Below are 140944 nucleotides of genomic sequence, written 5' to 3'. Positions count from 1 at the left end.
GTCTTCTCGGCATGGCCAACTACTGCTCAGGTGTTTCATCCAGGATTATGCCACCATCACTGCACCAGTACGGGAGCTCACAAAGAAGGAAGTTCTGTGGCAGTGGGTTGAGGAGCAGGAAATAGCGCTGAAAAAGCTAAATGAAGGTTTAACCAGCAACACCACCATGTCATACTTTGATCCACAGAAAGAAACAGAGCTCATTGTGAACACCAGCCCTTTCGGACTGGGTGCCACACTCTACCAGAAACACAGGGGAGAGAGACGCGCCATAGCATACGCCAGCACGCTCAGTAACGTGGAGAGATGCTACTTGCAAACACTATCCATTGAATGGAGTTGTGAACACTTCCATCTGTACATATATGGCAACCCATTCACTCTGGTAAGGATCACAAACCACTGGAGATGATCTGGAACAACCCGAGGTCAAAGCCACCTGCTCGGATCGAAAGGTGGGGACAACGGCTTTATCCATACAACTACAGAGTTGAGTACAGAATATTAGCCGACAACCCACCAGACTACATGTCCCGTCACCCACTCCCAGCAAAGACAGCTGACAGCACACAAGCAGAGAAAGTGGCAGAAGAATGTCAACTTCATGGCACAGCACAGCACACCCAAAGCAATGACACAGGAGGAAATCAAAACAAAGACTCAGAAAGACCCTACAAAAGGTCAATGCCCATATCAGAGAAAATACATGGCACACAATCACAAATGACACACCGCACGCTGCTATACTGACACAATACCAACAAGTCAGTAGTGAGCTCACTGTGTCAACCAACGATGACAGCATCCTGCGAGGCAACAGGATCGCCACAACCACAATATTATCATTTGGATAGTGTTATGATAAGGGGTCATATGTCTTGTCCAAACAAAGTACATACTAATTACATTCAGATGTCTTCAGTTACTAATAGGTTATAGTATCATGAACGTAGCCTATGATGAACATTTACTATGGAATATTTACAATAATAACCAACAACCTAATATATTTTGCTTGTATATACTGCACCTCAGTAGATCAGGAATTTTTATACAGAATGCACTTCACAAAGCTCTTTAGATTAGATATTACTTTATGATTTGTTGTTCACAGAAATGTGCATTACGTAGAGAAAGTACAATGCGTTAAAAAAAGGATCCATAACAAAAAAGAGAGACTTAGAACTTCTTACAGAACCTCAGAATGGTAAATTAGATGAATGCTGAACCAAGTGGTGTCACAGTAAAACAAATATTGAACAGTGTCCACAGCAGGTGAAGTCCCTAGTGGTTCAGCCAAATCAAATGTAACTTTCAACACCCATCTTGTGGTACCATCTTGTGGTAAAGAGAAGACATTACAGTTTTTTTTTTAAACTGCCGATGAGTATTCAGCACTAGTCCAATAGTGATTTTGTAAAAACAGTAGGCTACTACTGTATTGGAATAGTTATTCTGTGTTGGAATAATTATTTCACAAACAATATGCTAATACAGAGTTGACCTGTAGCTACTAAATTTTCTTTGAGAGCTGCAGTGGGCTACACATTATTAGGCAAGTGGTGTGATATGGTGATTGGTATCATCATTGTGGAGTTCTAAGCCCTAAGGGAAGTGTGGAACTCTAATGGCTACTTGAAATACACAAATATATACAGTGCCTTCAGAAAGTATTCACACCCCTTGACTTTTTCTATATTTTGTTGTGCTACATCCTTTAAAATGGATTAAATTGAGATGTATCATTGGTCGACACATAATACCCCATAATGTCAAAGTGGAATTGTTTTTTCTCAAAACTTTCAAAATTTTTGCAAATTAATAAAAAAGCTGAAATGTCTTGAGTCAATAAGTATTTGTTATGTCAAGCTTAAATAAGTTCAGAAGTAAACAAGTCACATAATAAGTTGGAGGTTTTCCAATGCCTCGCAAAGAAAGGCACCTATTGGTAGATTGGTAAAAATGTGAAAGACAGATATTGAATATCCCTAAAGACAGATATTGAATATACCTTTGAGTATGGTAAAGTTATTCATTACAGTTTGGATGGTGAATCAATACACCCAGTCACTACAAAGATACAGGCGTCTTTCCTAACTCAGTTGCCGGAGAGGAAGGAAACCACTCAGGGATTTCACCATGAGGCCAATGGTGACTTTGAAACAGTTACAAAGTTTAATGACTGTGATAGGCGAAAACTGATGGATCAACAACATTGTAGTTCCTCCACAATAATAACCTAAATTACAGAGTGAAAAGAAGAAAGAATATTTTATTTTGTACAAGCTAAAACATGCATCCTGTTTGCAATAAAGCACTAAAGTACAACTGCAAAAAATGTGGAAAAGAAATTAACTTTATGTCCTAAATATAAAGTGTTATGTTCGCAGCAAATCTAACACAACACATCATTGAGTACCACTCTTAATATTTTCAAGCTTGGTGGTGGCTGCATCATGTTGTGGGTTGCTTGTCTCGGCGCAGGACACCGAGAATGAGTAATAAAGGTCTTTACTCAACAAAACAACAAAATATTCCACGCAGGGAAACTAACTCAGCTCACAAATATACGCGACAGCTTAACACAGAACAAACACGCACAAAACGAATGGGGAAACTAGAGGGTTAAATAGGGAACAATAATTATGAAATGGAAATCAGGTGTGTACAATGAAGACAAAACAAATGGAAAAATGTCACGCCCTGACCAGGTGAACTCGGGTATTTTGGTCAGGGTGTGTCATGTTGGGTATTTTTCCTTGGTTTGTTTTCTATGTTTGCGTTATAGCCTTTGTGTTAGCTCTATGTGGGTTATTTCTATGTTGGGTTCTGTCGATTCCCAATCAGAGACAGCTGTCGCTAGTTGTCTCTGATTGGGATCACATTTAAGTTCCTTTTCCCCCACGCTGTTTGTGGGGTGTTGTCTCTGTTTTTGAGCAGTTAACGTATCGGCATTTTCTTGGTTTTGTGTACGTGTTTATTTCAGTGTTAAGAATAAACATGTGTTCGCTCCCAGCTGCGCTTTGGTCCTCTTCCTCATCACCCGACGACGAACGTTACAGAACACCCCACCAAACAAGGACCAAGCAGCGGGAGGATAAGGAGCGCGAGAGATGGGCTCGCGAGGGGAAGGAGTTCTGGACCTGGGAGGAGATCATGTCGGGGAAAGGACCCTGGCGAAAGGATTCCCAGGTCGAGGAGGTAATGCCAGCCGGTGGACGGAGTCGCAGGCGGCGGTCGAGGAGGCCCGGAAGACACCCCCAAGAAAAAAATTTGGGGGGGCTAATGGGGTGGTCCGGAAGGGCAGAGGAAGAGCCCAGACCACTGCTCTCGTGGGGGATGACGGCGGAGGAGGAGACGGAGATGAGGCGGTTGATTGAGGACCTGCTGAGGGAAGATCTGGAGGAGGAGCCATGGGATGCGGAGTTGCGCGCTGTGTCGCCAGTGCGCCCGCACAGCCCGGTGCGTCCGGTGGACATGCCCAGCACATGCCATGCTAGGATGGGCATCCAGCCAGGACGAGTGGCTAAACCGGCTCCATGCTTCAGTTCACCAGTGCGTGTTCACAGTCCTGTCTGGCCCGTTCCTGTTCCCCGCACCAAGCCCACGGTGCGTGTCCACAGTCCTGTCTGGTCCGTCCCTGCTCCCCGCACCAATCCCACGGTGCGTGTCCACAGTCCTGTCCGGCCCGTCCCTGCTCCCCGCACCAAGCCCACGGTGCGTGTCCACAGTCCTGTCCGGCCCGGCCCGTTCCCCGCACCAAGCCAGTGGTGCGTGTTCCCAGTCCGGCCCGGCCCGTCCCTGCTCCCCGCACCAGGTCAGTGGTGCGTGTCCACAGTCCTGTCCGGCCCGTTCCTGTTCCCCGCACCAAGCCCACGGTGCGTGTCCATAGTCCTGTCCGGCCCGTTCCTGTTCCCCGCACCAAGCCCACGGTGCGTGTCCACAGTCCTGTCCGGCCCGTTCCTGTTCCCCGCACCAAGCCCACGGTGCATGTCCACAGTCCTGTCCGGCCCGTCCCTGCTCCCCGCACCAAGCCCACGGTGCGTGTCCACAGTCCTGTCCGGCCCGTCCCTGCTCCCCGCACCAAGCCAGTGGTGCGTGTTCCCAGTCCGGCCCGTTCCTGCTCCCCGCACCAAGCCAGTGGTGCGTGTTCCCAGTCCGGCCCGGCCCGTTCCTGCTGCCCGCAACAAGCCAGTGGTGCGTGTTCCCAGTCCGGCACGGCCCGTGTCCGGTCCACCGGTGCCCAATCCTGTTCCGGTCGACGGCTCCGCTCCGGAGCCTGAGCATGCCGCTCCACAGTGGTCCAGTCCGGGCCAGAGGGGTAGGGCTAAGGTGGAGGCGGGGGAAAGAACACGCCCGGGGCCAGAGCCGCCACCGAGGGTGAGGCCCCCACCCGGGTCCCCCCCCTAATAGACTTAAGTTTGGTGCGCCGGGAGTACGCACCGTTGGGGGGGGGTACTGTCACGCCCTGACCAGGTGAACTCGGGTATTTTGGTCAGGGTGTGTCATGTTGGGTATTTTTCCTTGGTTTGTTTTCTATGTTTGCGTTATAGCCTTTGTGTTAGCTCTATGTGGGTTATTTCTATGTTGGGTTCTGTCGATTCCCAATCAGAGACAGCTGTCGCTAGTTGTCTCTGATTGGGATCACATTTAAGTTCCTTTTTCCCCCACGCTGTTTGTGGGGTGTTGTCTCTTTGTTTTGAGCAGTTAACGTATCGGCATTTTCTTGGTTTTGTGTACGTGTTTATTTCAGTGTTAAGAATAAACATGTGTTCGCTCCCAGCTGCGCTTTGGTCCTCTTCCTCATCACCCAACGACGAACGTTACAAAAAAGAAAACATGGATCAGTAGCAACTAGAAAACCGACTACAGAGGATTGTGTGTAGGTCCCTGACAAAAAAAATGAGAAATCAATTTTAATCCCACCTTGTAATACAACTAAATGTGGAAAAAGTTAAGAGGTGTGAATACTTTCTGAAGGCACTGTATTTACATAATGTAGGCTAGGTAGTTAATGAATTGCCTCTGGTCTGGTCAGTAGGTCACCCTTAAAATTTCCATTCTAGTTTTTTTTTTTAAATGTGTTTATTCTTTTTCATCAGCAGTGGGTTCCATCTTTATAGTGTTTTTGACTCTTGTGAAAGTCAATTCGGATTTGTTTGTGAACTTTATCCCCTCTCGGAACTTGTTAATTCCAAGTTTCTCGAATGAGATTCTCTTCAACTTTACAGAAGACCTGGAAAAAAACACACAAAAGATACTCAATATTACACCTGCACTATAAACCAGACCTTATAAAGCTTATCATACTTTGTTTGACTTACCCTCTCTTCGCTGCTCCTACAAAGTTATTTCGTTTATCTTGATCCAAAATGAGAATGTCCATGGGCCCATCCTCTTGGATTAGAACAGCTAGGAAGTATTTCGCCCCCGTCTGCCCCATCTTCATCTCAGAAACGTCTTTGATGGTTCCACACGCAGTGGTACTTCTCCGGTTTGTCTTTTTCACAGGAGTAGTTGGAATTTTTGAACCTAATAAAAACAACAACACATATCATTTTTCCCAGATGCCATATCGGTTTATGATTTAGCTCCATTCTACTCATAGCAGTTTTAAATTGCAGGTTTTGCCTCAGTTTTTTTTGGGCTGTTCTGCATATTAGGTTCACTTTAAATGGGACATTGAGTCCTCTAGTTTACATTAGGCTATTCATTACTTGATGTGTATTCTCTTCTGGTGGACAGATGCACATAACATAAAAGGTCGACAGACTGGGATGCGACGACTAACAAGCAACTTTGTTCTGGTACTGAATAGAACTTAATCAAGCATCTGATGCAATTACGTGATATTTATAGTTCTGGTTGTCTGAAATGACTTGATCTGTAACCCTTTACAAATTAAAATGACAAGCTAAAGGTGTGTATATCCATCTTGGGGCTTCCAAGCGCAGAATATTGGTGTCAGACATTTGAACTACAATTCCTCTAACGGTGGTGGGGTTGGAGTAGGAACATGAGTGAATAGATAGATCATTAGAAAGGATTTATTCATAGAATACATAGACCATGATTCAATCGATCTGTGCAAAAAGATTGGAAATGTATGCTTTAAAATGGTTCTACCTGATGTGGTTGGGCCACGGGTGTGGAATGTGGAGGAGGCAGAGGTTGGGACAGCGTCTGGGGGTGCTGGGCCACGGGTGTGGACTGTGGAGGAGGCAGAGGTTGGGACAGCGTCTGGGGGTGCTGGGCTACTGGGTGCCGGAGCTATGTCACTGTTGTCATTAGATTAGATTAGCAAAAGTTATTATGCTTTAATTAGGAGATCCCAACCATCGTACATACAAAAAAAACAGGGCTACATTATATAAAAATGTGCTTAATAGTGCATAATATTGTGCATAATACATGTCTTTGATTTCTCCCAGTCTGGAGAAGTTTGATCTGATGCCTGGATGCTGCAACAGGGTCAGGAATCTAGTGCATTTCTCATCTCCTCCTTTCAATATGAGTGTATCCAGCAGACTGATGATGGATTGTTCTGGATTTAATTGACTGCCCTTTATAAGGTTCAAGTAATCGCGTTGAGTCACCAGGCCCTCCTGGTCTACATGCTGAAGGATGAAACCGGCATCCGCTGACAAGATTTCTGTCAGAGGTATCTTTATCTTTCTCAATTTATCCATGCTGGATGAGAGAGAGAGAGAGAGAGAGAGAAAAGAGTTTATTTTAGAATCTCCTGTTTAGTCAACGAAATGGGAAGAAACTAAATTGAAGAATTTAACTTAATAAAACCAACATTTGCTATATGATTGGAATCTGTCCCTGACTGAGTCTGTAATACCAACATGTTTCAAGCAGACCACCATAGTCCCTGTGCCCAAGAACCCTAAGGTAAACTGCCTAAATGACTACCGACCCGTAGCGCTCACGTCTGTAGCCATGAAGTGTTTTGAAATGATGGTCATGATTCACAACACCATTATCCCAGAAACAAATTTGCATACCGCCCAAACAGATCCACAGATGATGCAATCTCTATTGCACTCCACACTGCCCTTTCCCACCTGGACAAAAGGAACACCTATGTGAGAATGCTATTCTTTGACTACAGCTCAGTGTTCAACACCATAGTGCCCTCAAAGCTAATCACTAAGCTAAGGACCCTGGGACTAAACACCTCCCTCTGCAACTGGATTCTGGACTTCCTGACGGGCCGCTCCCAGGTGGTAAGGGTAGGGAACAACACATTCGCCACGCTGATCCTCAAAAAGGGGGACCCTCAGGTGTGCGTGGTCAGTCGTTTCTGATATTGCTTTATAACTCAACCCTGATCTGTACTTCTCCACAACTTTGTCCCTGACCTGTTTGGAGAGATCCTTGGTCTTCATGGTGCCGCTTGCTTGGTGGTGCCCCTTGCTTAGTGGTGTTGCAGACTCTGGGGCCTTTCAGAACAGGTGTATGTATACTGAGATCATATGACACTTAGATTGCACACAGGTGGACTTTATTTAACTAATTATGTGACTTCTGAAGGTAATTGTTTGCAGCAGATTAAGGGGCTTCATAGCAAAGGGGGTGAATACATATGTACGCACCGCTTTTCAGTTGATTTATTTTTTGCATTTTTTTAAACAAGTAATTTTTTTCATTTCACTTCACCAATTTGGAGTATGTCCATTACATGAAATCCAAATAAAAATCAATTTAAATTAAAGATTGTAATGCAACAAAATAGGACTTTTGCAAGGCACTGTACATTGACACCCCCCCTCCATTTGTTTTGTACACTGCTGCTACTCGCTGTTTATTATCTATGCATAGTCACTTCACCCCTACCTAATGTACAATTTACCTCGACTAACCTGTACCACCACACATTGACTTGGTACTGGTACCCCTTGTATATAGCCTCGTTATTGTTATTTTATTGTGTTACTTTTTATAACTTTTTACTTTTGTTTATTTGGTCAATATTTTCTTAACTCTTTCTTGAACTGCACTGTTGGTTAAGGGCTTGTAAGGCATTTCACAGGCCTACAGAGTGGTGAGGTGGTCTAAGGCACTGCATCGCAGTGCTAGCTACGCCACTAGAGATCCGGGTTCGAGTCCAGGCTCTGTCGCAGCCGGCCGCGACCGGGAAACCCATGGGGCGGCGCACAATTGGACCAGCGTCGTCCAGGTTAGGAGGATTTGGGAGGATTTGGCCGGCAGGGGTGTTCTTACACCTGGCTTCCGGGTTAAGCGGGCATTGTGTCAAGAAGCAGTGCGGCTCGGCTGAGTTGTGTTTTGGGGGGTGCACGGCTCTCGACCTTCGCCTCTCCCGAGTCCGTTTGGGAGTTGCAGCGATGGGACAAGACTGTAACTACCAATTGGATACCACGAAATTGGGGAGAAAAAGGGGTTAAAAAAAATAAAATAATAATAATACAATTTTGAAAAGTAAGCATTTCACGGTAAGGTCTACACTTGCTGTATTCGGCGCATGTGGCAAATAAAGTTTGATCTGATTACTTCGTGCATAACTTTTCAATTCAGAAAGGATGTTTGCGAGAAAAAAAATATTTGACACTTCTATGTTTTCTCAATGACATTCAAATCAGCATTGAAAAAAGGCACAAGTTTAAGTTTGTTCCACCTGAGTGAATCTGACCACAAGTCAGAGACCACTATGATGGCACCAGGGGCGGAAATCCCGGGGGGGGGGGACACGACCCCCCCATCCTGGGAAAAATATGATTTGTCCCCCCCAATATATCACTGAAACATAACTATGTAATTTAAATAATATTAATAATACGCAATGAAAGCAATTGTGCTGATTATAGATACTTAATAAGCGCGTTTTTAAGTTTCAAAGATTTGCGACCCCCCCACCCTTTGCCTCACAATGGTTTGATCCACTGCCAGTTCCTTAGCTTGCTAGGTAACGTAGAGGTCGTATCTACTGTCTGAAAGGCACTCAATGAACGTAACTGACGTGAGGTTAATCCAGTCAATCGCGCACACACACTAGCTGAATATGCAGAGCTAGCGCGCAAATATTAACTATTAAGCTAGCTAGTACCTATTCCATTTATGTGGCATCGTCAAAGATGGAATCTTTGCTATCGTCAATTTATTCCAAGATCAGCATGCATGTAAGTTAGTGCTTCAAAGTCCCTGTGATAAGGTTAGCGATAAACTGAACAGAACTACACTCTCTTCTACCATTGTTTTAAATATATTTAATGGTCTCGTTGCAAAAGCTAAATTGTCGCAAGGGAACTTTTATTTATATATTTTATTTCACCTTTATTTAACCTGGGTAGCAAAGATTATAGCAAACACCACTGAATTGGTGCTCGCTAGCTTTGCAAATTCAGCTATTGTTAGAAGCCAGCCAATATGAAACAAACGATTAAAATTACAAAAGGTTGCAGCATATGTTGTGTAAATGGTGAACTCATACAGCTGTCAACTCTTGTCACTGCAATCCGTTTCACATTTGCTAGCTACCTTTTAGATCGAAGCCCATATAGAATGATAGAAGATAAGATGATAGAAGCCCATCTCCTACTGTAAATAACCTACATACTGTGTGTGTGTGTAGCCAGCCAGGTAGAAAAATGGCTGAAAAATGGCAGAAAAAAGACGGACATCAGAGTATTTTTCAGTACACCAAAACACAAAATAAGAACCCTAGTAGCCTAATATCTCAGACTAGTTGATAAAATGTTCATAAGAAAGAAGTGAAATGCTAATGGAATGTTTCACAATGATGTCATTAGGCAGAGCAGGCAACAGATGGCACACAGACAGCAGAGTTGGGGACAGATATGCAGGGACAGACTGGCACAGACAGGGAGTCTCAGGTAAGTTTGTTGAGTCTTTGTTTGGCAACATTATGAAAGGTTCTCAATTTTCTTAACTTGTAAAATAGGAACATAATTGGAAAATGCCATGGATACCCCCACTCTCAACTTAAACTGGTGACTGAACTAAGATTTGTTAAAGGCAATGGTATTGCTGTTGTGATTAGTTGTGTAGTTTTGGGTACCGGTAGTTAGGAGTACGGCAAACACCTTATTTCTTTGGTTCCTCAATATACATTTACCATATTAAACGTAGGCTATGTGTTACAGCACTACTTTTGGTGTCCCCCTCAGGAATTGCTCTTGAGAAAATGTAATGTAATTGTCCCCTCCAAAGTTGATATCAGATTTTCGCCCCTGGATGGCACATCAAATGTGTTTGATGGATTGTGGGAAAAGAACAGGAATAGGCTTTTGTAGGCTACAGTTCAAGCTATGGCTTCCAATCGTGCCACTGCTGTCGTTATCCAAAGATTATCCAGCATGAATAAACGCTTGGAGGTAAGGATGACAGCAGTGATATCTACGGCAATACGGATATGACTTATTATTGATCAAAGCATGCCATTCCATGAGCGCAGCATTTATTTTCAACTCGAATCAATGAGCCCAATCAGTCATCCATAACAACAAAATCATAAACAACAGAGTAGGGATGTCTAATAAGTCCTTAGTTTTGGGGTCATGCTCAGGTAAAACAATTTAGCTAATCTATACTTCCATATTTCCAAGTCTTGTTTTTGAAGATCAAGGGGTATAACATTTATTGGAATGACTGGAATTCTGATAGACTTTGGTTTTTAATGTAAAGATATCAGTTATTCGTATTATTATATGTAGTAGAAAGCAAAGGATTAGAAGAAGCCTACATAACCAACCCATAAAGTAACATCCATATATGGCCAGCAATGTAAACTTTAATATTGATTTATCCTGCAATAGATGTCGTTCAATTGGTAACATACATGTTTGTCTCCTTCTAATGCCTCTTAAGGGGAAAGTAACAGAATGTAATCAGATTACATTACTGAGTTTGGGTAATCCAAAAGTTACATTTACATTTTAGTCATTTAGCAGACGCTCTTATCCAGAGCGACTTACAGTAGTGAATGCATACATTTCATTTCATGCATTTGTCTTTGTATTTTAAAAAAAAAATTTTGTACTTTTTTTGTACTGTAGTTACGTTACTAATTACAATTTTGGACAGGTAACTATTAACTTTAACAGATTACATTTAGAAAGTAACCTTCCCAACCCTGCATGTAGGTAGGGGTAAAAAACAACCAGTTGAGAGCTGCGCGCTCTTGCTGAGTGCAGATGATATTCCACTGAAACTAGGCTGTATACTGCTTGCATGTGAATACATTTCACATGCTTTGCGATTGTGTAGGCAACTTTGTGCATGATTTCTCTATTATACTACACAATTAATATGTCGTATACCTCCACTGCACTTGATACACAACAGAAGGGATTATTAAGAAGTGAGTATAGGCAATGCCCACTGAAAAAAAGTGGGCATATAGCTTCCACTACACCACCGGCCCTTTGTGTTTTACAAAAAGCACTCTCCTCCATGAATGAGTGCACTGTTATTACAGTTGCTGTCCTTTCAGCATCAAGAGCCTGTCACATACTGAAGGCCTAGGTACAATACGTTCGCCACTGCGCAAACATGTCTACAATAGATATAAAGACTGTTACAAATTTCCCCGTCTCACCTTTACTAATAGTGAGCATGCAACTTTCCAACAATTCCCCCACTCTTCCCTGCCAGCAAGTCAAGGAAATTGGGAGAAAGTTTGAGGATATTTTTCAATGAAAGTAAAGGACAATGATGTTATGACTAAAGCTGGAATCCCATGTCTGAATAGGTGATAATACATAAATGTTTCAAGAAAGGAGTGTAGCCTTTATATTTGGCCTGACGATGCGCTTTTATGCACTGACTGAATGGAAGCTGATAATTATGAGTTTTTTACTGTGCTGGTCTCTGGGAGAATTTACAAATCCTCACTAACACCAAGTAAAAATGTATCCGACACCGAGACAAGACCGTGACACTCAATATGTGGCCTTGAGACCGGACTCAAGGAATACTACAACACTGCCGAGAAATGTATTATGCTATATTGGATTAGATGTTGGCCTATTGGAGAAATATTAGGGGGTCTTACCTTGAAGAAAACGTATAGGGACTGCAGAACGATATGCTGTGTAGGTTATCCTATCTAGCCTTTGTGTGACAATACCCTTTTACTTTCATTATCTTTGAAACGGCGCCTAACCGGAAATAGCCTACTCGTTTTTTTTCGTGCTCATGAGTAGAATGGTGCACCCCGTACAATAACAGCAATCAGTCGATATAATCTAGAACTATCATCAGAAATCACGCGATATGAATCAGACAGTGGGTCGCCGCCTGACCCACTAGTTGATCAGAAGGTTCAAATCAGTGTTTCATATCGTGGTGTTGATGTACTGTATTGACAATGACACAACGCAAGATCACATTTCCAGCATGGGCGACAACCAGACCTCCCGTGCCCGCCATAGGAAGCAAAATGGTAACGTTCATGAATCAATTATAAGTGAGCATTGCATTTAAAGCTCTGTAATGAATAAAAACATTTAAAACGTAGTTTTAAAAGTCAACTCTGAATGAGCTCCAGCCAGTGACGGTTCTAGATCATTTCAACTGGGGGGGCCAAGCTGGGGCCAGTTGTACTGTTAGAGGGGCCAGTTACATTAGACGTTATTGTTGTCCTATCGTTTTCTTCACTGCATTGCAGGCATTAGCAGGCAAAAGACCATGTTCATAATCATTCAACAAGTTATTTGCATTTTCTGTCTAATAACGGATGTAAAAAAAGAAAGATAGCAAAAATTTGTTATGTAAAAATTATTTCATACTCCACACAAGGGGGTCCAAAATCGTTGTCACAAGGGCACTTTAGTATTACCAGTGTAACAGTATAGCTTCCGTCCCTCTCCTCGCTTCTACCTGGGCTCAAACCAAGAACACATCGACAACAGCCACCCTCGAAGCAGCGTTACCCATGCAGAGCAAGGGAAACAACTACTCCAAGTCTCAGAGCGAGTGACGTTTGAAACGCTATTAGCGCGCACCCCGCTAACTAGCTAGCCATTTCACATCGGTTACACCAGCCTAATCTTGGGCGTTGACAGGCTTGAAGTCATAAATAGATCAATGCATTACGAAGGGCTGTTTGAATGAAGGCTTACGAGCCTGCTGCTGCCTACCATCGCTCAGTCAGACTGCTCTATCAAATCATAGACTTAATTATAACATAATAACACACAGAAATACGAGCCTTAGGTCATTAATATGGTTGAATCCGGAAACTATCATCTCGAAAACAAAACGTTATTCCTGTTAAATTGCACAACCTTCAATGTCATAATTACGTAGAATTTTGGCAAATTAGTTCGCAACGAGCCAGGCGGCCCAAACTGTTGCATATACCCTGACTGCTTGCAATGAACGCAAAATGACACAATTTCACCTGGTTAATATTGCCTGCAAACCTGGATTTCTTTTAGCTAAATATGCAGGTTTAAAAATATATACTTCTGTGTATTGATCTTAAGAAAGGCATTGATGTTTATGGTTAGGTACAGTCGTGCAACGATTGTGCTTTTTTCGCAAATGCGCTTTTGTTAAATCATCCCCCGTTTGGCGAAGTCGGCTGTCTTTGTTAGGAAGAAAGGCTCCTCTGTGGAGTGCAATGTAAAGCAGGTGGTTAGAGCGTTGGACTAGTTAACCGTAAGGTTGCAAGATTGAATCCCTGAGCTGACAAGGTAAAAATCTGTCGTTCTGCCCCTGAACGAGGCAGTTAACCCACCGTTCCTAGGCCGTCATTGAAAATAAAGGTCACATTTTGGGGGGTTTAAATCGGCCAAATCGGCATCCAAAAATACCGATTTCCGATTGTTATGAAAACTTGAAATTGGCCCTAATTAATCGGCCATTCCGATTAAATTGGTCGACCTCTAGTCTTTACTGACATTTTCAACATGTCCCTGATTGAGTCTGTAATACCAACATGTTTCAAGCAGACCACCATAGTCCCTGTGCCCAAGAACACAAACACAACCTGCCTAAATGACTACAAGCCCATAGCACTCACGTCCGTAGCCATGAAGTGCTTTGAAAGGTTGGTAATGGCTCACATCAACACCATTATCCCAGAAACCCTAGACCCACTCCAATTTGCATACCGCCCAAACAGATCCACAGATGATGCAATCTCTATTGCACTCCACGCTGCCCTTTCCCACCAGGACAAAAGGAACACTTATGTGAGAATGCTATTCATTGACTACAGCTCAGCGTACAACACCATAGTACCCTCAATACTCATCACTAAGCTAAGGATCCTGGGACTAAACACCTCCCTCTGCAACTGGATCCTGGACTTCCTGACGGGCCGCCCCCAGGTGGTGAGGGTAGGTAGCAACACATCTGCCACGCTGATCCTCAACACTGGGTGGGTGCTCAGTCCCCTCCTGTACTCCCTGTTCACCCACGACTGCATGGCCAGGCACGACTCCAACACCATCATTAAGTTTGCAGACGACACAACAGTGGTAGTCCAATCACCGACAACGACGAGACAACCTATAGGGAGGAGGTCAGAGACCTGGCCAGGTGGTGACAGAATTACAACCTATCCCTCAACGTAACCAAGACTAAGGAGATGATTATGGACTACAGGAAAAGGAGGACCGAGCACGCCCCTATTCTCATCGAGGGGGCTGTAGTGGAGCAGGTTGAGAGCTTCAAGTTCCTTGGTGTCCACATCAACAACAAACTAGAATGGTCCAAACACACCAAGACAGTCGTGAAGAGGGCACGACAAAGCCTATTCCCCCTCAGGAAACTGAAAAGATTTGTCATGTGTCCTGAGATCCTCAAAAGGTTCTACAGCTGCAACATCGAGAGCATCCTGACTGGTTGCATCACTGCCTGGTATGGTAATTGCTCGGCCTCAAGGCACTACAGAGGGTACTGCGTATGGCCCAGTCCATCACTGGGGCTAAGCCGCCTGCCATCCAGGACCTCTACACCAGGCGGTGTCAGAGGAAGGCCATAAAAATTGTCAAAGACCCCAGCCACCCCAGTCATAGACTGTTCTCTCTACTACCGCATGGCAAGCGGTACCGGAGTGCCAAGTCTAGTACAAAAAGGCTTCTCAACAGTTTTTACCCCCAAGCCATATGACTCCTGAACAGGTAATCAAATGGCTACCTGGACTATTTGCATTGTGTGCCCCCCCCCCCACCCCCAACCCCTCTTTTTATGCTGCTGCTACTCTCTGTTTATCATATATGCGTAGTCACTTTAACTATACATTCATGTACATACTACCTCAACTGGGCCGACCAACCAGTGCTCCTCACATTGGTAACCGGGCTATGCATTGTGTCCCACCCACCACCCGCCAACCCCTCTTTTACGCTACTGCTACTCTCTGTTCATCATATATGCATAGTCACTTTAACCATATCCACATGTACATACTACTTCAATCAGCCTGACTAACCGGTGTCTGTATGTAGCCTCGCTACCGTTATAGCCTCGCTACTGTATATAGCCTGTCTTTATACTGTTGTTTTATTTCTTTACCTACCTATTGTTCACCTAATACCTTTTTTTGCGCTATTGGTTAGTACCTGTAAGTAAGCATTTCACTGTAAGGTGAAATGCCTGTTGTATTCGGCGCATGTGACAAATAACTTTGATTTGATTTGATTTATTTAACAGTCTGATGGCCTTGAGATAGAAACAGTTTTTCAGTCTCTCGGTCCCAGCCTTGATGCACCTGTACTGACCTCACCTTCTGGATGATAGCGGGGTGAACAGGCAGTGGCTCGGGTGTTTCCTATCCTTGATAATCTTTTTGGCCTTCCTGTGACATCGGGTGCTGTAGGTGTCCTGGAGGGCAGGTAGTTTGCCCCCGGTGATGCGTTTTGCAGACTGCACCACCCTCTGGAGAGCCCTGTGGTTGTGGGCAGTGCAGTTGCCGTAACAGGCCGACAGGATGCTCTCAATTGTGCATCTGTAAAGTTTGTGAGGGTTTTAGGTGGCAAGCCAAATTTCTTCAGCCTCCTGAGGTTGAAAAGGCGCTATTGCGCCTTCTTCACCACACTGTCCGTGTGGGTGGACCATTTCAGTTTGTAAGTGACGTGTACGCCGAGGAACTTAAAACTTTCCACCTTCTCGTCTGCTGTTTCCTGACGTTCACGATCATCTCCTTTGTTTTGTTGACGTTGAGTTAGAGGTCATTTTCCTGGCACCACATTCCCAGAGCCCTCACCTCCTCCCTGTAGGCTGTCCGATGTTGTTGGTAATCAAGCCTACTATTTTTGTGTCGTCTGCAAACTTGATGATTGAGTTGGAGGCGTGCTTGGCCATGCAGTCATGGGTGAACAGGGAGTACAGGAGGGGGCTGAGTAGGCACCCTTCTGGGGCTCCAGTGTTGAGGATCAGCGTGTTGTTTCCTATCTTCACCTGAGGGCGGCCCGTCAAGAAGTCCAGGACCCAATTGCACCGGGCGGGGTGTTGAATGCCTTGGTGTTGAATGCTGAGCTGTAGTCAATTAACAGCATTCTTACATAGGTATTCCTCTTGTCCAGATGGGATAGGGCAGTATACTGTGTGATGGCGCTTGCATTGTCTGTGTACCTATTGGGGCAGTAAGCAAATTGAAGTGGGTCTAGGGTGACAGGTAAGATGGAGGTGATATGATCCTTGACTAGTCTCTCAAAGCACTTCATGATGACAGAGGTGCGTGCTACAGAGAAATAGTCATTTAGTTCAGTTACCTTTGCTTTCTTGGGTACAGGAACAATGGTGGACATCTTGAAGCATGTGGGGACAACAGACTGGGATAAGGAGAGATTGAATGCTCTGTGGACGCAGCTAGAGATGCCGTCTGGGCCGGCAGCCTTGCGAGGGTTAACATGCTTAAATGTCTTACTCACGTCGGCCACGGAGAAGGAGAGCCCACAGTTTTTGGTAGAGGGCCACATTCGTGGCACTGTGTTATCTTGAAATTGGGTGAAGAAGGTGTTTAGCTGGTCCAGAAGCAAGACGTCGGTGTCCGCGACATGGCTGGTTTTCCCTTTGTAGTCCGTGATTGTCTGTAGACCCTGCCACATATGTCTCATGTCTGAGCCGTTGATTTGTGACTCCACTTTGTCTCTATACTGATGTTTGCCTGTTTAATTGCCGTACGGAGGGAATAACTACACTGTTTGTATTCGGCCATATTCCCAGTCACATTGCCATGGTTTAATGCGATGGTTCGTACTTTCAGTTTTGCCCGAATGCTGCCATCTATCCACGGTTTCTGGTTATGGTAGGTTTTAATAGTCACAGTGGGTACAACATCTCCAATACACTTCCTGATAAACTCAGTTAGCGTTTCAGTATATTCGTCAGTTTTATTCTCGGAAGCTACCCGGAACATACCCGTTGAATAGTGTTTAGCACGGGTACTTCCTGTTTGAGTTTCTGCCTATAGGAAGGGAGGAGGAAAATGGAGTTGTGGTCAGATTTGCCGAAAGGAGGGCAGGGGAGGGCCTTGTATGCATCCCGGAAGTTGGAGTAACAGTGGTCTAGTGTTTTAGCATTGAAAATGCTTGCTGGAACTTTAATATGTTCTGCATTTTATTTGGGAGCAGCACAGAGGCACCCAGGTGAAAGCGTGTTGTCTTGGCCTCACACTGCCCAAGAAAAGCAAGGGCCTCTTCAAAAAGCCCCAGCTCTCGCTGGCAATACAATCAGTCAATCAATCAAATGTATTTATAAAGCCCTTTTTACATCAGCCGATGTCACAAAGTGCTATACAGAAACCCAGCCTAAAACCCCAAACAGCAAGCAATGCAGATGTAGAAGCACCGTGGCTAGGAAAAACTCCCTAGAAAGGCTGGAACCAAGGAATAAACCTAGAGAGGAACCAGGCTCTGAGGGGTGGCCAGTCCTCTTCTGGCTGTGCCGGGTGGAGATTATAACATAAAGAGATGGCCAAGATGTTCAAACCTTCATAGATGATCAGCAGGTTCAAATAATAATAATCACAGTGGTTGTAGAGGGTGCAACAGGTCAGCACCTCAGGAGTAAATATCAGTTGGCATTTCATAGCCGATCATTCAGAGTTAGAGACAGCAGGTGCGGTAGAGAGAGAGAGTCCTTCCTAATACAAAAGGCCATTGTGCAGATCTGCCTGTATAAGGTGCCTCTCCTCCGCTGCCCTAAGGCACATGTTATGCAGCATCACTGCATGCTGCTTTGCCCAGAGCAGACTGTCCCCCATGCTGTTGGACACCTGGGACCAGACTGGATGGTCTTGCTGGAAACTCTTAACACGTTCAAAAAGTGAATACTGGAACATAAGAATTTGGGGAATGGTCAGAGACGATCTGTAGAACACTAATGTCATATGGGTTGCTATTTTGTGATGTCATTAAAAACATTATAGAGGAAATACTGTAACTTGAAAAGTATACACACTATATGTATAAAGTTTTCATCCAATATGTTGTGCATATAATGTGAAAAATGGTGAAAGTATTTTTAAGATAGGGACATGATTTTAGGAGCAATAAGAGATAATAGTGTTACATAACTTTGTACAAGTAAGTAGCCACACCCCGAGTGAGGTCAGAGAGCGTGTCAGCCTGACGGAACGAGCCCCTTTTGACCAGAGTGCATAAAGGCTTGGAAAAGAAATCAACCTCCAGACCAGAACATCGCCAGGCTGCAGCTGCCCGTGTAAAGTGGTTTGAACCCATAATACCAACATGAGGGGGAGAACAAAACTACCCTCTCAAACAATCACTGGTACAGCTGATTAGCTGATTAGCTGTTCAAGTTTTTTTTAATATATATATATATATTTCACCTTTATTTAACCAGGTAAGCTAGTTGAGAACAAGTTCTCCTTTACAACTGCGACCTGGGCAAGATAAAGCAAAGCAGTGCGACACAAAAAACAACACAGTGTTACACATGGAATAAACAAGTGTACAGTCAATAACACAATAGAAAAAAAGAAAGTCTATATACAGTGTGTGCAAATGGCGTGAGGAGGTAAGGCAATAAATAGGCCATAGTAGCTAAGTAATTACAATTTAGCAGATTAACACCGGAGTGATAGATGAGCAGATGATGATGTGCAAGTAGTGATACTGGTGTGCAAAAGAGCAGAAAAGTAAATAAAAACAATATGGGGATGAGGTAGGTAGATTGGGTGGGCTATTTACAGATGGACTATGTACAGGTGCAGCGATCGGTTAGCTGCTCAGATAGCTGATGTTTAAAGTTAGTGAGGGAAATGTAAGTCTCCAGCTTCAGCGATTTTTGCAATTCGTTCCAGTCACTGGCAGCATAGAACTGGAAGGAAAGGCGGCCAAAGTAGGTGCTGGCTTTGGGGATGACCAGTGAGATATACCTGCTGGAGCGCATGCTACGGGTGGGTGTTGTTATCGTGACCAGTGAACTGAGGTAAGGCGGAGCTTTTACTAGCATAGATTTATAGATGACCTGGAGCCAGTGCGTCTGGCGACGAATATGTAATGAGGGCCAGCCGACTAGAGCATACAGGTCGCAGTGGTGGGTGGTATAAGGGGCTTTGGTGACAAAACGGATGGCACTGTGATAGACTGCATCCAGTTTGCTGAGTAGAGTATTGGAAGCTATTATGTAGATGACATCGCCGCAGTCGATGATCGGTTGGATAGTCAGTTTTACTAGGGTAAGATTGGCGGCGTGAGTGAAGGAGGCTTTGTTTGCGAAATAGAAAGCCGATTCTAGATTTGATTTTGGATTGGAGATGTTTGATATGAGTCTGGAAGGAGAGTTTACAGTCTAGCCAGACACCTAGGTATTTGTAGTTGTCCACATATTCTAAGTCAGAACCGTCCAGAGTAGTGATGCTAGTCGGGCGGGCGGATGCGGGCAGCGAACGGTTGAAAAGCATGCATTTGGTTTTACTAGCGTTTAAGAGCAGTTGGAGGCCACGGAAGGAGTGTTATATGGCATTGAAGCTTGTTTGGAGGTTAGTTAACACAGTGTCCAAAGAAGGGCCAGATGTATACAGAATGGTGTCGTCTGCGTAGAGGTGGATCAAAGAATCACCCGCAGCAAGAGTGACATCGTTGATATATACAGAGAAAAGAGTCGGCATGAGAATTGAACCCTGTGGTACCCCCATAGAGACTGCCAGAGGTCCGGACAACAGGCTCTCCAATTTGACACACTGAACTCTATCTGCGAAGTAGTTGGTGAACCAGGCGAGGCAGTCATTTGAGAAACCAAGACTATTGAGTCTGCCGATAAGAATACGGTGATTGACAGAGGCGAAAGCCTTGACCAGGTCGAGGAAGACGGCTGCACAGTACTGTCTTTTATCGATGGCGATTATGATATCGTTTAGTACCTTGTTGAGCATGGCTGAGGTGCACCCATGACCAGCTCGGAAACCGGATTGCACAGCGGAAAAGGTACGGTGGGATTCGAAATGGTCAGTGATCTGTTTATTAACTTGGCTTTCGAAGACTTTAGAAAGGCAGGGCAGGATGGATATAGTTCTTTAACAGTTTGGGTCTAGAGTGTCACCCCCTTTGAAGAGGGGGATGACCGCGGCAGCATTCCAATCTTTAGGGATCTCGGACGATACGAAAGAAAGGTTGAACAGACTGGTCATAGGGGTTGCAACAATGGCGGCGGATAATTTTAGAAAGAGAGTGTCCAGATTGTCTAGCCCAGCTGATTTGTACGGGTCCAGGTTTTGCAGCTCTTTCAGAACATCTGCTATCTGGATTTTGGTGAAGGAGAAGCTGGGGAGGCTTGGGCAAGTAGCTGTGGGGGGTGTGGAGCTGTTGGCCGGGGTTGAGGTAGCCAGGATTAAAGCATGGCCAGCCATAGAGAAATGCTTATTGAAATTTTCGATTATCATGGATTTATCGGTGGTGACCGTGTTACCTAGTCTCAGTGCAGTGGGCAGCTGGGAGGAGGTGCTCTCGTTCTCCATGGACTTTACAGTGTCCCAAAACTTTTTGGAGTTAGAGCTACAGGATGCAAATTTCTGTTTGAAAAAGCTAGCCTTTGCTTTCCTGACTGACTGCGTGTATTGGTTCCTGACTTCCCTGAACAGTTGCATATCGCGGGGACTATTCGATGCTATTGCAGTCCGCCACAGGGTGTTTTTGTGCTGGTCAAGGGCAGTCAGGTCTGGAGTGAACCAAGGGCTATATCTGTTCTTAGTTCTACAGTTTTTGAATGGGGCATGCTTTTTTAAGATGGTGAGGAAATTACTTTTAAAGAACGACCAGGCATCCTCGACTGACGGGATGAGGTCAATATCCTTCCAGGATACCCGGGCCAGGTCGATTAGAAAGGCCTGCTCGCAGAAGTGTTTTAGGGAGCGTTTGACAGTGATGAGGGGTGGTCGTTTGACCGCGGACCCATAGCTGATGCAGGCAATGAGGCAGTGATCGCTGAGATCCTGATTGAAAACAGCAGAGGTGTACTTGGAGGGCAAGTTGGTCAGGATAATATCTATGAGGGTGCCCATGTTTACGGATTTAGGGTTGTTCCTGCTGGGAGGAAGCTTCTGATGTTAACAAGTATATAGAAAAGCTCATTTAAGAGCGACGGGAAGAATAATCTATTCTGTAGTTCTGTTCAAGACTACATGACAAGTCATTGGAAATGACTACATGACAACTAAGGAAATTGTGACCTCTTGTGGACAATCAGAGCCATACAACGGGCCGCGGAAAGGCCCAGCCAACCCCTTTTCCAAGAAGCCTTGGCTCCGACAAGTAAACGGAGAACCAAGACATTCTCACGTAAATACATTCACGATTTCTTACTCCATGTGTGCAGCGGTTTGTGTACAAAACATATGGTTACTGTGAGAGTAGTTTCTAAATGTACCAAAGTATTGTGTCTCTGTCCCTCTCTGCCCCCCCCTCCATATATTTTGTGACAAGCCGTCATATTGTGTTTCTATCATATTAAGTTTCTAGTCAATAACTTATACAGTGTCTCTGTGTTTATCCTGTGTTATTATTTAGTTAGCTAGTAAATAAATCATTTTTACCAATTTGTGTAGTGCTGAATCATAAGTAAGGCTTGGGTTTTTGCAGATGCAAGGAGGATACAGCGTTGGCGCCGCCAAGGGATGGCCAGGGGGGGCCATGGCCATCCTGATACAATCGCTGGCCCTCCACTGGCCCCCCCTCGCCAGTCGCATATGCATAATATGCTTCTGAGTATGCATAATATGCTTCTATCTGATATTTTACATGAGATACTATTAATTTAAATCAATAATGTATATTTTTCATAATAGTCCAGATGGCAGTCTGCCTCATGGACAGCAGCAGCTGAGCTCAGCTTTGTGTCTCTGGTGGCATCATCAGAAGCTAGCCTAGCTGGCAGCTGCCTGCAGAGTTGAGTTGAGACGGGTAAGTAAGTCATACAATACTACTTATAGTAAAAAAAAAGTATGTATTCAGTGAACTGTTCGTTTTTGTTAGCTAATTAAATTAGGTATTGGGGGGGGCTTAGCTAGTTAGTTTATGCCTGGCTTAAGGTTACTCTGCAGCATAGTGAGTGTTAGCTAACTATAGTTAGAGTTATCATAGCTTTCTAGAACGATTTTCAAACCTCTTGATGAATTTAGGACTGGCAGATCATCTAGCTAGCTGACATTATGGGCTGGTATAGCGTTAGCTTACTAGCTACGATTAGTCACTGTAGCTATGTCAATTTCCAGAAAATGAAGAGAAAGTCCACAGATATCTCTTATTTCTTTTAAGAAGAAAAGTAGTACAGGGGTGACGCAGCCGACAGGGGAGCAGCAGCAGAGGGTTAACGTTAGTGAGGATGCAGTTGAAGATGACGATAACATCATTGAGCAAGCCAATGAACAGGTAGAGGCAGCGAGTGAGCATGACAGAACAGAGGCAGAACATGACAGTGACGCACAGGCAGCATCAGTGACAGAGCACAGTAAAGAACAACAGACCGCAGCATGGCACGAAAGTGCGGAACAGGCAGCAACAACAGTCACAGAGGTTGACAACCATGCGAGGCAGGACTCAGCTTGAGCTATTCAACCCGTTCCTGGACCAACAGGTGAAGTTGTGACAGTGCCCCTGATATTGAAATGGATGGCTAGAGAGTAACGTTATCTGGATAAATGTATGGTTATAGCGTGTCTACATTGAGTTTTGAGTCATACATAATCACATTAAGCCTTCTGATTCATGTTTATTAGTAGTTGAGTTTGAATAGTCTGAATAGAATTATCTATAGGCCGATATTACAAATGTAATCGGTAATTACTATGGAGAGGGGCTAGCTACTTATGTTATTATTATTGTTATTATTATTTTAAAATCAGAATAACAGATTTTGCCTCTTCTTTCATCCTAGATATATCCCAGTCAAGAGCAGAGGGGCCCAAACAGCCACATCTGAAGTTTTTCCCGCGGACGGTACAGTACGCATAAATGGCTGGAAAACTCTCAGAGTAAAGACTCTGCCTACTGTTATGCCTGCCGGCACTTCAGTCTCCCCTCCTCAGGTGATTCAGTGTTTACATCTGAAGAGGGGTTAAAAAATGGGGGAAAAGCAACTTACAAAGATGGGGATTTGTAGGCCATGCCAAATCAGAATCACATACTAATGCTATGTTAAGTGTAGAGTCAAGACAGGCTAGGGCCATAAATCTTTATGATTTTGTGGATGTGTTTGCCAAAAGACACAGCAACAGGCGAATAAAGCTGTATTGAAAAGAATGTAGCCTAATAAAGCAGGGATATGAGTAGGTTTTGAGTAGGCTATAGTAAAATGTACATTGTCCATTGATAATGCTTTTTTTGGTTTTGTTTTTCATTTTTGGCCATAGCCTACAACATATTTGTTAACAAAAAGACACAGCAACAGTTGAATAAAGCTGGATTAAAAAAATGTAGCCTAATAAAGCAGGAATATGAATAGGTTGTGAGTAGGCCATAGTCAAATGTATATTGTTGTCCATGATTATGCTTTTTTGTTTTGTTTTCCATTTTTGGACTTTATTTTTATGCCTTTATATAATATTTTTGTTTACAAAACACCTGACTAAAGCTGTATTGAAAATAATTTGAGGCCTCTGTGTGGTGTTTTTAAACTTTTTAAACATTAACTGTAACATAAGAAACCAAAGTATATCAGTATGCGATTCCTTAACTCTCATATTGACATAGTTTTCAACTAGCCTATATACTACAACAGCATAATGGCATTACTGTGAAATTCATTTATGGCTTTTGGTTTTGGTGTGCCACCCCAAGATTTTCAGTGGCCCCATCTGGCAACCCCATGAAACATTTCTGGGGGCACCACTGCAGATAGAACAATGGGTTAGTTATTTTAAAAAACTTTGACCGTACTCTGCGGAACCGGTATCTTTGGTCAGTAGTTCGCGGGAAATATTAATACATTGGATTTTAGATATATGATCCTAAGGGGTAGATGTTTCATGAAGCGATTTCATATCTCAATTCTGAACAATTTTATTGCGAGTGAAAATGTAATATGATCTTACTCATGATCATATAATCAAGTCTTCTCTCTTTCGATGTTCTGCAAACCAAAAATAGAAATACTGTTGGGTTTTGCAATATATCAGATCCCCCTGTCTTTAACATTAGTTTCATCCTCTTTGGCGCGAAATTATGAAGCCCCGCCTCCTTAATTCTACAGTCAGTCATCACACACAGACAGATTGCTGAATGCTTGTGTAACTTGTTTTTATAACTTGCTATATCTAGCTAGTTCTTCCAAAAATAAATATCCCAGGGAAATAGTTTATTTTGCTACATATCTAGTTTGGCACTTTTTCCCCCAATATGAGTTGGTAAGTCCTGTTTTGTTTCAAAACGGTCTTTGTGCATGCAGCTACCGTTAGATTTAACCTAGGGCTAGGCTAACGTTAGTAGCCCTAGCTAGCTAACGTTAAATCGCTATGACGTCGGTAACGTTAGTGTGGTGTTTCGTAGCTTCAAGGCTAGCTCGCTGAACTTCTTACTTGCCATACAATTTACACATGCGCGGTTATTTGTCTCACTCTCATTCATGTAATATTTACTAAACAGCGTAAAGGAAGAAACCCGAAGCATGTCTCCTCATTGTCCGAAGCCTAACGAATCTGAAGAACCGCTGGGTACAGCTATGGAGGAGACTTTGCCTGAAAATGGTAAGTGAAGACACTCATTCATTGGCCATCGGTGGCTTACTAACTTGTAGTAGCTACTACCCCTTAAAGGTTGCCTCCTAATGACAATTCTTCACTTAATATAAATTATAACCATATACGATTTATATAGAAAAGTATGTGGACACCCCTTCAAATTAGCCGATTCGGCTATTTCCACCACACCGTTGCTGAAAGGTGTATAAAATCGAGCACACAGCCATGCAATCTCCATAGCCCAACATTGGCAGTAGAATGGCCTTAGTGAATAGCTGTGACTTTCAATGTGGCACCATCATAGGATACCACCAAGTCAGTTCATCAAATGTTTTGCCCTGGTCAACTGTAAATGCTGTTATTGTGAAGTGGAAAAGTGTAGGAGCAACAACGTCTCAGCTGTGAAGTGGTAGGCCACACAAGCTCACAGAACGGAACCACAGAGTGCTGAAGCGTGTAAAAATCACCTGTCCTCGGTTGCAACACTCAATACAGAGTTCCAAACAGCCTCTGGAAGCAACGTCAGCACAAGAACGGTTTGTCAGGGGCTTGTCAAAGGAGGCATTTACATGTCAAAGGAGGCATGCACAAGCCTAAGATCACAATGCGCAATGCCAAGCTTGGCCTGGAGTGGTGTAAAGCACGTCGCCATTGGACTCTGGAGCAGTGGAGTGATGAATCACTCTTCATCTGGCAGTCCGCCATTCAAATGTGGATTTGGCAGATACCAGGAAAACGCTTCCTGCCCCAATCGATAGTGCCAACTGAAGCTTGGTGATGGAGGAATAATGGTCTGGGGCTGTTTTTCATGGTTCGGCCTAGGCTCCTTAGTTGCAGTGAAGGGAAATCTGAATGCTATAGCATACAATGACATTCCAAATCAAATTTTATTTGTCACGTGCCGAGTACAGTAGGTGTTACCGTGAAATGCTTACATACAAGCCCTTAACTAACAATGCAGTTCAAGAAAGTTCCGGGTTCCGGTGCGGTGGGACATTCTAGAAGATTCTGTATTTTGTGGCAACGGTTTGGGAAGGCCCTTTCCTGTTTCAGCATGACACTGCGCCGTGCACAAAGCGAGGTCCATACAGAAATGGTTTGTTGATCATGTGGAAGAAATTGACTGGCCTGCACATAGCCCTGACCTCAACCCCATCGAACACCTTTTGGATGAATTGGAATGCTGACTGCATGCTAAGCTAAATGGGCCAACATCATTGCCGACCTCACTAATGCTCTTGTGGCTGAATGGAAGCAAGTCCCTGCAATTTTACAACATCTAGTGGAAAGCTTTCCCAGGAGAGTGGAGGTTGTTATAGCAGCAAAGGGGGGACCAACTCCATATTAATGCCCATGATTTTGGAATGCGATGTTTGACAAGCAGGTGTCCACATACTTTTGGTCATGTAGTGTACTTTAACCATATCACCACTCAGCAGCTGCAAGTGTGGAAGCTGAAGCTGTAGTGTCTGCAGTTGTCATCACAAAAGAGATGGAGGAAGAGGAGAAGCAGTTGATGGAGAAAGGAGAGAAACAAGAAGAGGAGATGATGAAAAAGGTTAGTTTTTGTTGTTGAAAAAACGTCTGAACAACTGTAGTGATGTTATTGGGGTAATGTTTTCAATGGCCAACATTTGCTCTTTTTTCCCCCCCAAGGCTCGAGAAGCTCGGGAGAAGGAATCTCATGACATTCGCTTCAAGAGACTGCAACACTTGCTGGAGAAAAGTAACATCTATTCTAAATTCCTTCTTACCAAGATGGAGCAACAGCAGCAGGAGGTAAGTCCTAATACCAGTGGAGTGGAATATTAGAAGTACCTCTTGCACAGCTTATTGTACAACTACTACCTATCCATAGATGTGATTTGATCATGTGACAGGTGAACAAATACGAATGAGAACAGGAATCTAGGCAGTCACTACCTAAGCTCCTTAGCTTTGCCGTTTCCAGGCCTCCTTTGTGGTTATGTTCATGCATAACTCTGCTGTAGCTATCCTTAATTGGGGCATAATTGCTTTCCAACTCGTGTGATTGTCTGAAAATGCATAGAAACCCATACAGTACCAGTCAAAAGTTTGAACACACCTACTCATTCAAAGGTTTTTCTTTATTCTTACTATTTTCTACATTGTAGAATAATAGTGAAGACATCAAAACTATGAACGAACACATGGAATCATGTAGTAACCAAAAAAGTGTTAAACCAAAATATATTTTAAATTTCACATTCTTCAAATTAGCCTTGACAGCTTTGCACATTCTCTCAACCAGCTTCACCTGGAATGCTTTTCCAACAGTCTTGAAGGAGTTGCTGAGCACTTGTTGGCTGCTTTTCCTTCCCTGCGGTCCAACTCATCCCAAACCATCTCAATTGGGTTGAGGTTGGGCGATTGTGGAGGCCAGGTCATCTGATGCAGCACTCCATCACTCTCCTTGGTCAAATAGCCCTTACACAGCCTGGAGGTGTGTCGGATCATTGTCCTGTTGGAAAAACAAATGATTGTCCCACTAAGCGCAAACCAGATGGGATGGCGTATCGCTGCAGAATGCTGTGGTAGCCATGCTGGTTAAGTGTGCCTTGAATTCTAAATAAATGACTGACAGTGTCACCAGCAAAGCACCATCACACCACCTCCTCCATGCTTCACGGTGGGAACCACACATGCAGAGATCATCCATTCACCTACTCAGCGTCTCACAAAGACGCAGCGGTTGGAACCTAAAAAATCTCATTTGGGCTCATCAGACCAAAGAACAGATTTCCACCAGTCTAATGTCCATTGCCTGTGTTTTTTGGCCCAAGCAAGTCTCTTCTTATTATTGGTGTCCTATAGTGGTTTGCAGCAATTTGACCATGAAGGCCTGATTCATGCAGTCTCCTCTGAACAGTTGATGTTGAGATGTGTCTGTTACTTTAACTCTGAAGCATTTATTTGGGCTGCAATCTGAGGTGCAGTTAACTCTAATGAACTTGTCCTCTGTAGCAGAGGTAACTCTGGGTCTTCCTTTCCTGTGGCGGTCCCTGTGAGAGTCAACATAGCGCTTGATGGTTTTTGCGACTGCATTTGAAGAAACTTTGTGTTCTTGAAGTGTTCCGTATTGACTGACCTTCATGTCTTAAAGTAATGATACTGTCGTTTCTCTTTGCTTAGTTGAGCTGTTCTTGTCGTATGTTATTTCATAGTTTTGATGTCTTCACTATTCTACAGTGTAGAAAACAGTAAAAATAAAGAAACCCTGCAATGAGTAGGTGTCCAAACTTCTCACTGGTACTGTATATTTACCCAAGTAGTCTGAATAGTATTTGAAAAAGCCGTGTCTTAACTGTACATTTTCCCTATAAACCCAGGAAATGCTGAAGAAAGAGAGACTGGAAAAGAAGACGCAAAAGGTGAGTGAGTTTTCCATTCCTATGAGTGTTTTTTGTTATGTTTCTGTGATTTACTGCTGCCAGCAGCTCCTTAATCACTAAACATATATACAATTTTCTTGTCACAGGGCACTGGCAAAAAGACTGGGAGAGGTAGGCAGCACTTGTGTCCTGTTACGTTGCATCATGAACACTGAATCCTCTAGTTGATGTTGAAAGCACAATTTTATATTGACGATATCCGACTCTTGAATTTGTCTTTGTTTTTTTTTTCAGTTGAAAGAAAGAAAAGGGAGAGGGAGGAAGATTACAAAATTGCTGATGTCATGTCTAAAGAGGTAAGGGTGTCCGTCTCTTTTTGAAATGTAGACGAATGCCTATTTCACGCTATTCAACCTTTTTTTGCATATGTCATTATTTTTTTACTTTTTGTTTCAGGAAATTATGTCCAAGGCCAAGAAACCTAAAGTGGAAGACGAGGTAAAGGACTTTTGTTTATACACTGCAAGGAGCATTTTTGAACTGATTGTTACTCTTAGACTCAAGAACTTGGGAGAGTGTTGATGAGTCCTAGATGTCCCAGATGCTCTAATGTCAATATATCTGTCCGTGAATAACAGGAGGTCCTTGGGAAGAAGAAGCTAGAAGCGGAGGACATTGAAAAGATGAGTGACTCAAATGCTGACATCAAGGGCCGTCTGTCGGAGGCTGTGAGAGACAATGCCAAACAACTGCTGGACCCAGACAGGAAAGTGAACGGGCAGGCCGTGCCCGCCCAGCAGCCCCTGCTCTTCACTGGGGGAGTCATGAGGTCGTACCAGATAGAGGGCGTGGAGTGGCTCAGGGTAAGTGGGCTGTTGATTATGCCCATTTTGTTTGATCATAGAGATATTTCGTTATTACCTTGGTGTATTTTGTTTTCTCCAGATGTTGTGGGAGAATGGTATCAATGGGATCCTGGCAGATGAGATGGGTCTGGGGAAGACCATCCAGTGCATTGCCCATGTGGCCATGATGCTGGAGAGAAAGGTGCTGGGACCCTTCTTGGTGGTGGCCCCCCTGTCCACTCTGCCCAACTGGATCAATGAGTTCAAGCGCTTCACTCCAGAGGTAAAAAGAAAAAAAAAAGAACTATTCAAAGTATTACAGAAGTTGTGCAATTGATACCATTTGAAAGTGAATATGCCAATCAATTACTCTTTATTTTAACTGTTCAATTCCTTGTTCATCTTGAATTGTCAGGTGTCAGTACAGCTGTACCATGGGCCTGCTAAGGAGAGGATGTTGTTGTTAAAGCAGATTCATAAGCCTCAGGGGCCTCACAAAATGTGCCCTGTGGTGGTGACCTCCTTTGAGATTGCCATGATAGACAGGAAGTTTCTGCAGGTAGGCCCAACTCCCCTACTCATATCATGTAAGAGTTGCATATAAGTTGCATGTCTAAATTTGCCTTCCTCAAGTTGTGAAACCTATTTAACCCATTCAGCATCTCACTGATAACCCCCTCTTGCTGTTCCTCCCCAGCGCTTCCAGTGGAAGTACCTGATCGTGGACGAGGGCCACAGGATCAAGAACCTGAACTGCCGACTGGTGAGGGAACTGAAGATGCTGCCCGCGGACAACAAACTGCTCCTGACAGGCACGCCGCTGCAGAACAACCTGGCTGAGCTCTGGTCACTGCTCAACTTCCTCCTGCCTGAGGTGTTTGATGACCTCAAGAGGTAAGGGACATGTCTGTCTGTTTGCCTCTACTGTTGGAATGGGACTACACAGTATGTTTTTATTTTGCCTTGTAAACTTAATTGCACTTTACTTATCTCTACAGCTTTGAGTCGTGGTTTGACATCGACACCATCGGATCGAATGCAAAAAAAGTTGTGGCTAACGAACGAGAGCAGAACATCCTGCACATGCTCCACCAGGTAAGCCCTCTGACTGACTAGCTCTGCAATTCACTGGGAAAGGTAAAACGGTTAAACCAGTAGGGAGATTGTCCATAAACTCTCTTTCATTTGCAGATTCTGACGCCGTTCCTGCTAAGAAGACTGAAGTCTGACGTGGCGTTGGAGGTGCCGCCCAAGAAAGAGATTGTTGTGTACGCCCCACTCACTGCCAAACAGGAGTCTTTTTACACTGCTGTGGTCAACAAGACCATCGCCAAAATGCTGGGCCGGGAGAAGGTAAGACCTTCAGTTCACTGTCATATGGTTAGACTATAGAAAAACAAGGGTATAGAATGGGGAAAAAATATTGGCGACTTCTTCTGAGGCCATGCTTTGTTTTGAAAGATGTTTCTAAGAGACGTGTCCCCTTTCAGGGGGAGGCCCCAGTGGTGCTGACGACCGATGGCAGGCCTAAGCGTAGGACCAGGAGGCCTGTGGACTACAAAGAGACTGATGGTGACACGCCCTATGACCTGGAGAAATACCTGGAGAGGGTTCAGAAGGAGGCAGAGCTGAGGTCAGAATCTCCTCTACTATCGTAGTGACGCAAACAATGCTGTGCCCATAAATGGGATGATTCTATTGTTATGGCAGTGCCTTTACATAATAGGTCGTATCAATTGTAGTTTATCAAGTCTGTATCATTTCTACATTTTTGTTAATGTCAACCGCATTTTAATGTCACCTCTTAATATAAATGAACCATAAAGACTAGAGTTTGAGATTTTCCCCAACAGTGGTGTAACATGCTGCCTATCTCTCCTCTCCAGCCCCACCCCGGTGGTGGACGTGCAGATGCCCCTAGACTCCCAGATCAACCTGAAACTGCAGAACATCCTCATGGTGCTGAAGAGGTGCTGTAACCACCCCTACCTCATAGAGTACCCACTGGACCCGGCCACTCAGGAGTTCAAGGTAGAGGCCCCGCTGGATTTCAATGGCTACTGGCACAAAATGATGTAGAAATGACACGGCCTATGAATGTTGTGGGTGCATTCATGACTTCAAATCGTAGCTAAGTAGAGACTTTTGTCAGAGCGTTTAGGGAGTTGGCCTGCCATCTGGTGTAGCTCATTTGTAAATGCGTTGTCTTGTGTTTCACCCTCAATCTCTTTCCCCTGCAGGTTGATGAGCAACTGGTGCAGACCTCTGGGAAGTTCCTCATTCTAGACAGAATGCTGCCAGAGCTGAAGAGGAGGGGACACAAGGTAAACTGAAAAATTCTTTGTCCAAGTGTTGGATTTTAATACCCCAACCTTTTTGCTTGAATATGTATTTATTGAGAGATGTTTGTGACCACTTCTGACTCGACATTGCGGACGAACAGGTGCTGATTTTCAGCCAGATGACGTCCATCTTGGATATCCTAATGGACTACTGCTACCTGCGTGGTTACCAGTACAGCCGACTGGATGGGACGATGGCTTATGCCGACAGAGAGGAGAACGTGAGTAGCGGCAGGATCTACTCCCCACAAAGGAATTACCCTTAAAGCACTCTGCCATGAAGCAGTCATACAGCTCTTATAATCATGTGGCAGTCTCTCTCCTTTCTTGTGCTGTGCAATTATCCCTCCATATTTTCTTTGCAGATGACAAAGTTCTCGTCTGACCCAGAGGTGTTCCTCTTCCTACTGAGCACCAGAGCAGGTGGCCTGGGCATCAACCTGACTGCTGCTGACACGGTCATCATCTTTGACAGTGACTGGGTAGGTGTAGAACTCTTGCCCTCTGGATGAGCGCAACAACCGTTGCCTACTACTATTTGTTTGGTACTGACTGGATGTGTGCCATATGATAATGAATGGACTCTTCTTCTGTCAGAACCCCCAGGCAGACCTGCAGGCCCAGGATAGGTGCCACCGTATCGGGCAGACCAAACCCGTGGTGGTGTATCGCCTGGTCACGGCCAACACCATCGACCAGAAGATCCTGGAGAGAGCCTCCGCCAAGAGGAAACTGGAGAAGATGGTCATTCACAAGAGTGCGTAGAGTACCACATCCAGGACACAACTATTACATTGAGGGAAATCTAAAACCCACATGAATGGAAGATGTATTAAAGCAGGGATGGGCAACTGGTGGCCTGGCCCCCCTTTTGTAGGCCCATGGACCAAGTTAAAATGGTAGAATACACATGGTGCAATTTAGAAATTTGGTTTTGAATCAGCAGGTTCTCTTGTCAGTCACTAACGGTCACTCACCCTTGTCAGCGAACATTTTTTAGCTGGCTAGACTAATTTACCAACCTATCTAAACTTATAGTAATCATGATCGAATACCGACCAGGGGGCCCCCATTGATTTGGTTAGTCACACTCACTCAGATGTCATATTAAAAACTGCAGACATTTCTCCACTCTATGGCAAAATTTGTAGAATTGCAGGAAATAAACTCAAACTTAATGTTTATATCTGCTGTCAAGAGGGGCCGCTAAAATGTTTTGCTAACGAGGGGTGGGCGGGCAACAATTTTGCTATGGGCACCCAAAATGCTAGGGCCTGACTGCACGCGTGGGTATGCAGACCCGCGAGCCACTGCTGCCGCTCATGAGGAGTTCAGATTTTTATTGGCGGCCCCCACCCCCATCAGTTGCCCCTCCCTGCATTAGAGATGCTAAATATTTCAGAACTGACTATTGTAGCGGTGATGTTTATTATTATTTTTAGGTGCATGTGTTCATATTTTGGTACTTTTATTATTTTTTTCAGACAAATTCAAAGGAGGAAAAGCTGAGCTCAAACAGACGAAGAGCTGCGTTGACTTGTCCGAGCTGATGGATCTTCTCAGTGCAAGAGATTACGAGAAGTACGAGATTGTCGATCAATGTTCATTATGAAACTCACTAGAGGAAATGTCAAATGTATAGTAAGTTGGTCGAAGTCTATTGTTATTTAATGACCGTCTTCCTCAGGGAGGTGAAAAGCACCAAGGGGAAGGTCATTAGTGACAGGGACCTGGAGTTTCTGCTGGACCGCAGTGACCTACTAGGTGAGTTCTATTAAAACGCCTACTGTCATGGAATGGGATGTCGTGGTGCTTTCTAGAATGTAACGTATTTGATCCCCTGCTTCACAATATACTCAGATCCTTTGTCAGCATGCTTTACCACTGTAGAGCTCCAGTGCCGTCCCCTGTAGAATGGCCCCCCGATGAGCCCTCGACATCTATTGTGAATATAAACCTAGCTTTTGTTTGGGCTCAATTGTATGAAATGTAATCATTTGTCTCCTTCCAGATAAGGCCAAGAGGAGCTCAAAGCAGGAGAAGGTTGGAGTCTTCAAGGTTATCGAAGCCAAGGAATCATCTGAGATCAACTTGACCAGTGTTTGAAAGAAGTCGAGCTACTCCTAAAGGCATAACCAAAAAGCTCTTGAGCTAGATCCTAATGGTCCACAACACTGCTGTTGGTTATAATACTGAGACTGAAACCAGAGGACTTACTCAAGCCGTCCTCCTAAAACAACTGTTTTTATACTAGAAGAAAGAGTATTTCATTGTAAAGTTTATGCGTCTGTTATTAACTGCCTTTTTGTTGGAAGTTTATTTTTGTTGTAGAGTTTGTCAAATACTGTTGGTTATAGTGGAGTCTGTAACCAGGGAGACTGAAACCAGTCTTCCAGAAGCTGCTTATATGTAACAAAAGTATTCTTGCAGCTTTGACATCTTTCTTACCTGCCATTGATATTATTTTTGTCGTGGAGTTGGATACTGTTTGGACTTTTTTTAACCACTTTTGGTGCAGTGACTCATTCACTTGGAAGTCATTTTTTTGTAAAAACCCCATTTTCGCATTGGAACCAATTTACTTTTCACAATACATGCTAAAGTAAATGCTGTACTCATATCTTATTCAGTTCACAAAATGGGTTAATTGATACTGTATGTTGGACCAGAACTCCAAGCACTTTTATGTAAGGAAAGGTATTTCTTTACAAGCTGAGACCGTTCCCTTTTAATTGTTTTGTATGCAACCCCTCTTCTAAAAAATAAACAGTATCTCCTGAATGGGTTATGGTCATGTGAGTTCTATTCCTTATAATAGTGGAACGTGGTGCCACTTACTTACAGACGGTCTGTCAGTAGGCGTGTGCCAAAAAAGATGAATGTGCCTTTTGAAAAGGCTATGCATGTTTTCACATACACGTACAGTGAGGGGGAAAAAAAGTATTTGATCCCCTGCTGATTTTGTACGTTTGCCCACTGACAGAGAAATGATCAGTCTATAATTCTAATGGTAGGTTTATTTGAACAAACAAATCCCGAAAAATGCATGTCAAAAAGGTTATAAAATGATTAGCATTTTAATGAGGGAAATAAGTATTTGACCCCTCTGCAAAACATGACTTAGTACTTGGTGACAAAACCCCTTGTTGGCAATCACAGAGGTCAGACGTTTCTTGTAGCCACCAGGTTTGCACACATCTCAGGAGGGATTTTGTCCCACTCCTCTTTGCAGATCTTCTCCAAGTCATTAAGGTTTCGAGGCTGACCTTTGGCAACTCGAACCTTAAGCTCCCTCCACAGATTTTCTATGGGATTAAGGTCTGGAGACTGGCTAGGCCACTCCAGGACCTTAATGTGCTGCTTCTTGAGCCACTCCATTGTTGCCTTGGCCGTGTGATTTGGGTCATTGTCATGCTGGAATACCCATCCACGACCCATTTTCAATGCCCTGGGTGAGGGAAGGAGGTTCTCACCCAAGATTTGACGGTACATGGCCCCGTCTATCGTCCCTTTGATGCGGTGAAGTTGTCCTGTCCCCTTAGCAGAAAAACACCCCCAAAGCATAATGTTTCCACCTCCATGTTGACGGTGGGGATGGTGTTCTTGGGGTCATAGGCAGCATTCCTCCTCCTCCAAACACGGCGAGTTGAGTTGATGCCGAAGAGCTCCATTTTGGTCTCATCTGACCACAACACTTTCACCCAGTTGTCCTCTGAATCATTCAGATGTTCATTGGCAAACTTCAGACGGGCATGTATATGTGTTTTCTTGAGAAGGGGGACCTTGTGGGCGATGCAGGATTTCAGTCCTTCACGGCGTAGTGTGTTACCAATTGTTTTCTTGGTGACTATGGTCCCAGCTGCCTTGAGATCATTGACAAGATCCTCCTGTGTATTTCTGTGCTGATTCCTCACCGTTCTCATGATCATTGCAACTCCACGAGGTGAGATCTTGCATGGAGCCCCAGGCCGAGGGAGATTGACAGTTCTTTTGTGTTTCTTCCATTTGCAAATAATCACACCAACTGTTGTCACCTTCTCACCAAGCTGCTTGGCGATGGTCTTGTAGCCCATTCCAGCCTTGTGTAGGTCTACAATCTTGTCCCTGACATCCTTGGAGAGCTCTTTGGTCTTGGCCATGGTGGAGAGTTTGGAATCTGATTGATTGATTGCTTCTGTGGACAGGTGTCTTTTATACAGGTAACAAGCTGAGATTAGGAGCACTCCCTTTAAGAGCGAGCTCCTAATCTCAGCTCATTACCTGTATAAAAGACACCTGGGAGCCAGAAATCTTTCTGATTGAGAGGGGATCAAATACTTATTTCCCTCATTAAAATGCAAATCAATTTATAACATTTTTGACATGCGTTTTTCAGGATTTTTGTTGTTATTCTGTCACTCACTGTTCAAATAAACCTACCATTAAAATTATAGACTGATCATTTCTTTGTCAGTGGGCAAACATACAAAATCAGCAGGGGATCAAATACTTTTTTCCCTCACTGTATAAAAACAATGTTTGATACACATGTCATGGTTGGGGATCAATAAGTGACCCACCAAACAGTTCACATACTTAATCAGAGTAAAACAGCTGTAGAAAAGACCAGTGATGGAAAAAGTACTCACTTGTCATACTTGAGTAAAAGTAAACATACTTAATTGAAAGTGACTCAAGTAAAAGTGAGTCATCCATTAAAATACTACTTTAATAAAAGTATTTGGTTTTAAATATACTTAAGTATCAAAAGTAAAAGTATACATTACAAATTCCTTATATTAGCCAAACCAGATGGCACCATTTTCTTATTTTAATGTACGGATAGCCAGGGGTCCACTCCAACACTCAGACATCTTTACAAACGAAGCATTTGTGTTTAGTGAGGCCGCCAGATCAGACCAGGGATGTTCTCTTGATAAGTGCATGAGTAAAAAGTACATTATTTTCATTAGGAATGTAGTGAAGTAAACATCAAATATAAAGAGTGAAATACAGATACGACTTATAAATAGTAAAGTACAGATACGACTTAAGTACTACTTTAAAGTATTTTTACTTAAGTACTTTACACCACTGGAAAATACTGGACCTGACAAGTGCACAGCATTCATTAAAAGCACGTTCTGTCATTCAAAGGTCAGTAATTGTTAAACAGTGTTGAATTTGCTTGCACCTGCTCAGTAGGAGCTAGTGAACACACCCTCCATTCTCTCCTAAAGCCTCTGGTGTCAGGGTGCTCAGCCTTGCACATTACTGGGGTGTGGTCAAAGAGGACACTAACCTGGCTGGTGCATTTTCAACCTCTCTGTTCGGACACTTAAGACTACCTCTAAAAAAGCACCAAAAAAATACTAGTACGGCACTGACATTTTGATTCAACACTGGAATTCAGTTGATTCTTTAGTAAGGACTATTTTGTGGTAGGGCAAATCTTACCTACTTGTTTTTAAAATAAGGTGTTTACGGTTACTTTTGTACAGTATCTCTGTTCTAGTATCTATTTTGACAGTGTTAACCTAGTTGGACCACTTTACCGGATCATTGTCATACGTGTCCCATAAGCCTTCGGTCTAACTAAACCATGGAACGTCTGAAGTTAGTTCTGCAGTATTTTCAGTCCAACTCTGCGTCGTACTGGCCCTGATCTGCATCGTACTGGCCCTGATCTGCGTCGTGCTGGCCCTGATCTGCATCATACTGGTCCTGATCTGCATCGTACTGGTCCTGATCTGCATCGTACTGGCCCTGATCTGCGTCGTACTGGCTCTGATCTGCATCATACTGGTCCTGATCTGCATCGTACTGGCCCTGATCTGCATCATACTGGCCCTGATCTGCATCGTACTGGCCCTGATCTGCGTCGTACTGGCCCTGATCTGCATCATACTGGTCCTGATCTGCATCGTACTGGCCCTGATCTGCATCGTACTGGCCCTGATCTGCGTCGTACTGGCCCTGATCTGCATCGTACTGGTCCTGATCTGCATCGTACTGGCCCTGATCTGCGTCGTACTGGCCCTGATCTGCATCGTACTGGCCCTGATCTGCGTCGTACTGGCCCTGATCTGCATCGTACTGGCCCTGATCTGCATCGTACTGGCCCTGATCTGCATCGTACTGGCCCTGATCTGCATCGTGCTGGCCCTGATCTGCGTCGTACTGGCCCTGATCTGCATCATACTGGTCCTGATCTGCATCGTACTGGCCCTGATCTGCATCGTACTGGCCCTGATCTGCATCGTACTGGCCCTGATCTGCATCGTACTGGCCCTGATCTGCATCGTACTGGCCCTGATCTGCGTCGTACTGGCCCTGATCTGCGTCGTACTGGCCCTGATCTGCATCGTACTGGTCCTGATCTGCATCGTACTGGCCCTGATCTGCGTCGTACTGGCCCTGATCTGCATCGTACTGGTCCTGATCTCCGTCGTACTGGCCCTGATCTGCATCGTACTGGTCCTGATCTGCATCGTACTGGTCCTGATCTGCATCGTACTGGCCCTGATCTGCTTCATACTGGCCCTAATCAGTGTGAACCTCTAAACCAGCTTTGACTTCAACTGCCCCTGTATTCCACAATATAACAAACTCTACACACTGATGTTTGTCCCACCTTTAATATTCTTCTTCCTGGGAATCTTGGTCAGTCGACACACGGGAATCATGATGGAAGAATGGTTGAGACCCATTGGGAAGAGAAGCAAAGACCATGCCATTGTCAAGTGAGTTTTCAAGTGCTGCTGTCAAACCACCTCATGTTCCTGTGTTTACTACCACCATTACCACTACCATCACAGCTTTTAGTCCAAAAACGACAACTATTTCCTGTAATTATTGGGACGTTATAACCCTCTGCAGGTACATGTTCTTTGCCATGATGCATAGGGCTCTACTGGCGCCAATGGTGTGGATTCTGGTCACTCTGCTGGATGGGAAAATCTTCATCTGTGCTTTCAGCATGAGTGTAGACCCCAAACCGTTCTCTGGTAGCTATAACCACAACACCTTTTAATGACAGTATAACCTTAACTAATAGCACTGACTGTATCTCTAACTCTGACTTTGACCCAAGCCCTCACCCAGAGTAAAACTAGTCTTGTCCAGTCTAGTCTTGTAACATTCTAACTTGGACTCAAACACTAACTTTAACTTAGTTGTACTCTATTTTTCCACAGGCATGCCCGACAACACTGGCCTGGACCTGGTCTAGCTCATGGCCAAGGTGCCTTGCAAAGAGGACATGGTCTTCAGGAATATCACATTCCGTAAAGCTGTTTCACGCTACGTGCGCTGCTACTCCCAAGTGAGTGTACTCCCATTTTTAAATAACCCTGAAACTCATGTCTTTACTTTGCGTATTTGAGTTGATGGGTTTAATATTCAAATCAGCAAAAATGTGGTTGCACTGTTCAGGTAGGTAGGCTTTTGTTAGTTACTTGCACACTCACATCCTACTCCTAAATGCGGGGGTGTCCAAAACAATCGTCCTGATGACTAATGTCCTCCATTCTCTATTCCGAATGCCAACGCTTTATACTATACTTCCCTGACAGGCGATTGGATGGTCTATCCTCCTCTTCTTCATTCTTTTGGGTGCACTGGGCCATCTCATCAAGCCCTGCTTCGATGACCATGCCACCAACCTCCAGACACGCTACTGGAGCAACTACCTGGACATCGAGCAGAAGCCCTTCGACTAGACGTGCGCGCTGCAGTTTTGCCCGCAAGTGCGTGGTGCAGTTCTTCGAAGGCATGCGGGAAGACGCAGTGCTAAGACTGCCTCTCTCACCCGAAGTCAGGTACAGGAGGAAAGAAGATATGGTGGAAGAGGAGGAGGAGAGACTCCATGGGATTACCACACAGGAACAAATGGATCAGCTGCTTCAAACATGGTTCCAGTGTAAGCCTGAGCTGGATGTCACTAGAATGGCCTACAGGCCTAGAGTGTGTGTCACCTGGGAGGACCACAATGGAAAAACCCTCTACTCAGACGTTTAGACGTGTGTGTGTGTGTGTGTGGGTGTGTGTGATTGTGTAAATAGTACTTATTCGCTTATTACTGTTTTCCACGGGCTGCATACTATACATTCAACACAATTATGTCTAAACTATTCATTAGAGAGTGGACCTTGAAACTATATGCCTGGGCGTATTTGAATGTGCTGGGATTTAGACTGACTTGTTCTGCATAGTTCGTTTTACATACTGCTCAACTCCATGGATATCAGACAGATACAAATTAGAGATGGACTGAGTTATTCAAACCTTTACATTCTGCTATTTATTATTCAAAAGGTACCTGGTACTAATGGTGATAGAGTTAATGAATTCCAAAGTAATTAATTGGTTACTACTGTGTAATTATCATTTTACCATACATGTGATTTGGTAAACAACTGGTCATTTCTGTACTGTAAAATAAAGTGCAATTGAATGTTGTTTATATTTTATGTGTAGTTTCTTAGATGTAGTCAGTTGCTCTGAGATAGTAGTCAGCTTGCAGCCACCATGTTGCTCTGTGATCATTCAACACATGTTTTCAGTTTAAAAAAAGAACGTTTTTTTTCCACTGGGAGAGGAAACCAGAGGGCAGTTCCTGACGATGAGTCACCACTGAACATGCCCAGACCCCAGACAACACACACGAAGAGTAATGTTTCTCCCCCCGAACCGACCAGCATGGACTCTTTGGTACTTTAGAAAATCATATACCCATTTTTGCTTTTACTCACAGATTTTGTTTTTCAACCGTTCTACACAAAGAATGTACCTCAAATACCTCCCGGCTCTATAGAATGTAAGTTTGCATGACTTCATTGATTCCAGATTTTCTTCTCTGTTCTTTTCCTGTGGAATCACATGGCTTGTTTAAAGGCTTTAGCTCTATACGGCTTGTGCTAGTATGAACCAATGCTAAAGATATGCAGTTGATCTGAGTCAGTTTCCCAGGAAATAATGTTATGTTCTTCGATAAAATGAAATCCATTAGTCAATGAAGTAGGCATTCCCAGTTGTTGCAGCCTCAATGACCAATGCAAGGAATGCTCTTATCACCAGATTATCTTACTGGGCAGCTCAGATTACAAAGATCTCATGTATCTCCCTCACTTTCTATAGCGTGACTCCCCAGTGTGCAAGCTCCAAAATAGGAAAACCCTCCATTGCTCTCCAGTGTCAGACAACACACCAAACATTTCAAAATGGCTGCTCTCATCACAGAGAACTTCAAGTTTGTCTCGCTCTTCTTCAAGAGCAAGGACGTAATGATCTTCAATGGCCTGATAGCCCTGGGCACGGTGGCCAGTCAGACCATGTACAACATATTTGCCTTTGACTGCCCGTGCTCCTCCGGGCGGAACTATCTCTATGGCCTGGCAGCCATCGGGGTGCCTGCCCTGGCATTCTACCTTGTTGGCATCATGCTGAATAAGAGTACCTGGGATCTGGTGTCTGAGTGCCGCCTCAGGAGGTGCCGGAAACTATCGGGGGCGGCTGCCTTTGCCGTCCTGGGCACTATCATTGGCAGAGCGGCCGTGGCTCCCGTGACGTGGACTGTCATCTCACTGTTACGTGGGGAGGCCTATGTCTGTGCCCTCAGTGAGTTTGTGGACCCTTCAACCTTGGAGGGTTTTCCCTCTGGACAGGGGTTAGAGGTCATGGCCAGGTTTCCCTGTAAGGCCACGGTCCCACAGGAGATGCAGGGTTTCTGGGCGGAGATTGAACGCCGGCTGAAGTACGAGTCTCAGGTATTTAATTTGATCTAAATCCACTATTCCATTTTCTTTTCCTGTGTGTTTGATAACACTATGTTTGTGGCATTATAGCTGGTGGAAAGAGGAAGTAGAAATTCAAATGATTTATCACAGTGTCATTACATTAAAAGGCTTATCATTGCCCTTATGTTTCCTGAATTTGTTTCTTGGCTGTTTGGCTTCTCTTCCTGTGGTGATTTGTCATGGTGTTGTTCCTTTCAGCTGCTAGGGTGGCTGATGGTGGCGGGGATGGCAGTGGTCCTGTTCCTCCTGCTGTGCATGAAGCGCTGCTGCTCTCCCCTGGGCTACCAACAGGAGGCGTACTGGTCCCAGTTCCGCTCCAACGAGCACGACCTCTTCCAGCGCACGGCCGACGTGCACTCCCGCATCCTGGCTGTTGAGAGTGTGAAGAGCTACTTTGGCTTCGTGGCCCTGGAGAAAGAGGAGAAACAGCAGCTGGAGGAGCACCAGAATGCCAGCCCCATCTCTAGTACAGAGTGGAACCGGATCACTGGGATCTGCTTGTACAGAGAGAAAAAGGGATTGCCCCTCTATAGCCGCCTCAACAAGTGGGCCCAGTACAGTATGGAGAACAACATAGACGCCATGGAGAAAGAGATGGACACTCTGAGCTGACTGGCACTGGACACCCCAGTGTTCTTCAGCCCTGATCCTGGGAACCCACTGGGAGTGCAGGCTTTTGTTCCAGCCCAGCACTGACACATTCAACTAATTAACTTAATAGTCAAGTCCTCGATTAGTTGAATGAATCAGGTGTGTAAGCACAGGGCTGGAGCAAAAGCATGCCCACCTGATGTGTCCCCAGGACCAGAGTTGAAGAACACTGACCTAGATAGATTCGTCTTTTACTTGTATTATCCCACATTTATATTTATAACACCCTTCGGCTAGTGATGGCACATGATAACTATTGGAAGTAAATTGGAATGGACTCAAATATGGATTGAACTAATGTTCTCAACGTTACACTGTCATTGTTCCCCATTTACTTCTGTTCTCTTCCCATTTTCAAATGGTTGTAATGGTTGATAAAGGACGATAGTCCAAAGTATTTTTTCTGAGTTTGTGTTTATATGCTTATTGTGTCTAGTTCAGGGTCCATGTTTAACAGAACATTTTATGCAGGTGTTTTACCCTCCCTCTCAATAAGAGACAAGCTCTCAGACTAGATGGCCTATTACTGTAACATCCTGCACTTCCAAACATCAGCTCGTAGACAGAGCACCTTTTTCTCTGTCAGGATTCAGTTCTGTTGCTTTTGTCTTTGTAATTTTCCATAAAAACTACCTATTATGCCTGTCGTCCTGACTATCTCTAAGATAGTCGCTAAATCTGTCTGTGTCTGTCTGTGTGTGTGTATTTATCTCTTTGTTTATCTGCTTGTCTGTCTGACTATCAGATTCACTGGCTGCCTGATTGTCCGACTGTCAAACCCATCTGAATGTCTGCTTATCTGTATAGGACAGTTATCTGAACTCATCATGAGAGGCCTCAGTTGCTCGTGGGGCTACCCACATGCCCTCCCCACCCCCCGGCCCATCCCTTGTCTAGGAGCCGTTCATGTGTACCTATCTGTTTACCTGTTTGTCCTCATGTCTGTCTGTCTGTCTGTCTATGTTACCAGGGTCGAGTTCCTGCCCAACTGCATTGCATCGACCGATAGTTGCGTGCCACCACTGCCACGTCATTGACTGTGCAGTCAAGCATCAGATTGCTATATCGTATGATGTGGTTAGCTGATATGTTGAATATGTATCCATGCGTTGTAAGCTCTGGCATGGCGTCCGCAATGTAGTCGGCCAGGAACTCAACCCTGTCTCCCCTGCTTGCCTTCCTGCCTGTCTGCCTATATGGCCCATGCTCTGTTGTCACCTAGTAATAGCTTATAGCTGGAAAGAGGGCGGGGGAGAGATGGAAGTAAAATGAGAGGGAAAGTGAGCAAGGCAGAGAGAAAGGAGGGGGCGGGTGAAAGCAGAGCTGTGATGCAGACAGCGAATCACATGAGCAGGGATATGTTTACAAACGGAGCTGAGGAGGCGTGCTCACTGGATCCATTATGAGGAAGCAGGACTGAGAGCCAAGAGAGAAAAAGAGAGACTGGGACCAGAGGAGAGGTGCTGCCTGGGTTAAACTTAGCAGTGTTAGGCTAATTTTCTCTCTCTCTTTTTTTCACCTCCTCTTTGTCTGTTTTGAAGGAGGGGGGGGGAGCAGATGGCTGGGGCTGACAGAGCAGAGAGCACAACGCCAGTGCGGGCATGAGGAGCTGCTTTCACAGGAACACTGGGCACTGCAGGGAGCCATTCACGTCTTTCCTTTGTTTCCCATAATTGGCAGAGGCAGGTTTCAACAGCAAGAGAGGAAATCTATGTCGAGAGGAAGGAGGAAGGAGGAGGCAGAGAGAAAGAGAGAGAAGGAGAGTAAAACAGAGGACTTCAGAGGAGCAGGGGAGGTAGGGGTAAGCCTTGTGACAATGTTTCTCTCCTTTTGGACTATTAACAATGACATTGACGTGTCTTTAACCTGCCAGGTTTGGATGTTTATATCCTAATATAAACAACGCTATCATCCGGATATCGTTTTGTTTATTTGAAGAGTGGAGCCATTGCAATACGGCTATATTTGATTCCACAATACCTTGTTTTGAGCTTGATTTTGGATTTTAAAAAGTAGCTATCAATTCCTGATGACATTGTTGCTTGATTATTCACATCATGCTTACCTAAATCATCACAAAGGAGAGTGGATTTCAACAATGAGTGACTTGTTTTTGTAATGTTTTACTGGAAACAGACCATCATCCACAAGAGAGTTTCTTGAGGAACTGAGAGTTTTATCCCAAAGGGATTGACTCATAGCCTACAAACACAACAAGGATTGAGTCATCAGTCCTTTTCATTGGGGACAGGAGAGTTTGGATTCACGTCATTGTCTGGAAGCCAGTGACTTATCTGGGGACAATCTCCTCGATCTGTCTGCACTCCAACAAACAAAGACCTAGGACTGGTTGTGACCGCAGACACAGTGACCCTAGTGGTCGTGAGTGACTTCAGACGTTTTGACCCCAATCCACTGATTCCCTGGGTCTCTGGCCATCTGGAAGGTGATTTCATGCACCCGGTCCGGTGGTGTAACGGTGAGTATGTCCTTCCAATGTTTCGTCGCGTAACAATGACCTTTGTGTTTGCGGTGTAACAATGTATTGTCACGTTACAATTGGTTTGCATCTGAGTGGATACGACTCTTATGGTCCTGCCTGTTTTGTGTGCCTTTCTTTTTAACGCTGAGCCCTAAACACTCTCCCAGACATCATGTGTTCACAGAGTGGCCTAACTCTTAGAGCTTGACTATCAATGATTTACTAACATCCTCCTAAGATTACAGAAGCCCCCCACCCCTCTAACCCAAACCCAGCACTCCACCCCCCTCAGAGACAGAGCTGGTGGAATGGCCCTTCTGGCCTGACCTTCACACAGGCAAAGAGGGACCTTTGACCCAGAAAGTACTCTACTCATTGTGGGACTATGGGTGGCATTAGACCTTAGGGTTGCTCAACATTCTCTCCCTAGACGGTTCTGCTGATGACAGTCTGTAATGGCTGCATGGACTGAAAGAACCCAATTCCCCATCTCCTCACACACACACACACACACACACACACACACACACACACACACACACACACACACACACACACACACACACACACACACACACACACACACGTCTAAACGTCTGAGTAGAGGGTTTTTCCATTGTGGTCCTCCCAGGTGACACACACTCTAGGCCTGTAGGGCACAAATTATGCAAAGGAGGTGGCAAACAAGTCAGACTGCTCAGTTGATTGGTTGACATACTGTAAATTGAGAAAAGTTGTGACTAAACTTAACAAAAAAAATAAGAAATTATATTACCGAACAAAGATAAATAACATAAAACACAATGTAAAAAAACGTTGGAGTACCTTAAATGATATGATGGGCAGAAAACCCAATTCATCTCCATCGTTCATTGAAGTTGATGGGTCATTTATAACAAAACCTTTCGATTTTGCCAATCATTTCGATGCCTATTTCACTAGTAAAGTGGAAAACTTAGAAGTGAAATGACAACATTGAATAGTGAACTATCATATTAAGATCTAATAATGAAATAGAAGGAATGCTGTTTTGAATTTGGTCAAGTTAGTGTGGGAGAGGTGGGAAAACTACTGTTATCCATCAATAATGATCAGCCACCAGGTATAGACAACCTTGATGGGAAACTATTGAGAATGCTAGCAGACTATATTGCCACGCATATTTGCTATGTCTTTAACCAAAGCCTAAAAGGAGTGTGTCTGTCCACAGGCATGGAAGGAAGCTAAATTAATTCCTTTGTCTAAAAATAGTAAAGCTCCCTTTGCTGGTGCTAACAGCCACACAATCAGTGTGCTGCCTGATCTCAACATGTACTGCACTAACTTAGATGATTGATGATTGGTTAAAAGAAATTGATAATAAGATGATAGTTGGAGCTGTATTGTTAGATTTCAATGCAACCTTTGATGTTATTGATCATAAACTGTTATTGAAAAATCTCACTTGCTAACAGGAAGTCCCATTGAGACCAAGATCTCCTTGTCACGCCCTGACCTTAGAGAGCCTTTTTTATTCTCTATTTTGTTAGGTCAGGGTGTGACTTGGGTGGGCAAATCTATGTTTATATTTCTTTGTTGGCCTAGTATGGTTCCCAATCAGAGGCAGCTGTTTATCGTTGTCTCTGATTGGGGATCATACTTAGGCAGCCTTTTTTCCCACCTGAGATTGTGGGATCTTGTTTTTGTATAGCTGCTGTGAAGCCTGCAGAATGTTACGTTCAGTTTTGTATTTTGTTGTTTTGTTGGTGTTCATCTAATAAAAGAAAGATGTATGCTTACCACGCTGCACCTTGGTCTAATTCTTCAATCAACGAGCGTAACAGAAGATCCCACCACCAAGTGACCAAGCAGCGTGCCCAGGAGTGGAGGACATCCTGGACCTGGGAGGAGGTAATGGCAGGAGACAAGACCCTGCTATGGAAGCAGGCGGAGGCAGCGAGAGGAACGGCGACGAGATCATGAATCAAGGAGACGACGGAGAGAGGCAGCCTCCCCCCAAAAAATGGGGGGGGGCACACGGGGTGGCGAGCGGAGCAAAGGTGGGAACAAGAACCAACTCCTTGTAATTACGATAAGGAGTTGGTCATGGTTCAGATACCATGCTTTGCAGAGATACGTAATGTGTCTCCAGTGCGCATCAAGCGACGATCTACGGTCTGGTTCCACCGGCAACGATCCACGGTCCGGAGCCTCCAGCGACGATCCACGGTCCGGTTCCACGGAAGTGGGGGGAGCCTCAAGCGGAGCGAGGTTTGCGTCCCGCACTGGAGCCTCCACTGAGAGGAGATGCCCACCCGGACCCTCCCCTATAGGTTCAGGTTTGCGGCCGGAGTCCGCACCTTTGGGGGGGGTACTGTCATGCCCTGACCTTAGAGCCTTTTTATTCTCTATTTTGTTAGGTCAGGGTGTGACTTGGGTGGGCAAATCTATGTTTATTTCTTTGTTGGCCTAGTATGGTTCCCAATCAGGCAGCTGTTTATCGTTGTCTCTGATTGGCGATCATACTTAGGCAGCCCTTTTTCCCACCTGAGATTGTGGGATCTTGTTTTTGTATAGCTGCTGTGAAGCCTGTAGAATGTTACGTTCGGTTTTGTATTTTGTTGTTTTGTTGGTGTTCATCTAATAAAAGAAAGATGTACGCTTACCACGCTGCACCTTGGTCTAATTCTTCAATCGACGAGCGTAACACTCCTTTACAAGGGTGCCCTGCATTTTACAATTTACACGTTTTATAGAATACAAGCAACAGTTAAAATACACAATCTCAAATACAATCATAGATAACATCTACATCTCTCAGCTACCAGGTCTTCAATTAATACCCTAAACTGCCTGAGCGGCTGTAAAACATTTAATTTCAACAAGATCTGCAGATTGTTCCAGCAGTGGGGTGTATCAACACGGATCTACATCACCTGCCATCACATGGTTGGAGAGTTATTTATCCAATAGAACCCAGAGAGTGTTCTTCAATGGAAGCTTCTCTAACATCAGATATGTACAGTGAGGTGTCTCTCATGGAAGTTTCCTTGGGCCAGTACTCTTCTCTATTTTTACAAATGATTCCACACTCTATATGTCAGCACCCAAAGCCAGTGAGCTCTCTGAAATTCTAAGTAAGAACTTAAAGTCAGTATCAGAATGGGTGATTAATAATTAACTGGTCTTAAATCTAAAACTAAAAGCGATGTATTTGTTTCAAAACATTCTCTAAGACCTGAACCTCAACTGGAGTTGTATATTAAAGGGTGTGACTATTGATCAAGTTGAGGAAGCTAAACTCCTAGGTATAACATTGGATGGTCATTTATCATGGGCAAGTCATATTGACATACAGTTGAAGTCAGAAGTTTACATACACTTAGGTTGGAGTCATTACAACTAGGTTTTCAACCACTCCACACATTTCTTGTTAACAAACTATAGTTTTGGCAAATCTACTTTGTGCATGACACAAGTCATTTTTCCAACAATTGTTTACATACAGATTATTTCACTAATAATTCAGTGTATCACAATTTCAGTGGGTCAGAAGTTTACATACACTAAGTTGACTGTGCCTTTAAACAGCTTAGAAAATTCCAGAAAATGATGTCATGGCTTTCGAAGCTTCTGATAGGCTAATTGACATCATTTGAGTCAATTGGAGGTGTACCTGTGGATGTATTTCAAGGCCTACCTTCAAACTCAGTACCTCTTTGCTTGACATCACGGGAAAATCAAAAGAAATCAGCCAAGATCTCAGAAAAAAAATTGTAGACCATAAGTCTGGTTCATCCTTGGGAGCAATTTCCAATGCCTGAAGGTACCACATTCATCTGTACAAACAATAGTACGCAAGTATAAACACCATGTTACCACGCAGCCGTCATACCGCTCAGGAAGGAGATGCTTTCTGTCTCCCAGAGGTGAACATACTTTGGTGCGAAAAGTGCAAATCAATCCCAGAACAACAGCAAAGGATCTTTTGAAGATGCTGGAGGAAACAGTTACAAAAGTATCTATATCCACAGTAAAACGAGTCCTATATTGACATAACCTGAAAGGCCGCTCAGCAAGGAAGAAGCCACTGCTCCAAAACCGCGAAAAAAAGCCAGACTACGGTTTGCAACTGCACAAGGGGACAAAGATCGTACTTTTTGGAGAAATGTCCTTTTGTCTGATGAAACAAAAATAGAACTGTTTGGCCATAATGACCATCGTCATGTTTGTAGGAAAAAGGGGGCGGCTTGCAAGCCGAAGAACACCATCCCAACCATGAAGCACTGAGTTGGCAGCATCATGTTTGCTTTGTTGCAGGAGGGACTGGTGCACTTCACAAAATAGATGGCATCATGAGGGTGGAAAATTATGTGGATATTTTGAAGCAACATCTCAAGACATCAGTCAGGAAGTTAAAGCTTGGTCACAAATGGGTCTTCCAAATGGACAATGACCCCAAGCATATATCCAAAGTTGTGGCAAAATGGCTTAAGGACAACAAAGTCAAGGTATTGGAGTGGCCATCACAAAGCCCTGACCTCAACCCTATAGAACATCTTTGGGCAGAACTGAAAAAGCGTGTGCGAGCAAGGAGGCCTGCAAACCTGACTCTGTTACACCAGCTCTGTCAGGAGGAATGGACCAAAATTCACCCAACTTATTGTGGGAAGCTTGTGGAAGGCTACCTGAAACGTTTGACCCAAGTTAAACAATTTAAAGGCAATGCTACCAAATACTAATTGAGTGTATGTAAACTTCTGACCCACTGGGAATGTGATGAAAGAAATAAAAGCTGAAATAAATCATTCTCTCTACTATTATTCTGACATTTCACATTCTTAAAATAAAGTGGTGATCCTAACTGACCTAAAACAGGGAATTTTTACTAGGATTAAATGTCAGGGATTGTGAAAAACTGAGTTTAAATGTATTTGGCTAAGGTGTATGTAAACTGCTGATTTCAACTGTAGTTGTTGTGAAGATGGGGGAGGGGTATGTATGTTATAAAAATATGTGTTTTTGACACAAACATCAACTGTACTAGCTGTTCAGGCTCTGGTCTTGTCCCATCTTGATTACTGTCCAGTAATATGGTCAAGTGCAGCACAGACAAACCTAGCAAAGCTGCAGCTGGCTCAAAACAGAGCAGCACGTCTTGCTCTTAAAGGAAAACTCCAGCCAAAAACGATCTTTTGGTATTAGTCCATTGTTGATATATTCCCAAACTGTTTTGCATGTCAGCAATGAAGTATTCAAGATGCATACCCCACAAGACATGCCACCGGGGGTCTCTTCAAAGTTCCAAAGCAAAAATGTCTAAAAACATGTTTTTACTTTTTCATTATGGGTTATTGTGTGTTGAAGTGGGAGAGAAAAAAAAAAATATTGAATCCATTTTGAATTCAGACTGTAACAACAAAATGTGGATTAAGGCAAGAGGTATGAATACTTTCTGAATGCACTATACACACACTCACATCCCCAGGCCGATGAACAATCCACATGAAAAAAGACTATAGTATAATATGGCATAAATACTGTAGTGTTGCTATCTTTGTATACAATAGTATTCACTGTAGTGTTTTGGTGGACTTTACTGCAGTGTAGTGTTTTTACAGACATGACTGTAGTATTTTACTATAGTGTTTTGTGGACATGACTGTAGTATACTGTAGTATTTACTATAGTGTTTCTGTTTTACTATATTTGACATAGAAGTGGGGGCTTTCTCCTTGATGAAACCTACTGGACAAATACTAAAAGAGCAAATGTACCGTAACCTGTTGGGAACACAATATATAGTCTATACTTGGCATGTAGGTTTCTTACTAATGGGTGGCACAAATTGGGATATGGGGGCGGAGATTGGGAGGGGTATATGCAAATCAGATACTGTAGTATTACTATAATTTAAAAATATATAATGTTTTTGTGGACACTAGTGTTTTTGCAGGCATTACTGTAGTATTTACTATAGTATTCTACAGTATACTATAAAATGATATAGTAAGTACTACACATGCTCTATGGATACTATAGTGTGTAGTATGGTATTCTACAGTATACTACAAAATTATATAGTAAGTACTACACATGATTGAGGGAATCTACAGTGTGGAGTATAGTATTCTTCAGTATACTACCGTTTACTACAGAATTCTATAGTAAGTTCTATAATAAACTGTAGTATTTTTGTATGTGGGATGTGTAACACATTCCAGTCCAACAAAAAGGAGGTTGTATTTCCTATGTAATTGCTTTTAGATGTTTAATTATAGGGATAGAGTTTGTGTTTAAAGGACCATGAATGGAGAGAATATGTGGTTGTGGAATATTTCTGTGCTGGAGACATTGGTTATGGAAATGTTTCGTAACAGATTAGCCTCCAAGGAATGTTACTAAAGTGTTTTTCTTGTTGTCATTATGGAGTGCCTGGCTGCTGGGGTGGCCTTCAGACATGGGACACACACACACACACACACACACACACACACACACACACACACACACACACACACACACACACACACACACACACACACACACACACACACACACACACACACACACACTCAGGCCTTAATGGGGGAGCTGGTCCAACACACACCCCACTCCCACTGACAGCTCACTTTTCAGTTGAAGTAACTTAGTACTTTGCGTAAAGTTTGTGCAACTCAATGAAGTTCAACAATGGAAGTAGTGTTATATTCATATTTGAAACAAGCTGCTGCTGAGTGGCTAACAGTATGCAATATGCATGCCCAGCCTTGGGAGCACACATGCAATGAGAGTTACCACAAGTTCAGTGCTGGCCAGACAGACAATGTGCAGCCTACTTCACAGTATAAAATAATACAAAACATTTATGCTAATAAGACATTCCAAATTCCACATTTCATTTGATTCAGTCTGTTTCAGATGTAAAACACCCTCTGTGTAGATGAACACACCAACACACACACACACACCACTTAATGTTTTGAAATGCCACATGTAAAACATACTAATTCCTCCAATGTAAAACCTCCTCTCTACATTTTAAATGAAACACACAGTCACTGGAATGTGCTTCAGAATCCATTATTGAGAATGACGCACGCACTGAACTCCTCTTGTCTTTTGTGTGTGAGGACAGAGGGGGCTGTAGAGTTTGGTCAAGTAGACTCAAGGCTCTCTGTCTTCTTCCTCTCTCTGTCTTCCTCCTCTCAGGATGTCTGTGCGGTTTAAGATCGCAGATCTCAGACCCTTACGGCAAGATGCCATCGGAAGACATCTACAACCTGCCCCTCAATGTGTACGTCATCATCCTGGGCATCGGCCTCTTCATCTTTATGCTCAGCCTGATCTTCTGCTGCTACATGTTCAGGTGAGGCTTACTGCACGGCAGTGATCACCTACACTCTTGGGGAAAAAAGGGTTCAAAAAAGGTTCTACGGCTGTCCCCAGATGAGAAGCCTTTTTGTTCCAGGTAAAACCCCTTTTTGGTTCCAGGTAGAACCATTTGGGTTCCATGTAGAACCCTCTGTGGAAAGGGTTATACATAGAACCCAAACAGTTCTACCTGGAAGCAAAACGGTTCTAGCTGGAGCCAACAAGGATTCTTCAAAGGGTTCTCCTATGGGGACAGCTGGAGAACCCGTATAGGTTCTAGATAGCACCTTTTTTTCTAAGACTGTAGGGGCAATATCATTAAGCAAGGTCAATGAATTATGGGCTTGGTAACCCATAGTCAGCTGTAGTTTTCTTTATAGACCACAACGTTAAAGAGCTATGTTTTTGTCAATGTTTGCTCAGCTGGCTAAATTATTGATCCTTCTTTGGGAAGTACAACCCTGAGGCAGACACAATTATAATTGTTTTATTTTACCTTTATTTAACTAGGCAAGTCAGTTAAGAACAAATTCTTATTTTCAATGACAGCCTAGGGACAGTGGGTTAACTGCCTTGTTCAGGGGCAGAACGACAGATTTTTACCTTGTCAGCTCGGGGATTCAATTTTGCAACCTTTCGGTTACTAGTCCAACGCTCTAACCACTAGGCTACCTGCCGCCCCAATCAGGTAGTACAATAGGTTTTGAACAACAATGTGATCAATGCTAGGTGTTGAACAACCTCATGACATCATCAGCTGCCAGGCTTTTTGCTAAGACTGTAATTCCACCTGGAGCAAAATGTGTTTTTTGGCCAAGTCTGAGGCAATGTTTTCTATACTTTCTTGTTGTCCAGATAAAGAACCAAAAAGACATATGTAAATGTGCTCCTGATCAAGTACTTTGCAGCTGTAGCACAGCTAAGTGTAGACACATTGTGACTTGCATTTGACATTCATGTGAATACTATAGGGAAAACTGGTCTCCATCCCGACACATTGGGCAAGATGAGACATGATATGATAGAGAGATGAGATATACTGAAGAAAAATATAAAAGCAACATGCAACAATTTCAAATATTTTACTTTGAGTTACAGTTTATATAAGGAAATCAGTCAATTGAAATCTAATCTATGGATGTCACAACTATGAATACAGATATGCATTTGTTGGTCACAGATACCTTAAAAAAAGGTAGTGGCGTGGATCAGAAAACCAGTCAGTATCTGGTGTGACCACCATTTGCATCATGCAGAGCGACACATCTCCTTCACATAGAGCTGATCAGGCTGTTGATTGTGGTCTGTGGAATGTTGTCCCACTCCTCTTCAATATTGGTGGAAACTGGAACATACTGTCGTACACGTCGATCCAGAGCATTCCAAACATGCTCAATGGGTGACTTGTCTGGTAAGTATGCAGGCCATGGAAGAACTGCGATATTTTCAGATCCTTGCGATATGGGGTCGTGCATTATCATGTTGAAACATGAGGTGATGGTGATGGATGAAAGGCACGACAGTGTGCCTCAGGATCTCCTCCCAGTGTCTCTGTGCATTCAAATTGGCATCGGTAAAATACAATTGTGTTCATTGTCCGTAGCTTATGCCTGCCCATACCATAACCCCACTGCCACCATGGGGCACTCTGTTCACAACGTTGACATCAGCAAACTGCTCACCCCCACTACGCCATACACGTGGTCTGCGGTTGTGAGGCCGGTTGGACGTACTGCCAAACTCTCTAAAACGACGCTGCATGTGGCTTATGGTAGAGAAATAAACATAAAATTATCTGGCAACAGCTCTGTTAGACATTCCTGCAGTCAGCATGCCAATTGCACACTCCCTCAACTTGAGACATCTATAGCATTGTGTTGTGTGACAAAACAGCACATTTTAGAGTGGCCTTTTATTGTCCCCAGCACAAGATGCACCTGTTTAATGATCATGCTGTTTAATTAGCTTCTTGATATGCCACACCTGTCAGGTAGATTGATTATCTTGGCAAAGGAGAAATGCTCACTAACAGGGATGTGAACAAATTTGTGCACAAAATTGGATGGAACATATGGAACATTTCTGGGATTTTGTATTTCAGCTCATGAAACATGGGACCTACACTTTACATGTTGCGTTTATATTTTCATACCAGATCAATGTAATATAGAATTATGTCAAAAATATTTTTTTTAAATCCCTTTTTATAATTCTATTTCAGGTTAAGGCGACAAGGCACAAGGGAGCAATACGGATATAATGAGGTAAGTTCATCTTGTTTGAATAAAACCTTTTTTGTAAAAATGTTTTTTATTTAACCTTTATTTAACTAGGCAAGTCAGTTAAGAACAAATTCTTATTTACAATGACGGCCTAACCCTGCCAAACCCGGACAACGCTTGGTCAATTGTGCGCCGCCCTATGGGACTCCCAATCACGGCCTGATGTGATACATCCTGGATTTTCTGTAGTGTCAGACATACAGACACTAAATAAAACTCTTCAAAAAAGTTGTACATTTCTCAATTCATGATGGCTTTGATCTTTTGCTTCTTGGCATCTTTGGATCGGCAGATGTTGTTGTTGATGTATTTATATTCATTTATAAAGCTGCTCTTTTGTTTTTCTTTTATGGTATAAAATAGTTCTTTAGTTTTTCTTTTATGGTATAAAATAGTTCTCTGTCATATATATGCATCTTTGTTTCTAGGTTGTTTTGAAAGGAGCAGGAAAGAAACTGAGTCTTCTTGGAGTAAGTTGATTTCATTGGTCCAGCTATGCACTTTCCAAATAAGAACATTTGGTTTCAGCAGGGGGATAGAATATTGGCCTTGGCATTAAAGGGTTATGGTGGGGAGTGAGAGACTTTGTTTTTTGAAGGAGTGTTGACGTGATCTCTTTCCCATCCTACAGCAGACCTGTGCAGTGTGCTTAGAAGAGTTCAAAAGCAGAGACGAACTTGGAGTGTGTCCCTGCTCACATGCCTTCCACAAGAAGTAAGTCCCTTCCCACAGTCTTGGCTTTGATGGCATGAAGTGAACAGCTGAAGGTATAGTCAGAAGGAAGACATCAAAAGCAATGAAACACTAAAATTGTAATGTAAAAAAACAGAGACAAAAACCATGACAGAGCCCTCCAGGTGTAGTGTCAAAGTGACAGGCATTTACTGTCTGTGTGACTTTGTCATTTGACTATATGAGCCTGTTTACCCCTAACGCAAGCCATCTGCCTCTCCCTAGTCCAGAGGTGTCAAACATACGCAAGCCCATTCTTATTTGGCCCGCGTGTGTTTTGAGTTTTTTTTAATTATTGAGTGTGTAACAATTGCCGGAAAGAGCATAGAAAATTCCCAAAACTATTTCTTTCAAATTTCGACGGCGATGAAATATAACACATTTTCAGTGCCGCCTCATTGAAGACTGAATGTGGCCCCCGTGGCAAAATGAGTTTGACACACCTGCCCTAGTCTAATGACTTCTCTCACAGGATATGTTTGACATGTTAGTAGCCAATGGCCTATATAGTAATATGCAGGGTGGTGTGTACAGTTTAACCTTCCCTGAATTGTTATATTATTAACTGTCTACAGTGTTGTTACAATGTGCAAATAGTAGAAGTACAAATGCCAAGGGGAAATAAATAACCAGATAAATAAATATAGGTTTTATTTACTTTGGTGTTTGTGCTCCATCGGTTGCCCTTTTCTTATCGCAACAGGTCACACATATTGCTGCGATGATCGCACACTGCGGTATTTCACCTAACAGATAAGGGAGCTTATCAATATTTGATTTGTTTTTCAAATTCTCTTTGGATCCTAGGAATCTAAGGGAAATATGTGTGTCTCATATCGTCATACATTTGTCCGAAGGTGCAGCTCAGTTTCCAACACATTTTGTGGGCATTGGGCACACACTTCTTCTCTTGAGAGCCAGATCTGCCGATGGCGGCCTCTCCCAATAGCAAGGCTATGCTCACTGTCTGTACATTGTAAATATTTTCCTCTGTTTTCTGTCAGTCTCTCTCTCTTTCTCTCTCTCTCTCTCGCTCTCTCTCTCTGTATGTCTATAATATAATACATTCCCCGCTCTGCCCCCACGCAGGTGTCTGTTAAAATGGCTGGAGATCCGCAGTGTCTGCCCTATGTGCAACAAACCTATCTGCCGTTTGCAACCAGACCCCCCACAGGGTGCAGAGGGGCCCCAGAGGCCAATGGAGGTGTGAGAGGAGAGAAGGACCCCACCACAGCACCTCAACACCACTAACTACAGTCCCAACCTGTCTCTTCCAGACCGCCCGACCCCTAAAAATCACACCCTGGTGAAGGGAATCGGGCATTCCATCCTGACCTCTCCCATATATCCCTATCCTAGTTCTGACAGACTATTTAAATCCACTCTTTGAAGGTGTTAGAGCCCTGCAGGTGTGTGTGAGATAAGACTTTAAAGTGGAACTCATAGAACAATTTTGGGGGACAAACTGTCAGTACCCTCCATCCCATGTTGCCAATTGAAGATAGGGTGTCCACTCTGATTGGTCGATGTGTAACATAGGACCTGGATGGAGGTGACACCCACATACCACGCCCATAGCTGCGAATATGGGCCATTGAGGTACCCAGCTATGACATAGGGTACAGTGACCCTGTCTCTAAATAACACATCAGGGTCATTCTTGATTTGCAGTGCCTTTTGGGCATGGCATTTTGGAAGACATTTACTTAATTTTTGTTTAATTGTTTTTATTTAAATGTATTTGGGTACATCTTCCCATTCTAAATAAATGAATATGGCCGATTTATGACTTTAAGTAATTTTGACGATAACCTTGTGCCACCACTAGGAGTAGAAACACCAATGATGCCATTATCGTATGTCAGAAAGTGCGACCATTCTGCCTGCGCTGTCGGTTGAGGGACTGGCATCGCGTAGGAGTGACCCACCTGTCGGAAGACAATGCAATGTTGGTAATACCAATGACACATTTTTTGTAATTGAGGACTTTCTTAAATGGAGACCACAGCTGCTTAAATCTAATGTCATTAACCCTTCATTTTCTAAAGTTATATGATTAATCGCTCACAATGTAATTTCTCTTCATTTAAATTGATTAGCCTAACACTAATGACACTTTATTTAGACACACCATATTATAACACTCTAAAAGGGTGTGAATAGCTAACAACTTTCTTTAATATAGACTACTCCTCCGATAAGAGTTTTTCCTGGAGGGAATGCTCAAGGTCCTTGTATATCTTTTGTGTAATGAGTAATCTCAGAAACCCAGAACGAAAATCTTACGTAATTACGTCAGATGCTCGATTAGATTCTGGAGGAGAGGTATGAGGAAAGATACTAACACGACTAGCGAAGTCTCTTTAAACAATGCATTAAAGAGACAGTTTTGCAGTAGAAAGGACTTGCATTATGTTTTATCATTAATAAACAGTTCAATATAAACAAAAAATGTGTATGATGTGTAACTATTTGTCATTAAGTGTTTTTCATGGTTGAAAAGCTGAGGGACGCAAATGCCATCGCAATTCAATTAAATATATAGTCTTTAAGTTATTTCTAAGGAATTGTTTTGTATTATAACTGACTTTCAATAAAGTGTAGTGTTTCAGTGATATTGAGAACTCTGATGTCATTCATTCTTTAGCATTAAGCATGCAAATGTTGTATATTCAGCTAACCCTGCATGGCCTTAGCTGTGCTCCACTGAATGCACTGAACAATACTGAACAAAAATATAAATGCAATGTAAAGGGTTGGTCCCGTGTTTCATGAGCTGAAAAAAAAGATGCCAGAAATGTCCCATACTCACAAAAAGTATTATTTCTAAAAACAATCTGTGCACAAATGTTTTTTAACCTCCCTATTAGTGAGCATGTTATCCTTTGTCAAGATAATCCATCCATCTGACAGGTGTGGCATATCAAGAAGCTGATTAAACAGCATGATCATTACACAGACACAGCTTGTGCGGGGGACAATAAAGGCTACTCTAAAATGTGCAGATTTCTCACACGACACAATGCCACAGATGTCTCAAGTTTTGAGGGAGCATGAAATTGGCATTTTAACTGCAGGAATGTCCACCAGAGCTGTTGCCAGAAAATGTTAATTTCTCTACCATAAGCCGCCTCCAACATCGTTTTAGAGAATTTGGCAGTATGTCCAATAAAGCCCCTTTGTAGGAAAAACATATTCTGATTGGCTGGGCCTGGTTCCCCAGTGGGAGGACCTGGCTCACAAGTGGGTAGGCCTATGCCCTCCCACGCCCACCCATGGCTGCGCCCCTGCCCAGTAATGTGAAATCCATAGACTGGGCCTAATGAGTTTATTTCAATTGACTGATTTTGCTTATATGAACTGTAATCTTTGAATTTGTTGCATGTTGCATTTATATTTTTGTTCAGTATAATTACTGCTTGACTACTGTGAACAGAAAATAGATTCATCCTAAATATCCACAGCCAAGATGGGCTGGATTTATAATATTATGTCCTTGCCTTCAAGTTTGTCTTCACCTTCATCTTCAAATATTCAATGTAATGGTCAGTGGACACAAACTCTGAACCAAGATTGAACCATGATTTTGTAGTGAATTCAATTTTGGAATATTTTTTTCCTTCCTGACTTGACTGTTCTAAGCGTCTTGAGACATTTTCCAGTATCCAATCATACATAATCAGTGCAGCTGGATCCAAACCTACTCCAACCAATTATTATTTTATTTTTTATTTTTATTTCACCTTTCTTTAACCAGGTAGGCCAGTTGAGAACAAGTTCTCAATTTACAACTGCGACCTGGCCAAGATAAAGCAAAGCAGTGCGACAAAAACAACACAGAGTTACACATGGGATAAACAATAGTACAGTCAATAACACAATAGAAAAATCGGTATACAGTGTGTGCAAATGAAGTAAGGAGGTAAGGCAATAAATAGGCCAATGGTGGCAAAGTAATTACAATTTAGCAATTTACACTGGAGTGATATATGTGCAGATAAGGATGTGCAGGTAGAAATACTGGTGTGCAAAGGAGCAGAAAAACAAAAACAAATATGGGGATGAGGTAGGTAGTTGGTTGGATGGTCTATTTACAGATTCGTTCCAGTCATTGGCAGCAGACAACTGGAAGGAAAGGTGGCCAAAGGAGGTGTTGGCTTTGGGGATGACCAGTGAAATATACCTGCTGGAGCGTGTGCTACAGGTGGGTGCTGCTATGGTGACCAGTGAGCTGAGATAATGTGGGGCTTTACCTAGCAAAGACTTATAGATGACCTGGAGCCAGTGGGTTTGGCGACGAATATGTAGCGAGGACCAGCCAACGAGAGCATACAGGTCGCAGCGGTGGGTAGTTTAAGGGGCTTGTGATAGACTGTATCCAATTTGATGAGTAGAGTGTTGGAGGCTATTTTGTAAATGACATCACCGAAGTCAAGGATCGGTAGGATATTCAGTTTTAAAAGGGTATGTTTAGCAGCATGAGTGAAGGAGGCTTTGTTGCGAAATAGGAAGCCGATTCTAGATTTAACTTTGGATTGGAGATGCTTAATGTGAGTCTGGAAGGAGAGTTTACAGTCTAGCCAGACACCTAGATAGTTATAGTTGTCCACATATTCTAAGTCAGAGCCGTCCAGAGTAGTGATGCTAGTCGGGCGGGCGGGTGCGGGCAGCAATCGGTTGAAGAGCAGGCATTTCGTTTTTCTAGCATTTAAGAGCAGTTGGAGGACACGGAAGGAGTGTTGTATGGCGTTGAAGCTCGTTTGTAGGTTTATTAACACAGTGTCCAAAGACGGGCCAGATGTATACAGAGTGGTGTCATCTGCGTAGAGGTGGATCAAAGAATCACCCGCAGCAAGAGCGACATCATTGATATATACAGAGAAAAGAGTCGGCCCAAGAATTGAACCCTGTGACACCCCCATAGAGACTGCCAGAGGTCCGGACAACAGGCCCTCCGATTTGACACACTGAACTCTATCTGAGAAGTAGTTAGTGAACCAGGCAGGGCAGTCATTAGAGAAACGAAGGCTGTTGAGTCTGCCGATAAGAATACGGTGATTGACAAATCAGGAGCACCAAGGGGTGATGGATGATAATTAAATATGGTACTTGAATAGTGGACAGGAATGCAGGAATGAGAAGGCAGGAATGAGAAGGGAGATGAATGCCTGTGCTGCTCAGACTTGCTTCTGTCAGATTCAGAGATGTCCCACTCAACATGCTCCAGCACAACTCTCCCTGAACACTCACACAATAACTGTGATCTCAAAGCAGACAAGGTAGAGGTAGGAGTTGACACACAGTATGTTAAGTCTACATAAACCAGTTTGCATATGATCTGAAGGCTTTAATTGTTGAATCACAATCCAAATGGTACCACACACCATAAGGAATAATTCCTGTATACATTGAGTCACTGAATCCCTGTTTTAAAATATGAGAGATGCAACAACCAAGTGAAATACTGAAGCACTTCTATCTGATCGCATATGATATGAAACCATGAGGACTTTGCTGCTTGCAGGACTGGATTCTGTGCTCCCTGCTGGTGAGGGTATATTACTGCCATGCAACCATTCCTCATGTTTCCCTGTGTCTGGCATGGGCAAATTAATAGTTAGAGATTTTAAAGACCATTGCCTGACGGCACCCGATCCATAAACTTAGATCCACGTATAGCTACCAATAGTAAGCATATAGGAGATATGTTTGATAAAACTTAAATAAACCATCATGTAAAAAATAAACACATTATTAAGTATGTTCTAATCCAGGGCTCTCCAACTCTATTCCTGGAGAACTACCCTCCTGTAGGCTTTCCCTCCAACCATAATCTAGCACACCTAATACAAATAGCTAGTTGATAAACTGAACCAGGTTAGTTACAACTGGGGTCGGTGTGAAAATCTACAGGAACAGGGTTGGAGACCCCTGTTCTAATGATTAATTTATGTCATATTAATGAATATTCCTTCATTTGATGCACGATAAGTGACTGTGCTCCATTCTATACGTTCTATTTCTAGGGGACTCTGCTCAGCTTGGATTTCATTGGCTAGTTTCACCACCATGGCGCCAACCCGGAAGTTGCTGAAAGTCGAAGGACAACAAAAGTAGCTAGCTAGCAACTGTTACATTTGGTTTTGTTAGTTTAATTTGTGCTAACGTTAATGGTTAAAATACGTATGTGGTTAATCGGTAGTCCGTTAAGGTAAAGGTAGGACTGTTATCATTGTGTATTCCTTGAGCTTGCAACCGTAGCCTGCACGCTTGCTAACGTTAGCAACACTGCCCCTCAACGGACAGACCAGGGTCAGGTGAATATCAAATTATTGATTAATTGAAAAATTTATTGGCGTAGAAATCAACCCAAATTGCAGTAACATGGAGGACAGGACCAAGGAACTCGAAAGACCAGGTTGCTTGAGTGTCGGTCAGAATTCAGAAGAGGCGACGCCAACCGATGGTAGCCGCCAGAACAGTGTTGACAACGATGGCTCGGAAGACCACGATGGGACATCCAATAATGTTGACTCCGAGGATGAGGTACAGTACTGGAGACTTGGGCAATATCTAACGTCAGTGTTTCTTATATCGCTAGAGTGGCGAGTCATAATATACTGTTATGAATATGGTAACGTTAGTTACCTGGTAGTTACAAAGGTTTGTACTCTGTAAATGTGGAATGACATTATGCATGTTTTTGCATCTTTTCACAGCCTGAACTTCCTCTTAATCAATTCTACCCATATATCCGATGTGCTCTCTGCTGCGGATTCCTCATCGATGCCACCACCATAACAGAGTGTCTGCACACTTGTGAGATACAATGACTGAGATAAAAATTCCTGAAATATGAATGCAATCACTTCAGTCTCATCACATTAGTCATAACTGCTTTCTTATGCGTTTTCCCTTTCCCAGTTTGTAAAAGCTGCATCGTGAAGCACTTCTTCTACAGCAACAGGTGTCCCAATTGCAGCATTGTGGTCCACCAGACACAACCACTGTACAATATAAGGTAAACATGCCTGCCTCTGATGTCTAAGAGCACACATGCTCTTGTCTTGTTCAATTGTATCAGAGGTTTTGAATTTGAAGACATCGGTTCATGTTATTTATGAGAGTTGTTCAAAAAGAGCGATCAAAGGTTGTTTTTCTGCTTGTCTTCATTAGTGTTCTTTTTAAAGTGATGTTTCTATGGTTACCCTCCCTGCTGGGGAGTTACCTGGTACACAATGTCCTGGTGTGACACACAGGTACTGATGTGTCTATCAGTAGATGCCACTTTTATTCATTCCAAGCACACACGCTTGTCTACTGAACCGCTGTGCACAACTCTGCCTTCTGCACAGTCCAAAGGGACACAAATGTTCAGATGACTAATATGCAAACTAGCCAAGAGTCGTCTGTTCTTTCGACCAATCGATTGGTGGAAATTTTAAAACAAGTATTTTTACATATATAGACACACCCTATGTTTGAATAAAATCAACTATATCTAGGCCACTGAGCTTGTCTGATGCTTTAAGCACTGTGATTTAAAAAGGAAGACACAAATTACTAAAGAGGGAGCCAGAGATCAATCCTGTTGCCCCCTGCTACTGGCCTTAGCAGATACTGCATTATGCTCCTAAAGTTGCCGGTAATAGGCTACACCAGCGGTCGGCAACCTTTTCCATTTGAAGTGTCATTTCTACTGATCTGCGTGCCGGTTATGATTTTCACATGCACATTTTTGTGGAACAGTTTAATTTAGTTTATAATAGTGTTCATATCTCAAAATTTACATTTACATTTACATTTAAGATTCAAAATGTAATGTGGTTAATCAAATTCTATCTTAATGAAAATGATACAAATCTAAAAGTAACTTATATTGCCCATATGTAGAAATAACCTACATAAGCCAGCAAAACTTTGCAGCCCGCAGGTAGAAAATATCCTGATTTTAAAAATAAGTATCCCCTAAATCACATTGGCTGCACATGGCCTGGCTGCAAGGAACTAGAAACATTGTATTAACATGGTCAGGCCTGAAGCTCCTTGCAACATTGTATAAAATATTCTGGGCCCACAGTTTCCCAGGCCAGTGAGCTCCAGACAGACAGACACAGGTGTAGGCTATTTTGCACAAGGGATAAGAATTAATCAGGTAGGCCTATTTTATTATGTTTCTACCAGATCAAAGCATAACATTTTGGTATGCTGAGTGGTACTCGAAAGGGATAGAGCTGGAAATATATATATATTTTTTAAATGGGCTACGTTGAGGAACTATTGTCATTCTCAATGGATGTAAAAACAGACTGTTTACCTGCTGTTTGAGGCGAGAAAAAAAAGTTGCTTTGAGGAGCTCTGCAGTCATGGTGAGTTAAGGCAATCAGAAATGGTATCAGATCCCCAAATGGGCACACTTATAGGTCTACACTGCGTGCAGAACAAGTAGACTAGTCTACTTTTATATGCGGAATCAGGTGTGTGTCCACTCCTACAATGACAATGGTAGGACTGTAATAATAATAATAATAATAATAATAATATATTGAATGCATTAACAGAAATTACCGTAACCAAATAAACATTGTAGATTAGAAATGATGGGAATGAATGGTAAATGTACTACTGGTGATACTGGTGTGCCATCCCTGCGGCCTCTGCAATGGATCAGTCCCCTCTGACAGGTGTGAATCAGACTGGTGTTTCGTGTGCCATAATTTGTTTATATATATTTGCCACTGCTCAACTAAAAAAATCTTGGCCGACCAACAGCCTATCAACCAAACAATCGACCAGTCGACTAAATGGGTGCAGCCCTAGTGCAAACTCATTTTACATGAAAACGCTCCCACGATAAAGTGACATTTTCACTGAAACGACGTGTGCAGAAGTCCGCTTTGCAGCAGATAACTATAACTCTCCCATTGGCCCATTATCAATGAATATAGTGATCTATAGGCTAATACTCAGTTATACACAGGTATGTAAATACTTACTGTATGGTGGGTATTTCTACCTCCACAGACCTGACAGACAGTTGCAAGATATTGTTTACAAGATGCTGCCACATCTAGAAGAAAGTAAGTATCCACAAGCCTTCCATTTCTCACATTTTCCCATGTCAATCTTTTGTTTGGCAGTTTAAATGAATATTGTTTTTACTCTTTATTTTATTTTTTAGTGGAGAGAGCAAGGATGATAGAATTTTACAAACAGAGAGGGCTGGAGGTGCCTAAACCAGGTATAAAATACTTATTTATTTGTTGTTGATGTTAATTGTTTTTGGCAGATATGTGATGGAGCTTTGTTTATATGAAGGGTTTGCGTATTTGAAGACTGAAGACAGCCTCTACCTCTGGTGTTAGCCATGTGTCAGTCTCTTGTCTGTCTCATTGCTGTGTGTGGAACATTCCCCTAATGCTACTGTAACGCTCGTCTTTCTCTGTGACCTCAGTGGTGGCGTCCCCCGCTGTCCCTGTGCTGAAGAACCAGAAGCAGAGGAGGGAGTTGCTGCCCCAGTCTGTCTTCACCATCCCTCCTGAACTGGATGTGTCTCTGCAGCTGGAGTTTGTGGGGTGAGTCTCTCCCTAGCATTAGTATCTTCTATTTGAGGGATGGGGCATCTTTAGTAAGAGATTTTGAAATGTTATTGTTTATGTTTGTCTCTGTTCATTCTTTTCTCCCCAGTAGATGGTGCTGGGGTGCTACAGTTCTTCCATTGTGTGAATAGGCACTAGGGTGAACATTTGATGGTTAACTTTACAGCAGGGATTAAGAAAATTCTATGTAATGTTGTGTTTTTGTTTTGATCCAGAGCGGAAGAAGGCATAAACAACTATAAGGTAATTACTGCTGACAAGCTCTTTTCTTGAGTTTTAATGACAGTTGTACGAGACCTGTTAAAATAAATAACAGTAACGGCGATAATGCTGCTATACACTATATAGGAATGGTCATACATAAACTAATGTTGTGAAATGGAGTTGTTTTAGTTATATTGTTATAATGCTCAAATGAATAAGGGATTGAAATCTGTAACACTGGTGTACCTGGCCAGCCTTTGGAGAGGCGGTACGTGCGAGTGTCGGGAGAGGCCACTGTCCGCCATGTGGAACTTTTCATCAGGAGGAAGATGGAGCTGAGTCCCACCTGCCAGGTCAGTGGGAGGAGTTTCACATTGACTTTACCAGGATGCCTGATGAGGTTATGAACTATTTCTGAAAGGGAAACCTGGCAAGATGCCAGAAAGAGAGAGGCATATGTATGTACACGCGGTATATCTGCTCGTTATGTGAGAGTGCTCTCTGCTTCAAGAAAGAGGCATGTTTAAATGTCATTGTGTGTATACCGGTGTGCGAGGAACCCATCTCAATCGCATCCCCTGAAATATACTTTAGTGGCCTGCATTGTTGCAATTCCAGGGCACTCTAGGGCATCCGGGCTAAGCAGCTAAGTGAGAGGTCGATGCACCTTAAGCTCACCCAAGGGCAGAGAGAGAAGAGTGTTCTTTTGTCTAATATGAAAGTGCAGAGTGTAACAACACAATCAGGGAGCAGAGCTACCTGTACATAGCCTGTTTAGCAGTAACACACTTGGACAGGGATTATAGGCTTAGGGTGATTTCTTGGCACTCACCGGCCTCGTCTGGGGAAACGTGGGGAGGAAGAGTTGCAGAGGACAGAGGAAGGGTAGCTAAGCCAGAGCTCAGCAGTGGTCTGAGTAGCAGGGGAACAGATTGTAAGCACTGTCACAAAAGCATTGACGTTGTCCAGAGTTCTGTTAATTTTTATTGAGGTCAGTTCTAAACTGACCTCTAAATGTGATTATTCAGGAATACTATTTCTGTGTCTTATTGAAATTGATCAGTAGCCTTTTTTCAGTTTTCATTTGCACATCCCAAACTGCAGCTACCAGTTTCCCCTCAGATATGCCCCCCCCCATTACATTGGAGTCATGTAGCAGACGCAGTTTTCTAGAGTGACTTACAGGAGCAATTAGGGTTACTTGCCTTGCTCAGGGGCACATTGGAGGATTGTTCACATAGTCTGCTCAGGGATTCGAACCAGTAACATTTCGGTTACTGGCCCAACGCTCTTAACTGCTAGGCTACCTGCTGACGACTCCCATCTACAGCTGAAGTGGGAAGTTTACATACACTTAGGTTGGAGTCATTAAAACTCGTTTTTCAACTACTCCACAAATGTCTTGTTAACAAACTATAGTTTTGGCAAGTCGGTTAGGACATCTACTTTGTGCATGACACAAGTCACTTTTCCAACAATTGTTTACAGACAGATTATTTCACTTATAATTCACGGTATCACAATTCCAGTGTGTCAGAAGTGTACATACACTAAGTTGACTGTGCCTTTAAACAGCCTGGAAAATTCCAGAAAATTATGTCATGGCTTTAGAAGCTTCTGATAGGCTAACTGACATCCATTGAGTCAATTGGAGGTGTACCTGTGGATGTATTTCAAGGCCGACCTTCAAACTCTGTGCCTCTTTGCTTGACATCATGGGAAAATCTAAAGAAATCAGCCAAGACCTCAGAAAAAAAATGGAGACCTCCACAAGTCTGGTTCATCCTTGGGAGCAATTTCCAAACGCCTAAATGTACCACGTTCATCTGTACAAACAATAGTACGCAAGTATAAACACTATGGGACCATGCAGCCGTCATACCGCTCAGGAAGGAGATGTATTCTGTCTCCTAGAGATGAACGTACTTTGGTGCGAAAAGTGCAAATCAATCCCAGAACAACAGCAAAGGACCTTGTGAAGATGCTGGAGGAATCAGGTACAAAAGTATCTATATCCACAGTAGAAAAAGTCCTATATCGACATAACCTGAAAGGAAGAAGCCACTGCTCCAAAACCGCCATAAAAAGCCAGACTGTGGTTTGCAGCTGCACATGGGGACAAAGATCGTCCTTTTTGGAGAAACGTCCTCTGGTCTGATGAAACAAAAATAGAACTGTTTGGCCATAATGACCATCGTTATGTTTGGAGGATAAAGGGGGAGGCTTGCAAGCCGAAGAACACCATCCCAACCATGAAGCACGGGGGTGGCAGCATCATGTTGTGAGGGTGCTTTGCTGCAGGAGGGACTGGTGCACTTCACAAAATAGATGGCATCATGAGGGAGGAAAATTATGTGGATATTTTGAAGCAACATCTCAAGACATCAGTCAGGAAGTTAAAGCTTGGTCGCAAATGGGTCTTCCAAATGGACAATGACCCCAAGCATACTTCCAAAGTTGTGGAAAACTGGCTCAAGGACAACAAAGTCAAGGTATTGGAGTGGCCATCACAAAGCCCTGACCTCAATCCAATAGAACATTTGTGGGCAGAACTGAAAAAGTGTGTGCGAGCAAGGAGGCCTACAAGCCTGACTCAGTTACACCAGCTCTGTCAGAAGGAATGGGCCAAAATTCACCCAGCTTATTGTGGGAAAGCTTGTGGAAGGCTACCTGAAACGTTTGACCCAAGTTAAACAATTTAAAGGCAATGCTACCAAATACTAATTGAGTGTATGTAAACTTCTGACCCACTGGGAATGTGATGAAAGAAATAAAAGCTGAAATAAATCATTCTCTCTACTATTATTCTGACATTTCACATTCTTAAAATAAAGTGGAGATCTGATCTAAGACAGGGAATTGTTACTAGGATTAAATGTCAGGAATTGTGAAAAACTGAGTTTAAATGTATTTGGCTAAGGTGTATGTAAACTTCCGACTTCAACTGTATGTTATCGCTCAGTGTATCACTCTCATATGATGTCATGCAGTCTGTCGAAATGATATGATGTTGTGGTGCAGGTGGATGTTGTGTGTGGAGACCACCTCCTGGACCGTTACCAGTCGCTGCGAGATGTTCAGGGCTCCATGGGAGACAATGCTCTACAGGTGGGTCCACTCAAGACCCTATGTACTCCTAGTCGCTCTCTCTGGAAATAGCCCTGATATCGTTAGCCTCCATTTATGAGTTTGTGTGCTTATTTTCTTGTGTTTTTATTCCCAGGATGGCATTTTGGTTCTCCACTTTGGACTGGTGCTGCCTGCTCACATGTGATGGGAAAGTGGGATGGATGTGATCCTGATATTAATGCTGACCTTCAGGGAACCACGGTCTTCATTGTTGTTACTAATGCCTTAAAGAATCAAGTCTTCTCCTCTGCCTACTTGCCTGACTATTTTCCAGATGCCTTCTTCTGTAAATTGTTATGGTTAGGTTATAGTTTTCAGTCTGAGAGACTGAAGTGATTTCAGAGGGCTCAAAGAGAAAAAGGACCCGTCATGCTACTACTACCAAAATCTCATTTTGAAACACTAGTTATGAGTTCAATATACACTGTATCTGTAATGTTTCCTTATTTTACATCATACATCATTTTAGAGCTTTGAACATTTGTACAGACTGTCTGTACACTCTTAGTGTCACTTCATGTCATTGTTTTGAATATTGATTAACCATTCGAGTTTTTCCTGACCAGAGTTTAGAGACACACAGCTGTTACTTGAAGATAATTCAAACAGGCCTTTTTGATACAACCAATACAACAAGTTGGGATTTGATACATGCAGTTTCTCAATATTAACACTAATAAAATACTATGCAATATTATATACCCATTGTGTTTTATTGGGCTACATTTTGCATTAGCCGGTGTGGATATGGTAATTATGTGATTCTGATTTCTTGTCACGTGGATATGCTGAAGATGTTTATGTTTTGACCTGTAATGTGGCTCTGAAGAAGGAACGTGACTCTAGGGGTGAGACTTGATCTGTTCAGTGCAGTGTCATACTCTTAGTCACTGAGCTTGGACTAACCCTGAGCTCATGCAGTAGCCAGAGCCTTTCAGAGAGGGACAGGGAGGTTATGGGAAGTCTTCACTCTGCAGTAACTAAAATGAGAATAACGATGTGTTTGTTTTTAGCAGGTTGTCGGCATTGAAAGGATGATTTTCAAGTTGATCCAACTGCCAAGCCAATTAGCTGTGTAGAGTTAATATCCTCTCTCAGCTCAGTGTGTGGCCTGGATCTATATCTAACCTATTTGCATCCTTCCTGCTCTACTCGACTCGGTGGGGGATCTGAGAGAGCAGTGAAAAGACTTCCCAGTCATTTATTGACAATGTTCAATAAATAGGGACAAAATGGTTACAGTACACTTTTAATGGCTTCATCAACAGAGCCTCAACTCACAAAAATATTAGCCATGAACTGTATTTGCATGGCATGACAACGAACGACAGAAGAGTTGGCTAAAACACAAACAGATCTGGCAACCAGGCTACAAAAATATATACATTTCGTTAAAATATTCTATTTGTTTAAATTACAAAATGATCACTCCTTTCAACTACCTACCTACCTTCCATATATCATATTACTAACAAAGATGATCTCGAATTCCACTATTAATTGAAACTGGAGAGTGTAGCCGTGCTCAGCTGCACATAAATGATTACTGTGATGCATTAAGATATACAGTACATTTGCTCTGTGCCTATAGATAACTGGCTCGCAAGCTCTGAATTTATGTTGTCTCTAGTTGTTTGAGTTGATATCTGCTTCATCGCTCTTCTCCACTTTTTCCTCAGTGATCTCCTTGAAGCCATCTTTCTGAGCAGCCTCTTTCTCCTTATTGGTACTCCGTGCATAGCTTGAGGCACGTGGCTGGTATCCAAAGTGACTGGTGCCATGGTTTGAGGCGCCGAATAATATTCCTGTGCTAAAGTGAGTTTCCTCTCCCTCCAGCAGTTTTCTGAGGGCCAAACACAGGTCAAAAAGTATTTTGTCAATACATTTATAGCTGAGAGTGATTAGTGACTAACATATTGTAACATTATTTTTGAAATAGTATGGAGGGCAAGGGCATATTCCCATAATGGGAGTCACTAAGACTTTGCTAACGTCGACGTAAATTACCTGTAGGCAGCTATTTCAATGTCCAGAGCCATTTTGACATTGAGCAGATCCTGGTACTCTCGAAGATGCTGAGCCATGTCATTCTTGATGTTCCGCAAATCATTGTCCAGGTGCCCAATGGTATCCTGTTTAGGTGAAAGGTAGAAACAAATTAGACCTTAACATCTCCTTTGCAGAAGGCCTCTCAGTACTGAATGTCATTACATGGACCAAGGAAAAAAACTTAGTCCAGATGGGAATACTTAATCTATATCCTTTCCTTGAGTCCTACTCTTGGTTTAATCTGAATTTCCAGGTAACTATATGCATTGAATTATCTATAAGGACACAGTAGCCTGTGTTCGCTTGTTGGTGGCAAGGAAGAGGATTTGAACGCTTGCGCAAGAGGTCAAAAACGGATGACCACTAATCCGATTTAGGGTAGTATAAATACACGGGGTTCGTTCAGGATAATGCACTGCATTTGGTGAGTCTACTCTACGGGGTTGAAGCTAGGTTCGTAGACTACTCTGACGCCGACGTGCCGTTATGTTTCCTGTCATGTCAAGCAGCGTGATAGTGATACACTGAACAAAAATATAAATGTAAAGTGTTGGTCCCATGTTTCATGAGCTGAAATACAAACCTGTACCCCTGCCCAGTCATGAAATCCATAGATTAGGGCCTAATACATTTATTTAAATTGACTGATTTACTTATATGAACTGTAACTCAGTAAAATCTTTGAAATTGTTGCATGTTGAGTTTATATTTTTGTTCAGTATATATGATGAACACATGACATCACGTCACACGAGCCCCCGCGGGCTCTCATGGTCAGTCTTATAAGACTTTCTCAGCTGGACAGGACACGACAAGACATACAGCTGTGATGATTCAAGCAGAAGGTTAACGTTGCTGATATCTGCTAGAAATCCTCTTTATTTAGAGAGCTCGGGGGCGATCCTGCTACTTCGTGCGGTTGCAAGTTTAGAGCATTTCAGAACCATGGACAGGGAATGTTGACTTCCAGATGTCATCCCAGAACATACAACAGTCTCAGAATAATAACAATGTTTTAAGATGCAAAGACGGCTACCCATTGCAATATAAATCATGTATTGAAATGTGTTTATTTACAAATAATTTGAGTAATCTTACTTTTCCATCATGCGTACACATGATGTTCTCACTTCCCCAACACAGGCGCACATGTGCAAGGAGGGGTGCGTGTATGTGTGAGAAAAAGAGCTGTCAAGTGCAAACAAACGTATTTTACCTGCAAACCTGCGATTTCAAGATTGTGTCCATCTTCTGTCTCTCGAATCTGCCGTTCCAAAGACTCGTTGATGCCACGTAGGGTCTCCAACTCAATTGTCTTGGACTGCAGTTGTCTCCTGAATTCGTTGATCTCCTCCCTGCTGGCCCGCATTGCCTCATTGCTCCTGGTGGCCTGCTCGTTGAGATTGGCAAACTTGGATTTATACCACTCTTCCGCGGAGTGCAGGTTCTTAGAAGCCAGAGTCTCGTACTGATTGCGGATCTCTTTCAGAGCCGAGGTGAGGTCGGGTTTGGCCAGCTCTACCTCGACTGACACATGAGCTGCCTGGACCATACCGCTCAGTTCGGCCACCTCCTCGTCGTGGACCTTCCTCAGGAAGGATATCTCATCCAGGAGGCCCTCCACTTTGCGCTCTAGATCCAGCCGCGCCATGGTGGCGTCATCCACGTCCTTTTTGAACGACCGCAGGGTCTGCTCAGCCTCCTCGCGCGCCCTTATCTCCTCCTCATATTTGGCCCTAAGCTTGTGCAGGTCTTCTTCTAAGTTGTCCCTATCGATGAGAATGTGGGCTTTCTCGCTGCCGATCTCCTCCACTTGCGCGCGAAGCTCGCGCATCTCCTGCTGGTATAGGTCCGCGATGCGGGATGGCTCGTGCTGCCTCTGGCGCAAAGTCACCAGCTCCGTCTCCAAGACTTTGTTCTGCTGCTCCAGGGTACGCACTTTCTCGATGAACATGGCGAAGCGGTCATTGAGACCCTGCAGTTGTTCTTTCTCATTGGTTCGGGTGACTTTCAACTCATTGCCGAGGACGGAGGCTTGAGTCAATTCGAGGCTGTCACCTGGAACCGTCGAAAAGGAAGAAGACTGACCGGTCCTTCTGTAGTAGCCCAGCGATGACGCACTGCTGCGGGGGAGAGACACCGCAGACCTGTAACTGGTGGAGGACACAGAACTGCGGGAGGAGGCGGAGGGACTGCTCATACGAGAGGTTGAGGGTGAGAAACGAGGAGCGTCCCCGAAAATCTTTCGGTAGGACGACGAGGTATAGTGGTCAGATCCGTAGTTCATCTTTGCGGTTGGCAAGAGAGGCTTTGGAAAGCTTTGGCTGCAGTGCTTATATAGGTTTTGGCAGACTGACCCAATACACACGGAGTTTTACATTATCCCCATAACATAAGCGCATGATAGACGATTTTCTAAAACGAATCTATTTGAACAAAACGTTAATAGGCCTAGACTAAAATATATATATATATATATATTTTTTAAATGCATGTATCTTTTCTACTATTGTGCGGTAGAGGCTATGTTCCTTTCCCCGAGCATCGATGGAACTGTCCACTTGGTGCCGTGCTGATGTCAGAGGATTTGTAACTAATCGTGCAGGTGTGAGCTGCTGCAGCCTGCGAAACTAGACATCTGTCTCTTGGCTCTATAAACTATATGGACAACTCGTTCGGCTTAGCAATATGTTTTACATCACTGATTCTGGTCGTGCGTCATGACGCTGTAGCACAACTGAATTGCCCCACAAATATGAATTCCCCGGTATATCACCATGCATGCACCTCATGACACCGACAGATGGAGACGTAGCCTTATATTTTACCTTTTCAATGGGATTCAAAATGTGATATGTTTACCTTGGAAGGGAAATAGTTGTGTTGCAGGCTAATAGCAGTGCTTTTACGCAGTCTGCCCACTTTCCCTATTTTTTGCACGGATTGCTCATATCTTATGCAACCGTGAGATCCTGTCATTGGCATCAAGTCGATCTGTAAACTCTGATCTGAATGGGGAGAGGTCAGATAGACCTTCAATGACGCCTACAAATAAGAATGTTCCAGTAGGCCTATTATTATAACATCTGTATATGGACTGTTCATTCTATGTATTGCATTTCTATCTACATATTCCGCACCAGGCTTCGCGCATGCTCTGTGAATCATTAGCTACCCACTCAATATTGCAACAAGACTGGTGAGTAGCTTGTCTCATCCTGTGATTCTAGCATAAATAGCAGCCTAACAACGTGGTATATAAACGAAGCATACACGACATGCAAATATGAATTGATTATTCTCTCGAGTGTGGACTAAAAGAGCCGGCTGCACTAAGCTGATTTGCTTGGTTTTAGCTTAGCTAGCAGCTGTCGTAGTTGATGGGGGGATAGAAAGTCTTGCTTCGTCCCGCAACGAGCTATTATTGAACAATGGTTCGTTGCTGGACGAAGCAAATAAAGTAATGTTCCGCTAGCTGTCAAAATATCTCTACCTAGCAAACTTTAGCTGACTTGCTATTGTTGCCTGTTAGCTAGCTCTAGAAAGAGTGACTGTTCTCATGTGACAAGGAGTTGTCATGATCGAACAAAAAGATCTGGGACTGAGTCGGACTCAGAACAGGCTAGCTACATGGGTAGCTAGCTAGCCCTAGAAAGCTCCTCCCTGTGTTCCTCTATCCATTAGCTGGCAACTTAGCTAGCTAGCTGTTGCAGATTTAGGCCTATAGTCAATTGCTTGTTTTATCGAGTAGTGTCTGATTGGAGATCATACCTCAGACGCTGTGAGACATGCAAGCTGAGGGCCGGATGTCGAATGGTGCCTGAGTGGATGCTGCGTGAGCTCCACGCCACCAACACAGGTGGTGAAATTCGATTTTGAATTAGAAAAACAAATTGTCCGCCCAATGTGGAAAGTTGTCTAAGGCTTCACACACAAACATATATTAAATACCGGGCTCGAGTTAGTTTTGTTTATTTTAAAGGGCGAGCGAGAAATAACCTGTAATATTTGTCGCCAGTTGGTACAGGTTAGTCTTCGGGAAGCATGACATCTAGCTGGTGCGAAGGACCAGTGCACGGGTGTTGTATTGAGATGCTTCCCGCTCGGCAGCTGTATCACGTTGTTACCGGCGGTAGTTAACATGGCCAAATGTTTCCCTCCCAAGTTTTTTTATTCCAAGTAGGATATCAGCCTTCATGAGAAATAACTTTGGTAAATAATATTGGTAACCACCTGGATGTGACAGGGATGCAGTCTACTCAGTGGGAGAGCATGCATGGCAAGTCGGTGTGGGACAGTGTCCTTCACCCTCGCCTGCCGAGTAACGTTACTACTTTCCCGCAGTTCTGTTAACGTTACAGAGAGGGAAGTAGGTACCTAGCTAGCTAGTGTAGCCAATTAAGCAAGATGACAGCTAAAGTTGTTGTAGTAATTTATTACAGAACATTTACAAGTATGTCATTAAAATTGTATCCAAAAATAATAATTTAGCGAACTCTGCCAACTTCGACCACCACGATTGTGGCTAAAGTGGTAGCCTATGTTGCGCGCTAACGCTTCGAACACACCGCCAGTATATTGCATTTTGGTACACCAGGATTACATTAATTTCCAATGAAACGCTGCGTACTATTTAGCCTATTTTGTGCAAAATAGTAAATAGTACACAGCATCATCTGGATATGTATGCATCAAAAGTTCAACGTTCACCTTCTGCTACCATTTCTGTCAAGCCGTCTACGCATACCAACGCACTGCAACCCGCCTTCTGCAACGCTATGCTGCAAGGCAAACCCAGCGTTTCATTGGAAATAAATGTAATTCTGTTGTACCAAAATGCAATAACGCTGTCGGTGTGTTCGGTCCTGGGCTCCGCTTTTACGTACATTCATCATTAGAACCTTTGTATGAGCATCGTTACATCTCCGAGCTGTTTCCCAAAACCATTGTTACACATGCCTTAAAGGCACACTTACACATCGATCACACCGATAGTGTCATTGCATTTTTTGGTACACCAGAATTACATTAATTTCCAATGAAACACTGTGTTTGCGTTGCAGAGGCAGTTGCAGTGTGGTGCATATGTTGGATTTATCGAACTTATGTGTTGACGGTTTGACAGAAATGGTAGCAGAAGGTGAATGTTGAAGTTTTGTGGCATGCACCACATTTTTTTTCTATTTAACTAGGCAAGTCAGTTAAGAACACATTCTTATTTACAATGACGGCCTACTGGGGAACAGTGGGTTAACTGCCTTGTTCAGGGGCAGAACAACAGATTTTTACCTTGTTGGCTCGGGGATTCGATCTAGCAACCTTTCAGATCTAGCAACTACTAGGCTACCTGCCACCCGGATACATATGCAGATGATGCTGCCTACTATTGTGTGCAATGACACAGTCAGTGTATTCGAAGCATTAGCAAACGTTCTCTCTGCGTGGTGTTTTGGGAAACATGTTATATCTTCGGCCATGGTAGGAAAGATGCATGGTTAAAACTCATAAGCCTAAATTCCATTGCTATCGGGAAACCAGGCCCTGGTCCAGAGCTAGTGACAGATTAAAGCTCTGGTCCAAGGCATTAGTGCAGCTGTGCACATACCATCTGAGACGCATGCGCTTGGAGATTCACTTTCAGTGCGCACCAGGTGTAGCTGCATGCTATGCTTCTCGTTTTATCAGCCGATCATTTGATTTTAACATTGGATGACCCAGATTCCATTATCTTTCCAACTAGGCTACTGTCGTACACCAGTAGTTAGTTCCATAGCTGTTCTCGTACGTTTGTACACTTTGTTGATGAACCTTGTTGAAGGAGCTTGCTGCATGTTCTTGCATTGTTATGTTCAGCTGCCCTTATTTGAGGATGTCTGTGTTTAGACTTGCACAGAGGGATTAACTGCGATTCCACTGTAGTAGAGCCTTATTATTGTTAGAAACTAGTCTACTCCAAGGCTCAGAGTACAAACAAGCCTGCCTCGTGATTTTCGGAAGGCCATGATTTCCCTGAAGATCATGTTTAAAAAAAACAAATCCTCAGTCACAGTCAATAATAAGTATCATTTTTTAAATGATTCAGTTCAGCCTCAAACTCTTGGAATACTTCTCATCTGAGCATGGGAGGAGCTTAATTGAGGTCCCTTCAACCTAGACAAAAGGGCAACCCCATTTTACTGCTGCCGTAGTTCCAGTGACAACATACCGGTCCTTAAAGCCTATTCACTTTGATTCACAGAAATAATTCAAACGGTTCAAGATGACGTCATGGAGCGACCGCTTACAGAACTTTGCAGACCTCCCAGCCAACATGGACGGCTTGGCCATGAAGAAGTATCGGCGTGAGGCCTACCACAGGTACAGAATAAGGATGCATAACGTGTCACAGAAATGTATGCTTTGTGGGAAAGTCTTTCCATTTCATCAGAGCAAGATCCCGTCAGGTTAAGGTCATGGCGATTAGCCTGAGTGCTAGTCTGTTTCTGCTCTCTTGCCAACTCCTTCTCAATCATTGTCACGCCAAACATGACAATGAGTGACAAGGGGTAGGCGTGATAGCACGAACAGATCTGGGACCAGGCTACGTGGATATATTATTGCTTATGTGCAATGTAAGCTAATTTATCTTTTTAGTTTTCAAATGTTATTGAAGGTGTGTGAAACACACGTACTCCCGATTCCGTACAACATTTAAAGTTTAATAAATTGATGTATAACTATGTAGTGTAATAAACATGTAAGAAAGGTCTTTTGGGTGTCTATCGTGTGGCCGGCAACCATTTCCGGGTAAAAAGTCTGGTGGTGTTGTCATGGTGTAGTGTCTTCCTTCCTCATTCTGTGGTTGAAAATCTACATACCCTTTCCACATAACATGACAGGGGCACTGTCAATGCAACAAGTCTAAAAGCAGTGTAAGAACCACCTGATCTATGTGGTGTGCATCACTGGAGCGCAGGCTACGACACATTCACATTCAGTGGTAATGCTATCGCACATGTATTCTCTATTACAAAGCTTTCCAAGGGAACTGGCCCAATACCATCCTGCAATGAGGTACGCCAAACTTTTGTTGAACCTCAATACTGACTGAATGACCCTTTTGTACATGATGTGTATTTATTCTCCATTCAAACTCCATGTATCCCATGTTCATACTGACACTAGCCCTCTGTGTGCTGGGTAGGTCCCTGAGGGTGGGTGGTAGTAGGTGGTCATGAGTTCTTGGTGTGATCTCTCCTCTTCCCCCTCAGTCTGCCCTTCATTCCCCCTCTCTTACTGCATCACCCCTCACCCGCTCCTAACGCCACCTCCCCATCGCCATCAGTCTGAAGTCTTATCCCATAACATCTGAATAGAAACTTCAGGCCAGAATAGTGTTGGAGGAGGGCAATTCCACAATAAAAAGGAATTGCGCTGAGACTACGATTTTTCACTTTAAAACGTATGCCAAACAAAAACCATTGATTTTCGAAGTTTAAAAACCATTAAACTCTATGCACAATGACTACTTTAAACGATTTACACAGTAAATAAAACATTTAAAGATGAAAAGTTTGGTAACAGAATTACGGTAAAATCTCCCTCAGTTGTATTCTGTTACCAAACTTTGTATCTGCACAGTTCTTCCTCTAAATGTGTTTTTGTAAAATGTTCTCAAGAACTTGTTAAAAGTAGTCCTTGTGCATAGAGTTCTATGGTTTGTTAAACTTTGAAAGCAATGGTTTTTGTTCGATATACATTTAAAAATGAAAAATCTGAGTGAGTGAAATTCTGTTACAATGGAATTGCCCAGGAATAGTATGGCTTTGTTGGAGCGAGGGAGTATCTAGAATGTTATTGCCTACTTTGCTTCCTATTAGATATATTCAACTGATCATCTGCATAATTTTCCTTGGTGCATTTTCAAGCGTCTGTTGTTTTAAAATGGTTTTCACATTTTCATTGTGTCTGAAATGTAAACTTCACTACAGGTGTTTCCTGTTGGTCCGTACGATGTAGGCTTCTCATAGTGAAAATACCTAGTGTCCGAATAAATACAAGACGAGCTAAGAGTGCCTCTTAAATGGCATCAAAAAGGCCAGTGAACTTCAATGTGTTGCTTTGTTGCAATATTCACACTAGCCCAGCACTTAAAATGCATGTCCAACACATTGCTCCATTCTAAGTGATGTGGAGGCCGAGATATTGGAGCCGCTGTGTCCTTCGGTTGGTGTGCTACCTTCTGTTCTCTTTTGAATCAAAATTAGCTGTAGTGCTGTGAAATGATTCCTTCTTCCTCTGTTGCTTTTTTTGGAATAGATGTCAGGCAAGAGTTGACTGCACAGACTCTGGAGTGGTTGCCAAGGCCTTTCAGTATGCCCATGGGCACCAGCAGCAGACAAAGCACTTGCCTAATTCACTTTCACTGGAAAAGAGGATTACCTGAGCCCTTCATTGTATCGTGGATTGCTTATGTTATAACGGAATTGACTCAACGTAGCAGTGTGTAAGCACATTTGTGGACCTATAATTCAATACAATGATGCCAGGTTTCAGGGGAAATCTGAGGAAGGCTTTTGAAGTTTGAAGTTCAGATGTGTGTAGCAGACTACGTAACAAATGTAGAAATGGATTTGCATGCCATTGATTTATTTTTGAGTGATACTTGGTTGTTTCTTTCAATCTAGACATTAGGCTAGTCTCCCAACAAACCAAAGTTGTGTTTGAATACTCATACTAACTGTACTATTTGTGTCGTAAATTGAGTATGTAGTATGCTTATTGGTCATTGCCCGGATATAGTATGCCAAAAGTCCCCGGATGTCACACTGAATTCCCCAAAATACGAAGTATACAAGCAGTGGGCACTATTTCCGTGCTTTTAGGGCCCATAATACAATTCTTCAGAAAATGGGCGTGGATTCACAACGTTTTCAGATTTTAAGAAAATGGCGGAAAATATGCTGCCGATGTCCGAGAGCGGATACAAATTCATTGCTTTAATTAATTATGACAAATGTTGAGCAATGTAATAAAGTAATTACTTTTCAAATAAATTACGTTACATGTTATGTTGGCTGACAATTTGTTAGTTACGCTATCCTTTACGAATCACATAGCATGACAGCAGTAGTTAACGGTATGTTAGCTAGTTACCGTCCTAACGTTAGTTGGCTGCTAATATATCAAATTTGACAGGCAGTATGTTAACTATAATCGAACTAACTACCCAACATTTATTGACTTGATTATTAAAATCATTCTTAGCTAAGTGGTATAGTCGGTTTGTTTTCTCAATGGACATTGTTAATTCTGGCTATCTACTCCGATTTCAGAGCACTCGTCTTGAGTGTGCCAGAGCGCAGTTACGAACGCTCAACAGCCGTTGAATATATGGCCAGTGTCAGTAAATGTCAGCAAAAAGAGTGTCATTAAATTGTTGCCATCACCAACACTCTGGATAACATCCAAACAGCGTAACCATCTCTGCTAGGGCGAGTGAGGTGTTCTCTAATTTGTGTCTGGAAATGGCTAGCAAGATAGCTAACTGGCTAACGTTAACTATTTGTGTCTGGAAATAAACTCAGCAAAAAAAGAAACGTCCTCTCACTGTCAACTGCGTTTATTTTCAGCAAACTTAACATGTGTAAATATTTGTATGAACATAACAAGATTCAACAACTGAGACATAAACTGAACAAGATCCACAGACGTGACGAACATAAATGTAATAATGTGTCCCTGAACAAAGGGGGACGGGGACGGTGGGGACTGCGCCAGATTTTCTCGTTCTTGCTGTGAGATGTTACCCCACTCTTCCACCTGCAAGTTCCCGGACATTTCTGGGGGGAATGGCCCTAGCCCTCACCCTCAGATCCAACAGGTTCCAGACGTGCTCAATGGGATTGAGATCCGGGCTCTTCGCTGGCCATGGCAGAACACTGACATTCCTGTCTTGCAGGAAATCACGCACAGAACAAGCAGTATGGCTGGTGGCATTGTCATGCTGGAGGGACATGTCAGGATGAGCCTGCAGGAAGGGTACCACATGAGGGAGGAGGATGTCTTCCCTGTAACGCACAGCGTTGAGATTGCCTGCAATGACAACAAGCTCAGTCCAATGATGCTGTGACACACCGCTCCAGACCATGACGGACCCTCCACCTCCAAATCGCTCCCGCTCCAGAATACAGGCCTCGGTGTAACGCTCATTCCTTCAACGATAAACGCAAATCCGACCATCATCCCTGGTGAGACAAAACCGCGACTCATCAGTGAAGAGCACTTTTTGCCAGTCCTGTCTGGTCCAGCGACAGTGGGTTTGTCCCCATAGGCGACGTTGTTGCCGGTGATGTCTGGTGAGGACCTGCCTTACAACAGGCCTACAAGCCCTCAGCCTATTACGGACAGTCTGAGCACTGATGGAGGGATTGTGCGTTCCTGGTGTAACGCGGGCAGTTGTTGTTGCCATCCTGTACCTGTCCCGCAGGTGTGATGTTCGGATGTACCGATGCTGTGCAGGTGTTGTTACACGTGGTCTGCCACTGCGAGGAGGATCAGCTGTCCGTCCTGTCTCCCTGTAGCGCTGTCTTAGGCGTCTCACAGTACGGACATTGCAATTTATTGCCCTGGCCACATCTGCATGCCTCCTTGCAGCATGCCTAAGGCACGTTCACGCAGATGAGCAGGGACCCTGGGCATCTTTCTTTTGGTGTTTTTCAGAGTCAGTAGAAAGGCCTCTTTAGTGTCCTAAGTTTTCTTAACTGTGACCTTAATTGCCTACCGCCTGTAAGCTGTTAGTGTCTTAATGACCGTTCCACAGGTGCATGTTCATTAATTGTTTATGGTTCATTGAACAAGCATGGGAAACAGTGTTTAAACCCTTTACAATGAAGATCTGTGAAGTTATTTGGATTTTTACAAATTATCTTTGAAAGACAGGTTTCTGAAAAAGGGACGTTTATTTTTTGTTGAGTTCAGCTAGCAAGATAGCTAATGTTAACCAGTTAGCTTGGGTGCTTGACTGCCGTTGTGAGGTCAGAACGCTCGGATCAACCCTACTCCTCGGCCAGAGCATCCAGTGACACGCTCCTAGAGCAAAACGCTCTGAATTTACGAACGGACAATCTGACAATGCTCTGGAGCACACTCTGGCACTCCAGACTGAATTTACGAACACACCCGAAATCGTTCAAATGTCTAGCTAGTCATTTGTTATGCTAACAAGCTAGCAAGAGGTTGCATAGCAACAGCATCAATTTCCATTAGTCCGGGGAATCACTAGTACGCTAAACTGAAAAGATACCATTTGTTTACAGTATACCTAAATGAACTAATAGTATGTAGTATACAGTATTTTAGCATGGGTATTCGAACACAGCTCAAGTCTTTTCAGGAAGTAGGTTACTGCTGACACTGACACAGCAGAGATGCAAGACTATGGGACCTTTTGTACAGTGGTTCTTCCTTTCTTTGTGGATTTCTGCTAATTTCCTTCAAACTTAGCCAAATTATTTTCAAGCAAACACCAATTATTGTTCATGTATAAGCCTACATGTAAACAATGCAAAAAAAAGTAAAAAGTAAAAAATCTTACTACAGTGCCGTGAAAAAGTTTGTCCCCTTTCTGATTTTCTCTATTTTTGCATATTTCTGATACCGAATGTTATCAGTTCTTCAACCAAAACCTATTATTAGATAAAGGGAACCTGAGTGTACAAATAACACAAAAATATGATACTTATTTAATAAACATTATGCAACACCCAATGCCCTGTGGGAAAAATAATTTGCCCCCTTACACCCAATAACTGGTACACCTTGAGCATTTGTGGGTTTTCGAGCATGAACTGCTCGTTTCAGGTGCTGCTGCAACATCTCAATCTGGTTTAGGTCTGGATGACTAGGCCATTCCAAAACTTTTACATGTTTTGCTTTTCAGCCATTCTGACATAGACTGACTTGTGTGTTTTGGAACATTGTCTTGCTGCATGAACCAGCTGCGCTTCAGCTTCAGCTCACAGACAGATGGCCTGACATTCTCCTGTAGAATTCTCTGATACAGAGCACAATTCAAGGTTCCGTCAATAATGGCAAGTCGTCCAGGAGAAATGCATCCCCAAACCATCACACTACCTCTACCGTTCTTGACCGTTGGTAGGATGTTCTTACTGTGGAATGCAGTGTTTGGTTTTTGCCAGACATAGTGGGACCCATGTCATTCAAAAAGTTAACTCAAGTTTGCCAAAAATCCCCTGGAAGCACCTGGATGGTCATAAAGACTCTGGAAGAATGTTATATGGACAGATGAGTCAAAAGTATAACTTTTTGGACGACGTGGGTCCTGTTATGGACAGGGATTTTTCAGCCATTGAAATCCTTGGGCGGGCTGCCTAAAAAAACAACAACTTGTGAACGACTAAAACCAGATAGAAAGTATGTAAAAAATAAATAAATAAAAGATAATGGACCTGTACACAAACCATTAAGAACACCTGCTCTTTCCATGTCCTAGACTGACCAGGTGAATCCAGGTGAAAGCTATTATCCCTTATTGATGTCACTTGTTAAATCCACTTCAATCAGTGTAGATGAAGGGGGGGAGACAGGTTAAAGATTATATCTTTTTTTTAAAGCTTTGAGATAATTGAGACATCGATTGTGAATGTGTGCCATTCAGAGGGTGATTGGGCAAGATAAAAGATTGAACTGCCTTTGAACGGGGTATGGTAGTAGGTGCCAGGTGCACCAGTTTGTGTCAAGAACTGCAACGCTGCTGGGTTTTTCATGCTCAACAGTTTCCCGCGTGTATCTAGAATGGTCCACCACCCAAAGGACATCCAGCCACTGTGGGAAGCATTGGAGTCAATGTGGGCGGCATCGCTGTGGAACACTTTCGACACCTTGTAGAGTCCATGCCCTGACAAATTGAGGCTGTTCTGAGGGCAAAAGAGGGGTGCAACTCAATATTAGGAAGGTGTTCCTAATGTTTGGTATACTCAATGTATATTTTTTAATAATATATTATTTGAGAATTAACAATCACCAAAAATAAAGCTAGGTAGTCAGGGTTGAATGGAAAATTCCCTAAACAATGAATTTAGCAGCATTGATTTTATGTTTGTGCAAAAGAACACAGCATTAGCCATTGCAAAATACATAGAATTGCAGGAAATTAGCTTTAAAATTGCAGCATTTTCTCTCTGCTCCATGGCAAAATGTGTAGTAGAATTGCAGTAGAATCTACACCGCAAAGATGGGTGGCCTCTAAAAGGTTCTCTAAAATCCAGTTGTGTCAACGGGCCGACTGCATCTATTGCCACGCCCCCTACCTAATCCTCTTTTTGATCCAGAGAAAAAACCTTGATGTCTGGCGAAAACCAAATGCTGCATTCCACAGTAAGAACCGCATACCAGCGGTCAAGCATGATAGTGGTAGTGCGATGGTTTGGGGATGCTTTGCTGCCTCAGGACCTGGACGACTTGTCATCCTTGAAGGAACCATGAATTGTGCTCTGTATCAGAGAATTCTACAGGAGAATGTCAGGCCATCTGTCTGTGAGCTGAAGCTGAAGCGCAGCTGTGTCATTCAGTAAGACAATGATCCAAAACACACAAGGAAGTCTACATCAGAATGGCTGAAAAGCAACAAATTTGAAGTTTTGGAATGGCCTAGTCAAAGTCCAGATGTAAACCTGATTTGAGGTGTTGTGGCAGGACCTGAAACAAGCAGTTCATGTTCGAAAACCCAAGAATGTCGCTGAGTTAAAGCAGTTCTGCATGGAAGAGTGGGCCAAAATTCCTCCACAGCGATGTGAGACTGATCAACACCTACAGGAAGTGTTTGGTTGCAGTCATTGCAGCTAAAGGTGGCACAACCAGATATTGAGTGTAAGGGGGCAATTCGTTTTTCACAAGGGGCATTGGGTGTTGCATAACATTGAGTGTAAAAAAATATGCAACAATTGAGAAAATCAGAAAAGGGGCAAATACTTTTTCACAATACTGTATATGAAAAATGGCCTTTTGAGTTGGACTCAATTTTTCTCCAACTTTGTAAAGATCTGCGTAATCCTCACTGTGAATGCATATTTTGTATGGACACATTTAGAGTTGCTACTGCAGTGCTCCACTTCTGTACTGTTGAACTCAGGACCCTGTCCTTTACTATCATCTGTTTTCATGCAAAGTATCCTCTTTTAGGATATGTTCATCATCAGAACCTCAGACTGACTAGATACTCTACTTCCTTTTCAGAGTTTTTGTGAACAGAAGCTTGGCAATGGAGAAGATTAAGTGCTTTGGTTTTGATATGGACTACACTCTGGCAGGTAGGTGTACACTGAGTGTACAAAACATTAGGAACACCTTCCTAATATTGAGTTGCACTCCCTTTTACCGTCAGAACAGCCTCAATTCGCCGGGGCATGGACTCTACAAGGTGTCGAAAGCGTTCCACAGGGATGCTGGCCCATGTTGACTCCAATGCTTCCCACAGTTGTCAAGTTGGCTGGATGTCCTTTGGGTGGTGGACCGTTCTCGATACACACGGGAAACTGTTGAGCGTGAAAAACCCATCAGCGTTACCGTTCTTGACACACTTTATACACATGCAACTGGGACCTACTACCATACCCTGTTCAAAGGCAATTAAATATTTTGTCTTGACCATTCACCATCTAAATGGCACACATACACAATCCATGTCTCAATTGTCTCAAGGCTTAAAAATCCTTATCTAACCTTTCTCCTCCCCTTCATCTACACTGACTGAAGTGGATTTAACAAGTGACATCAATAAGGGATCATAGCTTTCACCTGGTCAGTCTGCGCCATGGAAAGAGCAGGTGTTCCTAATGTTTTGTACACTCAGTGTGTGTGTGTGTGTGTGTGTGTGTGTGTGTGTGTGTGTGTGTGTGTGTGTGTGTGTGTGTGTGTGTGTGTGTGTGTGTCCATGTTTATGTGTACTGACAATGTGTGCATGTTTAGAATGCCATGTGTACAGTCGCCTGCTCAAATCAAACCAAAGTTTATTGGTTGCGTACACAGATTTGCAGATGTAATCGCAGGTGCAGCAAAATGCTTGTGTTGATACAGTAGCTTACTCCCTTGCATGTAGGAGGTCTCGATATAGCCTAGAACCTCTTGTGGGCCAGCTCTGCTTTTTGTGACACGTGTAGCCTGGATGACATTGTTTGTACCTTACACAGATGTCACCCTTTCAACCAGTAACCCCCCCCCACTCCGCTGCCCTCCTTTGGGTCTCTGAAGGATAACTGTAACCCAAGCGGCTCACATCGCCTGTTTATAGAGCCCCGTCACCGTCCCATAAACAAGTGCTGCTAAGGGGTTGTGTTTCCACACAGTGAGTGGGGAGAAACAACTCCTGGGGGAGGGGGGATAGGGCTGTGGGAATAGCGCCAGGAACTAAAGGGTTTTTGACATGCCAACCGCTACAGGTCATCTGCTTCCATAGCCACTATCTGCAGTGCAGTCGAAGCACTCTTAGTGTGTTAGTGGGTCGTGTGTGTCGCGCATGTGCTTACATGTGTTCTGGATGTACACATTATTCACTTAACATACCCATACCAGATTTCTTTCAACAGTCCACAGAGGACATGTATAAATCCCTCCCTATGTTCCAGTGTGTAGGCCCTATCTTGCTTTGTCAGTCTCGCCACATAAATCTGTCTCCCTCTCTATGAACACGGAGAGACCGCATTGTAGCTCTCTCCCAGTGAGTATATCACCCTGTACCACAGTAGCTCTATCCCTCTCCCTGCTTACTGCAGTGTATAAATCACCTGAGTACGAGTCGCTGGGATTTGACCTGACCGTGGAACGTCTCGTCCACATCGGTTACCCACAGGAGCTGCTCAACTTTGTCTACGACCCCGCTTTCCCCACCAGGTCTGTCCGTCTGACATCACACGTTCACATCAGTTAGTTATTAGTAAGGCCAGACTGAATTCTTATGAATATCGTTATAGAGTTGTCTTTGATTTGATCAATTATAATTATTTCTTTGTTTTCTAACAGTACTTGGTTTGAACGGATTTCATTTCACAAATATATGTTTAAAAAAATTATTTAGGATCTTGAGGAAAATACTCCCTTTCGGTCTGGCCCAGGTTAAAAGTTATACATCTCAGTTAGTAAACCTTTTTAGAGATCGATGGCTGTCCCTCCCATCTCACACACATCTCCTACCACCCTCTGGTTCCAGAGGCCTGTTGTTTGACACGATGCACGGGAATCTGCTCAAGGTTGACGCATACGGCAACATCCTGGTCTGTGCCCACGGCTTCAACTTCATGAGGGGGTGAGTTCTGCTGCTCGTAACGATATCACACTCGCACCAAACATTTACCATGTGCTCATGCCAAATACCCTCATATTACACATACAAACACCGTATAGTCATATCATTCTCATTTAATCACTATGTTCCTTTAGGCCTGAGATCAGGGAGATGTACCCCAACAAGTTTATCCAGCGTGGAGACACTGACCGCTTCTACATTCTGAACACACTGTTCAACCTCCCTGGTGAGAGAGCAGTCTTCACCCCATTTTTTGGGGGGCAAGGATCTCTCGCGACCCCACTCCAAATCGAATGGCACAACCTTTAAAATCTGTCAATTTCAAATAACCTTAAATTCGTAACATTTTCTAAATGAAAAGAAACCAATAAATACAATTACTAAAAAACAAATTATCTTAATCAAAAACTTTTATGTGCTCTTATTTTTTTTGTTCTTGCATAAAAAAATAGAAATACAAACGTAAAAACAATTTGGGCGACCCCACTGACCCCGACTTTGAATACTACTGCCTTAGTGACATTCACTGAACTGTGTTCACAGTCTCTCTGATACTGTCCACATTACTGCTCCAGAGTACTGCTCAAATACAGTGAGGGGAAAAAAGTATTTGATCCCCTGCTGATTTTGTACGTTTGCCCACTGACAAAGAAATGATCGGTCTATAATTTTAATGGTAGGTTTATTTGAACAGTGAGCGACAGAATAACAACAAAAGAAATTCAGAAAAACACATGTCAAAAATTATATAAAATGATTTGCATTTTAATGAGGGAAATAAGTATTTGACCCCTCTGCAATACATTACTTAGTACTTGGTGGCAAAACCCTTGTTGGCAATCACAGAGGTCAGATGTTTCTTGTAGTTGGCCACCAGGTTTGCACACATCTCAGGAGGGATTTTGTCCCACTCCTCTTTGCAGATCTTCTCCAAGTCATTAAGGTTTCGAGGCTGACGTTTGGCAACTCGAACCTTCAGTTCCCTCCTCAGATTTTCTATGGGATCAAGGTCTGGAGACTGGCTAGGCCACTCCAGGACCTTAATGTGCTTCTTCTTGAGCCACTCCTTTGTTGCCTTGGCCGTGTGATTTGGGTCATTGTCATGCTGGAATACCCATCCATGACCCATTTTCAATGCCCTGGCTGAGGGTAGGAGGTTCTCACCCAAGATTTGACGGTACATGGCCCCGTCCATCGTCCCTTTGATGCGGTGTAGTTGTCATGTCCCCTTAGCAGAAAAACACCCCCAAAGCATAATGTTTCCTCCTCCATGTTTGACAGTGGGGATGGTGCTCTTGGGGTTATAGGCAGCATTCCTCCTCCTCCAAACACGGCGAGTTGAGTTGATGCCAAAGAGCTCCATTTTGGTCTCATCTGACCACAACACTTTCACCCAAGTATCCTCTGAATCATTCAGATGTTCATTGGAAAACTTCAGACGGGCATGTATATGTGCTTTCTTGAGCAGGGGGACCTTGCGGGCGCTGCAGGATTTCAGTCCTTCACAGCGTAGTGTGTTACCAATTGTTTTCTTGGTGACTATGGTCCCAGCTGCCTTGAGCTCATTGACAAGATCCTCCTGTGTAGTTCTGGGCTGATTCCTCACCGTTCTCATGATCATTGCAACTCCACGAGGTGAGATCTTGCATGGAGCCCCAGGCCGAGGGAGATTGACAATTCTTTTGTGTTTCTTCCATTTGCGAATAATCGCACCAACTGTTGTCACCTTCTCACCAAGCTGCTTGGCGATGGTTTTGTAGCCCATTCCAGCCTTGTGTAGGTCTACAATCTTGTCCCTGACATCTTTGGAGAGCTCTTTGGTCTTGGCCATGGTGTAGAGTTTGGAATCTAATTGATTGATTGCTTCTGTGGACAGGTGTCTTTTATACAGGTAACAAGCTGAGATTAGGAGCACTGCCTTTAAGAGTGTGCTCCTAATCTCAGCTCGTTACCTGTATAAAAGACACCTGGGAGCCAGAAATCTTTCTGATTGAGAGGGGGTCAAATACTTATTTCCCTCATTAAAATGCAAATCAATTTATAAAATTTTTGACATGTGTTTTTCTGGATTTTTTTGTTGTTATTCTATCTCTCACTGTTCAAATAAACCTACCATTAAAATTATAGACTGATCATTTCTTTGTCAGTGGGCAAACGTACAAAATCAGCAGGGGATCAAATACTTTTTTCCCTCACTGTACTCCACTGGTGGTTGTTCCATAAGTTAGTGTGTACCTTGCTCCCTCTTCAGAAACCTACCTCTTTGCTTGTCTGGTTGATTTCTTCACCAACTGTCCCAAATACACAAGGTGAGTATGCTGCTCTCCCTCAAACGGAATCATTTTGAATGATAATCAGACAGCTTGGGATTTCTAATTCAAGTTATTGTGGTCCCAGCTGCGAGACTGGCTTTAAGAATGGAGACCTCTTCATGTCCTACAAGAGCATGTTCCAGGATGTCCGTGATGCTGTGGACTGGGTCCACTTGAAGGTACAACAACCTCCCTCACTTCCTCTTCTAAATCCATTCAAGTATTTTTCACTGAATATGGTTATATGCACACAGTAATACGATTATTGTGAATAGTCAGAGTAATATAATAGTTTGATTAAAACGTTTACATGCTTTGCAAGAACGATTTCCCTAATAATCCTGTTTCCATGGACGCTAATGGGACTTTGAGAAATGCAGATCGGCACTCAAAGTAAACGTTGTAAAGCAGCGACCATGTTATTTTTGGGAAGCTTATTTGATTCTGAGTTCGGACATATAAAGTTTATGTGAAAACTATTTCTCAGATGTATACTTCACTCGCGCTTAAAGGGAGGCTTGCACTGCTGGTGCTGCCACATGCACAGATCAAATACACTGCCGGACCTCCGATTAAGCGGTTTACGTGTGCTAATAATTGGAAAGATTGCTCAGAAAACCAGGTGTTTTAATGGGCGTATGCTTACTTCGATTAAGATAAGCAAAGTAAGGTGTGTACATGACAATTGCCATACTCGGCCTACTGCCATAATCTGTTTTTCATATCGGGTTATTCGTGTGCATGTAAACATACAATGAGTATCTGTTATTCCTTCTACTCCCTGTCTAAATGTTTTGTCGCCTGTTTTCATCAGGGATCTTTGAAAGAAAAAACGGTTGAAAACCTGGAAAAGTACGTGGTCAAGGATGTAAGTGAACTTCACATTCATTTAATTGCATATGACACATTTTCAGTGACCTTGTCTTTTTTAACACCTGTAAACGTATCACTTAAAATGTCATTTGCTTTATTTATTTTTTTCTTCATTAAAGGGGAAGCTCCCTCTACTCCTGAGTCGGATGAATGAAGTGGCCAAGGTGTTCCTGGCCACCAACAGTGACTACAAATACACAGAGGTGAGGCCTACCGACTGCGCTGTACATAACCCCATACACAATCAATGAACAACACGTATAACGTCTCTCTGTTTATCATTTCAGAAAATAATGACATACCTGTTTGACTTCCCACATGGTCCAAAGGTAAGAGACTGAATTGTCTTGTTTAGATTCTTGTTGCTTCCTTTCAGACCAAAGAACTCTAAGAGAAGAGGGGTTTAGGGGAGGCGGCAAGTTGCTGAAATGGAATAGAGGTTCAATGTGTATGTTTGTGCTGCAGGTGGGAATGCCCCATCGGCCCTGGCAGTCCTACTTTGACCTGATCTTAGTAGATGCCCGCAAGCCCGTGTTCTTCGGAGAGGGGACAGTGCTACGGCAGGTCGACACAGTGAGTGTGTGTTTGGGCTCAAGAATGCGTTAAACTGTCTAGCCTGTGTGTGTGTGCACGTTTTTGCGTGTTCATGTTGGCATTGCCACGATGACCTTACCAGAGTGCTTGCTGTTGCAGACCACAGGCCGGCTGAAGATTGGCACATACACAGGACCGCTGCAGCACGGCATCGTGTACTCTGGAGGTAGCGTACTCCTGACATATCTATTATACAGTGCATTCTGAAAGTATTCAGACCCCTTGGCTTTTTCCACATTTTGTTACGTTGCAGCCTTATTTTAAAATTGATGAAATAGTTTTTTCCCCTCATCACTCTACACACAATACCCCATAATGGCAGACATTTTTGCAAATTTATTAGAAATAAAACACATTTACATAAATATTGAGACCGTTTACTCAGTACTTTGTTGAAGCACCTTTGGCAGCGATTACAGACTCGATTCTTCTTGGGTATGAGGCTACAAGCTTGACACACCTGTATTTGGGGAGTTTCTCACATTCTTCTTTGCAGATCCTCTCAAGCTCTGTCAGGTTGGATGGGGAGCGTCGCTGCACAGCTATTTTCAGGTCTCTCCAGAGATGTTCGATCGGTTTCAAGTCTGTGCTCTGGCTGGACCACTCAAGGACATTGAGAGATGTCTCGAAGCCGCTCCTGTGTTGTCTTGGCTGTGTGCTTAGGGTTGTTGTCCAGTAGGAAGGTGAACCGTCTCCCCGGGTCCTGAGCACTCTGGAGAAGGTTTTCATCAAGGATCTCTCTGTACTTTGCTCCGTTAATCTTTCCCTCGATCCCGACTAGTCTCCCAGTCCATGCCGCTGAAAAACATCACCACAGCATGATGCTTCACCGTAAGGATGTTGCCAGGTTTTCTCCAGACATGACGCTTGGCATTCAGGACAAAGAGTTCAATCTTGGTTTCATCAGACCAGAGAATCTTGTTTCTAATGGTCTGAGAGTTCTTTCGGTGCCTTTTGGGTAAACTCCAAGCCGGCTGCATTTACCTTTTACTGAGGAGTAGCTTCCGTCTGGCCACTCTACCATAAAGGCCCTTTTGGTGAAGTGCTGCAGAGATGGTTGTCCTTCTGGAAGGTTCTCCCATCTCCACAGAGGCACTCCGGAGTTCTGTCAGTGACCATTGGGTTCTTGGTCACCTACCTGACCAAGACCCTTCTCCCCCGATTGCTCAGTTTGGCCGGGCGGGCAGCTCTAGGAAGAGTCTTGGTGGTTCCAAACTTCTTCCATTTAAGAATGATGGAGGCCACTGTGTTCTTGGGAACATCTAATGCTGCAGACATTTTTTGGTACTCTTCCCCAGATCTGTTTCTCGACACAATCCTGTCTTGGAGCTCTAGGACAATTCCTTCGACCTCATGGCTTGGTTTTTGCTCTGACATGCACTGTCAACTGTGGGACCTTATATAGACAGGTGTGTGCCTTTCCAAATCATGCCCAATTGAATTTACCACAGGTGGACTCAAATCAAGTTGTAGTAACATCTCAAGGATGATCAATGGAAACAGGATGAAAATGAGCTCAATTTCTAGTCTCATAGCAAAGGGTCTGAATACTTATGTAAATAAGATATTTCTGTTTTTTAAAAACCTGTTTTCACTTTGTCATTATGGGTTATTGTGTGTAGTTTGAGGATACTTTTTTTATTTAATCCATTTTAGAATAAGGCTGTAACGGTTGAAATTGTGGGAAAAGTCAAGGGGTCTGAATACTTTCCGAATGCACTGTATATACAAATATCGTTCATAAATTAGGAATTTATTGTTGACACAAACATGTAAGTAGAGCTTCCATACTGTCTCATTTCCCACAGTGTACGTGTCTGTTTGTAGCCTGTAAGGATACACCCTTTAGGGGCCAGGGGAATTTACAAGGAGCCAAACATCAACAGCCCTGTTCGAATCATTTGGAAATGCATTCTAATCACTGATATGACATGACCAACCCTTTTCACCTATCACTATCGTGTGGTAGTTGAACCTCTAGTGATTACTCAGAGGAAGGAAACGGTCCAATGCAAAAGTATTCCAACAAGGCCTTAGTTTTCAGTTTTCTCTCTCCTCACAGGTTCCTCTGACATAGTGTGTGACCTGCTGGGGGCCAAAGGGAAGGACATTGTATACATTGGAGACCACATCTTTGGGGACATCCTCAAGTCCAAAAAACGCCAGGGATGGAGGACCTTCTTGGTGATCCCTGAACTGGCTCAGGAGCTGCACGTGTGGACTGACAAGAGCTGTGAGCTTAACACACCCATGTCATAGTTACTGATGCTTGACAACAGTATTTGGGTATATTTGTGCGTCTTTGTGCACTGTTGTGCATCTCTTTCAACTGTGTGTGTCTGTGTTCCAGCTCTGTTTGAGGAGCTCCAGTCTCTGGACATCTTCCTGGCAGAGCTCTATAAGTGAGTGTCTCTGCCTCGTCTACACAGCAAACTGAACCACATCCTGCCAAAACGTAGGCTCAAGGTTGACACTAAATTAGTCATTGTTTTATCGACCAAATGTCAAAATCAAATCAAATTTTATTTGTCACATGCTTCGTAAACAACAGGTGTGGACTAACAGTGAAGTGCTTACTTACAGGCCCTTCCCAACAATGCAGAGAGAAAGAAAATAGAGAAATAACGGAAAGTAAAACACGTAATAATAGATACACAATGAGTAACGATAACTTGGCTATATACAAGGGCTACCCGAGTCGATGTGCAGTGAGTGGTATGAGGTAATTGAGGTAGATATCTACATATAACTACAAATAAAAGTGACAGATAGTAAACAGTAACAGCCGCGTATGAGATGAGTCAAAAAAGTTAGTGCAATTAGGGTCATTGCAGATAGTCTGGGTAGCTGTTTGGTTGGCTTGTGGGTATAAGCTGTTCAGGGTCCTGTTGGTTCCAGACTTGGTGCATTGGTACTATGACTTGGGTGGCTGGAGTCTGATAATTTTTAGGGCCTTCCTCTGACACCGCCTGGTATAGAGGTCCTGGACAGCAGGGAGCTCGGCTCCAGTGATGTACTGGGCCTTACGCACTACCTTCTGTAGTGCCTTGCGGTCGGATGCCAAGCAGTTGCCATACCAAGCGGTGATGCAGCCAGTCAAGATGCTCTCAATGGTGCAGTTGTAGAACTTTCTTAGGGTCTGAGGGCCCATGACAAATCCTTTCAGCCTCCTGAGGGCGAAGAGGCGTTGTCGTGCCATCTTCACGACTGTGTTGGTGTGTTCAGACCATGATAGATCCTTATGGATGTAGACACTGAGACACTCCACTACAGCCCCCTCAATTTGAATGGGGGCGTGCTCAGCTCTCCTTTTCCTGTAGTTCACGTTCAGCTCCCTTTGTCTTGCTGACGTTGAGGGAGAGGTTGTCATAGCACCACACTGCCAGGACTCTGACCTCCTTCCTATAGGCCGTCTCATTGTCGGTGATCAGCCCTACCACTGTTGTGTCATCTGCAAACTTAATGATGGTGTTGGAGTTGTGCGCGGCCACGCAGTCGTGGGTGAACAGGGAGTACAGGAGGGGACTAAGAACACACCCCTGAGGGGCCCATGTGTTGAGGGTCAGTGTGGCTAATGTGTTGTTGTCTACCCTCCCCACTTGGGGGGCGGCCCATCAGGAAGTCCAGGAACCAGTTGCAGAGGGAGGTGTTCAGTCCCAGGAATCCTTAGCTTAGTTATGCGCTTGGAGGGCACTATGGTGTTGAACACTGAGCTGTAGTCAATTAACAGCATTCTCATGTAGGTGTTCTTTTTGTACAAGTTGGAAAGGGCATTGTGGAGTGCAATTGAGATTGTGTCATCTGTATATCAATTGGGGCGGTCATAGTGTTGATGTGAGCCATGACCAGCATTTCATGACTACAGATGTGAGTGCTACGGGGCGATAGTCATTTAAACAGGTTACCTTGACGTTCTTGGGCACAGAGGCTATGGTGGTCTGCTTGAAACATGTAGGTATTACAGACTGCGTCAGGGAGAGGTCAGCGCATGCTCTGAGTACGCGTCCTGGTAATCCGTCTGGCCCTGCGGCCTTGTGAATGTTAACCTGTTTAACCCCAAAGGTCGATGTGCGCGCCTCTGCGGAAAACTACTTAGCATAATACAAAAATCCCTATAAAAATATGTCAGTTTAAACTAGAGATTTCTGTTTGTTTGTTTTTTTTGCATTGGATGCGTCTCAATTCACTGCAACCGGCTATGTAACACTTTCAGTCACTAAAAGGTGACAGAAATAGAGCGGTGTATGTCAGATCGTCTGTAGCGTCCGGAAAGCTAATATGACCTCTCTATGGAAAGATGAGAATCTGGATGGAGACTGTTTAACGTAACAAAATGAGGAAAAGGACAAACTTCCTTTAGATTTTTTGGGGGTTACTTTTGGGTTTACTCTGTTATTCAATATGTTTGTATGGGCTAATAGCAGTAAGGCCAAATACATTTTTTTATTTATTTTTGATACTTCAAGGGGTCTTAAAATTCTAATTCAAATAGCCAAATAATGCTTACGGGTTAAAGGTCTTACTCGCATTGGCTAAAGAGAGCTGATTACACAGTCGTCCGGAACAGCTTGAGCTTTCATGATTGGTTCAGTGTTGCTTGCCTCGAAGCGAGTATAGAAGGCATTTTGCTCGCCTGGTAGGCTCGCTTCAATAGGCAGCTTGCGGCTGGTTTCCCTTTATAATCCGTGATAGTTTACAAGACCTGCCACATCCGATGAGTGTCAGAGCCGGTGTAAGGGATTTGATCTTAGTCCTGTATTGATGCTTTGCGTGTTTGATGGTTCGTCTGAGGGCGTAGCGGGATTTCTTATCAGCGTCCGGGGCCTTGAAAGAGGCAGCTCTAGCCTTTAGCTCAGTGCTGATGTTGCCTGTGACCTATGGCTTCTGGTTGGGATATGTACGTACGGTCACTGTGGGGATGTCGTCGTCGATGCACTTATTAATGAAGCCGGTGACTGATGTGTTAAACTCCTCAATGCCATCGGATCAGTCCTAGAACATTTTCCAGTTTGTGTTAGTGAAACAGTTCTGTAGCTTAGCATCCGCTTCATTTGACCACTTCTGTATTGATCTCCTGTTTTGAGTTTTTGCTTGTAAGCGGGTATCAGGAGGATAGAGTTATGGTCTGATTTGCCAAATGGAGGGCGAGGGAGAACTTTGTATGTGTCTCTGTGTGTGGAGTAAAGTTCTTTCGCCTCTAGATGCACATGCTGGTAGAAATTAGGTATGACGGATTTCAGTTTTCCTGCTTTAACATCACCTTCCACTAGGAGTGCTGCCTCTGGATGAGCATTTTCTTGTTTGCTTATGGCCCTATACAGCTCATTGAGTGCGGTCTTAGTGTCAGCATCAGTTTGTGGTGATAAATAGACAGCTCCGAAAAATATAGATAAACTATTTTGGTAAGTAGTATGGTCTACAATTTATCATGAAGTATTCTAACTCAGGCGAGCAGAACCACAAGCCTTCCTTAATATTAGAGAGCTTATAACAAAGATACAGTTCTTCAGGTCCTGTTGATGGGATAGTTAAAAAAAAAAATGTTGTTGTTGTTCTTTTACCCCTTTTTTCTCCCCAATTTCGTGGTATCCAATCTTGTCTCATCGCTGCAATTCCCGTACGAATTCGGGAGAGACGAAGGTTGAGAGCCATGCGTCCTCCGAAACACGAACCAACCAAGCCACACTGCTTCTTGACACAATGCCCACTTAACTCGGAAGCCAGCCCCACCAATATGTCGGAGGAAACACCGTATACCTGGCGACCGTGTTAGTGTGCTCCCGCCACAGGAGTCGCTAGAGCGCGATGGGACAAGGACATCACTGCCGGCCAAACCCTCCCCTAACACGGATGACGCTGAGACAATTGTGCACCGCCCCATGGGTCTCCCGGTCGCGGCCGGCTGCGACAGAGCCTGGACTCAAACCAGGATCTCTAGCGGCACAGCTAGCAACTGCAATGCAGTGCCTTAGACCACTGCGCCAGTCGGGAGGCCGATAGGATCGTTTTGAACGGAGCTCATCCAGGTTTTTCTCCAGTGATTTTATTTACTAGCCGCCGTAGCTTCATCAGGGTGCCCGCACATCGGCCTCTATATCGCAGTCTCTTTCTTTTCCCGGGTGTCTGGGCCTGGTCAGGGGGTGAGCAGTATGTCCTGTGCAGATGAATCAAGGTTAGTGACGTCCAGAAGCTTGTTTCCTATGACCGGAAAAATGGCGGAAACATTATGTCCAAAAAAAGTTACAAGAATCGCAACAAAACACACAAAATAGAAGACTTGGTCAGGAACCCGTAAATCAGCCGCTATACATTCCGGCGCCATTCCTATTCTACTATAGAATGGTGAGACAAGTACAAATGAATATAGCTTGACTCCACCAAAGCCCAATCCAATAGAACTGTCTCTCTGTCCACAGAAATCTTGACAGCAGCAGCAACGAGAGACCTGATATCAGTTCCCTCCAGCGCAGGATCAAGGTACACACAACCTGGCACCACGCACATATGCATACAACACATACCCAAACGTACACATAGCATACAGTCCACACAACCTCTAAATCTTCTCACTTTCTTTCTTCTCTTACCCTTGTCCTCCACAGAAAGTGACCCATGACATGGACATGTGCTATGGGATGATGGGCAGTCTGTTCCGCAGTGGCTCCAGACAGACTCTGTTTGCGTCACAGGTGATGCGCTATGCTGACCTGTACGCTGCCTCCTTCATCAACCTCCTCTACTACCCATTCAGCTACCTGTTCAGAGCAGCACACGTACTGGTGAGTTCAGCTAATGTTGTCTCACAGGACATCCGGATGTAAATTCCCTCGTTAGATACAAAAGTTAGGACAAAACGGAGGAACGTTGTTTGTCTGTATGAAGACAATACATTGAGAGCAGCACTACTATGGGTTGCTTTTTGTTCTCTGTGTGGATCTGTATAACACTTCCTCCCTCGTGCCCTTCTCTCCCAGATGCCCCATGAGTCGACGGTTGAGCACGCCCACGTGGACATCAACGATACCGAGTCGCCCCTGGCAACGCGTAACCGCCACTCCGTGGACCTGTTGGAGTTAGACTGTAAGAGGCACCAGCTGACCCGCTCCATAAGTGAGATCCAGCCCCCAAACCTGTTCCCACAGACCCCCCAAGAGATCACCCACTGCCACGACGAGGATGATGACGAGGAAGAGGAAGAGGAGGAAGAGTAAGCAGGGACAGGAGGCTCGCCAAAGGGTAGACTTTTGCTTTAGGGACAGATCTAGAATCAGTTTAGTGTCTAGTGGCAAATTCCTACTACTCCAGGAGGTGTATAGCGCGTAGTGTTGTGTAGCCAGCTAGGTAACTGAATATCCCCAGCAAAGGGATTGGAGAGGCTCAGTAAGTGTCAGGATTAGGGTAAGGGTTACACAGATTTTAGTTGTACCGTTTGTATATATTTATCAGCACAGGCTATGTAAATGTTGTTTGTTTTGTTCTTTTTGCTTGGTGAAGTTTCCAGAGAAGTTTCCAGATGGAGCTCTTCGGACCACACCTAAGAGACTGATGGTGACTTGGGCCCCCTAGCATGCCTGCACTGACCTGGCATCATTATGCAGTCAGTATCACATACATGAGCCGTGCACGTATAGCCTTGAAAACCCCACCCCAGGCAACACAGTGACTAGGGTCTGGTTTCAAAGGTGGACTCTTTTGGCATAGAGCAGGGATGGGCCACTTTGATCGGTGTGGGGGCCACATGAGGCGCAGTTGCTCACAGGTCTGCATACCCACATGTGCATAGCCCTTTTCCCACCACATTGCGAGCAAAACATTTTTGTAGCCCCCCTCTTGACACCAAAGAGTTCATTTTGTGCAATTCTACACATTTTGTCATGGGGTGTAGAGAAAATGTTGCAGTTTTAAAGCAAGTTTGCTGCAATTCTACACATTTTGCGGGGGGGGTAAATTGATCCAAAGGCCTTCAAAAGGGAACGGCCCGCCAATTGCCAATCCCTGGTATAGAGGAGCTACATCACTGCCTATGTCGATAAGGGAGGAAAAAATCTGCCGCTTTCCCAACAAATCACGCAGCAGACATGCCAGAATTTCACGATTCAAAACCAAGGTTTGCAGGCAAAAACTTTGCAGTGCTTTTAGTTAAGGATGCAAACGGGCCACGTGAAATTCACTCATTTAAAAAGAACCTCTATGATCTTCATCTTGCTAGCTACTATTTTGTATTTTATTCAAGTTGATAAAGTTGTGACGTAGGCAATGATGTAGTTCCTCTATGCCAAAAGAGTCCATAATTGAAAGCAGACCCTAGCCTGGGGTCGGATTTTCCAGTCTAATGCACATACGCTGCCCTGCTACTGTCCCTTAGCTGTGAGTGGTGTGCCTTTTTAGTTTGTTTTACTGAATGAAACTGTTCCCTTGGTTAAAGATGCACTATGCAGAAATCGCTCTGCCATTTCCTGGTTGCTCAAATTCTAATAGTTTGCCTAATGTCAGTATATGTGACGAAACAAGCAAGTTTAGTGTATAGAATCATTGTACCATGTAAACCGGAGTGAAATATATTTTCCATAACCAAGAATAGTATATTCAGCTGTTTGAAGCTGGTATACAAAACACAAAAGCAAAATGTCAGCACATAGAACAGATCTACCGCTTTTTAGGCTTGCTTTCGATGAGAATGACAGATCTATAATTCACATTTCTATGTGAATTTGGTTGAGGTCGCCCAGAAATTACATATTGCAGCTTTAATGTTTGAACCACCTAAGGAACAATATTATAATTTATATCGGGTCCTATTTGCACCAGACTTTGTGGTTATAGAAATGCTTTTCTCTAAACTGTTATAGAATCGTATTTTTATGGAAACGGAGAGCATGTGATGGCTGCATGTGATGGCTGCTGTGGAACAGTAGAAAAGTTTTTGTGATCATACGCACATCCTTAAAAAAACATAGGTGCTGGGCTAATAAAGAATACTTGTGAAGAACAGGAAGGCCTGCACACTGTTTACGCTCCCAAAAAAGCGCTGAATTGGGAGCATAAACTGTGTGCGGGCCTTCCTGTACTTTGCTGTGGTACAGTACACATCTGTCTGAGGAATGTGACAAATAAAAGTGTCACGTTACGTGACGTTACACAGCAACTGCAGATCCAGAGCAGCCTGCAGAAGTCACAGTTCTCCTTTCGGCATCTGGTTACCTGCTCTAGTTACCAGATTCCTCTTACTCATTTACCATCCCCCACTGAATGATAGACTACATTTCCCAGAATTCAGTTGTATTCCATAGCTCAGCCAATCAGAGTCCCTGTCTCTACTAAGTTCCCTACACATTATAAAGATTATGGCAATAATATACCCTGTATTATCATTTTAATTCAGACCATTTCTGTATCATGAAATACTGTGTATATCAGCCCTATGAAACTGTTATTGCCTTAGTCTGGTCTGGATTTGTGAGACAATGTATATACAAGATAAGTATATTTTTGTGTGTCTTTTGAAAAATGTTTGAAAGGGAAGACAGTCTTGGTAAAAGCTGCTTGTGTTATTTACTGTAAAAGTGTTCTGAAGGGCTTTGATGTTGTAGGCCTCTTCTATGCGCATTTCAAATGGCTGTAGTTCAATGACATTGCCTCAGTTCACAGCATGCTCCCGGAGTATCTATATCCAGAGACAATATCATGCCTAAAACTCATCAAATTGCAGGCATTTTGTTGAAAGCCTGAAAAACATGGTATTGAAATGCATCTGCGATTCCGCAGAAAACAGGCTTAACAACTGTAAGTATTCAGCTGCATGAATATCTTTTTATAAGATGTGAAATTCTGCACTGCAAGCGTCATTTTCTTATTTCTGCAATAGTATAGTCTAACCGAGTGTCTCTGGGCGTACGGTTATGTATGAGTGTTTATGGTTTATTATGGTGCGTAGCAGGACCCATAAACTGGTCCAAGTTGCCCTCACATTGTTTATTTCTAACCCTCCCCCCTAATGTGGGTCAAAGGTCTTACTATGCCCATAAGCTATGTGCTTATATGATTGGCTGTTTGTTTGTTTTAATAACTGTTACTGTACAGTCTTGTCCTACTGTATGGAACTGGACTGACTCCGTCTACTGGAAGTTTGAAAACTACCATTAACTCAAATGTTTAAATTCAGAAGTCCCTTTACCTTGTGGCGGATTTACCTACTGTATAAAAGCAACGCTAACTCTGCCAATGAATGTCATGCTGTTCTTTTTTTAAATATGTTTTCCTACTTTTTAAGATTTATCATTTTTGTGCATGATCTGAATCTGTCAAGTTTGGAGCTGCTTTTTGAATTCATTGTGGAATGTGAAACTACTTCCAAATGTAAACCGTGCCAATGGATTTAAAGCAATTTATGAAAATGTATTTTCTTGAAAACATTTTGTGCATGTTCTGCAGTTGCTGTTTAAGTGTGGAATTTGTCTCTGAGAATGTTACTTGGGGGAATATCCATTTTGATGTTAAATAAAATGTAATGCGCAGTCGCAATAGATTGGAATTACTGTGTTATGTCAAACCTTTTACTCCATTGAGTAGCTTACAGTATCGTATCAACAGGGGGACACAAACATCTGAGAAAGAGCAGGGATAGTCTGTGGACTATTCAGGTGCTGAGGTGACAGCAATTTCTAGGCTTATTGATTGCAATTGAGGTATATGACATAGAAATAAGCAGGTCATTATACATTTATTTGTGCTTTGCTTTAAATTTCTCATGTCTAGTTTAATCAAAGATAGTGTCTGCACATTTGCTTCAGCAAACCTTTATATAAGAGGTAGGTGACAGGAGGTTGGTGTGCATATTAATCATTGCAGCCTGTTAGGCCCTGACAGGCCTTGGGGCTGATAAAGTGGCATTGTTCTTCCCTCAGCAAGAACATTCTCAAGGTTCCAGATCTTGGCTGGAGTAGTTGCATGGAGCTCAAATGGAGGGCTCGTCCCCAACACGCAAACCTCTCTAGAGCCCTCGAGTCTCACCACTTCTTTCCCAGTGTGCACATGCACAATACACGAGACTTGCAACACTTTACTTGGCCCTTGTGAGAGTACATTGAGATGAAAACCTCCCCTTGACGACGCTCAGGGTCACGGTCTAGGACAGCCAGCTGCTTAGCCTTCGAAGGTTGCTGATACTGTCGCCATGGCAGCCTCTTTTATGCCAAGTTTGAGGAAGTTTAAAGACCACTTACATTTCAATGTAGCGTTTCAACTAATGTACCCTGACTGCTAGCTCTAATACCACTATTAGCAGGCTAATCAAGGTTAAATACAATATGCTTCCTTATTGAAATTGAATGACTTCTCATCCCTTATCCAAACTATCTACTACTCTGTGTACTCTCTAAAGCCCTATTTATACCTGGTTCTAACATGCATCCTTTATCCTGATCTTGTCCACATTGTGATTGTACCAACATTTTTACAGGTGTAGATTAGGAGATGGAGCTTCCTGATCACCTCCAGAGGTAGTCCGACCCAGATTGTCTGGATATCGAAGAGGTCTGAACAGTAAAACCATTTAAATCATCATTATCCAGCACTTTAAAGTCATCAACAGATGATGTAATTGATTTATGGCTTCAATATGTCTTAAAATAAATATTATTTTGAAATAATTTGCATACAAGGAGGGACCAGGATATCTGGTCACAATGCAGACACTGGACAGATGACAAATTTTACTGCCTTGTGTCGATGAAATGGCTACAATGTGGACATAAAGATTTCAAAATGTATAGGCAAAATATCTACTTTAATATTTCCACAATAGGCTAACATCAATCAATATTAAGTATGTTATAGATCCAGTGTAAAAAAAACAATTCATATTGAAATTACATTATTCCGACCCCCCCCCCCTACTGTGAAGGAAAATATTCTGATGTATACACTTTTTGAACTTTTCCCATTGAAAAACAATATCCCACATATAAATATAATGTACACACACATGGGTAAAAAAATGTTTTGAGCAAAATTGTTTTTTTTAGACAAGTGCAAACCCCATGGGCCTTTTCTCAATTAGATGTCCTCGCCTCCTGCGTCCTCTCACCTCCTTTTGAAAAAGGTCAAAGGTAATCGAGGAGAGATGGCGTGAAAAATGAATGTGGATGAAAAACCGCTTGCTTTCAATTTTTATTTAACTAGGCAAGTCAGTTAAGAACAAATTCTTATTTACAATGACAAACAAGAATCTCCAATGGAGTAGGTCATTGGTCTGATGGTGCCTTCGGATGTCATTGGCCTCCCCCTTTGCTTGCAAGAATAAAGACCAAAAGAGGAAAGGCCACCAATTGAGATGTGCCTTTTGTTAAGTAAATCAGGTGATAAATGAGCTAAAATGGAGACTGGAGTAGGACTTTAATAAATAAGAGTCACTAATATGCAGGATAAGAGCACCATATGCTGGTATGCATATTCTTAAGAACAGCGTGTACCTGGGGAGACATCCAGGCAGCATCCAGTCCAAAAGGCCAGGGGCTACATCAGGAAGGTGCAAAGTCAGAGAACATTCTGATAGAATTTACCCTTTGCCAAGTCCCGCCCCAGAGTTTTGGCCAACCAATCGCATTGCTCCAATGGAAAGCAACTGCTGTGGAGTAGGACACCTCATTCAAGCTCTTGTTTCAAACACATGAAAGCAGTGGGAAAATGTGATTTTTCTTCAAAAACTGTTTAAAATGGCTAAATAAATTAACAGTGCACCAGGAGGTACTGTGATTCCTGTAATGCGGAGCCTGTTGGAGTATTTTATACAAAATTATACATTTGTTACATTGTTTGTTAGCTCAGCTGGTTTGCTAGCTCAGCTGGTTTGGTTCCTGTGAAGCAATTGTAATGACAGTCCACCACAACATACCTGAGAGTTTTCTGATTAGCAAGGAGTAGTCGGTGTTTAATTTCATTGTGTATTAAAAACACTGTTTGAGATCATTGTAGGGGGGGGTTCTCCACTAGTTACAATGAGGAATTGGGCTTCCCGGGAAATGTTGTCCCAAGATTGCAACGGGGGGGGGGTCTGCACATATTTTCTCACAAGAAGCAACATGGTAACACAGACAGGAGCAGCTCATAGTCTTTCATTTAAGTGTCTCAGTGCAGACACTTCACTTCAGTAAATGCCTCAGTTGATCCTGAAGGTTTTTGGAGTGTTCCACACTGTAGAGAAAGCAAGGGAAGATATGGTTGATTGCGTCATCAAGTAGTGTTATGACTTTGCATTTGGACAGTGATGCAGATCGACAAACAAAGTTCATATTTTGACTTACTTCTTCTGGATGGCCTCTTGTCTGGAAGATAAAACAAAGAGTCATTTAAATTATGATATTGTCATCTCCCTAGTCAATGTTTATTATCCAAGCATAGCAATCCCCACAAATGGCACATGAGAATCAATTCTGAACTATCATGTTTACTGGATGCACATTGGTCTATCTTGTCCAAAATAAACTGGGGATAACTTACTGATATTGCAAATGGGTGGTGATGATGGACATTTTTCTCAAACTCTGTAAAACAAACAAATTGTGTTTTTGTAGTTCGACAATATCAGCGCTAGATCAGGGTGAACACGGTTTGTTTCTGTTAGTTGAGCGACTGTAGCGTGGACCTGGATCCCAGCACTACTTACATCCTCTGAGTGCAGAATGGCATCCTCCTGAATGACCATGTTTCTGGCAGCCTGTCCCAGGAGCTGAAAGAGACATTGAGTAAATAGTTTAAAGTGGCTTCCTTTCCTCACCTCCCTTCATTTTTAAAATTGTATTTCACCTTTATTTAACCAGGTAGGCTAGTTGAGAACAAGTTCTCATTTACAACTGCGACCTGGCCAAGATAACGCAAAGCAGTGTGACACAGACAACAACACAGAGTTACACATGGAGTAAACAATAAACAAGTCAATGACACAGTAGAAAAAAAAGAAAGTCTATATACAGTGTGTGCAAAAGGCATGAGGAGGTAGGCCATAGGAGCGAATAATTACAATTTAGCAGATTAACACTGGAGTGATAAATGAGCTGATGATGATGATGTGCAAGTAGAAATACTGTTGTGCAAAAGAGCAGAAAAGTAAATAAAATAAAAACAGTATGGGGATGAGGTAGGTAGATTGGGTGGGCAATTTACAGATGGACTATGTACAGCTGCAGCGATCGGTTAGCAGCTCAGGTAGCTGATGTTTAAAGTTGATGAGGGAAATAAAAGTCTCCAACTTCATAAAGATATAGTAAGAAACTGGACCAGTGAGAATGGTAGCCATAGTTCCAGACATACATGAGAGGCAAGTGAAGTATTTAAGAAAATGACATAAGGAATTTAGATAGTGGGTCGAGCATATTGAGATGCACCCATCATGTGATGTAGCTGCTATGGAAATGAGCTCGCTAGCTTTGTCCAGCCTAATTTACTAAGTAACGCTTCATTAAAAACTGACAACCAGACAATGGTCATTTGATACGCCATTTGCAACTTCAAACAGATGTAACAATCTTAATCTTGCAAACAAAAGAACCTTAGCTAGCGAACGTCAGTTGGTCAGCGATTGAATGGCTTTTCTTGCTAGCTAGTTAGCGTTAGCTGCCGTCGTTGGGCAACCAGCTAGCTAACCAATTGCAGCAAGGTCTCACAATAAGGTGCAAACCGATTTCCAGCTTTACCTCTTGACTCCGTGAACCCTTTAGCACCTGGCGAGTCAGGGCGATCACATCCCCGCTGCAGGAGCCCACTTTATCGGACAATAATCCTTTGACAGATTGACCAAACCGTGGTTGTGGCTCCGCGGAAGCCATTGCAGCAAATCTTTTTTTATAAACAAACCAAGATAGACCACACAATGTCGTTTCCAATCGCAGCACATTAATCATAGTGGGCGGGACACGCTTGGGGTTGGGCAGAGCCAAGCACGAGCTAGCAAGATACTATTGGCGCATTTTATGGATATATTTGCATTTTCTAATAGGAAACGCCTACTTCGAAACTTTGGCAAAGGGTAAAGTCTCCGAAACGTCGTCCACTCTATTCGTAACAAATTCTAGTTTTGAGAACGTCATCTTCTCTCACTGCCGGCCACTGGGCTTCCTCTTCATCACCATATTTGGTCGTGAGTGGAAACGCCAACCGGATGCTTCAGATTTATACATCCGGTGAAACATCTGGCTCATTGTTCTATCGGTGATTGCAGTGCTATACTACGGAATTGCAGCTTGTCACGAAAACGCCCACTCTTAAACAGCCAAAACATCTTTGAAACCCCAGAAAATAATTGTCAAAAGTCCATTGTCATTATAAGGTTAGGCTATTGGCGTCTCCTGCCTATAATAGGCATTCCTTTATGCATAAAACATTAGTTAATTAATGTATTAATTGTTGTATTTCGTTAGCCTATTATAGGCTATTTGCAACAATATATATTATTTTATCAAACATCTTTAGTGGGATTAATCAAAGTTAAACAAGCTTATCTTGTTTAAATTGGCATGAGCTGTTAAAGATATCTAAGCTTAAAATATGCAAGGTCAAGGTATGGCACTGAAGGAGCCGTATAAAACCCCTCTGCTCCTCAGTGCTGTTGCTATCGACGTTCAGTGACTCTCTGAGTCTCTGATAACGACGCCAGCCCCTCTCCGCCCAACATACAGCATGGCGTGGTTTTTGTGCATGTGTGTATTCTCTGTGGTCGGGCTGGGTCTACTGCTCTTGCAGGAGAAACTTCGAAGGTCCCTGGAGACCAGAGGGGGCCCCCCGGGCCTGCCCGCGTTCCCACTCATCGGGAGCCTGTTGAGCTTGCGAAGCAATCAGGCACCGCATGTCCTCTTCCAGAAGCTGCAGCAGAAGTATGGACAGACCTATTCTCTCATGATGGGCGCACACACAGTCATCGTTGTCAACCACCACCAGCACGCCAAAGAGGTCCTCCTTAAAAAGGGGAAAATCTTTGCAGGGAGACCCAGAACAGTGAGTGGTTATTTTTTCTTGAACATGTTTTATTGTATTCTATATGATGGAGACAATTTAAAGTCAGCCTGATCATTTATTTGCAGATTATTTGCTTGTCTTTGATGCGTAATAACATTGATATAATTGTGCCTGAAATGTACATTAAAATAAATGTAATGTGTAATGCAGTGGATTTTTACAGCTAACATTTGTTACATAATCATTGATTGGCATTACTCACTCCTTATGCTCTCCTAGCCTACATAATACAATCTTTGTCCTTAACAAGGTAACCACAGATGTGTTGACGAGGGACGGTAAAGATATTGCCTTTGCAGACTACGGTGCAACTTGGAGATTTCATCGTAAAACAGTGCATGGAGCCTTGTGTATGTTTGGTGAGGGCTCTGCCTCCATCGAGAAGATTAGTGAGTACCAAAAAATGTTTATATCCTTTATAACAATTTGTTGTTGAATCTGAATCAATCTGAATCTGACCACTCTGATTCAGGTGTACTGAAAACTAACTTTGTCTCTCTCTCTCTTTCTCTCTCTCTCTCTGCAGTCTGTAGGGAAGCCCTCTCCCTGTGTGACACTCTGGGAGAGTCAGGCAGAGCATCGTTGGACTTGTCCTCAGAGCTGACAAGAGCTGTCACCAACGTGGTCTGCTCTCTCTGCTTCAGCTCCTCCTATTGCCGCGGCGACCCCGAGTTTGAGGCCATGCTGCAGTTCAGCCAGGGCATAGTGGATACGGTCGCTAAGGACAGTCTGGTGGACATCTTCCCATGGCTACAGGTACAGTGCAACTTGGTGTTTATAGCCCCCTGGATGGAATTGACCAGCACATCTCTCAGGTTTCCTCAGTGCCTCTATACACATCTTCTTTTCTCCCTCCTAGGTCTTCCCCAACGCAGACCTGCGTCTCCTAAAGCAGTGTGTGTCAATCAGAGACAAGCTGCTTCAGAAGAAATACGAGGAACACAAGGTAGGCTACAGCAGGTGGGTACAGTAGGTACTTTCCTCTATATAAATAGAATATAGATGAAAGTATCTATTGTACCTCATCATTTTTTATGAATATCAGGGAAATACCAGTTGCAGCAGGCTACAGTAGGCCATGGTGTATGGCCGTGCTTTACGTTATCTTCCTCAACAGTCGGACTACAGCGATCATGAACAGAGAGACCTGCTGGACGCCCTGCTAAGGGCCAAACGCAGTGCTGAGAACAACAACACCGCCGAGATCACCACGGAGACCGTGGGCCTTAGTGAAGACCACCTGCTCATGACCGTGGGTGACATATTTGGAGCCGGAGTGGAAACCACGTCAACGGTCCTAAAATGGGCAATTGCCTACCTCATCCACCATCCACAGGTACAAAAGCGAATTCAGGAGGAGCTGGACAGTGTGGTGGGGGGAGACAGACCCCCCCAGCTCAGTGACAGGGGGAACCTGCCCTACCTGGAGGCCACCATTAGAGAGGTGCTACGCATCCGACCTGTTGCCCCTCTACTCATCCCCCATGTAGCCCAAACAGACACCAGGTACACACACTCATTACTGTTTTGATCTAAAGACGTTTCTTTGTACTGATAGCAAGTTCACTCTGTTCTGTTTCTGTATGCATTTAATTTGCAGTATTGGCAAGTTCACTGTCAGGAAAGGAGCTCGCATCATCATCAACTTGTGGTCCCTGCATCACGATGAGAAAGAGTGGAAGAACCCGGAGATGTTTGACCCTGGTGAGAATGTCTCAAGTTAATAGACTATTTATACCTCATTCTCTGTGTATTAGTGTCTTCAGTCCTCCCTGTGTCCTCAGTTTTCTCTGTCTCAGTCTTTCTCTCTGTGTCTCCACAGGTCGCTTCCTGAACGAGGAGGGGACAGGTCTGTGCATCCCCTCACCCAGCTACTTGCCGTTTGGGGCAGGGGTGAGAGTGTGTCTGGGGGAGGCGCTGGCTAAGATGGAGATCTTCCTCTTCCTCTCCTGGATCCTACAGCGTTTAACTATGACCGTGTCCCCGGGCCAGCCACTGCCCAGCCTGGAAGGAAAGTTTGGGGTGGTCCTCCAGCCGGTCAAATACAAGGTCAATGCCACACCAAGAGCAGGCTGGGAGAAGAGCCATCTCCAGACATCTTAGACCCCCACCCTTACCGAATGACATGCATGGGTGTTAATGTTTAAACACTAATAGTGGTGCATTCGAATTGGCCTGGGAATCTCATAGCTCCAGTTGGTGAAGTTGTGAAGACGATATAAATGCATTCTAGTGCTTTTGAGGTTGGTACAACTCTACAATGAATTAGATTTTAGCTAGAGGGCTAAGCAAGATCACGTTGCTAATAATAAGTTAGTTAACTAGCTGACGTTAACAATGTGTCAAAGCATTGACTGTATGGGTCAAAGTAGCTTCTTTATCCACATAGCTAAAGGCTTTGTAAACGCTTTGTTTTACCATCTTTTGGTCGCAAAGGTGACAGGTCATTGATGAAACGTCAGAACTCGATGATAGTCAGGTATCATCATTCTGGCCTGAGTTTCTCACTTGGAACTTGGAGGGCATTGACTTGTAGGGCATTGTACTGGCTATTTTGGAGTTGGGAACTCATATTTCCACAATTCAGAGAGCGCTCGAATGCACCATAGAACATGGAAACAAGCGTGAACTAAGGTTGTGATATATTACGCAGAGACAGCCCTTGTAATGACTGCTATTTTTCATGGATGCATGTGTATCGATGTAGAACAACGCTGTATATTTTTTGCCTTAATGAGCTGAACTAATGTACTACTGTTTTACATAATACTGTCTTTTAGTGATAAATAAAAAATCATATAGCACTCTGTTCTTGATGTTTGGTCAATAAAACTAACCACAGTATTTCCAGCTACAGAGAAGATCCAAGTGAGAGTGTATTCTTGCAGAGAAGTCCCCTTAGTTGCGCTGGCGTCCTAACAATATACTGTCCTTCCAAGTAAGACACACTCACAAAATGGCCTCACTGACGAATAAATGTCAACAGCATAAAGCACATGTCATATTCAGCATTCTTTAATATCCATTCATTTGGCTGAGGTTTTGTACAAAAGATTGCAATTTCCTTCAGCAGATGATAACAAAGAGGAAAAGAACAAAATGCAATTTAACACCAAGGGCTTCTTTAATTGGAAGAAACCACTGATCTTTAAAAATACAAATATATTGGTATTTTTCTTAAATAATTCCGTATTTCTTCTAAAATACATTGAAATTGAAAAACATAACTGTCTCCACACCTTGTAATTGGATTTTCAACATTGTAGAACCCACTTTTTTTTAAAGGGAACCTTAAACAAATTGCAAAAAACATAACTATTGTCACCCTGGAGCAAGTACTTGGTTGTCCACAGCCTTTGGCCAAGATAACTACCGAAAAATGCTCCTTGTAGCAGCAACTTTCTACTGCCCATTTCGCCCATTCGTCAGTTGCAAATTGTTACAATAATTTAATGCTGTTGTCAGATCTTGCCATAGGTATTAGATGAGATTCAGATCTGGACTCATTGCTGCCACTACAGAACATTCCAGCATTTATTCTTCAACCATTTCTAGGTGCTTTCTGATGTGTGTTTGGGGTCGTTGTCCTCCTGGAAGACCAACAACTTTCAGCAGAGACCCAGTTTTTGAACACTGGGTTGAATATTGGACTATAAGCACTTTGATAATCCACTGACGTTTCTGCATAGGCTTCTGTTCTTCAACACCAAACCCACCACTGGTATGCATGGCCAGAGCTCTATTTTCATGTCATCTGACAATAGGCCCCGGTTCCAATCCAAGTGCCAATGCAGTTTATCAAACTCCAGGCTGTGCAAAAATCAGATTATATAAAAATTAAGCTCTTTGGCCAAGCATACCAGTGGTGGGTTTTGTGTCGAAAAACTGAAGCATATGCAGAAAAGTACCTTATACCTACGGTAAAATGCATCTTTGATGTTATTGGGGCTATTTTGCATCCACTGGTCCTGTGGCCTTTGTTAAGGTCAACGGCATACAGTTGAAGTCGGAAGTTTACATACACTTAGGTTGGAGTCATTAAAACTTGTTTTTCAACCACTCCACAAATTTCTTGCTAACAAACTATAGTTTTGGCAAGTCGGTTAGGACATCTACTTTGTGCATGACACAAGTAATTTTTCCAACAATTTTTTACAGACAGATTATTTCACGTATAATTCACTGTATCACAATTCCAGTGGGTCAGAAGTTTACATACACTAAGTTGACTGTGCCTTTAAACAGTTTGGAAAATTCCAGAAAATTCTGTCATGGCTTTAGAAGCTTCTGATAGGCTAATTGACATCATTTGAGTCAATTGGAGGTGTACCTGTGGATGCATTTCAAGGCCTACCTTCAAACTCAGCGCCTCTTTGCTTGACATCATGGGAAAATCAAAAGAAATCAGCCAAGACCTCAGAAAAAAAATGTAGACCTCCACCAGTCTGCTTCATCCTTGGGAGCAATTTCCAAACGCCTGAAGGTACCACGTTCATCTGTACAAACAATATTACACAAGTATAAACACCATGGGACCATGCAGCCGTCATACCGCTCAGGAAGGAGATGCGTTCTGTCTCCTAGAGATGAACGTACTTTGGAGCGAAAAGTGCAAATCAACCCAGGACCTTGTGAAGATGCTGGAGGCCATAATGACCATCGTTATGTTTGGAGGAAAAAGGGGGAAGCTTGCAAGCCGAAGAACACCATCCCAACTATGAAGCACGGGGTTTGGCAGTATCACGTTGTGGGGTTGCTTTGCTGCAGGAGGGCTGGTGCACTTCACAAAATAGATGGCATCATGAGGGAGGAAAATTATGTGGATATATTGAAGCAACATCTCAAGATATCAGTCAGGAAGTTAAAGCTTGGTCGCAAATGGGTCTTCCAAATGGACAATGATCCCAAGCATATTTCCAAAGTTGTGGCAAAATGGCTTAAGGACAACAAAGTCAAGGTATTGGAGTGGCCATCACAAAGCCCTGACCTCAATCCTATTGAAAATTTGTGGGCAGAACTGAAAAAGCGTGTGCGAGCAAGGAGGCCTACAAACCTGACTCAGTTACACCAGCTCTGTCAGGAGGAATGGGCCAAAATTCACCCAACTTATTGTGGGAAGCTTGTGGAAGGCAACCCAAAACGTTTGACCCAAGTTAAACAATTTAAAGGCAATGCTACCAAATACTAATTGAGTGTATGTAAACTTCTGACCCACTGGGAATGTGATGAAAGAAATAAAAGCTGAAATAAATCATTCTCTCTAATATTATTCTGACATTTCACATTCTTAAAATAAAGTGGCTATCTTCACTGACCTAATACAGGGAACTTTTACTAGGATTAAATGTCAGGAATTGTGAAAAACTGAGTTTAAATGTATTTGGCTAAGGTGTATGTAAACTTCCAACTTCAACTGTAATTAACTTTACCCAGTAGCACACCAGGACATTTTAGATAAAAACCTGTTTGCCTCTGACAGGAGGGTGGCACTTGGCCACACGTGGATCTTTCAGCAAGACAATAACCCCAAGCACACATTAATATCCACAAATAAATGGTTAATTGACCACAGAATCAACATTTCGCAATGGCCATCTCAGTCTCCGGACTTGAATCCCATTGAAAACCTGTGGTTTGAATTGAAGAGGGCAGTCCATAAGCGCAGACAAAGGATATCAATGATCTGGAAAGATTCGGTATGGATCGATGGTCTAAGATCCCTCCCAATGTGTTCTCCAATCTCATAAAACATATTATAAAAAGGCTCAGTGTCGTTATCCTTGCAAGGGGAGGGTGCTAGTGTATTGAAAACAGGGGTGCCAATTATTTTGAACCCTATATTTTAGCATACAACATAGGTCATTATTAGCTTGTTTATTTTATGGTCTTTATCAAGGGTGCCAATAATTATGGTCTATTTAGAACTCTGGCCATGTACACTTGAGACACCTCACTTTTGTTTCTCAGGGGTAACAGCAGTAAGGTTGAAAATACTGTATCCCTGAAAACCAGAAACATCCGCTTTCTACCGACTCAGCAGAGAGTGGTCTGTCTATGGATGCCACATTCAGAGCTTTGCATTCAGAGCTTTGCATATAGAATCGTGAGACTAGCCATTGCTCATTTGTCATATGGTATAGAGAACTACAAGGTAGCATCACTCCTGCAATACAACATTTGCAACAGAAAACAGTTTTTAAGTACACCAGTGGATACAGGCAGGGGCGCAACTTTCACCAGTTTTATCATTGGAATGTGATACAAAATGAAGAAAAGGTATGCTTTAGGACCATGCGGACTCCTCCGAGCGGTCGGTAGGCTGTTTGGAGTGTTTATCCGACTGGATAAAAATAATAATAATAATAATATTAATAACAAAAATGTCCCCCCCACTTCTAAAACCAAACTTGCTCCGATGGATACAGATGTTGAAAGAGTTAAAAGGCTTCCGTATGCTCCAGTTCGGCTAGCCGAACGAGTGGGCTCGCATACTCCCTTAAAATATCTTCACTTGAAAAACTCGAAAAAGTGGCAGTAGTACTGTTTGTCCATCTTGAGACGCCATAGCCAGTATGCACTTCCTCATAATAGTCAGAATTAATCTAAGATAACTCAAGAAATCTGTCATTAAGTTTGACGTTTTTGCAGAGGAAAACTTAGTTGTGCAATTTTACATCTAACTAAGATGTTTGGTGCAGTATTCTCAAGTGAGCTGATCGTGGAGACAGCAGAGGGAGCACGCCCCCATCCACACTGACAGGGCCGCAGTGGAGGTGAAAAGCTTCAAGTTTCTCAGTGTACACATCACTGACAATCTGAAACGGTCCACCCACACAGACAGTGTGGTGAAGAAGGTGCAACAGCGCCTCTTCAACCTCAGGAGGCTGAAGAAATTCCCTAAGACCCTTACAAACGTTCACAGATGCAACAATGAGAGCATCCTGTTGGGCTGTATCACCGCCTGGCACGGCAACTGCACCGTCCACAACCATATATATATATATATATATATATATATATATATATATATATATATATATATACACACTATATTTATACTCTGGACTTTGCTCGCCCTAATATTTATATATTTCCTAATTCCATTCTTTTACTTTTAGATTTGTGTGTATTGTTGTGAATTGTTAGATATGACTGCACTGTTGGAGTTAGGAACACAAGCATTTCGCTACACACGCAATAACATCTGTTAAATGTGTGAATGGACCTATTCCTCTATTTGGATTGGTGGATACATCTCATTATTTTAATATAGTTTTCAATATTGTTGTTGACGTCAACCACCTGTTTTCAATGGAGAAAGACGCTCATGTCATGAATATGCTAAATTATCTTGAGACAACTTCGATATAAAGTGTTTTTCTCAAAGTTGCCGAGATGTCCTACCTTCTTTTATTAGTACACTAGTAACAACCTAAGCATTACGAAACTTTGATCAAATAAACCTCACATAGTCTCTCATTGACCTCCATACAAAAACGAATCGCTTTTGTGAAAGAAACGAAACATCGCAACCTGCTGGAGAAGACAGCTTTTTGGCCAAGTTGGGCTTCGCTTCTACAAATAAAGGTTGATTCGCTACCACACCCACATCGGAAACTCTGTGAAGTTATTTTGGAGCGAGTTAAGTAATTACATGTTTTATTTCATTAATAAGACCCATGTATCTACAATGAAAGATGTAATGTTGTTATTGTTATTACTCAAATGAAAACAAAACTGATGAATTAGTCTTTCTTCATTCTCACTGGTAAATGTTGTATACACAAAAACACATATTGGAAATCTGTTCCCAAATCAATATATTTTTACATGAAATCCAATATTTTATAAAATCTCTAGAATTAGTCAAAAACGTCAAAAAAACATTGTATTCTTACAACACTACCATAGGTTTATACAATTGTATATGTAACATTGTATTCTTACAACACTACCATAGGTTTATACAATTGTAACCCCTGACCTTGTTCTATTTATTTTAACTTTTGAAACTCAATTAATGTGTAGTGAATGTTTTTATATATATATTACTTCAATGTTATTTTACATTTCTTTAGAGAATTATTGTTATATATATAATAATAATAATAATAATAATAAATAAACCCACATCGGAAGTACAGTCATGGCCTAAACAGGACTTCTGTGAGGATGAGAGCTGCTCTACTACTCTATAGAGATATCTGAAACACAGTTCCCAATAAGGCTACACAGTATTAATCAAAGCATTCAATCATTTAATATATTACAGAAAGGCTACTTAACAAGACTTCGTGATTCCTTAGTAAAAGGGAGTTCTGAAGACACATTACAATAACCGAGACACATTAAACCGATCATATTCACGGTTTCAAACATTAACTTCCGCACTGCATAGGTGTGTGAATTCTTGTGCAATAAACGTGGTGTCTCTTTAATATGAGGTCAGATGATAATCCATGTTAATCTAAAAATGAAAAATAAGAATACCTTGTAATCCTTCTTGGCGCATCTCTCTTGCTTTGTTAATTCCGGTTGTGTATATTCCTACATAATATGTTGATGTTAGGCTGTGTATCTCATTTAGTCATGTATGTCTTGTCTGAATAAATAAACGATATATATATATAACAGCGGCCTCTTGTGTTTATTTATATATATATATATATATATATATACATACATATATATATACACATATACACATATACATATACATATACACATATACATATATACATACATATATACACATATACATACATACATATATACATATATATATACATATACATACATATACATATACATATATATACATATATATATATACATATACATATATATATACATATATATATATACATATACATATATATATACATATACATATACATATATACATATATATATATATATATATATATATATATATATATATATATATATATATATATATATATATATATACATACACACGTACATATATATATGAAACACAAGAGGCCGCTGTTATGCCTGAATTCGACCCAAAACCAATGAGGAAGTCTGCAGTGTTGAAAGCGGTTCTATGAAACCAATTTGTACCTCCAGCAAAGCCATTTGAACTGTGCAGAACTCTGTAATCTACTGGCCTTTGTATGGCTCGGCTGTGAGACTCCAGGCTTTTAGGGTCAGTGCATCACCACCTTAAGATAGGGCTACATATGACACGGCTGCATTACAGAGGAATGCACATTGTGATGCAAGCATTGTGCTACTTTCTTCTAAGGAGGGACACATTCACAGGCACACACACACCTCATCAACTCTGAGTCTCTATGTCTGTGTGTATATTGGTGTCTGTGTGGATCTGAATCTGGGGTCTGCATCTATCAGATGTTCTCTTCCTTCTCCCTTCCCAGCATGCCTCTTCCTCCTCCCTCCCAGAGTTCCTGGTTATCACACACCTCGATTGCCGAGTCGCCTGTAAAGCGCAGGTACCTGCCCAACGTCGAGTTATTGTTGTCAGGGAAATCTTTGCCATGCTCCCCCTGTGTCGACACGGGGGGCCGCAGTGGGGGTTGTGTCTGGGGGTGTGGTGGTGGTCTGGGGGAAGGATGAGGGCAGTCAGGGTGCTGGGTGGACAGAGAGGCTAACTGGAGGGGGACTGTAGGGAGGGGGAGGAGTGGCAGTGCTGTCAACTACCTCCTCATAGGTTGGTAGCATGTAGTCAGGCAGGAATCCTATACAACGAAAGAGGGAAGGAGAGGATATTAATTGAAATGTCTTGATATACAGTACCAGTCAAAAGTTTGGACACACCTACTCATTCAATGTTTTTTCTTTATTTGTACTATTTTCTACATTGTAGAATAATAGTGAAGACATCAAAACTATGAAATAACACATATGGAATCATGTAGCAACCAAAAAAGTATTAAGGGAAAGGGAAAGGGGGATACCTAGTCAGTTGTACAACCGATTTGTTTAAATTAAACAAATCAAAATATATTTTATATTTGAGATTCTTCAAAGTAGCTACCCTTTTCCTTAATGAGAGCTTTACACACTATTGGCATTCTCTTAACCAGCTTCATGAGGTAGTCACCTGGAATGCATGTCAATTAACAGGTGTGTCTTGTTAAAAGTATGGTATTTCTTAATGCGTTTGAGCCAATCAGTTGTGTTGTGACCATGTAGGATTGGTATGCGGTAGATAGCCCTATTTGGTCCATATTTGGTCCATAAGTCCATATTATGGCAAGAACAGCTCAAATAAGAAGCAAAGAGAAACGACAGTCCATCATAACTTTAAGACATGAAAGTCAGTCAATAAGTAAAATGTAAAGAACTGCCGTTGCAAAAACTGGCTCTCATGAGGACCGCCACAGGAAAGGAAGACCCAGAGTTACCTCTGCTGCAGAGCATGAGTTCATTAGAGTTACCAGCTTCAGAAATCGGCAATTAACTGCACCTCAGATTGCACCTGACAGAGTTCAAGTAACAGACACATCTCAACATCAACTGTTCAGAGACTACGTGAATCAGGCCTTCATGGCCAAATTGCTGCAAAGAAACCACTACTAAAGGACATCAATAAGAAGAAGAGAATTGCTTGGGACAAGAAACACAAGCAATGGACATTAGACCAGTGCAAATCTGTCCTTCGGTCTGATGAGTCCAACCGCCGTGTCTTTGTGAGACGCAGAGTAGGTGAACGGATAATCTCTGCATGTGTGGTTCCCACCGTGAAGCACGGAGTAGGAGGTGTGATGGTGTGTTGGTGCTTTACTGGTGACACTGTCAGTGATTTATTTAGAATTCAGGGCACACTTAACCAGCATGGCTACTACAGCATTCTGCAGCGATACGCCATCCCATCTGGTTTGCGCTTAGTGGGAGTGCTGCATCAGATGACCTGGCCTCCACAATCACCCGACCTCAACCCAATTGAGATGGTTTGGGATGAGTTGGACCGCAGAATGAAGGAAAAGCTGCCAACAGTTGCTCAGCTTGTGGGAACTCCTTCAAGACTGTTGGAAAAGCATTCCTCATGAAGCTGGTTGAGAATGCAAAGCTGTCATCAAGGCAAATGGGTGGCTACTTTGAAGAATCTAAAATATATTTTGATTTGTTGAACACTTTTTTGGTTACTACATGATTCCATATGTGTTATTTCATAGTTTTGATGTCTTCACTATTATTCTACAATGTAGAAAATAGTAAAAATAAAGTAAAACCCTTGAGTGAGTGTCCAAACTTTTGACTGGTACTGTATTTACACATTATATTGACATGTAGGCCTATAGTACTATGTATTGTACCATAGTCACTGTGCTGTGTCACGCATACAAATGCTACAGACAGACACAGGCACTCACTGAGATAGAAGGGGAGATGCTGTGTGTTGTTGTGGGCCTCTCTGTATACAATGAGGTTGATCTCATTCTGTCTCCTCTGCTGCTGGAAGCTCTGCTTGTACCGCCGGTGCTGAGACACACAGCAGCACATTAATATGATGATGAGAGTCCACACCAACCAGAACCCTGAAAACAAAGCTAAGTGTTAATGCAATAGCATCCATTTCCAACAGATCTGTAGGTCTCAAACCTCTGACACACACACACCTCAGTGCTCAGGATCATTTGTTAAGCGCAACATCGGCCTAAACAACAAATGAAAAACTGCTCCAGAGTAAGTACCTTTAAAGCCCATGCAGTCAGTCTTGAGTTATTATAAAAAGGGACTGCACCAGTAACATGAGACTACAACCCTGCCTGTAAAAAAACTAGAGCTACCCTCTCACAGTATCAATTTAAGAGTTACACAACCTACGGAGACAGTGGATAGACAGGGAATACGATATGAGGAGAGGATAGAGGGGGAGAGGAGCACAGAGGAGATAGCAACAGGCTCACACAAATAACTCTGGTTAGGCATACACTGTATGGAGGAGAGGAGACATGGAATAGTACAGGGAGAGAAAAGACAAGGGTGAAAGGGGAACAGAGAGAAGGAAGCTGGTAACTCACACCACAGCTCATAGTAGTAGCTGCAGCACTGAGACTCTCCACAGCAGTGGTCTGATCCACACACATAACTCTGGTTGTTGTCTCCATGGCACACCAACCTGCTCTAAAAGAAAAGCACAGAAACATACATAATTGATTCATGATTTTCCATTCTAACATTGAGAATCAGGTTTACCGCACGGCAAGCGGTACCGGAGTGCTAAGTCTGGGACCGAAAGGCTCCTGAACAGCTTCTACCCCAAAGCCATTGTAGGGAGGTCATACAGGCACGTGGAGGCCACACACACTACTGAGCCTCATTTTGACTTGTTTTAAGGACATTACATCAAAGTTGGATCAGCCTGTAGTGTGGTTTTCCACTTTAATTTTGAGTGTGACTCCAAATCCAGACCTCCATGGGTTGATAAATTGGATTTCCATTGATTATTTTTGGGTGATTTTGTTGTCAGCACATTCAACTATGTAAAGAAAAAAGTATTTAATAAGATTATTTATTTCATTCACATCTAGGATGTGTTGTTTAAGTGTTCCCTTTATTTTTTTGAATAGTATATTTCATGATGTGTAGCCTAACATGTGCTCAATGATGTGCGGTGATTTAGTGCATTTTTATCGGGTAAGCATTAGAATAAGCTGCCTCAATATTTGCAGCCGTAGGTGGTCATATCACTTCAGGAGCTAATCCATCGTCTGTATTGTGAAATAATTATAATGTTAAGGAAATGTTAGATCCTTTCTTCAGATCCTATCAACACACTGTCACGTCCTGACCAGTATAAGGGTTATTTGTTATTGTAGTTTGGTCAGGACGTGGCAGAGGGTATTTTGTTTATGTGGTTCGGGGTGGTGATTTATTTGGTAGGGTGTTGGTTTAGTTAGTTCCGGGTTTTTGGGGTTATGTTCTAGGTTTGTATTTCTGTGGTCTCTAGTCTTTTGTATTTCTATGTCTAGTTTATTGGGGTTGGACTCTCAATTGGAGGCAGGTGTTTTCTAGTTGCCTCTGATTGAGAGTCCTATATATGGGTATGTGTTTGGCTAAGTGTTTGTGGGAGATTGTTTCTTGTTTTGCCTGTGTGAGCATGACAAGACTGTTTTGTTGTTCGTGAGTTCTTCGTTTTTTTTGTTATTTTGGTGTTCTCTTTATTTAAAATAAATATCAAGATGAGCATCCACATTCCTGCTGCGTTTTGGTCCTCTATTCCCGACGACAACCGTTACACACACGCTCCAACAACGCACAAGTGACCATTCTCTCTGTGTGGTGTTTTGGGAAATGCATGTTATCTTCGGCCGTGGTAGGAAAGATTGTAATCCTAAATTCCATTGCTATCGGAAACCGGGTCCTGGGCAGTTAGTCTACATCCTAGCTATTATTGTAATGAGCTCCGCCTCCAAACAAGACCTAATTTGTTTGGTCCGGACCAGACCAAATCTGAACCAATCATAGACGTCTATGTTTCACAAGTTTGAACATCACAGTAGAGTATGGTACATTATACTGTACTCTACTCTAGTGTGCTCTACTGTACTGCACTTTACTGTACTCTGCTTTTCTTTATTGTAACATTACTGTACTTAGTATTAGGATCCCCATTAGCGGCCTTATTTTATAAGGATCCCCATTAGCTGTTACCAAGGCAGCAGCTACTCTTCCTGGCGTCCAATAGATGAAACATCACATCAAACAAAACATTGAGCATTATACAAATTTACATTGCTCCATTAGAATATTACAATACTACATTACAAAGAATAATGTGTGGGTGTGTGTGTGTTTTCTCTACTGTACTCTACTGTGCTCACCAAACTTGTGAAACATAAACATCTATGATTGGTTCAGATTTGGTCCGGCCAGGGTGAATGATAACATTTCAAATACTTTTCAACGTCTATGGATGTCTGGTGTTGGTCGGTGTTCAGTGGGTGAGAGTGCTTGTTACATTAAATGGAAAGAGGGTAGCTGGTAGGTGTCATGGTAGGTGTCAGTAAGAGCCAGGAGAGGTGACATTAACTGGAGAGAGAGAGGGAGATAATTGTGAAAAAGAGAGCAGCAGAGAGCTAGAGAGGCAGGTAGGGGTTGTCCAGACAGTTCAGTCTTGCTTTGACCACCAGATGACAGAAAGCTGAACATAACAGTATGCCATTGTAGCCAATTCAATTGCAGTAATACCATTACTGATTTTTCAATCCCTTTTTTAATCATCTAAAAATTCCTAAACAAACTTGATATCAGCAAAAACACTAACTTATTGGTAGGTCTACCTTTACTTGCTACTTCTGTGAACTTTCATTATCCTCCCTCATCAGGGAGAGAAATTAGAAAATATATTTGGTTTTTGATAACGGAACTACAAGGCACAAGGAAGCCAAGGTTTCTTAAACTTACAGAGACAAATCATTTCTCCAAAACTAAATATGTGTTGATTTTAGTTGGCAGACATCTTTACTTCAACATTATTGTGTTTTGATGTATTTCAAATACCTTGTAAGACTTTTTCTGGTAGATGTTTTCTAAAACCCCTTTTCCATCTCTTTGACCAGAAATCAAAGCCTTTGTTTATTCCTAATTTTTAGGACCGAACATTTTTGAAAAATGTATGTATCCCTTAATTTCTCCAATATCAACTCTTAGCTTTCATTTGACACCCAATTTGACATACTCCTATGAACTTCACATGTTGGTGCTCATGGGTCCTTTCAGATGGAAATGCCCTGTGTTAGCGTACCTGTGTAATTTCCAGCAACAATGCCATGGTCCCATCAATGCTCTCGGCTGGGATAACAAACCCAACAAAATGTGCAGGAGAGAGGAAGAGGAGGGAGGCGACCAAAGGAGGGCAAGTCAGGAAGAATTTTGTGTTGAGCTTTTCCTTTTTTTGCACTGCATGGATCACTGGAGTGGTTGAATGCAGCATTGCTGTATGGTACACTCAAAATGTCTTGTCGTTGTTTTGCCAGCAGCACAGAGTGAGCAGCAACCCAAAAGAGGTCTTGATTTAAATGCAACAGAACCCCTCTGGATATAGACCCCCAATATGGTGCCAGGGAATGCAAGTAAACAGGGCAACAGAGGCCAGTTTAAGACCCAAGCCCCTTCTCTCACAGTCTCACATAGACACACGCACACCCTAACCGACACTCCCATGTCTGACCTATGTAGTCACAATTTTAATTGCAGCCTCGAAAATTGCAACTGCAGTTTGACAAGTAGATGTCATGCAATCACAACAACTGCCAAGCAGCCCTGAATTTAGATTAGCCTCACTCCTGTATAGTCTATTACTGAAACACGCTGGCCAGACCCGAGGTGTATGCTACGAAGGAAGCTAGATCTGCTCAAGGTTTTCTAAAGCTAGCCAGCTACAGTTAGCTTCACATTCCAGCTCCAGCTTAATCTGTACTTCGACTGTGGATATTGCTTGCTTATCAATGCACAAGCAGCTTTTTTGCCACTCCTATCGATAAAATAACTGTATTAAGTAGGGTTGGGGAGTAACTGATTACAAAAGACGGTAACTGTAATCCTTTACGTTACCAGTAAAAATATTGTAATCAGAATACAGATACTTTTGAAAAAAACTAGATGATTACTTCGAGGATACTTTTAAATTCAGAAAGGATGTTTGCGGAAGAAAATCTTTGACACCTCTATGTTTTATCAATGACATTCAAATCAGCATTGAAAAAGGTGCAAATTTAAGTTTGTTCCACCTGAGCAAGTCTGACCACAAGTCAGAGACCACTATGATGACACACCAAATATAAAAAAATACCCCCCACCAAAAAAAGTAAGAGATAAAAATAACAAATAATTAAAGAGCAGCAGTAAATAACTATCTATATACAGGGGGTACCGATACAGAGTCAATGTGAAGGGGCACCGGTGTCGAAGTAATTGAGGTAATATGTACATGTAGGTAGAGTTATTAAAGTGACTATGCATAGATAATAACAGAGTAGCAGCAGCATAGAAGGGGGAGGGGGGAAATGCAAATAGTCTGGGTAGCCATTTGATTAGATGTTCAGGAGTCTTATGGCTTGTGGGTAGAAGCTGTTTAGAAGCCTCTTGGACCTAGACTTGGCGCTCCAGTACCGCTTGCCATGAGCTTGGCCCCAGTGATGTACTGGGCCATACGCACTACCCTCTGTAGTGCCTTGCAGTCGGAGGCCGAGCAGTTGCAATACCAGGCAGTGATGGAACCCGTTAGGATGCTCTCGATGGTGCAGCTGTAAAACCTTTTGAGGATCTGAGGACCCATGCCAAATCTTTTCAGTCTCCTGGGGGGGAATAGGATTTGTTGTGCCCTCTTCACGACTGCCTTGGTGTGCTTGGACCATGTTCGTTTGATGGTGATGTGGACGCAAAGGAATTTGAAGCTCTCAACCTGCTCCACTACAGCCCCGTCGATGAGAATGGGGGCGTGCTCCGTCCTCCTTTTCCTGTAATCATCAGGGTTGTAAGCTGCCAAAATGGTACCAGGGAATCCAAATGGATGTATTTTATTCAAAAAATGTGACCGACTGACTCAAATTCGGTCTTATGTAGCAACATTTGAACTTGAGACTCAGAGCTTAAATGGTATATCATACACTGCAGTTGAGGAACAATGGGAAAGTAGTTATGCTTCTAAACTTCTAAACCCACTTTTGAGAAAATTGACCTTAAATGTTTGGGTACACCCACTAGAGAGCTCTTCTTTGTCTACACCCATTCAGCATCGTTCACACCCTCTTAAGCCTTAGCCCCACCCATCTCTTTAAGGATTCACATGTGAGGCCATGTGCTTTGCAGAGTGAGTACAGTAGTGTACTAAACAACCAAAGATTTCAAGACTAAAGGCTGGTTTATACTACTTCTGTAGACAGTTGTCGAAGTGACATCATGAACATTCTATTGTCATCCGACATCGAACTCATTGTCGTTCTGAAAAAGTATAAACACAAATCGACAGGCTGCATGACATCAGCAGCCTTGTGGTTCAAAATAGCATAACTGGTGTATTTTAACACCAATAAACCCATCCGCTCAAAAAAATATTGAATATATGTCAAGCTAGCAAACCAGGCAACTAAAAGCAACTTTCTAAACAATGTTTTGGTTTGTTTCTAGCTTGTTATCACAGGAAAATAAACTCACAACAATATCATTATTTACAAGTTAATGGCAAATATGCCTAGTTTCCTGAAAAGAGTCACAAATGTGGAGCGTTAAAACTAAAAGTGGATTTACCTAGTTTGGTGAAGACCCAAGGACTTTCAAGAGTTAACGAACCCTGGGAACGGTGTTAGGATCTCATGTTTTTATACTTTAACTGCAAAGTTAGGTAAGTCGGAAGCTTGTATAGTAGAGCTTTGTAAACAAAAAAAGAGTCATGAAGTGATCTCCGGAACTTTAATGAGGACCAGTCAACCTTTTGATACAGGATGCAGTGATGCGTATTAAAACGATCACCTGTGATAAGGCGAAGGGTGCTATGGTAGACGGCATCCAAAGGATTAAGAGTAGTGGTTGCTGCATTCCGATAAATAGCGTCATCGAAGACCAGAACTGTCAGGAATGTTGACTGTACAATATGCATCCTGCTGTTCAGGGAGAGGCATTATCTGTTTCTATAAAATCAGCTTTTTAAAGCCTTTTAATCTCAGCCTCTTACCTAGCTCATCCGTATGTTTTTTAAACATAAAATTATTATCAATCCAAAAGCCCAGATATTTATAGGCGGGAACCTGCTCGATGAAAGAAACATCCCATGCAAAAACGTGTCATACAATAAGTTGTACTCATCCTTAAAAATGTCATACTGGAGAGAAGAGGACCAAAACGCAGCAGGTATGTGCAGGCTCATCTTGACTTTTATTCACTATCAAAATGAATGCCAAAATAACAAACCATGAGAATGAATGAACGAACAACCAACCAACAAACAAACAAACAGTCTGGCAAAGCATAGGCTCAACACAGAACAATTCCCCACAAACCCCAGTGACAAACAACTCCTACATATGTGACTCCCAATCAGGAACAACGATTCCCAGCTGTTCCTGATCAGGAGTCACAAGACACACACCAGACTGCCACGTCCTGACCGCCAAACTACTACACCAGCTCCATCTGCTGGTCAGGACGTGACAGTACCCCCACCTTAAGGTGCAGACCCCGGAATGCACCTAAAAAAGAAAAACAAGAAAAATCCCCAATACCCCAACAAAAACCCAACAAACAATAAGCCCTAAACCATAAGGGAGGGAAGGGAGGGTGGCTGACGTCAACGACGGCACTGTGCTACACCCTCCCTCCCCAACCCACCTATCCTGGAGGTGGCTCAGGTGCAGGCCGTTCCAGGCTGTCGGGGCAGTCTGGCAACTCGGGACAGTCGGGGCAGTCTGGCAACTCGGGACAGTCGGGGCAGTCTGGCCACTCGGGACAGTCGGGGCAGTCTGGCAACTCGGGACAGTCGGGGCAGTCTGGCAACTCGGAGCAGTCTGGCCACTCGGGACAGTCGGAGCAGTCTGGCCACTCGGGGCAGTCTGGCCACTCGGGACGGTCGGGGCAGTCTGGCCACTCGGGACGGTCGGGGCAGTCTGGCCACTCGGGACGGTCGGGGCAGTCTGGCCACTCGGGACGGTCGGGGCAGTCTGGCCACTCGGGACGGTCGGGGCAGTCTGGCCACTCCGGGACGGTCGGGGCAGTCTGGCCACTCGGCAGGTCGGGGCAGTCTGGCCACTCCGGGCAGGTCGGGGCAGTCTGGCCACTCCGGGCAGGTCGGGGCAGTCTGGCCACTCCGGCAGGTCGGGGCAGTCTGGCCACTCCGGCAGGTCGGGGCAGTCTGGCCACTCCGGCAGGTCGGGGCAGTCTGGCCACTCCGGCAGGTCGGGGCAGTCTGGCCACTCCGGCAGGTCGGGGCAGTCTGGCCACTCCGGCAGGTCGGGGCAGTCTGGCCACTCCGGCAGGTCGGGGCAGTCTGGCCACTCCGGCAGGTCGGGGCAGTCTGGCCACTCCGGCAGGTCGGGGCAGTCTGGCCACTCCGGCAGGTCGGGGCAGTCTGGACACTCCGGCAGGTCGGGGCAGTCTGGACACTCCGGCAGGTCGGGGCAGTCTGGACACTCCGGCAGGTCGGGGCAGTCTGGACACTCCGGCAGGTCGGGGCAGTCTGGACACTCCGGCAGGTCGGGGCAGTCTGGACACTCCGGCAGGTCGGGGCAGTCTGGACACTCCGGCAGGTCGGGGCAGTCTGGACACTCCGGCAGGTCGGGGCAGTCTGGACACTCCGGCAGGTCGGGGCAGTCTGGACACTCCGGCAGGTCGGCGCAGTCTGGACACTCCGGCAGGTCGGCGCAGTCTGGCCACTCCGGCAGGTCGGCGCAGTCTGGCCACTCCGGCGCAGTCTGGCCACTCCGGCAGTTCGGCGCAGTCTGGCCACTCCGGCAGTTCGGCGCAGTCTGGCCACTCCGGCAGGTCGGCGCAGTCTGGACACTCCGGCAGGTCGGCGCAGTCTGGCCACTCCGGCAGTTCAGCGCAGTCTGGCCACTCCGGCAGTTCAGCGCAGTCTGGCCACTCCGGCAGTTCAGCGCAGTCTGGCCACTCCGGCAGTTCAGCGCAGTCTGACCTCTCTGGCGACTGTTGACTGGCGGGCAGCTCTGACGACTGTTGACTGGCGGGCAGCTCTGACGACTGTTGACTGGCGGGCAGCTCTGACGACTGTTGACTGGCGGGCAGCTCTGACGACTGTTGACTGGCGGGCAGCTCTGACGACGACTGTTGACTGGCGGGCAGCTCTGACGACGACTGTTGACTGGCGGGCAGCTCTGACGACGACTGTTGACTGGCGGGCAGCTCTGACGACGACTGTTGACTGGCGGGCAGCTCTGACGACGACTGTTGACTGGCGGGCAGCTCTGACGACGACTGTTGACTGGCGGGCAGCTCTGACGACGACTGTTGACTGGCGGGCAGCTCTGACGACGACTGTTGACTGGCGGGCAGCTCTGACGACGACTGTTGACTGGCGGGCAGCTCTGACGGCGACTGTTGACTGGCGGGCAGCTCTGACGGCGACTGTTGACTGGCGGGCAGCTCTGATGGCGACTGTTGACTGGCGGGCAGCTCTGATGGCGACTGTTGACTGGCGGGCAGCTCTGATGGCGACTGTTGACTGGCGGGCAGCTCTGGCGACTGACTGGCGGGCAGCTCTTGCCCCGTCAAACAGCCCTTGTGCCCCCCCCTAAAAAAATTATTGGGGGTGCCTCTCGGTCTCCCTTACCTCGCCAGCCTTCTTCCGCTGCTTGGTCCTTTGTTGGTGGGGAATTCTGTCACAGTTGTCTTCGTCCTCTGATGATATAACGAAATCATCGTTGGAAAATGTGGACCAATACGCAGCAGGTACGTGCAGGCTCATCTTGACTTTTATTCACTATCAAAATGAATGCCAAAATAACAAACCATGAGAACCAACCAACCAACCAACCAACCAACCAACCAACCAACCAACCAACCAACCAACCAACCAACCAACCAACCAACCAACCAACAGTCTAGCAAAGCATAGGCTCAACACAGAACAATTCCCCACAAACCCCAGTGACAAACAACTCCTACATATGTGACTCCCAATCAGGAACAACGATTCCCAGCTGTTCCTGATCAGGAGTCACAAGACACACACCAGACTGCCACGTCCTGACCCCCAAACTACTACACCAGCTCCATCTGCTGGTCAGGACGTGACAAAACGTGTAAGCCATCTGAAATATTTCTACGAGAATTAGAAAACAGCATACGTTTAGTTTTTCCCGCATTAAGTAATAATTTTAAATCAACAAGGACTTTCTGCATGGCAACAAAATCAGATTGCAGCTTCAACATAGCCTGGTCAGCTGTAGAATAGGGTACATAACAGTGTCTTCTGCATACTGATGAATGTTACATGTTTTTGCATATAGTTCTTTGTGATATTATTTATATAAATAGTAAAGAGGACAGGTCCCAAAATCGACACCTGCGGGACACCTTTAGTAATATCGAGACTATATCAGAAAGCACACATTGGCCTTACTGACAGGTTGTTTCCTATTTCAGACAACCTTCGAATGAGTTGGGGATTGTATCAAAAACCTTGGATAGGTCTATAAATATGTCAGCACTGTGATTCCTATGATCTAAGCCAGGGGTTCTTAAACTTTCAGTCTGGGACCAAATTGAGAAATTCTGTGTTTTCCTGGGACCCAAGCTTATGAAAATATGCAACTATACATAAATATTGGTACATTTCATTACCCTTATGCCTAAAACAAATGCAATATAGACAAAAATAAAGAACTATAAAATTAAATATTCATATAAATAGCTATTCATGTTTATTTTTCTCCATTAAAAACACTTTTACATATCTGTCTAGGTTGGAACTGTTGCTGTTAAAATACAATAAATAATTTCCATTCTGAACTGGAATAAACTGATTGATCACATCACACAGATGAAAAACAGAACACACACACAGGCTTTTTGATAGTGCAACCCTAAGTAACAGTACAGATGAAAAATGATCTGGCCTACTGTACATCTTACTGTAGAAAGTATTGTTGAAAAAAAGTCTAATTTTGAACTGTTGCTGTTAAAATACAATAACTATTTGTTTATTCAGAACTGGAATCCCACAGGTTGAAGTTTTCAACAACATGTCTATTCTGGGCTCTGTTTTTGACAGTGTAACACAGACGTCATGCTCAGCATTGAGTCTATTTCTGTACTTGTTTTTTAAGTATGTCAGAGTTGAGAACCCTGACTCGCATAGGTATGTGGTGCCAAACTGGACCAGAACATCTACTGCTTTCTCAGTCAGACAGGAGACCGCTTCCTGTTGTAGATGAACAACCCAGAACTGTGTGTGTGTTTGCCTCAAAAAACATCTTGCTTTAATCAGTTTATTCCAGTTATTATTATTGTATTTTAACAGCAACAGTTCAAACCTAGATTTGTTTCCAACAATAATTTCTACAGTAAGATGTACAGTAGGCCTGATCATTTTTCATCTTCATCTGTATTTACTGTTACTTACGGTTGCACTATTAGTAGCTTGCTAGCTTTCTTTGGCTAACATTAGCTGTTAACTGTGTACAAGGCCAGGTGATTGTTTGAAAGAAACTCACCTACTACTGTTGACTAACCCCATTCCGCAGTTGCGCAAATTTGTACGGCATTCAAACGAGGCTGCAATGAAAACTAATGGGACTGTAGCAAATGTGTTGGCTTCAAAATCTGGGGTGTGAACTACGTTTCTATTCAAGCGTTGATTGACATGGTAATAGCCCTATAGTATTGGAGAAAAGTAAAAAAAAAACAGACCCCTCTGATGCTGTACGTTAAATTGTGACGTGTCATGACGTACAGCAAGCATAATGCAACTCATTCTGTGTTGTACAGCCTCTCTCCACCAGGTGTAGCGCTTCTCTCGCAGATTAAAAACAAGACAGGGACAGGGTAAGGGGGATACCTAGTCAATTGTACAACTGAATGCATAAATTTTTTTGCGTCATTACTGCAAGCCAATTTGACTCTCAAAAGCCGCTGTTTACGTCTGAAGATATCTTTACCGCCGCCCTAAAAACCCCAGTCAAATTCGACAAACCTTCAAATAGGTATGTAATGACACATTATATAAACTCTTTATTAGAGGTCGACCGATTATGATTTTTCAACGCCGATACCGATTATTGGAGGACCAAAAAAAAGCCGATGCCGATTAATCGGCCGATTTCTTGAAATATTATTATTATTTATTTATTTTTATTACAATTTGTAATAATGACAATTACAACAATACTGAATGAACACTTATTTTAACTTAATATAATACATCAATAAAATCAATTTAGCCTGAAATAAATAATGAAACATGTTCAATTTACATTTACGTCATTTAGCAGATGCTCTTATCCAGAGCGACTTACAAATTGGTGCATTCACCTTATGATATCCAGTGGAACAACCACTTTACAATAGTACATCTATATCTTTTTTGGAGGGTAGGGGGTGGGTAGAAGGATTACTTTATCCTATCCCAGGTATTCCTTAAAGAGGTGGGGTTTCAGGTGTCTCCGGAAGGTGGTGATTGACTCCGCTGTCCTGGCGTCGTGAGGGAGCTTGTTCCACCATTGGGGTGCCAGAGCAGCGAACAGTTTTGACTGGGCTGAGCGGGAACTGTGCTTCCGCAGAGGTAGGGAGGCGAGCAGGCCAGAGGTGGATGAACGCAGTGCCCTTCTTTGGGTGTAGGGACTGATCAGAGCCTGAAGGTACGGAGGTGCCGTTCCCCTCACAGCTCCGTAGGCAAGCACCATGGTCGTGTAGCAGATGCGAGCTTCAACTGGAAGCCAGTGGAGTGTGCGGAGGAGCGGGGTGACGTGCGAGAACTTGGGAAGGTTGAACACCAGACGGGCTGCGGCGTTCTGGATGAGTTGTAAGGGTTTAATGGCACAGGCAGGGAGCCCCGCCAGCAGCGAGTTGCAGTAATCCAGACGGGAGATGACAAGTGCCTGGATTAGGACCTGCGCCGCTTCCTGTGTAAGGCAGGGTCGTACTCTGCGAATGTTGTAGAGCATGAACCTACATGATCGGGTCACCGCCTTGATGTTAGCTGAGAACGACAGGGTGTTGTCCAGGGTCACGCCAAGGCTCTTAGCACTCTGCGAGGAGGACACAATGGAGTTGTCAACCGTGATGGCGAGATCATGGAATGGGCAGTCCTTCCCCGGGAGGAAGAGCAACTCCGTCTTGCCGAGGTTCAGCTTGAGGTGGTGATCCGTCATCCACACTGATATGTCTGCCAGACATGCAGAGATGCGATTCGCCACCTGGTTATCAGAAGGGGGAAAGGAGAAGATGAATTGTGTGTCGTCTGCGTAGCAATGATAGGAGAGACCATGTGAGGATATGACAGAGCCAAGTGACTTGGTGTATAGCGAGAATAGGAGAGGGCCTAGAACTGAGCCCTGGGGGACACCAGTGGTGAGAGCACGTGGTGCGGAGACGGATTCTCGCCACGCCACCTGGTAGGAGCGACCTGTCAGGTAGGACGCAATCCAAGAGTGAGCCGCGCCGGAGATGCCCAACTCGGAGAGGGTGGAGAGGAGGATCTGATGGTTCACAGTATCAAAGGCAGCAGATAGGTCTAGAAGGATGAGAGCAGAGGAGAGAGAGTTAGCTTTAGCAGTGCGGAGAGCCTCCGTGACACAGAGAAGAGCGGTCTCAGTTGAATGGCCAGTCTTGAAACCTGACTGATTTGGATCAAGAAGGTCATTCTGAGAGAGATAGCAAGAGAGCTGGCCAAGGATGGCACGCTCAAGAGTTTTGGAGAGAAAAGAAAGAAGGGATACTGGTCTGTAGTTGTTGACATTGGAGGGATCGAGTGTAGGTTTTTTGAGAAGGGGTGCAACTCGCTCTCTTGAAGACGGAAGGGACGTAGCCAGCGGTCAAGGATGAGTTGATGAGCGAGGTGAGAAGGTCTCTGGAAATGGTCTGGAGAAGAGAGGAGGGGATAAGGTCAAGCGGGCAGGTTGTTGGGTGGCCGGCCGTCACAAGTCACAAGATTTCATCTGGAGAGAGAGGGGAGAAAGAGGTCAAAGCATAGGGTAGGGCAACGTGAGCAGGACCAGCGGTGGCGTTTGACTTAACAAACGAGGATCGAATGTTGTCAACCTTCTTTTCAAAATGGTTGACGAAGTCATCCGCAGAGAGGGGGGGGGGAGGAGGATTCAGGAGGAAGGAGAAGGTATTAAAGAGCTTCCTAGGGTTAGAGGCAGATGCTTGGAATTTAGAGTGGTAGAAAGTGGCTTTAGCAGCAGAAACAGAGGAAGAAAATGTAGGGAGGAGGGAGTGAAAAGATGCCAGGTCCGCAGGGAGGCTAGTTTTCCTCCATTTCCGCTCGGCTGCCCGGAGCCCTGTTCTGTGAGCTCGCAATGAGTAGTCAAGCCACGGAGCAGGAGGGGAGGACCGAGCCGGCCGGGAGGATAGGGGACATAGAGAGTCAAAGGATGCAGAAAGGGAGGAGAGTAGAGTTGAGGAAGCAGAATCAGGAGATTGGTTTGAGAAGGGTTGAGCAGAGGGAAGAGATGATTGGATGGAAGAGGAGAGAGTAGCAGGAGAGAGAGAGAGCGAAGGTTGCAACGGCGCAATACCATCTGAGTAGGGGCAGAGTGAGTAGTGTTGGAGGAGAGCGAGAGGGAAAAGGCTACAAGGTAGTGGTCAGAGACTTGGAGGGGAGTTGCAGTGAGATTAGTAGAAGAACAGCATCTAGTAAAGATGAGGTCAAGTGTATTGCCTGCCTTGTGAGTAGGGGGGGGGGTGAGAGGGTGAGGTCAAAAGAGGAGAGGAGTGGAAAGAAGGAGGCAGAGAGAAATGAGTCAAAGGTAGACGTAGGGAGGTCACCCAGAACTGTGAGGGGTGAGCCATCCTCAGGAAAGGAACTTATCAAGGCGTCAAGCTCATTGATGAACTCTCCAAGGGAACCTGGAGGGCGATAAATGATAAGGATGTTAAGCTTGAATGGGCTAGTGACTGTGACAGCATGGAATTCAAATGAGGAGATAGACAGATGGGTCAGGGGAGAAAGAGAGAATGTCCACTTGGGAGAGATGAGGATTCCAGTGCCACCACCCCGCTGACCAGATGCTCTCGTGGTATGCGAGAACACGTGGTCAGACGAGGAGAGAGCAGTAGGAGTAGCAGTGTTTTCTGTGGTAATCCATGTTTCCTTCAGCGCAAAGAAGTCGAGGGACTGGAGGGTAGCATAGGCTGAGATTAACTCTGCCTTGTTGGCCGCAGACCGGCAGTTCCAGAAGCTGCCGGAGACCTGGAACACCACGTGGGTCGTGTGCGCTGAGACCACCAGGTTAGAGTGGCAGCGGCCACGCGGTGTGAAGCGTTTGTGTGGCCTGTGCAGAGAGGAGAGAACAGGGATAGGCAGACACATGGTTGACAGGCTACAATAGAGGCTACGCTAATGCAAAGGAGATTGGAATGAACACTCAATGACACTCAATGACACTCAAATATAACTTTCCAACTTCCACTTTAGAAATTATAATTGATGTAAACTACAGTGGTTCAATGTTACGAGGAATAGGCTCAAACTTAGTTTATTCAGCTAGATAACTTGGTACAGTATTCTTCCAGCTTCTTCCAGTGCACATTTACTTTTTTTTGACATTTACGTCATTTAGCAGACACTCTTATCCAGAGCGACTTACAAATTGGTGCATTCACCTTATGATATCCAGTGGAACAACCACTTTACAATAGTACATCTATCTTTTTTTGGGGGGGGGGTAGAAGCATTACTTAATCCTATCCCAGGTATTCCTTAAAGAGGTGGGGTTTCAGGTGTCTCCGGAAGGTGGTGATTGACTCCGCTGTCCTGGTGTCGTGAGGGAGCTTGTTCCACCATTGGGGTGCCAGACCAGCGAACAGTTTTGACTGGGCTGAGCGGGAACTGTGCTTCCGCAGAGGTAGGGAGGCGAACAGGCCAGAGGTGGATGAACGCAGTGCCCTTCTTTGGGTGTAGGGTGTCCTATGACGCCGTAGCTAACTAGCATGCTAGCATCCAATAACACACGGTTAGCACCAATACTTGGTTACAACAAACTACCAATGGATCATTCGTGTCCGTGTCTGGTACCTTTCATAACGCAGAAGTGATTAAACGTTGGCTAGCTAACACAAAGTCAGTCCTGCTAGCTACACAAGTGGACACACATCTCGAATGTTCAGAAAGTTAAGCTTACGTTGCAAAAATCTTGGTCAAATCTTGGTATAAATAATGCAAAAACAAAGTGTTGGAGAAGAAAGTAAAAGTGCAATATGTGCCATGTAAGAAAGCTAACGTTTAAGTTCCTTGCTCAGAACATATGAAAGCTGGTGTTTCCTTTTAACATGAGTCTTCAATATTCCCAGGTAAGAAGTTTTAGGTTGTAGTTATTATAGGAATTATAGGACTATTTCTCGCTATACGATTTGCATTTCATATACCTTTGACTATTGGATGTTCTTATAGGCACTTTAGTATTGCCAGTGTAACAGTATAGCTTCCGTCCCTCTCCTCGCTCCTACCTGGGCTCGAACCAGGAACACATCGACAACAGCCACCCTCGAAGCAGCGTTACCTATGCAGAGCAAGGGGAACAACTACTCCAAGTCTCAGAGCGCGTGACGTTTGAAACGCTATTAGCGCGTACCCCGCTAACTAGCTAGCCATTTCACATCAGTTTCACCAGCCTAATCTTGGGAGTTGATAGGCTTGAAGTCATAAACAGCGCAATGCTTGAAGCACAGCGAAGAGCTGCTGGCAAAACGCACGAAAGTGCTGTTTGAATGAATGCTTACGAGCCTGTTGCTGCCTACCACCACTCAGTCAGACTGCTCTATCAAATCATAGACTTAATTATAATAAACACACAGAAATATGAGCCTTAGGTCATTAATATGGTCGAATCCGGAAACTATCTCGAAAACAAAACGTTTTTCCTTTCAGTGAAATACGGAACCGTTCCGTATTTTATCTAACGGGTGGCATCCCTAAGTCTAAATATTCCTGTTACATTGCACAACCTTCAATGTTATGTCATAATTACGTAGAATTCTGGCAAATTAGTTCGCAACGAGCCAGGCGGCCCAAACTGTTGCATATACCCTGACTCTGCGTGCAATGAATGCAAGAGAAGTGACACAATTTCACCTGGTTAATATTGCCTGCTAACCTGGATTTCTTTTAGCTAAATATGCAGGTTTAAACATATATACTTCTGTGTACTGATTTTAAGTAAGGCATTGATGTTTATGGTTAGGTACAGTCGTGCAACGATTGTGCTTTTTTCGCAAATGTGCTTTTGTTAAATCATCCCCCGTTTGGTGAAGTCGGCTGTCTTTGTTAGGAGGAAATAGTCTTCACAGTTCGCAACGAGCCAGGCGGCCCAAACTGCTGCATATACCCTGACTCCATTGCAAGAGAAGTGACACATTTTCCCTAGTTAAAAGAAATTCATGTTAGCAGGCAATATTAACTAAATATGCCGGTTTAAAAATATATAGTTGTGTATTGATTTTAAGAAAGGCATTGATGTTTATGGTTAGGTACACGTTGGAGTAACGTGTACCTAAGCGATTATATGCAACGCAGGACAGGCTAGATAAACTAGTAATATCATCAACCATGTGTAGTTAACTAGTGATTATGATTGATTGTTATTTATAAGATAAGTTTAATGCTAGCTAGCAACTTACCTTGGCTTCTTACTGCATTCGCGTAACAGGCAGGCTCCTCGTGGAGTGCAATGTAAAGCAGGTGGTTAGAGCGTTGGACTAGTTAACTGTAAGGTTGCAAGATTGAATCCCTGAGCTGACAAGGTAAAAATCTGTCGTTCTGCCCCTGAACGAGGCAGTTAACCCACCGTTCCTAGGCCATCATTGAAAATAAGAATGTGTTCTTAACTGACTTGCCTAGTTAAATAAAGGTTAAAAAAAATCGGCCAAATCAGCATCCAAAAATACAGATTTCCGATTGTTATGAAAACTTGAAATCGGCCCTAATTAATCGGCCATTCCGATTAAATCGGTCGACCTCTAGTCTTCACTGACATTTTCAACATGTCCCTGATTGAGTCTGTAATACCAACATGTTTCAAGCAGACCACCATAGTCCCTGTGCCCAAGAACACAAAGACAACCTGCCTAAATGACTACAAGCCCATAGCACTCACGTCCGTAGCCATGAAGTGCTTTGAAAGGTTGGTAATGGCTCACATCAACACCATTATCCCAGAAACCCTAGACCCACTCCAATTTGCATACTGCCCAAACAGATCCACAGATGATGCAATCTCTATTGCACTCCACGCTGCCCTTTCCAACCTGGACAAAAGGAACACTTTATGTGAGAATGCTATTCATTGACTACAACACAGCGTTCGAAACCCTAGTACCAGCAAAGCTCATCACTAAGCTAAGGATCCTGGGACTAAACACCTCCCTCTGCAACTGGATCCTGGACTTCCTGATGGGCCGCCCCCAGGTGGTGAGGGTAGGTAGCAACACATCTGCCACGCTGATCCTCAACACTGGGTGGGTGCTCAGTCCCCTCCTGTACTCCCTGTTCACCCACGACTGCATGGCCAGGCACGACTCCAACACCATCAATAAGTTTGCAGACGACACAACAGTGGTACGCCTGATCACCGACAACGACGAGACAACCTATAGGGAGGAGGTCAGAGACCTGGCCAAGTGGTGCCAGAATTACAACCTATCCCTCAATGTAACCAAGACTAAGGAGATGATTATGGACTAGAGGAAAAGGAGGACCGAGCACGCCCCCGTTCTCATCGAGGGGGCTGTAGTGGAGCAGGTTGAGAGCTTCAAGTCCCTTGGTGTCCACATCAACAACAAACTAAAATGGTCCAAACACACCAAGACAGTCGTGAAGAGGGCACGACAAAGCCTATTCCCCCTCAGGAAACTGAAAAGATTTGGCATGTGTCCTGAGATCCTCAAAAGGTTTTACAGCTGCAACATCGAGAGCATCCTGACTGGTTGCATCACTGCCTGGTATGGCAATTTCTCGGCCTCAAGGCACTACAGAGGGTAGTGCGTATGGCCGAGTCCATCACTGGGGCTAAGCTGCCTGCCATCCAGGACCTCTACACCAGGCGGTGTCAGAGGAAGGCCATAAAAATTGTCAAAGACCCCAGCCACCCCAGTCATAGAGTGTTCTCTCTACTACCGCATGGCAATCGGTACCGGAGTGCCAAGTCTAGGACAAAAAGGCTTCTCAACAGTTTTTACCCCCAAGCCATAAGACTCCTGAACAGGTAATCAAATGGCTACCTGGACTATTTGCATTGTGTGCCCCCCAACCCCTCTTTTTATGCTGCTGCTACTCTCTGTTTATCATATATGCGTAGTCACTTTAACTATACATTCATGTACATACTACCTCAATTGGGCCGACCAACCAGTGCTCCCGCACATTGGTAACCGGGCTATGCATTGTGTCCCATCCACCACCCGCCAACCCCTCTTTTACGCTACTGCTACTCTCTGTTCATCATATATGCATAGTCACTTTAACCATATCTACATGTACATACTACTTCAATCAGCCTGACTAACCGGTGTCTGTATGTAGCCTCGCTACCTTTATAGCCTCGCTACTGTATATAGCCTGTCTTTATACTGTTGTTTTATTTCTTTACCTACCTATTGTTCACCTAATACCTTTTTTTTTGCGCTATTGGTTAGTGCCTGTAAGTAAGCATTTCACTGTAAGGTCTACACCTGTTGTATTCGGCGCATGTGACAAATAAACTTTGATTTGATTTATTTAACATCCTTCTGGATGATAGCGGGGTGAACGGGCAGTGGCTCGGGTGTTTCCTATCCTTGATAATCTTTTTGGCCTTCCTGTGACATCGGGTGCTGTAGGTGTCCTGGAGGGCAGGTAGTTTGCCCCCGGTGATGCGTTTTGCAGACTGCACCACCCTCTGGAGAGCCCTGTGGTTGTGGGCGGTGCAGTTGCCGTAACATGCGGTGATACAGCCTGACAGGATGCTCTCAATTGTACATCTGTAAAGTTTGTGAGGGTTTTAAGTGGCAAGCCAAATTTCTTCAGCCTCCTGAGGTTGAAAAGGCGCTGTTGCGCCTTCTTCACCACACTGTCCGTGTGGGTGGACCATTTCAGTTTGTAAGTGACGTGTACGCCAAGGAACTTAAAACTTTCCACCTTCTCGTCTGCTGTTTCCTGACGTTCACGATCATCTCCTTTGTTTTGTTGACGTTGAGTGAGAGGTTATTTTCCTGGCACCACACTCCCAGAGCCCTCACCTCCTCCCTGTAGGCTGTCCGATGTTGTTGGTAATCAAGCCTACTATTTTTGTGTCGTCTGCAAACTTGATGATTGAGTTGGAGGCGTGCTTGGCCATGCATTCATGGGTGAACAGGGAGTACAGGAGGGGGCTGAGTAGGCACCCTTCTGTGGCTCCAGTGTTGAGGATCAGCGAAGTGGAGGTGTTGTTTCCTATCTGCACCTGGGGGCGGCCCGTCAAGGAGTCCAGGACCCAATTGCACCGGGCGGGGTGTTGAATGCCTTGGTGTTGAATGCTTAGCTGTAGTCAATTAACAGCATTCTTACATAGGTATTCCTCTTGTCCAGATGGGATAGGGCAGTATACTGTGTGATGGCGATTGCATTGTCTGTGGACCTATTGGGGCAGTAAGCAAATTGAAGTGGGTCTAGGGTGACAGGTAAGATGGAGGTGATATGATCCTTGACTAGTCTCTCAAAGCACTTCATGATGACAGAGGTGCGTGCTACGGAGAAATAGTCATTTAGTTCAGTTACCTTTGCTTTCTTGGGTACAGTAACAATGGTGGACATCTTGAAGCAGGTGGGGACAACAGACTGGGATAGGGAGAGATTGAATGCTCTGTGGACGCAGCTAGGGATGCCGTCTGGGCCGGCAGCCTTGCGAGGGTTTAACATGCTTAAATGTCTTACTCACGTCGGCCACGGAGAAGGAGAGCCCACAGTTTTAGGTAGAGGGCCAGATTCGTGGCACTGTGTTAACCTGAAATTGGGTGAAGAAGGTGTTTAGCTGGTCCAGAAGCAAGACGTCGGTGTCCGCGACATGGCTGGTTTTCCCTTTGTAGTCCGTGATTGTCTGTAGACCCTGCCACATATGTCTCATGTCTGAGCCATGGATTTGCGACTCCACTTTGTCTCTATACTGATGTTTGCCTGTTTAATTGCCGTACGGAAGGAATAACTACACTGTTTGTATTCGGCCATATTCCCAGTCACATTGCCATGGTTTAATGCGATGGTTCGTAATTTCAGTTTTGCTCGAATGCTGCCATCTATCCACGGTTTCTGGTTAGGGTAGGTTTTAATAGTCACAGTGGGTACAACATCTCCAATACACTTCCTGATAAACTCAGTTAGCGTTTCAGTATATTCGTCAGTTTTATTCTCGGAAGCTACCCGGAACATGTCCGCGTAATCATGAAGCGTGGATTCTGATTGGTCAGATCAGCGTTGAATAGTGTTTAGCATGGGTACTTCCTGTTTGAGTTTCTGCCTATAGGAAGGGAGGAGGAAAACGGAGTAGTGGTCAGATTTGCCGAAAGGAGGGCGGGGGGGGGGCTTGTATGCATCCCGGAAGTTGGAGTAACAGTGGTCTAGTGTTTTAGCATTGAAAATGCTTGCTGGAACTTTAAAATGTTCTGCATTTTATTTGGGAGCAGCACAGAGGCACCCAGGTGAAAGCGTGTTGTCTTGGCCTCACACTGCCCAAGAAAAGCAAGGGCCTCTTCAAAAAGCCCCAGCTCTCGCTGGCAATACAATCAGTCAATCAATCAAATGTATTTATAAAGCCCTTTTTACATCAGCCGATGTCACAAAGTGCTATACAGAAACCCAGCCTAAAACCCCAAACAGCAAGCAATGCAGATGTAGAAGCACCGTGGCTAGGAAAAACTCCCTAGAAAGGCTGGAACCTAGGAATAAACCTAGAGAGGAACCAGGCAGTTAACCAACCGTTCCTAGGCCGTCATTGAAAATAAGAATGTGTTCTTAACTGACTTGCCTAGTTAAAAAAGGTGAACAAATAAAAATAATAATAATAATAAATCGCCCAAATTGGCGTCCAAAAATACCGATTTCCGATTGTTATGAAAACTTGAAATCGACCCTAATTAATCAGCCATTCCGATTAATCGGTCGACCTCTACTCTTTAGTGTTCTATTTACATTTTAGAGGTGATAAGTTGGACAGATCGAGCGAAAAAAGCAGTTTCCCCACACGGCTATTCTCCCCCTTTCCTTATCACTCAGTAGGTTTCGCTTCCCCACCCGTCATTTTTAAAAAGACCCGACGGAGCTCATTGCCTTCTTCAATCATGCAGAGACGGGCAGCATCAAGGTCTCGTCATTGATTTTGCAGGAAAGGAGAGACATTGTCCTTTACAATGGTATTCATATTACAGTTGACCTGGAAGTATTACGTTTTTTGGGCGCTAAAATAAGGCAAATTATATGTTACAGCATGATGTACAAAAGTGTGTTAGCTAACTATAGTATATGAGAGAGTACTCCCTTATTTCTGCTTACTTACTTTTCCGCAATCGAAGCACTGTTTCCTGAAGCATTCTTCACGTCTCTGAAAGAACTCCCTGGGTTTACCCTCATGCTGTGGATGTTTGGACAGGACGTGTCGTTTTATTAATTTGTTCGTATTGAGAGACTCATTACTATGCACTTCCCCACACAAAACACATTGTGGATGCTCCTCGTTATTTCTCAAAGTTTGTATGAAACCAAGAGAGAGAAACTCATCTCTGTATTTGCGTTTCATGATGACTGAGCTCAGTCAAAACTAGTGGCTAGCTTGAGTCCATTTGATGACAGTGGTGAGTGATGGCGAGTGGGAATGATAAATCAGTGGCTGACAGCGTATCATCCGTTGCTGAACGACAGCGCTGCAGCGTGTGGGTCAAGGAGTGATTTTCAATAAAACTGCAGAAAAAAATGATCCTGTAAACCGCGAAGCACACGACATCTCCCACTTGCGCAGCTGCCAAACTGAGCAGAGACCGCTGCTAAGCAGAGAGCGCACTGAACAGTGAGCACAGTTGCACTTTGCCAAATCAACTCCAGTAATCAATTATATAATTATACATTTACTCTGACACGTTGCGACCCACCATTGCGACCCACTTTGGGTCTCGATCCATACTTTAAGAAAGGATGATCTAAGCTATTTAATATATAATTTAACACATTAAGAATATAATTTGAAGTTAAAGTTAGTAGCTGAGAGTTTGCCAGTGATTCTAACATTTTTGCAAGAATAAAAATTGGGCGGTAGTTATCTAGGTCAAAAGGATCCCCACCTTTGTTAAGGAGAGGACATGCGCCGCCTTCCAGATCTTAGGCATAGCACCAGAAGCAATTGTTAAATAAAAAATGTAGGTCAAAGGTTCTACAATAAGGGACCAGAAATCTGCAGTAAAAAGGGATCAAGCAAATTAGCTCCTGTCCATTTTGTGGGTACATTTTTTGCAAAGGCACTTAATACTTAATACGGTCAACTGCCCGGCACCCTCCACAGCAACCCGCCAAAGCCCCCACCATTTCTCCTTCACCCAAATCCAGATAGCTGATGTTCTGAAAGAGCTGCAAAATCTGGACCCATACAAATCAGCCGGGCTAGACAACCTGGACCCTTTCTTTCTAAAATGATCTGCCGAAATTGTTGCAACCCCTATTACTAGCCTGTTCAACCTCTCTTTCGTATCGTCTGAGATTCCCAAAGATTGGAAAGCTGCCGCGGTCATCCCCCTCTTCAAAGGAGGGGACACTCTTGACCCAAACTGCTACAGAGCTATATCTATCCTACCCTGCCTTTCTAAGGTCTTCGAAAGCCAAGTCAACAAACAGATTACCGACCATTTCGAATCCCACCGCACCTTCTCCGCTATGCAATCTGGTTTCAGAGCTGGTCATGGGTGCACCTCAGCCACGCTCAAGGTCCTAAACGATATCGTAACCGCCATCGATAAGAAACAATACTGTGCTGCCGTATTCATTGACCTGGCCAAAGCTTTCGACTCTGTCAATCACCACATCCTCATCAGCAGACTAAATAGCCTTGGTTTCTCAAATGATTTCCTCGCCTGGTTTGCCAACTACTTCTCTGATAGAGTTCAGTGTGTCAAATCGGAGGGCCTGTTGTCCGGACCTCTGGCAGTCTCTATGGGGGTGCCACAGGGTTCAATTCTTGGGCCAACTCTTTTCTCTGTATACATCAATGATGTCGCTCTTGCTGCTGGTGAGTCTCTGATCCACCTCTACGCAGACGATACCATTCTGT

The 140944-nt window shown here is 43.6% G+C and overlaps 10 protein-coding genes, 1 non-coding gene and 1 pseudogene across 18 annotated transcripts; 7 read left to right on the top strand and 5 right to left on the bottom strand.

The window, feature by feature from the left end:
• Positions 1-5065: 5065 nt before the first annotated feature.
• On the bottom strand, positions 5066-12310 carry LOC106576685 (uncharacterized). Its single transcript, XM_014153991.2, has 5 exons — positions 12038-12310; positions 6412-6690; positions 6127-6278; positions 5325-5532; positions 5066-5236 (listed from the first exon to the last, which is right to left on the bottom strand). Exons 2-5 carry the CDS (start codon positions 6687-6689, stop codon positions 5086-5088), a joined length of 789 nt encoding a protein of 262 aa, XP_014009466.2. The 5' UTR covers position 6690; positions 12038-12310; the 3' UTR covers positions 5066-5085.
• A 12317-nt stretch (positions 12311-24627) lies between these two features.
• Positions 24628-34456, top strand: LOC106576686 (lymphocyte-specific helicase). 2 transcript variants are annotated; one of them, XM_014153993.2, is made up of 23 exons: positions 24628-24802; positions 25041-25141; positions 26575-26693; positions 26792-26914; positions 28486-28527; positions 28635-28659; positions 28783-28844; positions 28945-28986; positions 29127-29351; positions 29434-29616; positions 29749-29892; positions 30031-30227; positions 30332-30428; positions 30525-30686; positions 30824-30966; positions 31220-31364; positions 31574-31657; positions 31777-31896; positions 32041-32157; positions 32273-32432; positions 33160-33256; positions 33363-33439; positions 33687-34456. In XM_014153993.2, exons 1-23 carry the CDS (start codon positions 24795-24797, stop codon positions 33779-33781), a joined length of 2568 nt encoding a protein of 855 aa, XP_014009468.1. In that variant the 5' UTR covers positions 24628-24794; the 3' UTR covers positions 33782-34456. The 2 variants fall into 2 exon arrangements, with proteins under 2 accessions (XP_014009468.1, XP_014009467.1); XM_014153992.2 differs by having other exon boundaries at positions 26572-26693.
• Positions 34457-37256: 2800 nt separating this feature from the next.
• LOC106576900 (calcium homeostasis modulator protein 3-like) lies at positions 37257-39673 on the top strand (annotated as a pseudogene).
• A 597-nt stretch (positions 39674-40270) lies between these two features.
• On the top strand, positions 40271-42509 carry calhm2.1 (calcium homeostasis modulator family member 2, tandem duplicate 1). Its single transcript, XM_014153994.2, has 3 exons — positions 40271-40472; positions 40793-41421; positions 41650-42509. The coding sequence occupies exons 2-3, from the start codon at positions 40876-40878 to the stop codon at positions 42061-42063; spliced, it is 960 nt and encodes a 319-aa protein (XP_014009469.1). The 5' UTR covers positions 40271-40472; positions 40793-40875; the 3' UTR covers positions 42064-42509.
• Positions 42510-43479: 970 nt separating this feature from the next.
• Positions 43480-57566, top strand: LOC106576688 (RING finger protein 122). Of its 3 annotated transcripts, none has more exons than XM_045700772.1 (6): positions 43480-43897; positions 51776-51932; positions 54159-54201; positions 54648-54689; positions 54851-54933; positions 56041-57566. In XM_045700772.1, exons 2-6 carry the CDS (start codon positions 51823-51825, stop codon positions 56159-56161), a joined length of 399 nt encoding a protein of 132 aa, XP_045556728.1. In that variant the 5' UTR covers positions 43480-43897; positions 51776-51822; the 3' UTR covers positions 56162-57566. The 3 variants fall into 3 exon arrangements, with proteins under 3 accessions (XP_045556728.1, XP_014009471.1, XP_014009470.1); XM_014153996.2 differs by having other exon boundaries at positions 43480-43903; XM_014153995.2 differs by having other exon boundaries at positions 43481-44581.
• Positions 50286-50342, bottom strand: LOC123728817 (U7 small nuclear RNA). The gene has a single exon (XR_006760589.1). It is a non-coding gene; the product is annotated as a U7 small nuclear RNA (small nuclear RNA).
• Positions 57567-61011: 3445 nt separating the features above from the next.
• Positions 61012-68580, top strand: pcgf6 (polycomb group ring finger 6). Its single transcript, XM_014153997.2, has 10 exons — positions 61012-61497; positions 61671-61770; positions 61876-61972; positions 63976-64031; positions 64133-64192; positions 64406-64526; positions 64766-64793; positions 65009-65107; positions 67776-67862; positions 67978-68580. The coding sequence occupies exons 1-10, from the start codon at positions 61336-61338 to the stop codon at positions 68026-68028; spliced, it is 861 nt and encodes a 286-aa protein (XP_014009472.1). The 5' UTR covers positions 61012-61335; the 3' UTR covers positions 68029-68580.
• A 539-nt stretch (positions 68581-69119) lies between these two features.
• Positions 69120-72346, bottom strand: inaa (internexin neuronal intermediate filament protein, alpha a). Its single transcript, XM_014154001.2, has 3 exons — positions 71149-72346; positions 69891-70015; positions 69120-69726 (listed from the first exon to the last, which is right to left on the bottom strand). The coding sequence occupies exons 1-3, from the start codon at positions 72217-72219 to the stop codon at positions 69510-69512; spliced, it is 1413 nt and encodes a 470-aa protein (XP_014009476.2). The 5' UTR covers positions 72220-72346; the 3' UTR covers positions 69120-69509.
• Positions 72347-72857: 511 nt separating this feature from the next.
• On the top strand, positions 72858-100534 carry nt5c2a (5'-nucleotidase, cytosolic IIa). 4 transcript variants are annotated; one of them, XM_014153998.2, is made up of 20 exons: positions 72858-73131; positions 76171-76289; positions 76947-76985; positions 84168-84241; positions 85703-85820; positions 86137-86232; positions 86367-86458; positions 88484-88541; positions 88630-88723; positions 89359-89412; positions 89537-89620; positions 89705-89746; positions 89883-89990; positions 90111-90177; positions 92074-92244; positions 92362-92413; positions 96428-96488; positions 96614-96790; positions 96986-97218; positions 97506-100534. In XM_014153998.2, exons 2-20 carry the CDS (start codon positions 76192-76194, stop codon positions 97555-97557), a joined length of 1770 nt encoding a protein of 589 aa, XP_014009473.1. In that variant the 5' UTR covers positions 72858-73131; positions 76171-76191; the 3' UTR covers positions 97558-100534. The 4 variants fall into 4 exon arrangements, with proteins under 4 accessions (XP_014009473.1, XP_014009475.1, XP_045556726.1 ...); XM_014154000.2 differs by lacking the exon at positions 76947-76985; XM_045700770.1 differs by lacking the exons at positions 72858-73131; positions 76947-76985 and adding an exon at positions 78231-78417.
• Positions 100535-101777: 1243 nt separating this feature from the next.
• Positions 101778-104915, bottom strand: borcs7 (BLOC-1 related complex subunit 7). Its single transcript, XM_014154003.2, has 5 exons — positions 104702-104915; positions 103675-103737; positions 103509-103552; positions 103313-103333; positions 101778-103202 (listed from the first exon to the last, which is right to left on the bottom strand). Exons 1-5 carry the CDS (start codon positions 104906-104908, stop codon positions 103151-103153), a joined length of 387 nt encoding a protein of 128 aa, XP_014009478.2. The 5' UTR covers positions 104909-104915; the 3' UTR covers positions 101778-103150.
• A 40-nt stretch (positions 104916-104955) lies between these two features.
• On the top strand, positions 104956-108860 carry cyp17a1 (cytochrome P450, family 17, subfamily A, polypeptide 1). Its single transcript, XM_014154002.2, has 7 exons — positions 104956-105998; positions 106270-106408; positions 106546-106775; positions 106879-106965; positions 107137-107525; positions 107620-107723; positions 107842-108860. Exons 1-7 carry the CDS (start codon positions 105684-105686, stop codon positions 108120-108122), a joined length of 1545 nt encoding a protein of 514 aa, XP_014009477.1. The 5' UTR covers positions 104956-105683; the 3' UTR covers positions 108123-108860.
• A 6141-nt stretch (positions 108861-115001) lies between these two features.
• LOC106576911 (WW domain binding protein 1 like) lies at positions 115002-121054 on the bottom strand. 2 transcript variants are annotated; one of them, XM_014154444.2, is made up of 4 exons: positions 120760-121054; positions 118034-118131; positions 117383-117547; positions 115002-115744 (listed from the first exon to the last, which is right to left on the bottom strand). In XM_014154444.2, exons 1-4 carry the CDS (start codon positions 120792-120794, stop codon positions 115629-115631), a joined length of 414 nt encoding a protein of 137 aa, XP_014009919.1. In that variant the 5' UTR covers positions 120795-121054; the 3' UTR covers positions 115002-115628. The 2 variants fall into 2 exon arrangements, with proteins under 2 accessions (XP_014009919.1, XP_014009918.1); XM_014154443.2 differs by having other exon boundaries at positions 118034-118136; positions 120760-121052.
• Between the last annotated feature and the right edge of the window lie 19890 nt (positions 121055-140944).

The sequence above is a fragment of the Salmo salar genome, chromosome ssa18 (genome assembly GCF_905237065.1).
Source record: "Salmo salar chromosome ssa18, Ssal_v3.1, whole genome shotgun sequence".
Lineage (NCBI taxonomy): Eukaryota > Metazoa > Chordata > Actinopteri > Salmoniformes > Salmonidae > Salmo > Salmo salar.
The sequence above is the reverse complement of the archived record's forward strand: the minus strand, read 5'-3'. Positions and strand labels throughout refer to the sequence as shown.

Excerpts from the sequence above, each read along its gene's own strand:
- LOC106576911 (XM_014154443.2), bottom strand. The coding sequence starts at position 120,948 with ATGCTGCATTCAACCACTCCAGTGATCCATGCAGTGCAAAAAAAGGAA. Across the intron at positions 118,137-120,759 it reads TGTTGCTGGAAATTACACAG|AGCAGGTTGGTGTGCCATGG; the intron begins GTACGCTAACAC and ends CTTTTCTTTTAG. Across the intron at positions 115,745-117,382 it reads GCATCTCCCCTTCTATCTCA|GATTCCTGCCTGACTACATG; the intron begins GTGAGTGCCTGT and ends TTCGTTGTATAG.
- LOC106576686 (XM_014153992.2), top strand. Across the intron at positions 25,142-26,571 it reads GGAGACTTTGCCTGAAAATG|CAGCTGCAAGTGTGGAAGCT; the intron begins GTAAGTGAAGAC and ends ATCACCACTCAG. Across the intron at positions 28,528-28,634 it reads TGGAAAAGAAGACGCAAAAG|GGCACTGGCAAAAAGACTGG; the intron begins GTGAGTGAGTTT and ends TTCTTGTCACAG.
- LOC106576685 (XM_014153991.2), bottom strand. The coding sequence starts at position 6,689 with ATGGATAAATTGAGAAAGATAAAGATACCTCTGACAGAAATCTTGTCA. Across the intron at positions 6,279-6,411 it reads CTGGGAGAAATCAAAGACAT|TGACATAGCTCCGGCACCCA; the intron begins GTATTATGCACA and ends TAATGACAACAG. Across the intron at positions 5,237-5,324 it reads GTAGGAGCAGCGAAGAGAGG|GTCTTCTGTAAAGTTGAAGA; the intron begins GTAAGTCAAACA and ends GTTTTTTTCCAG.
- LOC106576688 (XM_014153995.2), top strand. The coding sequence starts at position 44,557 with ATGCACCCGGTCCGGTGGTGTAACG. Across the intron at positions 54,690-54,850 it reads AGAAACTGAGTCTTCTTGGA|CAGACCTGTGCAGTGTGCTT; the intron begins GTAAGTTGATTT and ends CCCATCCTACAG. Across the intron at positions 54,934-56,040 it reads TCACATGCCTTCCACAAGAA|GTGTCTGTTAAAATGGCTGG; the intron begins GTAAGTCCCTTC and ends GCCCCCACGCAG.
- cyp17a1 (XM_014154002.2), top strand. The coding sequence starts at position 105,684 with ATGGCGTGGTTTTTGTGCATGTGTGTATTCTCTGTGGTCGGGCTGGGT. Across the intron at positions 105,999-106,269 it reads TTGCAGGGAGACCCAGAACA|GTAACCACAGATGTGTTGAC; the intron begins GTGAGTGGTTAT and ends GTCCTTAACAAG. Across the intron at positions 106,409-106,545 it reads TGCCTCCATCGAGAAGATTA|TCTGTAGGGAAGCCCTCTCC; the intron begins GTGAGTACCAAA and ends CTCTCTCTGCAG.
- borcs7 (XM_014154003.2), bottom strand. The coding sequence starts at position 104,908 with ATGATTAATGTGCTGCGATTGGAAACGACATTGTGTGGTCTATCTTGG. Across the intron at positions 103,334-103,508 it reads ACCACCCATTTGCAATATCA|ACAAGAGGCCATCCAGAAGA; the intron begins GTAAGTTATCCC and ends TTTATCTTCCAG. Across the intron at positions 103,203-103,312 it reads CAAGAGGCCATCCAGAAGAA|TGTGGAACACTCCAAAAACC; the intron begins GTAAGTCAAAAT and ends CTTTCTCTACAG.
- calhm2.1 (XM_014153994.2), top strand. The coding sequence starts at position 40,876 with ATGGCTGCTCTCATCACAGAGAACTTCAAGTTTGTCTCGCTCTTCTTC. Across the intron at positions 41,422-41,649 it reads GGCTGAAGTACGAGTCTCAG|CTGCTAGGGTGGCTGATGGT; the intron begins GTATTTAATTTG and ends TGTTCCTTTCAG.
- inaa (XM_014154001.2), bottom strand. The coding sequence starts at position 72,219 with ATGAACTACGGATCTGACCACTATACCTCGTCGTCCTACCGAAAGATT. Across the intron at positions 70,016-71,148 it reads TTGAAATCGCAGGTTTGCAG|GATACCATTGGGCACCTGGA; the intron begins GTAAAATACGTT and ends TCACCTAAACAG. Across the intron at positions 69,727-69,890 it reads ATTGAAATAGCTGCCTACAG|AAAACTGCTGGAGGGAGAGG; the intron begins GTAATTTACGTC and ends TTTGGCCCTCAG.
- pcgf6 (XM_014153997.2), top strand. The coding sequence starts at position 61,336 with ATGGAGGACAGGACCAAGGAACTCGAAAGACCAGGTTGCTTGAGTGTC. Across the intron at positions 61,973-63,975 it reads CAACCACTGTACAATATAAG|ACCTGACAGACAGTTGCAAG; the intron begins GTAAACATGCCT and ends CTACCTCCACAG. Across the intron at positions 67,863-67,977 it reads TGGGAGACAATGCTCTACAG|GATGGCATTTTGGTTCTCCA; the intron begins GTGGGTCCACTC and ends TTTTATTCCCAG.
- nt5c2a (XM_014153998.2), top strand. The coding sequence starts at position 76,192 with ATGACGTCATGGAGCGACCGCTTACAGAACTTTGCAGACCTCCCAGCC. Across the intron at positions 89,747-89,882 it reads ACTTCCCACATGGTCCAAAG|GTGGGAATGCCCCATCGGCC; the intron begins GTAAGAGACTGA and ends TTTGTGCTGCAG. Across the intron at positions 97,219-97,505 it reads GAAGAGGAAGAGGAGGAAGA|TTTCCAGAGAAGTTTCCAGA; the intron begins GTAAGCAGGGAC and ends TGCTTGGTGAAG.